The sequence below is a fragment of the Nymphaea colorata genome, chromosome 5 (genome assembly GCF_008831285.2).
Source record: "Nymphaea colorata isolate Beijing-Zhang1983 chromosome 5, ASM883128v2, whole genome shotgun sequence".
NCBI classification, from domain to species: Eukaryota; Viridiplantae; Streptophyta; class Magnoliopsida; order Nymphaeales; family Nymphaeaceae; genus Nymphaea; species Nymphaea colorata.
The window spans coordinates 15,159,017-15,303,195 of NC_045142.1; the positions used below are offsets into that span (position 1 = coordinate 15,159,017).

Consider the following 144,179-nt stretch of genomic DNA (forward strand, 5'->3'; position numbering starts at 1 on the left):
AAGAAAACTTGTTCCTGCAACCAAATGGCATTTGTGCTTCCCTCAAACAAAGCTCTCAAAGCAAGAAGAATAAGGGGGAGAAGGGGAGAGAGCGAAAGGATGAGGGGCCACATGTGAGAGAGAGAGAGAGAAAGAGAGAGAAGAGGGGCATTTCTCTTCATTTTCATTGGCTTTTCCTTTGAATCAGTTTATTAGATAGTTCTTATTTAATTAGGGTAGATAATTTTGATTTTGACTTAGTATTGCTGGCGACTTATGGAATTGATTACTCTTGTCTTAAGGGGGTTCTATAGACCTGCACATAGTTAGGTGTTTTAGGGGTTTCTTTTGTATTGAAGCATAAAGTACTTTGAAAGTTGAGAATAGATAAAATCATGATCAGCAATCATATTGGAGCATATTTTATGTAAAATGAAAGAGAGAAGAGTGAATTTTAACATGGTTCAGCTTGTGGCGTACGTCCATGAAAATGATAAAGGGAATTTCTCACCACTGCATTAGAGTGTGATTTATAGTCGTTTTATACAATTTCCTATCATTACCAAAATGATAGTTACAAGATTATCACTGCTTGAACTGCCACATTCACCACTTCTTGATATATCATCCCTTGAACAGCTTTCCCTTTAACTACTTTCACTTTAATTGCTTCTGTATTCACCAGTTCCTGATTGATAGCTCATTGAACTTCTGCTTAATACCCACCTTCAAGTGTGGCATCGATAAGGTGCAGAGACTGAGCTTAAGCCGAATGGGAAAGATTTTAGATAGCAACTTTGTGAAGGCATTAGCAATTTGATCAGTTGAAGGTATGAACTTGGTTTCAAAGCTGTCCTTGTGCCACTTACTTATGAAGGAAGTGATAGTCGACTTCGATATGTTTACTTCGATTGTGGAGGACATAATTCATCATCATATATAAAACAGTCAAATTTTCAAAAAAATGATAGGAGCTTGAGTTGAGTAGATGCCAAGATCACAAAAAAAGAAAGTGACCCAAGTAATTTCTGTTGTTGTGAAGGCGAGAGCCTGATATTCGGCCTCAGTGCTGGAACGTGCAACTGTAGGTTGTTGCTTTGAACTCCAAGAGATGCAGTTTCCTCCAAGGAATAAATAATGACTAGTTGTGGATTTTCTAGTAGTGGTGCAGACTGCCCAATCAACATCAGAAAGTGCATACAACTGAAGAAGATTGCAAGAAAAGAATCAGATACCATAATCAATAGTTCCCTTAATATACCAGAGGATGTGTTCGAGTAACTGAAAATGGTATGAGTAGGGGAATGCATAAATTGGCAAACATAATTGATGCTATGTGACAAGCCTAGACTTGTAAAAGTCATATATTGGATGCTACCAGCTATATTTTGATAAAAGCATACATCTTCAAATGGTGGATCACTTGCTTGTGGCTTGAGTCGAGCAACCATGGGTGTTGCAACAGGTCGACAATCAAGCATTTTTGCTTTTTCTAAAATTGCCCTTGCATATCTAGTTTGATTAAGAAATAGGCACCATCAAATTGTTGTATTTGAATCCCAAGAAAATGGTGTAAGGATCCGAGATCTTTCATGGCGAATTGTTGACTGAGTTGAGATGTGATGGACTGAAGGTGTTGAGAGGAGCTTTCGGTAATAAAAATGTCTTCCACATATAATACAAGATAGATAACATGTTTCTTGGTATGTAGGACAAAAAGGGACGAGTTAGCAGAACTACATATGAAGCCAAGCTTGGGTAGAAAATCACTAAACTTGTCAAAGCATTTTTTAGAAGATTGTTTAAGTCCTTCGAGTGCCCTGTTGAGGTGGCAAACATGAGATGGACAACTAAATCCACAAAGCCATGTGGTTGCTCCGTGTAAACAGGCTCATCTAAGTGCCCATGAAGGAAGGCATTATTATTATCTATTTGTCGAATTTCCCATCCATGTGAAAGAGGCAAAGGTATGACTGCTCTAATGGTGGTTGGTTTAATCACACAGCTGAAAAGGTCTCAACAAAATCAACATCTGCAAGCTAGGTGAAGCCTTAAGCAACAAGCCGCAATTTGTGGTGTTCAATGGTTCCATCAGCTTTGAGCTTTTCTTAAAAACCCACTTACAACCTACCATGTTCATTTCAGATTCCCAATGAACTAAAGTCTAAGGATTTGTGTTTGAGAGAGCTTGCAATGCTTCCTTCATAGTTGTAACCCGTTGAAGACTTTGAATTGCAGCTTGAACACTGTGTAGTTCGACAATGGAAGTGGTGGTGGTGGATAAAACATGCCTGGGATTGGGCTTGGTGATACATGTCTTTGATTGTGTGACCATGGAATGAGTGTTTTGAGAGTGTTGAGCAAGGAGAGAAGTTGTGGTTGTAGGCTTCTCATGTTGTTGATGGTTGATGAGATGATTTTCAGCAGTATAATCATTTAGGGAAATTCTTCATTGACACAAGTGAGGTTGCCCACATCCTCTCAAACTGGTTGACCAGCTTGTGGAGCATCACAGATCCTCTTGGAAATGCCAACTATGACAACCTATAATAGTGTGTTGTTGTGGGTTACCATTTTGAAAAGGTAGAGTCTTTTCATCAAACAACACATGACAGCTGACGTAGACATGTCTTGTAGGCAAATGGAGGCATCTATAGCCCTTGTGAATTTCATTATAGCCTAAGAATATGCAGGGTAGAGAACGTGGCTGCAGTTTGTGTTTGGTGTACTCCCTTAGATGTGAGAAACACTATCATCCGAAGACCAGAAAATATGAATAATCTGGAACTTTAGAGAAGAGTCTCTCATAAAGTGATACCATGCCCAAAACTGGTGTGGGTAGCCAATTATGATCCATGTTGCAGTAATGAAGGCATCAACCTAAAATTCGAGAGGTACTGATGCATGAAACATCATACTTAAGCCCAATTCGATAATATGTCAATGTTTGTGTTTAACGTGAAAATGCCATGTTGTTTTGAAAATTATTGAAAATTGTTGGCCATAAATTCTCCTCCACCATCTGGTTGAAACTTTTCAATACTCCAATGAAATTGAGTTTCTACCATGTGATAAAACTGTTGAAACGTGCTGAAAAATTCTGATTTTGATTTCAGTGGATATAGCCAACAATATCAAGTGCAATCATCAATGAGAGAAACATAATACTTGAATCCTTGAACCAAGTCTACTGGGGCTGGACCCCATAGATCACAATGCACTTTCTGAAAAGGTTGAGAACAATGAGAAGAAGATTCACTAAATGGAAACTTGAGAGACTTCACTAAAGAACAACTAGAACATAGTCCAATTTTGTAATTTGTTGAACTATAAATAAGAGTAGCTTTATTGAGAATATGCACAACGTCCATGTTGTTGTGCCCAAGATGTTGGTGCCATGTTCACCACCCGATGCCTTGTAGAAAAGAACACTGCCTTATTTGGCTGGTCCAAAACATAGATTCCTCCACGTCTATGCCCCAGGCTTTCAGTTGTTGTGCTTCCTGTCCTTTATAAGAAAATGAGAAGCATAAAATTTGAAAATCCAGTATGCATCAGTAGCAAGTTGGCTAACATACAATATGTTCCTTTTAATATGTGGGACAACCATGACATTTGCAAGATTGGTCTTTCCTTTCATAGTTTGAATAGAAGCATTCCCAATGTGAGTAATATTCAAACTATTGCCATTATCGCATGTAGTAATGTGGGCACTTGTGCCAGTGTCTGGGAACCATGATTCATCAGCTACATCAACAAAGGGCCATTGTGGCCAATGTTTGCGACACATCATTGGCTTGAAACATTTGGTTGAACCGGCGGTAGCATTTGATTGCAAAGTCATTTGGCTTCCTACAAATTTGACAAATAGTTACCTTATCTTTATTTTATTTTCCTTTCTCATTGCCTATCTCATTTGGATGGTTATCGTTGTTGGTTTGAGTGAACCCTCACCCTTTTGATGAGAAATTATTGTAGTTGCTTCTCATATTATTATTGTAGCCACACCCCTACGCCTGTTTTTCCACATACAAATCCATATTGTGGTTGGAATTGATGGTCATGGGAGTCGAGGTTTTTCTTGTCTCGTGACCTTGCAGTAGAGTGACAAGTCGGTTGTAGGTGGGGACTGGTGGTTTTAGCATGGTAGTCACAAATGCTTCATACTCACTACCTAAACCATTGGGTAATGAAAAAACCTTATGTTCATCACTTTGGGGCTCGCCAATGGCTATCAGTTCATCACAGATAGTTTTAAATAAAGCAATATATTCATGCATGGTTTGAGACCCCTTCTTGTGGTTTGCATTTTTTGGATGAGAAGACACTCTTGTTCTTGAGCGTCAAAAGCAAATTTCTGTTCACGAGTGGTTCATTCTGGCATTGTGGTTTCAAGTCCCACAACAAAGCCTTCAAGATCTTCATTTAAGGAGTGCCTACAGATCTTTGGATTTGATCCATCCTTTAAGAAGCCTATCAGATTTTCTCCACTCCAGGAAATATAGTCTAGATTTTCTCTGTTGGAGCCATTGGCATTTGTGATGAGTTTCTTCGATTGGGTGATTGATCCATTGATGAACCCCTACAGATCTTTGGATTTGATGAGTCCCACAAGCTGTGTTTTTCACATCAAGAAATTAGTATTGAAACAAAAATAGCAACATTCAGCATTGCTGGGTAGGGAAATCTAGAAGAGGCCACGGCCAAATGTGTTGAAGCCATGAAAAGCAAGGGGCTTATGATGCTGATAGAAGAGTGAATTTTAACATGGTTCAGCCTTGTTCGCACCCTACCCTTTTCATAAAGGGGGTTGAAATGCGAATCAGCAAAATTCTTTTAAAATTGAGAGTTTTGAAGAAAATTTTTAAGAGAAAGGGATCCGCCCGTCAGTACGAGGTCCAACCATTCATGCCACCTTTAACAGGGGTAATTGGACTAAGGACTAAGGATCATTTGGATCATGCATGAGTTATTGATGCAAATTATATATGCTTATGAATTGAGGTTTTGGATTCAAGAACCAAAGTGATTTGTTGGATTCAAGAACCAAAGTTCATTTTAAAGAAGTGATGTGAACTTGTTTTGAAAATGAATTCCTTTGATTTAAAGATTGGAGGGTTTTTAAATTGACTTAAAAATCTTTGTTTTGGTGCCGTTTGATTTGAAATTCACAATTCTTAGAAATTTTGAAGATTTGAGATCGAGTTCTTTGTTGTGAATTCAATATGACTCATGAGTTGAAATGATGACCATCTTATGATAAAAATTGATTTTGAATTCTTCTTTTGCCAAATCGTGTGATTTGGTTAGGTAGAGTTTATTTTTTGATGAAGCTTAGGTTCCAAATTGTTAGAAAAATGTGTTGTTTTCTAAACACACTTTGACCAAAATTATGAGTGCATTGCTTATGTTCTCTTTCCAAGTTAAGTGAGGTTTACAAATTCTTGTTGCAATATGACTTGGTCACTTTGTGCAACTCAAATTTGAATCACTTAATTTCTTGAGAATGTGCATGTGGTGCTATTGACTTTGAGTGAAATTGAAAGCATGAAATGAGAAGGGAAACTATATGAAACATTCATTCTTCTCTATCTCATAATATCTCAAGATTCATTCATATGAAACATGCATTCTTCACTCTCTCATAATCCCTCAAGATTCATTCATATGAAACATACATTCTTCACTCTCTCATAAACCCTTAAGATTCATTCATATGAAACATACATTCTTCACTTTCTCATAATCTCTCAAGATTCATTCATATAAAACATACATTCTTCACTCTCTCATAATCCCTCAAGATTCATTCATATGAAACATACATTCTTCACTCTCTCATAATCCCTCAAGTTCATTCATTGTAATCACATGTCATATAATCTATGCATGAAGATCGATTTTAATTAAAATGTAGGACTTTCTCTAAATGTGCTCATCATTTATTAAATACATGAATTAAAGATGCAGTCCACAAGCTTGAGTCATGGATGAGAAACTCAAAACAATTAAGAATTAGGCAAATGAGGATGAAATCAAACTTTGAAATATAGAAGAAACATGGATATCATCCTTTTTCCTCAAAATTGTCAGAAAAATTAGATTTTATTCTGATTTAAATGGATTAAAATTAAAATATTGATTCTAAGAGTGTTTGACTCTTGAAAAATGATGAAATTCAGTTTTACTCTATATGAACTAAACATCCAAGTTAGCAAAAATGATGTGCCATATGTTCTCATTCATGTCATGGAGTTCTAAGAACATTTCTTTCACCCCAAGATCAAACAAAATTTCAGATTCTTATCCTAGAATATCCATTCATTTTTTTAACTATTAAAATACTTTTGAGGTTGTACTTTAAAGGATACAAAGATTAGGGTTTTTGAAGTGTGATCTTACATTGTTTTTGAAACTCAATCAATCACATGTAAGTCTGAAAATTGATGAACGAAATCAGAAATTTTTAAAAGGCTTTTAGAGAGCCGATTAGGTTGGACTAGAACCTTTTTATTGTTCTTCAAATTATAGCTACTTTGTGGCTGAAAATTGGCATATCAAATATATAAAATTTGACATTCTTAAGCTAACTCCTATAAAACATGGTCTGATTTCAATAACTTACATACACCTTACGTATGAATTGCTAAAATTAAACAAATTTTAAGATGAAATGAAAGTGATCTCATAGCTTTGTACTATGAAAATCAGTTTGGAAACGTTCTCCAATCTAATTTTAAGAGAGGAAAACATTTTTTAACAAGAGATTGCACATGTACATATATATATATATATATATATATATATATATATATATATATATATATATATATAACAATATATACATATACGTACCTTACTCTTCAAAATAAAATTTTATCAAGGGACCACATTCATGGCTAGTTTCTTTTATGCAGGAATATTGAAAACTTGTTTCAAATCTCCCTTACCACCCTTGATCAATTGAAAAAGCATGAAACAAAATAACTTTAAATAGAAAGAGATAAATGAATGCTCAAACTAGTCCATCCTTAATTTTTCCATGCAAAGGTGGATTACATTCATGAGAATGCATTCATCCTTAATAGGCTTTTTCATCATATATATTGCAACAAAATCACTCTCTTACCGTGAGATTCTCTCATGGTGGGGAGTTCAAAATGATTTTTAAGCTAGTTGTTTTGAAAAGAACGTGGCCTTGGGGCCCTTTTCAAAATTTGATTCATGGGTTCATCTTTTTAAAAAAACTGACTCATGCATGCATTATGCATTAACATGTACATTTAATCGTAGGTTTTCCCTAGCTGGACATCATTCTCAGCTATCAAATAAATGAAAATAAATCTCTCTCACGAATTGTTGAAATTAAAATGAACCAACAAGAAGCTAAAGTATATGAGAAATGAGTTAAAATCACATACCTTGCAGTCGGTCTTGATGTTTGATATTCTTCTTCACTTGTTTTCTAAGTTGAGCAGTCCTAAGCAAGAATCCAAGCTTGGATTCGAGCTTAGCAAAGCTAGAATAAGAATAGGTCGCTTGCTGGAATCTGCAGTGGGAAAGAGAAAGCTTCTCTCCACAAAAATCTTAAGTAAGAGTTCACTTAAGCACCCTCACTTAGCAAACTCGATAGAGAGAATAGAGGAAATGAAGAAGAAAATGAGATAGAGGGGGGAAGAAGACTTGGACGAATCTTCTTTCTCCTCATTGGCTTCTCCTTCATAGCTCCTTGGCTGCATTAACTTGGTGAAATACTCAAAAATTCGTCCCCCCCCCCCCAACCCTTGGTGGCCAAGGGGAGGCTTATATAGAGGAGGAGGTGGGTTCAACCACCTTCTTTAATTTTCCTTGGAAGATTATCAAGGCTTAGAGAGTTTAAAAATGGATTAAATGAGTTTTGAATAGCTCTATTTAATCATTTTTATCTCTTTTACACGAGCTAGGTGGGCTAGGTTAGGTTTGGTCAACCTTGGTTCAAACCTAGCTGACCAACTTTGACCAAATTTTGGATAAAAATGACCTTACACAGGGTTTTCCCTTATTTTGTGCTATTTATTTTTTTCTTTATTTGAAATGGAGCTTGTTATGTTAAAACTTGGTTATTAAGCTCCAAATGCCATTGAATTATGACAATTCAATTTAAATTTGAATAAAATTTTGAAATTCTATCAAATTTGGTCTAAAAAAGGTATTTTCGTCCAAAACTTGATTGAAGATGAATTTCAATTAAATTAAACTTTAGTTTGAAAAATTGAATTTTAATTTGAGAAATCCAAATGTATATGTACCTTTCATAAACCAATTTTTGGCTTTGTAATCTCAATTTGCTCATGCAAGGGCAAAATTATCCATATTGGTCAAATTTGACCAATTGATCAAAGTCAAAGCTCATTTGTGAGTAGTTTGACTTTGTTTGAGGTCATTTGATAAATTTGAGCTAAGAAAGCTCTTAATTGAGCAAAATTGTACTTTGACTAAGTTTAGTCAAAGTCTATTTTTGTCCACTAATTGGGTTGCAGGACAGACCTACCCTTTTTGCCAACCTGAGCTCATGTTGACTGAGCCTAGCTAAGATTGGCGCCATATTTGGGTCCACTAGGGTCGATTGAATTAAGTGGGTTTGACCAGCCTAGTTATTGCTAGTTAAAGAGAGAGAGGCATAAATGTTTCTCCTTTCCTAGGTTTTTAGTTATGATCTCATTCATTTTTCCTTGAAAATGATTTTTTCATTTAATTAAAAGAAAGTTTTTTTTTTTAAATGGAGGTGCATGACCCCTGGGGGGCTCTTGACCACATGGGCTAGGTGGGGTCCACACGTGGGTCCCACATAGCATTTTTAGACTGAAATAGATCCAATTCTCGAATTTAAGTCAAAATTTGAAATTTGCAATTGGATTTGGATTTCGAATTACATTTGTAATTGGATTTGGATGTCAAATCTTAATTTGAACATAGTTTGGACTCATAATTTTGCATTGGGATTTGTGTCACGAGATAAATTCATGATTTGAATCTAAATTGTTCTTTAGATTTGAAATTGGCTTTTCAATTGCATTTTACACATCTTTTTTTAAAATTTCAACATTGCTTCAATTCTGATGTGGAAAAATTTGGAGTGTTAACATGCCTGTAGCCAACGTCCACAAAAACGATAAAGGGAATTTTCACTACTGCATTGGAGTGTTTTTTACACTCTTTTTATACAAGTTTCTCATTACTAGAATGATGGTTACAAAATTTGTTGCTACTTGGACTGCCACATTCACCACTTCCTGATTTATCATTCCTTGAACTACTTCCATATTCACCACTTCATGATTGATCGCTCATTGAAATGCTGCCATTAATATCATGATATGACATTTTATTTGTTCTTTAGAGGTGAAATTAGTGTGCATGTTTTACTTTTAAGAGCCTTAATTGGAATTGGTTTTCTTTTATTTAAAGTAAATGACATTTAATAGAGTAGCAATAGATTAGCATGACCATGGGAGTGAAATAGGGCTCTCTTTTAATTAGGATTTAGATTCTTGAAATTAGTGGAGTTGGAATGCTTGCAATGCATTAGAGGAGCTGAAAAGGGAATGATTGTGGTATAATTTCTGTAGACTTGGAATAGGTCTACATGTATAATTTATATCTAAACTTTTATCCTTCAAATATAAAAGTGGATCTGCATGTGTGGACACATGCGAAGGCACTCCTTGAAATCCTATTGAATAGGAAAGCTTGTAAATTTTGTGATAAGCAGATTTTTAATGAAGTCTAATTAATACATATTTTTGAAATATTAAAATTAGAATATGGAACATGATAGTTGAAGTTATCATAGATTTGGTATGTTATTGAATTGCTATATTGGTTATTAGATTGATGTGATCTCAGAAGTAATAATCATTTTGTGCATTTGTATGCTTGTTGCATTTGTTTTTAATGTGGGATATGAATTGAAGATACATAAGTAGGCGTTTCTTTCATTTAAAAAGTTGTCATGTCATATGGAATGAGAATTTACTGCTAAAAATGAGAAGTTAATGGTTGAAATACATTCTTGTTAATTGAGTAATAGTTACATGCCTAAATGAGCCATTAATATAGGAATTAAGAAGTTAAGAGCTGCCCAATAATGCCCTTGGTCATTCGCCATAGTGACTTGCCAAGAAGGATGTTAGTGGGCCACAACAATTATGATTTTTGGTGATGGCCAAAACTGTCACTGTTTTCTAGCCCTATATTGCTATTTGTTCAATTGCGATGGATAAAATTCCATCACTACAGATCCCATCGCCTAAAGCACTAGCATGAAAATTAGATATGGTCATTTGCAGGTACTTGTTGCAACAGTGTGTTAATTTGCTTCAAAATTTTTGTTAGCTACTGAATTAGTTGTCTCTATTAAGAACATGAAACAATGAAATTTTTTGTCACCTAATGTAGATGTTTAGCAATGGACTTGTTGGCACAATTAGTAAGCTATATTGGTGAAATGTATCACTGGTGTAGGTCTTCACCTATACCATTGGTGAATTCTCTGTCACCTACTGAATTGTTCGCTCCTTTTTAAAAGGAAAAACCTAAGTCTAAACCTCATAGCTGCCTATATACATATAGAGTACCATTTGGAGACAAGTAGACCACTGGATTCTTTTTAGACATATAGTTGTACTCTAACAATAACTAGAGAATCAACCAAAAGCAAAAGGTATAGAGAATGGCCTTATCGTTTGTACAAACCATGAGAGTAGCCACCTAATCACGACTGACCTGTTTAGTCAACACGATAGTACATAACATGGGTGCCAATCTTGTGACGACACCATACCATTTGAGTTCCCATGCCTAGAGACACACAACTGTTTTGGACATTGTATATGTACATACTTCACATACCTTCTTTCATGGTAACACAATATTCAAGTCTCCATCATGGTACACATTCAAAGGGTAAATCAAATAAAATTCACTAGCCAAAAAAAACATGGGGTGTACGAGTAAACATTAAAAAAATTGCATTGGTTGAATAAAAATCACAAGGCAAGCCTTGCAAATCCTGTGATAGAAAACCTCAAGTAATTGAACCTCAGCATTTGGGTTGGAGAACTTAATCTATTTAATATGGAATAAGAGTGGAACAAAATTTCTTTCAAAACACAGCTGTTGACAATAGTAATAACCCTAACATAAAGAATGCATTTTAACTTAAAAAAACTCCATCTAGAACACCTTCTTAACGAAGATGCGAACATGGAAGAATGACAAACTACATTATTGACTTCTTTCACATGCAAGAGCTTAGACATGCAACCATTTTCCCATTTTACTCTCTTTGGCTACCTTCCTTGCACATTAAAAAATTGCAACTGGGCTACCAGCAAAATCATTTTAAATCTGGTTGTCAAAGCATGACAATTAAAGACAAGCAAAACAAGGTGAATCAATTGAACAAGAGGAAATAGAAAAATCTGCAATAGATGGATACGTTTAGTTCACCATGATCCCATACAATCAAATGCGGCACCTAAAGCTATCTGACCATAAATTAGTTGATTGATATTCCACTTTATGCAAATGACCAAACCAACCAAAATGATGATGATCTATGTAGAAGGTCTGACTGTTCTTTTTCCTTTGCAACAAAATGTCTTTGTTACATCCCAAAAAAGCAGTTCTAATGACAAATACATAAGTTCCCTCTATAAGAGAAAGAACTTGTTGTAAGGCCAATTGTGGGTAAATGAATTGGAAATGAGTGTTACATTTTGAATTGTATATTCCTATTTTGGTTGTAATTTGAATTTTATTACATATATTGTTGTACTTTGGAATCTATAATGTAACTTACATGTTTCCCCTCACTCCTTAGAGTAGGGGTTGATTGGTACCGGAGCCCAGGTAGGATGAAAATATGAAGCATGCATTTAGGATAAGTCGTGTATTTGTTGTGGAACTCATTGAAGATAGCTAATTTTGAAAGAAATGCCACTGCATCATAATGGTCATGGTCGTGGTCATAGGGGTGAGGTGCCATAGGCTGGTTCCTTTATGGAGATGCCTTGACAACCTCACCAGGTGCCTCTAGTGCTGGTGGAAGGCATGATCAGCGGTACCTTGAGTATGCCCACCAACTAAGTGCATAGACATTTACAGGAACCAAAGATCTAATGGAAGCAGAGAACTGGTTGAGTGAGATAGAAAAGATGCATGAATGTTTAGGCAGTTTTGATTAAGAAAAATTATATTGTTCAATGTTTTTGTTGTGTGGTGCAGCTGATGGTCTATCGTGACCGTTCATGGGAGATACACAATCATAACACTCTCACTCGGGTTGACTTCCTGAAGGAATTCAAAGAACAAAACTTCCCTCTCATGTATTTATAAAGCAAAACACAAAAATTTTATTAGCTTCAACATAGTATTATGACGGTAGATGAGTATAAGTAGAAGCTTACAAGTTTGCTGACTTTCCTAAATGATATCAACGTGGGTGTGACAAAGAGATGCCCAAGGTTTGAAGAGGAACTAGATTTAGGAAATTAAGCACAAGTTGATAATAGTAGGACAACATGAGTTCCCTTAGCTACTAGAGGCAACACGTCAGGTAGAAATAGTAATGTGTACGAGATGGGAGACCCTAAAGAAAAAAAAAGTGTAGTAATATTGGACCGATACATGGAAGTGGAATTGGTAAACCTCGGCAGTTTCAAGGGTCATATCAATGTCATCAAGGAACATTAGTTTGGGGCAATAGCTCTAGGGTAACCCAACCAAGAAGCACTCCCTAAAGTACAGGCAGAGGGCATGGTCATGTTGTTCTTGTGAGGAACCAATTGTAGGGATGTCTGAATCTATAGAATCATGTGAAACATGTGGACCCAGCCATTTAGAAGAGTGTCAAGAAGAATGTTAAAACTGCTTTGAGTGCAACTAGTTGGGACACAATAGAAGGAATTGCCCCTTACTTCATAGAAGCAAAATGGAGGCTACATCTTCTAGGACAGTTGTAGTTGTTCCAATTTCCAAATAGACCCATAGGTTTGGCACAAGCTAGTTGGGAACATGCCAGGCACATTGCACGCTAAAACTCTAGTAAAGGTTGAGTCTTCGTCATGTAGAGACCTAGAGTCCCATCTCTACTAAGACTAGGATGTAGGGTGTGGACCTATTAGGAGAAAATTGGATCTAAATCCAATACTTATAATCATGATCTGAGAAATTTTATATAATTCTTGTCCTAAATTTGAAATAAGAGATGTTGTAGAAGTCAAAGTATCATTTCATGTGATTGAGACTCATGACCCATAATTCATGGTCAAAGATCCAGTAAATTATCTTGTAATCATGATTGGATATTTTAAAAATACAAATTCTGAAAAAACAGATGCAAATCTGATTATTACATGATTTAAGTTTTGTATGTGGGTATGATTTTGCAAAAAATGATCCTCGGTATACTCATTTGCTTTGAATTCAATTCAAGATCCAAGATCTGAAATCCAGAACCAACATCTGAGATACAAGATCCAAAATCTATGGACTGAAATTCGAAAATCTAAAATTCATATTCCAAGATTTATGATTTCGAGACTCATATGTGAAATCTGATACAAAACCCAAAGTCTAAAAAACAAGATCCAAAATCTAAGACTTGAGATCCAAAATATGAGATCCAAGATCCAAATCTAATACTTGGGATCCAAAAGCCAATACTTGTTATCCAAATTGAAGTAGGTTAGACTTGGGTTAATGTCATGGTTTAGACCTACATAAGGTTAATAATTTAAATCGGATGCTGGGAATTGAGATACAAAATCCAAATGGGCTAGGGTAAGTTGGTCAAAATGACTGGGTTCAGTCTCTCCTTCCCTGCGTTTTAACATACTTGGGAGAGGTTTGACTGTAATAAGTAGGTTTAGTCGTAGTCAAACCATATACCTATATGAGCTATGGTTTTAGAATGAAAAAAAAGATTGTTTTTTTAAATCATTCAAAAGAAAACTATGACTTGACATGATTATTGTATGAGGACCAGGCTAGATTCTCCTTTTCCCATGCCTCAGCTCATGCACACAAGATATGCAACTTGGCTGACTTAATTTGGTTTAAAACAAGAGGTGCATGTGGGTGCAAGGTGATTCAATGCATGTTAAAATAAAGGTGCAATGCATGATTAAATAAACATGCAAGAAAGTCATATTATATATACATGCTTTAAGTAAAACTAAGTAAACAAAAACAAAGAATTTGAAAGAAAGACACAAGGAAGAGAAGGGCATTCCTGACCCCTATGTCTACCCTAAAGACCTTAAAACAAATCTAATCTAAAAAAGAAACATGCTAAACTACAATATTATTAAAACAATTTAAAAAAAAGCCAAAATAGACATGCTAAAAGAAAAAAGAAAACTAAACTAGGCATGCACAATGAAAAGCACTGAATTGCAAATAAAAAAGAGGAGTAAAAAAAATTAACTAAAGCTGGCACCCTAGCTGACTCTACTCCCACGATCCCTACATTGAGTTTGATTGGGTTTAGGTTGAGTGCTAATGCAGCTTGAACCAAGACTCTTACGAGTTTAACATGTTTTGAGCTAGACCATTTTTTAGTACCGAGTTGACATTTTTGTCAACTTTTTGGACTTTTTTAAAAATAGCTGAGGGTGAAAAGGCAAAGAAGAGGACCTCTATTTATAGGAGAGAGAGGGGTGCCCCCCTTTTTCTCCATTGATATGGGATTAAACTTTGTCCCTCTCTCTCTCTTCTTGAAGACTCAAAATTATATGTTAAAAGCATGATATCAACTTAATTTTGCTCACTGCAACCTTGTCTAGACTTCAAATTTCAATTTCTCAAAAAGCCACACATGCACAGATAAGTGTCGATCGATTCTGAATAAAGTATTTGAGAAGAAAACACACTTGTAAACCTTATTATAAAACTTGAAAAATGTTCGTTCCAGCTACATATGGATACTTATTACAAAATTTCATTTGCGCTAAATCACTTAGCAAAGAATTTCACATTTTCAAGTGCTTATGTGTGAATTGACATCAAGTGTGGAGGAAGAAAATCACATTATATTCTTGAGATGCAAATACCAAATTTTCAACCATTTACATCTTTGTTTTGATTGACCGTTTATGCTCTTTTATATGATCATCCTCTCTCCTTTAACTATGTAGATATGCAGCAAAATTTTTACCAAAAAAATATAAATAATCATTATCCAAGCTATCTGTGCCCATGAAATGTGAACTTTGATGGTTTTTTTAATACTATGTGCTTTCAAAATATATACAAGGTTAAGGACATCGCCTGAGATAGGAGGGGATCTTCTTCTAGCCGAACAAGCAGCTTGAGTTCTTGGGATCACTATTCAGTTAGGAATAGACCAACAAATTAATCTGAGGTATTCCAATTTTCAAATACATTATGGCCCAGGTTTATGTCATTAAAATTCAAAATACCGTCATTATTCTTGTCTTGATGTTTGCTTTGGTTTTGAAGTGTTAAAATTGAGGATATTGATATAGGTGATAAGCATTTTAAGAATATTTATAGATAGCAATCACTATATTTTTCTAGGCATTTGCTACTTGCTATTGAAGGTATGGAACTACGGAGATGGAAATCAAGGACATTGTCTCAAGTTGATAGCATTTGTCATGGACTCATGGTTTCTCCATAAAAAAGTGAACTTCGAATCATGTTTTCCCAACATTGGGTTTTGTTATATTGTAATTTGATTGTTTTGAAGCGGGTTTCCCAACATTGCTTTGGTTTTGAAGTGTTAACATTGAGGATGTTGATATAGGTGTAATATAAGCATTTTAAGAATATTTACCGATAGCAATCACTATATTTTTCTCGGCATTTGCTACTTGCTATTGAAGGTATGGAACTACGGAGATGGAAATCAAGGACATTGTCTCAAGTTGATAGCATTTGCCATGGACTCATTGTTTCTCCATAAAAAAGTGAACTTCGAATCATGTTTTCCCAACATTGCGTTTTGTTATACTGTAATTTGATTGTTTTGAAGCCTTTAATGTTTTCTCAATATTAAACCTGCATTTGGTGGTATGCAACTTTAGAATAAGAAGGTTTTCAACTTTCGCAAACTATAAGGTTTTTCTTTAGAACTTCTTTTACTTGTTTTGCCCTTTTTGGATTAACAAGATGAAGGTATTAAAGCATGCGCTGCATTCTAACACAATGTGCGTTCAAGTTGGATATGGAGCTAACACACAATATGATGAACTCAATCTCTGTTTTCATTAGTGAAACTAGCAAAAGGGAGGATGTTAAGTTCATAGCATAACTGGATCAGTCTAAAGAGAATGTAGCCCCTCGAGCTGAAGCCAGAATTTGTTTAATCTTCATTAATTGTAGTCCTTTGTAGTCTTAATAATGTGAATTACAGTAAATTGTCAATCAAAAGTTTGCATTACTTTTGTTTGATCGATCTCTCTTTCTCGATATATAAAAACCATGGCCAAAAGAGGACAGAAATGTAATATGAACAAGCTGTTCTTCATGTTCATAATCAACAAACAAAACAGACCCCATTACACACCAACACCCGACAAAGCTTATACAATATATATAACACTAGATATAACATAAAACAAACGTCAGATAGAACAAACGAAATGGACAGAACATAAAACAAACATTAAACAGAACAGATAAAATTGACACAACATGTATAAAATTGACACAACATGTACTATATGAAACAAATGTCAAACAAAAAGATGTGTTTTGTTCCTCTATTGTTCAAATAATAGACAAATAATGTTCATGTCAGTTGGACAGAACAGTAGTGTGATGAACAGTACTTTGATGGACATGACTTCTTGTCCATCTTAGCAATCAAACGACTTTTAAGGGTTTTTTTTTGGAACATTTGTTTGTTAATTAATTTTTTCTGTCCACAACCATCACACAGGTGGTGATTTATGAGCATTGACTAAAAGTTGAGGCCTCTTCGTTAGCTTTCAAAGGGTTGTTATCTTGTAAGTGCAAAATATGAGTGTTCCCATTTGTAAATTATTGTAACAAAAATATAAAATTTTCATTGGGATAATTTACAGGACAGGGTGCATCCCTTGAACAAATTTTGGGTGCACACTGCACAGTGGTGGTGCAGAAAACTCGGTTTCCCGGACCCACCCCGGAGTCCACCGTCTCATAAGCTTCCGTCTTTATTTTCCATTTTCCACTGGCAACTCTTGCTCCTGATGGTAAGGAAAACTCCGTCATCTTTTTGGGTCTCCTCTGGCAGTGCCCTCTTTGCAAAGGAGGAAGCAGCAGCAGCGGAAGAAGTGAGCGATGAAGAAGCTTAGATGGGTAGCCGACGCCGGGTCGTGGGACGTGGACGTGTCGACGCCGGCGACTCTTGACGGCATTGCTAAACCAATTCCGGATGGGTGCGGTCTTCCTTTAGGCCTTTCCAGGGGGTTGACACTCTCGAGGCCAAAGCAGCTGGATTTCTTCCACCGCTTCATGGCTCTTCCTCTCGTTCCTTCCTATGCGGGCAGCCCTGAATCCGGAGGCGACGGTCTTACTCTGCAGAGGGTGATAACCTTGCCATTTGGAGAGAACTGGTAAAGGTCCAACTTAATATTTCTGATTTTATTCCTACTCTTTGGTTCGGTGTTCAACCTGCGCCTTGTCTCTTGCCTTTTCATTAAACTTCTACAGAGGAAAATGCAAGCAGAAAGATGAAAGTCTCGATCATCTTCTGAGCGAATCAAACTGCAGTAGCTTGTGACGGATGGTACGTAAGGAAAGGAAATGAGAAGTAAATAACAAAAATTGACGTGGCTTATCTCAGAGAGAGCCCGCGTCCACGATCTGGAAGAATCTTCTCAAATTCTCTGAGGTCCTGCTTTCCCTTATTATATAGGTGCACTTGGAGGATAGAAAAGGCTGACACAAATAGGAACAAAACAGATGACCAGTTATGGTCTACTATTTTGTTCTCTCTTGCTTGATGATGATTCAAACAAAGAGGCTCCATAATCTAGTGGTTTTGGTTATAGCTAGAGACTTCTTGATTCTGGGGCTTAACAATTTCACCAACAGGCTTGACAACTACGTCGCGATGGATATCTATAATTGCCTTATCAGATATGATAGGTTCTTCAAAGGTAGGTGCAGGATTAGGATAATCATGGTCTTCATGTTTTTATCTTTAGTTGCTGCCATTTCTTATTGTAGCCGATCTTATCGCAGGGCAGTTGCTGCCTTTCCTTGGTAGAGGAGAACTTTTCTCCTTGATGATCTGCTCCCAGATTTCATGCCTAAAACTAGCAGCCAGTTTGGATGAAGGGAAACTGAGGGAAAGGAAGGGAAAATATAGCTGGGGTTGTGTTTCAATATCTAGTTGTAAGGGAGGGGCTGACTGCATCCCCTCTCTTCTATGTGATTTTTTTTTGGACCAATCTCTCTCTCTCTTTCTCTCTCTCTCTCTCTCTCTCTCTCTCTCCCCCTGGGGTGAATATCCAACAGAAAAAAGGGCTGCAGTGGCAGCCCCTTTCCCCTTTTTCAGAAAGGGGTTGCTGCTGTAGCCCCGTTCTTAATCTTTTATTGTGCGAACAATGAGAGAGTTACCAATACACACACACACACACACACACACACCTACACACATGAAATTAAATTCTGGGGTATCAGGAGTATTATGCAAACAAACCAAAATTCTTTCATTTCCTTTGTATAACTAATCAAATATGATATTTGACAATTTCTTTCCTTTCCTTTCTTTCTATACAGCTTTTATAATAGCCCTTTTTTCCTTTCTTTCCGTTCCTCCATTTCTTTTCCTTTTTTTCCTTTTTTTTCCCATCATGACAACATAATTACTAACGTAATGTGAAAAACTAGCACATTAGGATTGCAATTTATTGGTTTTACTTCTTCTGAGAACTTAATAATTGATGTGCCTATTCCTATTCTAATCCACATAGGCTATAGGAAGTACTGCCTGGCTGTGCCTAGTGCTCTTGATAACAAAAAATTCATTATCATATGTTTTTACTACACATTTGTGTTGAAAATTTTTTCCTTTTAATTGATGCGAGAAAGAATATTTAGTAACTGGGGCAACATGTAAGTGATTGTATATGTTATAACTATTAGCTTTCTCCAGAACTATTCAGCAGGAAGTAGGAGAGAAGGAGGGAGTTCAGCCGACAATCACGTCCCAATAGTGATTATAGGGGCACGATGTTTTATTAAATATTAGGGCTCGACCCTGATTACAAGGCACCTTCATACTTATTGGATATTAACTATAGTAAAGAAATAAGCTGACACACAAATAAACAAATATAAACAGACTGGAATTTAATCCAGATCCAACAAGTGTAAAAAAATACCTGCCGATTCTTAACATGCCCCTCAAGTTGTACATGATTTTGTCTCATAGAGAGCTTTCTTTCAAGAATCAAAATCCATTCTTGAGCAAGAGACTTGAGAATATAAAATGGAAGCAAAATATGAGATAAAGGGTGCCTGCATGAAAGAAAGTAAGTGATGCCTGCATGTGATAGATATCTCAGTCAGTTCATGCAAAACGGAATGTTACCCTTTTATGTCTTTTTTGTTTCTCCTTTTTTCCTTTTTGCTTCTTTTTTTCTTTTGATCTTTTACGGATATATGCACAGGGCTGTAGACAGTGATTCTGTTTTAATAATTAAGATGCAAGCTGAATATCTTCGAGTCCAAGACAGTTGAAAATTAGGGCAAAAGTGATGTGCTCTACTAAACACATAGACAGAATGCAAAACAGCGGGCATGTCAAAGGAAAGGACGAAACTAAATAATATCGGATACTAGATGTGGAAAAAAAATCGACTGAAGAGGTAGATCAATCTGATAATCTGGATGCTAAAGAGGGTTTATTTCAGATGACCAAAAGGAAACCAAATATCAGGACTTGAGAAAGCAGAGTATAGATCGCAGCAGAAAGAAAGAATGACATGATGAAGAACTCTGTGAAGAAGAAAAACAGAAAATAGCGGGAGCAGCAGAAATTTAGGTTTAGAGATCAGATTCAGATGAAGAAAGAGAATCTAGAGAGACTCACCTTTTGGAAATCCCAAAGTCCAAGGATTGCTCTGATACCATATTAGATTTTTCCAGAACTGTTTAGCAGGAAGTCGGACAGAAGAAGGAGGGAGTTCAGCCAACAATTGCATGTCCCAATAGTGAGGATGGTGGCAGGATCTTTTATTAAATATAGGGCTTTGCCCTGATTACAAAGATAACCTCATACTTATTGGGTATTAACCATAGTAAATAAAACATGTACAAACTGGCACAAATGTAAACAGATAGAAACAAAATGGTTCTGAATCCAGGTCTAAAAAGTGTACAAAATATCTTCCTACTCCTAACAAGAAAGCCAAATGAATTTACTGGGTTGAAGAAAATGTGGATATCGTAAAACCATCTTAACTGCATTATTTGGCTTCTTTATCAAGTATTTGGGAGTCATACTGATGTGAATATTAGGTTGAGAATTTGGGATAGTATAAGGTGGAAAAAGCTGCTAATAGAAGCAGAAGCAGCAGGCTTTACTACTGCCACCTCTTGCAAAAGACTCGCTACCTGGTCTACCTCTCTTTTATGTCCATGCTACCTTTAGTTTTCATTGTCCCTTTTCCTTTTGCCTTAGAAGTACTCACTTTTGATCTTATTAGAATCAATAGGTTCAAAATGGGATGTCTAAATTTTTTTCATCATCTTAAACTTTCAGGCTCATTCTGTCCAATTTTTCATCATCCATCTTCATCTAATTGGCGACCTTATAGCTTTACTGCCTCTTGCTAGAAGAAAGAATTCAAAGAGAAGATCAGTTGAACACCTTTTCCCCCACTGGGTGATAAAAAATTCAAAGGAGGTCATGAAGAAACATCCGAGCTTCTGCAATTTCAGCCTCCCAAGCATGATTTTGTTGATCTAGAATCATCAGTGTCTTTGGTGCAGGAGCTAGGGTTCAAATACAACAACTTTGATGTCAGTTTGGATGACCTGATCTTGTCTCGATGTTGATCTGGAACTGTTGGACAAAAATTTTCTTTGTCATAGCTGAATTCTGGTGATTCCAAACATTCAAACTCTAGTCCTGTAGTTTCAGGTGCAGGCCTGTGCAATAGATTGCAATCAGATGTTGCTGTGGTGGAGTATCATCCTTGGGCTTGGGATTTTTGGTTCTCAAGTCGGAGAAGGCATCATCCTTGGTGAAATCATCTTTTTTAGCAGAATTATCTCATGATGAAGGCGGTTTAAGCAACAATTGACTCTGCAGGGTCTAAGGAAACAATTTGCATTGCCTATTCATATTTGCCTCATTCTCCACCACCTTGAAAATAGTTTCCCATGTCCATGGACATAATTGGTTTCCGTGACCAAAACATTATGTTGCCTCTATCTAAGCATCCACTATCGTCAATCAAATAGTCCTTTAGGCTTATGTCATATTGAAGAAGTTTAGCACATAAATCTTTGAGGGTGCATTTGATATCTATGGATTTAAGATCTGAGGGTTGGATTTGCCAATAAATGCACAATTTTTATCAAACATCATATATTGAAACCACAGTTTTGAAATCCTCAAAAGAGGTGAAATCCATGGTTTTGAGATTGGGTTGGTTGGGGGTGGGGAGGAGGTTTCAATCTCTCGTGTGGATCTGTGATCGGTGTAGGAAGCAACTGCGGCTTGTCGGAGTGGCTCCTCCCATGCACACAGAGAGAGAGAGAGAGAGAGAGAGAGAGAGAGAGAGACCCTCGACCATGGTCAAGGGTGTCGTTGGCTGAAACCCATAGCCATGGACAAGGATTTTCTTAGACTTGAGAGATTTCACTGGTTGAGATCTCGGTCTTCTCATACCCGTGAGAGAAAACCTTTGGCCATCGCTGATTGAGACCCTTAGCTCTGGCTGAGGGTTTTCTCAGTTCAAGAGAGAAGTCATCGGCCATGGCCGAGGGTTCTCCCAAACTTGAAACTAAGAGAAACCCTTGGCCAAGGCCGAGGGTTTACATGTAGAGAGAGAGAGAGACCTTACCTTCGACTGGAAATGTCTGACATCGGTCAACAACTTTCCAATGCTTCAACGAGAGACAGAGACCTAGAGTAGAGAGAAATCCTCAATGACTGTGGGTACACACACACACACACACACACACACACACACATATATATATATATATATATATATATATATATATATATAGAGAGAGAGAGAGAGAGAGAGAGAGAGAGAGGAGGGTGGGACAAGAATAGGTTCACTTGGCCTCATAATGGTACCCCTAATCTCAAGATCAACACTACTTAATACCATCAGAATAGCACCTTTCAGGAATCGACCTGAGGACATGACTATAGCACGGTACCCAACCTGACCGGCTTCGCAACCAATAACTTGGTGTGTGTGTGTGTGAGAGAGAGAGAGAGAGAGAGAGAGAGAGGGAGACCCTACCTCCGATGGCAAATCTCAGAAATTGGCCAGCGAGTCTCCAATGGTCGGATAGGAGAGAGGGAGGGAGAGAGAGAAATCCATCAATGAAGTTCCAGGCTTTTCCAAAAGCTCATCAAACACCTTTATTTTTAAATGGTCTGATTTAAAAACTTCCGGATCTAAGATCCAAGGATATGAAATCGGCCCCATATCTAAGATCTGAGGCCATCAAAAACGCAACCTAAAGGTAGGCAATATTGGCAGAAAAAATAAATATTGAGGGCGTGATACTCTTGTCCTAGTCCAACAATAGCTTGTCAAACCTATATTGCACCGAGAGATGATTCAACCAAGCTAAAGCCTTTGTTTGTCTTCGACATTGTAAGATGGGTTGTGGTGCTTTTGCATGGAAGCACTTAATGCTATAACTATAAAAAAAACTGATACCTTATACCGGTCATCGAGGACCTATTAGATGAATTATAGGAGTGCTGGTGTTCTCCAAGTTGGATTTAAGGACAGGCTGTCATCAAATCAGGATAGGTTTGGAGGATATTCATAAGACAACATTCCAACTCTTTCTTAATTCATCAAAATTTACCTTCTTTAAGTATAGAATAAAAATTTTTACCTTGCAATTTATGATAAGAGGGCATTTTATACCCTCGGCCTACAGAAGTGATGACATCCCCCATAGCCTGAAAATGGAAAAAGTTGGCTGGAGGTAATGCATGCATCACAAAACCATCTCTCTACTACATTGTTTGCCTGCTTGATAATGTCTTTTTGAAGTTATTGCTGTATGAATCTCACACTAAACACTTGGAGCAGTACAAGTAGGGAAAAAACTCTTGATCGAGTCGGACCCACCACTTGACCTCCCACCAGATACTCTACTACCAAGTCCACCACTATGGCCAGGGGGCCTGGCGTGACCACGTCCTCCTGCAGCTGCACCTCTTCTCTTTATGCTTGAAGAGCTGCCTTCATGCATTAAAACAATTAAAAACGGATGTATTGTACGATGCAGATGCACATATGTATTGCAGGATATAGATAACACTGCTAGAGAGATCTTGATTCCTTATAAAAGGAATAATTTGTTGTTTCAAAGTTAAAAAAAAAAAATGAGTGATTAAGTTTTTTGGTGACCTTAATATTGGAGGAAAGACCATTATGAGAAGTAGAACAATGTATTGTGAGAAAAGAAGCATCACATAGTGCAAGGTTGCCAAATCAAGGCATAGAGAGAATTGGTTTATGAGAAATCTGGTTTCTGTTGCCCTGAAAATTCATGAACCTGATTTTAAGTGCTCATAAGATATAGAACTTCACATAAAAGGCAATCAACCTTCCTTTCCTCCCTTTTCTTTGTTTTGTCTTGTCTTTTCCTTCTTTAATTTCTGTTAGAATATGTTGTTGTGGGAACCGGGTCCATATCTGGACCCGGTTCTATGGGGCGTGGGTACCGAGGCGAGCTCGGTACCCTAGGCGGCTTCTCCTCTCTCCCTCTATATATTGTCCTTATGTGTAAGTGTTGAATTAAGTGGAATAACATTTTCTCTCTCCTAGGGTTGCGGTTGTGCACCTAGGTTAGAGCTTCTCCGTGGTTTTTCACCTCTCTTTGAGGTTTTCCACGTATATTGTGTGTTCCTTCTCTTTCTCTCCATCTTGGTGTGTGTTTCTACATGGTATCAGAGCCAACGCGTGAGAGATCGTTGGTGTGATCGTCGTGTTTCCGCCGGTTTTTTGCCGCTGCTGTTTTCTCCGTTTTTTCTCTGCCGCTGCTGCGCCGTCGCTCACTGCTGCGCCGCCGCCGTCCAGCGCTGCCAGCTGCGCCGCCACCGTCCAGCGCTGCCAGCGGCGCCGCCATCGTCCGGCGCGGTTGTTCTCTGCTGCGTTGCCGTTGTCCATCACTGCCGTTGCCCACTTCAGCGCCGCCGTCGTCCCGCGCCACCGCTGCCCATCACCGTCGCCGTCCATCGTTCCCAGCGTCGCCCAGGAACGTCGCCGCCTGCCTTTCGTAGCCGCTGCCTCATTCCCGTCGCCTCTGCCTAGTTCTCGCCGCTGTGCCTCTTGTTGCTGTGTGCGTGTTTGTGATGGCAGACGCGATGGGGACTCAAAAAGATGCTGTTCTTGACGCGGGCAGCGCTTCCAAGACTGAGAACGTGCCGATCCAGGTCACCTCCATCCGTCTGACCAAGGACAATTACCTATCTTGGTCTGCCGCTCTCAAGATTGGGATTACTAGCCGTGGGCGTCTCTCTTACATCACTGGCGACAAACCTGCGCCCATCAAATCTGATCCTCATTGGGCAACGTGGGCGTTGGAGGACAGCCAAGTGAAGGTCTGGATTATCAGCTCCGTGTCCTCCGATATCCAGCCCCTCATTCTGCGGAAGCCGACCTCTTTTGATATGTGGACTGTGCTTGCGAAGATGTATGGTCGCAAGAAGAGACATCTGCGTACCTATCAGATTAAACGCAGTATTTACTCCCTGACACAGGGTGATTTGTCTGTTGCTGCCTTCTATGCTGCCCTGAAGACCAAATGGGAGGAGCTAGATTATCATGTGACTGATGAGTGGAAGTGCGGTTCAGATCATTCCCTCTACTGGGAAAAGGAATGGATGGACCGTACGTTTTTGTTTCTGGGAGGCCTGCGGGATGAATTTGAGTCTATTCGTAGCCAAATTCTTAATGGTGATGAAATTCCGGGGATAGAGGAAGTATATGCCCGAGTTGAGTCTGAAGAACAACGTCGCCAGGTGATGCATCTTGACACCGGTCATGGCCCTTCTGCCTTTGTCAGCCGTGCCTCTGGGACTGGGCAGCGTCCTGCCCGGCATTGCACTCATTGCACTCATTGCAACAAGTTGGGGCATTCGGTGGATTTCTGTTGGGATCTTCATCCCGAGAAGAGACTGGTCAGAGGTCGTCCTCCCTCTGGCAAGCGTAGCCCTTCTGTGTCTGATTCCAGTCAGAGCAATTCTTCTAGTGGTGCAAAGTCCAAGCTGTCCTCTGCTCAACTCAAGGAGCTACAGGCGTACATCAGCCGCCTATCTACTACCCCTGAGGAGTCCTCCACGTCTGAAGGGGCTCAGCTAGCCCAAGCCCTCGTTGCCTCGACTGATCAAGGTAACCCTTCTCTTGGTGATTGGATTGTTGATAGTGGAGCCACTCACCACATGACAGGGGACTCTAAACTCTTTCAAGAATATCAACTTTCCTCTGGCAAGCAACGCGTGTCTATGGCAGATGGGTCTTCTATCTCTGTGGCTGGGAAAGGGAGCTTGTCCCTGTTGAACAAATACCGTCTCCACAATGCCTTGCATGTTCCAAATATTCCTGTGAACCTTCTCTCTGTCAGCAGTATTACTAAAGAATTAAACTGTAATCTAATTTTCTCTGCTGATCATTGTTCCCTGCAGGACTTGGTGACGGGGAAGAAGATTGGGATTGGTTCGGTTACTGACGGGCTCTACAGATTGCCGGTACAAGTTGCTTCAGCATTGATTTCTGCCACGAGTGGTCACTTGTCTGGTGTGAATGATAGATCTACTGTTCTGCGATGGCACGAGCGTCTTGGACATCTCCCATTTCAGTTAATAAAGAAGTTGTTTCCTCATTTGTTTGCTTCTGTTTCCATTGACTCCTTCGCTTGTGAAGTGTGTCAATTGGCTAAACATGTCAGGGCTTCGTACCCTATCTCATTGAATAAAACCACTCATCCGTTTGCCTTAGTTCATTCCGATGTTTGGGGTCCTTCTGGAGTACCCACGTGTGGTGGTTGTCACTATTTTTTGACGCTTATTGATGATTACTCTAGATGTACGTTCGTGTACTTATTGCGAGACCGTAGTCAGGTTCCAGCAGTTGTGAAAAACTTTGTTGCCTTTGTTGAGACTCAATTCCATACGACTGTTCAAGCTTTCCGTACGGATAATGCTAGGGAATATGTCTCTCAATCCCTTGATGATTTTTTGAAAGGCAAGGGTATTGTTCATGAAACCTCTTGTAGTTATACCCCTCCTCAAATTGGTATAGCTGAACGTAAAAATCGTCACCTTTTGAATGTTACCCGGGCCATTATGTTCCAACGCCATGTTCCGAAGCGGTATTGGGGTGATGCACTTCTCACTAGTGCACACCTCATTAACCGTATGCCTACTAGGGTGTTGGATGGTCAGTCTCCTTATTCTACCCTGTGGCCCACTCAGAATCCGTGGCCTCTTACTCCTCGTGTCTTTGGGTGCAGTTGTTTTGTGCATAATCATAGCCCTACTCTCAAAAAGCTTGATCCCCGGTCTATTAAAGAAGTGTTCTTGGGGTACTCTTCCACTCAGAAGGGGTACAAATGTGTGGATCCCACTACTTCCAAAGTGTATGTTTCGAGGGATGTCACATTTCATGAACATGAGTCGTATTTTCCGGTGAATCCTCTTCAGGGGGAGTGTATTGGGCACAAAGGGGAAGAGTATTCCTCTAATCAGCTGATTCAGTTTATGGAGTTTTTGGACTACAAGGTTAGTCCTAGTGTGATTGACACGGTCACGGTCAGTAATGAGAAGGGCAGTTATATGGAAGGGGTCACGGTGGATGCTCAGCCCATTGTTGCCAGGGATCACTTGTTTGGCCAGGTTTATGTCAGAAAGGAGAAAGCTACAGTGGAAGATGTTGGTGATGAGGATAGAACCAATCCCAATCCCGTGATCTCCCTGGATGACCCAAGTCCATCGAATGGAGAGCTCCCCATTGCTTTGCGCAAAGGCACCAGGTCATGTACTTCTCACCCTATTCAGAGATTTGTTTCTTATGCTAAGCTCAGTACAAATTACAAATGTTTTATCACAACCTTATCCAAAGTTGTTATTCCCAGGTCGGTGGATGATGCTAAGGATGATCCCAAGTGGTTACATGCTATGACGGAGGAGATGGGTGCGTTAGCCAAGAACAAAACATGGGAAGTGGTTGATATCCCTAAAGGGACACACTTAGTTGGCTCTAAGTGGGTGTACAACGTGAAGTATAAACCTGATGGCACTGTAGATCGATATAAAGCTCGTCTGGTTGCAAAGGGGTTCAGCCAGAAGTATGGGATTGACTATCTTGAGACCTTTGCCCCTGTTGCAAAGTTGAAGACCGTGAGGGTTATTCTTGCTCTTGCTGTGCACAGGAAGTGGCGCATGGACCAGCTTGATGTTAAAAATGCATTCTTGAACGGCCATCTGGAGGAAGAAGTCTATATGAGCATGCCTCTCGGGTATGTTCAAGAGGGAAAATGTTGTCACCTCAAGAAAGCTTTGTATGGCTTGAAGCAGTCGCCGAGAGCTTGGTTTGAGAGACTAAGGATCGTTATGAAGTCTACTGGGTACAAGCAAGGAAATGGAGATCATACCCTATTCATAAAGCAGAGAGATGGTCTGGTGAGTCTTCTCCTTGTCTACGTTGATGATATGATTGTCACTGGCAGTGATGAGGAAGAAAACAGGAAGATGAAGGAGAGATTAGCTAAAGAATTCGACGTCAAGGATCTGGGTAAACTGAGATACTTTCTGGGGATAGAGATTGCTCGATCAGAGACAGGGCTGGTTATGAATCAAAGGAAGTACACTCTTGACTTACTAAAGGAGACAGGTAAACTTGGTTGTCGGCCCTATCTTACTCCTATGGAATCGGGGACTAAGATAAGTATCAAGACAGGCACTATTCTGGATGAGGAAGGAAAAGGGCGATATCAGAGGCTAGTAGGTAAGCTTATCTATCTTACTCTTACTCGCCCTGATATCACGTATGCGGTAAATGTGCTAAGTCAATTTATGCATGCTCCCACGGATTGTCACTGGAAGAGTGCAGAAAGAGTGTTGGGATATCTAAAGAATGACCTAGGAAAAGGACTGCTGTATACTCGACAAGACAAACTTACTATTGAGGGCTACTCAGATGCAGATTGGGCAGGTTGCACTGACACAAGGAGGTCCACTACAGGGTATTGTATCTTTCTTGGAGGTAACCTAGTTGTTTGGAGAAGCAAGAGGCAAGAAGTGTGTTCGAGGTCTAGTGCTGAGGCTGAGTACAGGGCTGTTGCAATGGGAGTTACAGAGATGCTGTGGCTGAAGATCCTTTTGACTGATATTGGTGTGGAACTGGAAGATAAAATGAAGATGTACTGTGACAACAAGTCTGCGATTAATCTTGCCAATAATCCAGTTCTACATGACAGGACCAAACATGTGGAGATTGACCGTCACTTTATCCGGGAACGCATTGACTCAAAGGAGCTGATTCTGCCATATATGAAGTCTGAAGATCAAGTTGCAGACGTCCTAACTAAAGGGCTTTGTACTTCTTCATTCGAAAAAAATGTTAGCAAGCTCGGCATGTTTGACATGTATGCCAAGCTTGAGGGGGAGTGTTAGAATATGTTGTTGTGGGAACCGGGTCCATATCTGGACTCGGTTCTATGGGGCGCGGGTACCGAGGTGAGCTCGGTACCCTAGGCGGCTTCTCCTCTCTCCCTCTATATATTGTCCTTATGTGTAAGTGTTGAATTAAGTGGAATAACATTTTCTCTCTCCTAGGGTTGCGGTTGTGCACCTAGGTTAGAGCTTCTCCGTGGTTTTTCACCTCTCTTTGAGGTTTTCCACGTATATTGTGTGTTCCTTCTCTTTCTCTCCATCTTGGTGTGTGTTTCTACAATTTCTTTTGAGTGGAACAGTCTGACATATTTATTTATTGTGGCACAGTCAAATTGTGCAAACACAAAAACCAGGTTAAATGAAACAATTCTTTGTTAATCAACAGATCATGGTTTTGAGCGGCACCAAAGAAAGTCAGAAATCTCAACCCGCTGGACTATTTTGGGCAACAGATCGGATTGGTAGAAGGAATACAAAGTAGATCCAACGTAGATAACTCATTCAAGAGGAAACATTCAAATTTCATTAGAGGGTAAAGTGGAAAGAAGCCAGAAGGGAATATGATGAATCATTAGCACCAGACTGATTTTGAGAAACAGATCAGAGAAAATGGAAAGTTGATGCTAACAGAGGATGTGCAGGACATAAGAAATTTTAAAGGAGGACAGAAGACACCGCTGCATTATGTTTCAGCTATCTGAGAGCAAAGACGTGCAAATTTCAAACTAATGTTGCATAGATATTTGGGAGAAGAGAAGATAATATTCAGAACATAAAGGAGAGAAGATTTTCTAGACTTGGCAAAGATCAGTGTTTCTGGGCATACCTTTTGGAAGAGAACACAACTTCATAAACCTGACTCTAGTACTATATTAAAAAAGACCCTATGGAGTTTTTTACCACCACAAGGTATTTCATGAAGATGGAGGAAGGACAAGAAAGACCACGAGAACTCACAGCTCCCAATGTGGGGCACAAAGGTGCAATCTATTGATTTTATATTAGGGTTAAACTACACAGAAGAAACAAGTACAGTAGTACCCTTGGTCTACGACATAGTTTACTCACATATCAAACATGTGGATCTGTGCAAGGTTTGACCTAAGATCCAAAACTATATACATCATATCTCAACAGTCTTCTATTGTCAACATAGGTCAGCTGCCTTTCAGTTGTCCATGTGGCATGGATTTATGTTAAACATCCCTGTTTTATTTACCTTCTGCTAGACATGTATTTGCTTTCCATTGCACACTAGACTTACTTAATGCTTGTCGTCAATTGCAGGTTTGCCACTATCTTAGGCCAGATTAATATACAGAAATTGCTTTCTGCTGTGAAAGAAGGACAAAAACAGAACCCCATGGAACCCATCGGACCAAAGACATTCTGGAGGTCCCTAAGTGATAAATCATTGTATGCTCTGAATTTTTGTTCCGAATTCTTGATCACACCAAGTAGTTCTTTGCTGTTGAGCTCAGAGATACACAATGACAGTAAAGGTCGATGGAGTAAGGCACTTTTTCATTACAAGGCAAGTTGATTGTGTTCACTTTCATACAAAATTCATTTTCCTTCTTTAAGAGGGGTCTAGTTAATAAGTTAATTGTAGATACATGAACAATTACTGTGGAAGTATCTGTAATTGCCTTCCTTGGTCTTGACTTTTCTTGTGCAACAAAAATGAGTGTCTTTGTCGCATACAATAACATGAGCACATACAGAAGCTGTCAGACACATTAACATAATACTACTTTGCAGTCAAGGTCCTGACTACTCTGATGAGTCAGTCTATGCTGGTCCTGATTTTTTCATTTTATTATTTTTTAACACTGTTATTGTCATGGATCCGAATTTAAACTTAAACGAAATTATTTCTCATCACTTTTATCATCATTAAAACATTTCTTTTATCACTTTTATGTAGTTTATTTATTTTTTCTCATTAGTTTCTCATTTATTTCATTTATATCTATTTTTTTATTTTTCAACTTTTTGGAGTTCTTTTCAAGGTTTTCCAAAAAAAACCTTTTCCAAAAGATATCTGAGAAAAATCTCGCTGTTAACCGAGATCGATATTTGTAACAATAGTTTAAGAGCGGGAGGAATCATCGTACCTCTTATAAAACCCCATAAATATTTTTCTTTAATATGCATTTCCAAGCATTTGTCCAGTAATGTGTATTGGTGCTATCAAGTTTGTTGCAGCCTTGAGACGTGGAGAGAGAGAGAAAGTGTTGAAGACGTGAGAGTTGGGGAGAGAAAACGTAATCTATTCACTAACCCTAATCTCTATTATAAAGAGATTAGGGTAGAAAGGAGATTTACAAAGTACATCGATCTAAAATAAAGAAAATATTAAAGAGATCTTATAACTCTTTAATATTACAAAGAACCACCTAGAAACATAAACTCCTCTAATTTCAACACTCCCCCTTAAGCTGGAGCATACATATTAAACATGCTCAGCTTGCCACAACATTTAGAGAAATCACCAATAGGGAGAGCTTTGGTGAAGACATCCGCAGCTTGATCTTCTGAAGGAACATGAATAGTGGCAATGGTTCCTGCTTGAACGAGATCCCGAATGTAATGGCAGTCAACTTTAATATGTTTGGTTCTCTCGTGGAAAATTGGATTGTTTGCAATGTATGCGGCTGCTCGATTGTCACAATACATCTTCACTGGAAGTGGAATCGACACACTTAGGCTAGATAGCATGGATCTAGCCCAAGTCATTTTTGCTGCAGTTTAAGCCATAACTTTGTATTCAGATTCTGCACTAGATCTTGACACCACGCCTTGTATTTTGCTTCTCCATGATATGAGGTTGCCTCCCACAAATACACAAAATCCTGTGGTAGACTTCCTGTCTTCGACTGAGCCAGCATAGTCAGCATCACTATAGGCTTCCACTTCCAGGGTCTTGCCTTTTGTGAACAAAAGGCCTTTGCCAGGAGACGATTTCAGATATTTAACCACCATCAAGGCAGCATCCCAATGAACTTTCTTGGGTTTTTCCATAAATTGAATTAGCTTTTCCACTGCAAAGCTAATGTCTGATCTTGTCACAGTAACATAGAGTAGTTTTCCAATAAGGGACCTGTAGGATCGAGAATCCACTAATTCTGTTTGGTCATCATGAAGGTGTATATGTGGATTCATAGGTAAATTAGCTGGTTTAGCTTCTAGCATCCCTGTGTCCTGCAATAAATCAAGAACATACTTCCATTGAGAGAGAACCACACCATCCCTATTGCGAGCAACTTCTATTCCCAAGAAATATCGTAATGGACCAAGATCTTTCGTCACAAAGTGTTTTTGAAGGAACAACTTTGCATCATAAATTTCTTGATCAGAGTCACCTGTTAGGATAATATCATCAACATAAATCACTAGAACTGTTATACCCCTGGAAGCCTTCTTGATAAACAGAGAATGATCAAGAGGAGATCTCGTCAAGCCACACTTTGAGACTACCTCAGAGAACTTGTGAAACCACGTACGAGGACTCTGCTTGAGTCCATAAATAGCTTTCTTCAGCTTGCACACTTTGCCACACTCCCCCTGTCGTTCAAACCCTGGTGGTTGTTGCATATAGACAGTTTCATCGAGATCACTATACAAAAAGGCATTTTTGACATCAAGCTGATACATGTGCCAGTCATGGTGTACAGCCACAGAAATGATAAGACGAATGGTTCCCAACCGAGCAACCGGAGAGAAGGTCTCAAAGAAATCCACACCGTAGGTCTGCGTATAGCCCTTATCAACCAACCGAGCTTTGTATTGTTCCATAGAACCATCAGAATTATATTTCACTGTGAATACCCACTTAGAACCAACAATGTCACAATGAGAAGGAGGATCAACAAGTTCCCAAGTGCCTCGCTGAACTAAAGCATCCATCTCATCTTGCATAGCCCGTCTCCATTGGGTATCTAATAAAGCCTGCTGGTGACCTGTAGGAACTGTATGAGCAGTTAGAGCTTGAATAAACTGTTGCATACTTTTGCCAACACCGTCAGTAGACACAAAATGAGATATAGGATGCAAAGTACATTGTCGCTTGCCTTTGCGAAGAGCGATAGGTAAGTCTTCACAGGGATCAGATGGACTAGGGATACTCACTCCAGATGAACTTACCTCCTGAGAAGCGGTTGGCGAAGGATCATGAGAAGGGTCCTGTCGACGTGCGTAGACCAGCGGAGGATCACGAAACTTGGACACTACAACCGGAGAGTCTTTAGAAGGAGATTCAAACGAGAATGACTCCAAAGGAATAGGAGGAATAGGTAGTGGGTCTGGTGATTGTGGCATCTCAGTAAGAATGGGAGATGAGCTATAATAAGGCTGAGACTCGAAGAATGTGACATCCACACTGATATACTCCTTTTGAGTCAAGGGATCAAAACATTTGTAGCCTTTATGGTTTCTGGACTAGCCTATAAAGATACACTTAATGGCTTGGGCATCCAATTTATCACGTGTGGGTCCAAGTATGTGAACAAAGCATGTGCAACCAAATACTTTGGGAGCCACTGGAAATAAGGGTCGTTGGGGATGCACAAGTTTAATGGGAACCTTGTTATCAATGGAGGATGAGGGTAAACGGTTGGTTAAATAACAGACAGTGAGTATGGCATCTCCCCAAAAGTATGCAGGTAAATTAGTATGAAGCATTAGTGAACGAGCCACATTTAAGAGTTGGCGATGTTTACGCTCAGCTACTCCATTTTGTTGGGAGGTATGAGAACAAGTAAACTGAGGACAAATGTCATTATCAAAGTAAAACTTAAGGTAGAGGCCTTGAACTCAAGGGCATTATCAGTGTGAATGCTTTTAACAAGAATACCAAACTGGGTCTTTATTTCAATAATAAGATTTTTGAGAGTACATACTATTTCAGACCTTTTTTTCAAAAGAAAGACCCAAGTGACTCGCGAATAATCATCAACAATGACAAGGAAATACCGAAATCTTGACCTACTAGCAACTCTGCTAGGACCCCACACATCAACATGAAGAAGATCAAAAAGTCCACAACTGGACGGACTAAGACTCGATGAATAACTACTCCGGATGTGCTTGCCAAGTTGACAGGCTTCACACTGGAACGACTCTGGTACTGAAAGATGAGGAAGAAGGTGACAGAGCTTGGAGACAGATGGATGACCAAGTCTGAGATGCCACTAAGGAGGAGGACAGTGAGGTGATCGATGATGTTGCAATATCCACTGGATCCGACAGGAAGTAGATGCCTCCTTTCTCATAGCCTCCACCAATCGTCTTCCCAGTTTGGAAGTCCTGAAATGAACATAAACCATGGTCAAACGTAACACGACAATGTAAGTCATTAATCAATTGTCCAACCGATAACAAATTTGTTGGAAACTTAGGAGCATATAACACATTAGGAATAGTCATAGACTGAGAAATCTTGATATCACCATAACCCATAATAGGTGACCATCTACCATCTGTAAGTTTTACATGACGAGGCTGAGGTAATGAGTGTAGCACAGTAAACATAGAAGGTCTACTACAAAAGTGTCTCGATGCTCCTGAATCAATAATCCAAGTAGTACCTGTATCATGTGGGACAGTATCAACAGACATAGTACTGTCTATCATGACTGTAGAGGCCGACGGCTGAATAGATCTGTGTGCTAGGAAGTCCTCATACTCTGACTTGTTGATACTCACAGTCACTGTCTCAGGGTGAGAAGGAGATAAAGACCCATCTACAACTGATGAAGCTGCCTGAATAGACCCAATATGAGACTGTAAAAAATTCTTGCCCTGCTTAGATGCAACATTTCTTCCTAGGGATGCAGGCGAAGGACGATCATGTTTATCTCAACATCTGTCTTCTAAATGTCCTATTTTCCTACAATAGGTGCACTGAAATCTCCCCGGACCTGCTCCTGACCCTCGACCTATGCCTCTCCCCCTGAATGAACTGCGTCCACGACCTCCTGAGGCTACCAAGGCAGAGGCATGGATATCACTAGATGACTGAGAAAGGGTCACAACAAGACGACTGAGTCTGTTGTAGGCTTCAGCTAAGTCAGGGATTTCTGCTCCAGTCAGCATCTAAGCCTTTGCTACTGCATATTCAGGGGAGAGGCCCTGTAGAAACTTCGCAACCATAGACTGTTTACCATGAGTCTTATGACATGTTGGACATGGGAGACGTAATGCTTTAAGTCGTTCATGGATGGACTTGAGGGAAGCAAAGTATTGAGCAAGACTTTGGTCACTCTGTTGCAAATTAAGTAATTCCTCCTCCACCTGCAATATCTTGCTAACATTCTTGTCATTTGAGTAAGTTTGTTTCAAGAAATCCCACATTTGTTTGGCCGAGGTATAGTATGCAATAGTTGATGCAATCTGTGGTTGCACACTATTCATGATCCACGACATGACAATATTATTATCTCCCTTCCATGAACCATATTTTTCCACTCTTTTCAACAGGCTCATTTTCTTCTATAACATGCTTATGCTCCTTCTGATGTCCAATCACAGACATCATAAACACATGAGACCAAATCTCATAGTTAGATCCATCTAGCTTTACAGTAGAACCATAAGAGAATGGATTTCCTCCACTCTTAACCTCATGACAAAAGTCAATTTTGGGATTTTCTGCCATCATAAATTTGTCCACAAGAGATCAACCACCACCAGCAAGAGAATATATATATATATATCTATTGAGAAAGAGACTGATCAACAAGAACAAACGTCCCTGGCAACGTTAGATGCGCAGCAACGACCAAACTGCTGTCCAACAGTTGACAGCAACCCCACGACAAAGAAAACAGCAAACGGAAGACAAAAAATGCTGCTAACAGCAAGCCCACAACTGAAAACGAATCCCCACTGCTTGTATTATTTGCTAACAGCAAGCCCACAACTGAAAACGAATCTCCACTGCTTGTATTATTTGCTTCGACCAACAACTTGTCTATTTATGCATCTAACGCTGCTGTACCACAGATTATCTTTCACAAATCATGAAAAACGACAGCAGATAAAACAGTCAACATAAACTGCCACAGAAATCCTAGAGAGCAGTCCTCCACTTGGCTGCTTTGATCATAGAACATATCAAACCATAAGTGATTAATCAGCGCAGACTCCCACACAGCTGCGATAATATATATACTTCTGAAAATCCATGGCTGGAGTCTATTCACGCATAACTCCTAGCGTGAATAGACTCCTCCACACTGTTCCGTTGCTGGAAATCAGTCAACTAGAACAGGCGAGAGGTGAAGGAGAAAGAGATGGAGGAAGGGGAAGGAGATGGAGGAGGTGGAAGAGATAAAGCCTGAAAGGAGAAGGAGGGTCGCCGGCTGTTTGCTTCACGTCGCCAGTCACGTCCGAGGCTCTGATACCATGTTGCAGCCTTGAGACTTGGAGAGAGAGAGAAAGCGTTGAAGACGTGAGAGTTGGGGAGATAAAACGTAATCTATTCACTAACCCTAATCTCTATTATAAAGAGATTAGGGTATAAAGGAGATTTACAAAGTACATCAATCTAAATAAAAGAAAATATTAAAGAGATCTTATAACTCTTTAATATTACAAAGAACCACCTAGAAACATAAACTCCTTTAATTTCAACAAAGCTTATATGAAGCAACATAGTTTCCTTCCACAACCTTGGATTCCTCCATAAAAAATGTCTTCAATCTTCTATTTGACAATCTTCAAAAATGATGAGGACAGCAAAATATCTTTGATCTGCTTTGAGAGTCAATGAATCAACAAGAAATTCTTCCTTTACTGTGACAAGAATTTCATCAAACGGTTGGTGAGGGCTCCAAATTTAAAGCTGAAATTCTTGCTTCACTGTCGCAAGAATGTCATCAAACGGTTGGTGAGGACCCCAAATTTGAAGCTGCCAGTGAACAGAAAAATGCTGCCACTAGTTTCTAATTTCTGTAACTTCAGCAATTCCCAGCAGAAAAGAGGCTTATTGCCAGCAGATTATGGTCAGCACTGATGCAAGGGAAACATCAAACAATTGTAGCGCACTTCATCCACCAAGCAGCAACCAGTCTTCAAGTTGAGAGCAGCAACCAGGATCAGCACTAACCAGGTCTCTGATACCATGTAAACGAGGCTGATAACAGCCAAAAATATCTCTGAATGAGGCTGGTAAACAGCCAAACAATTTTCAATGAAAAAACTGCTAAGTTCAGAATAGAAAGCTGAACTGAATTGAATGAGAATTTCATTTAATATCAGTAAAACATACTGTTTAGTACATTGTATTTACTAATGGGATTTTCCCTTTATTTATAGACAAAAAAACCATATGAATAAATAAAAGGGTTCAAAGAGAGCTAACCGTTGGCTGGCTCCCATTAGCTAGCTCGAATCTGGTCAAACTACAAAAATGTCCAGATTGAAAAAATAAATATAAAAATAAATTGAAAAGAGAGAAAAACATTAAAAATGCAGACTTAACCTATATACAAGCACATATATCAGAATTATACATATAGAACCATAATTGCACATGTATAAAACATATACGGGTATGGTTAAATATGTACAAATGCATAAACACAACATATGTACATGTGTTTACATAGTTCCTGACACACAACATCCTCTGCTACTTGTGATACATGTTCGTTTTCATGTATATCACATCTTCCCTATTCAGCACAGTCAGCAGACCTGCATTTTTTTTTGTTTCATGCACCTCCCATCTTCTCTTGTCACATATAGTCCATACTCCTGTGTTAGACTAATCTTGTGCAAAGATCTGCCTAGCAGCAGGTCTGGCAGGACAACACTGGGCCTGTTGGCTTTCATACTGTAATTCATGCTCCTGTATAGTATATATTTATCTTGTAAATGCATCGTTTTGTATCTAGATAGGTGGCATGTCATCATTTTATCTTTACTTTTGCTTTTCATATCAACCATGTTGATGCCCCATTTTCTTGTGTATGAGATGCATTTTCTCATGATGTATGTACAATATTCTGAGCCATGCAGATGGTAGCCTGCTTGTTTTGAGGGTTAGTTCTGATCTTCATGGCAAAATGTCTTTTCAACACGTGGAACGAGGGTTGCACACAAGAACCAGCCGATTCAGTATCTCCTTCTCTTTTGTTACTTGATTCCCAAACTTTAGGATATGTATCATTTTTATTAGGGCATCAGATTCTATACTTGCTCCGGTGGAAGATTAGTTCTCTCTGGCCCTAGTTTGCATCAATAAATGTCTCAAAAGTCAGTCTGGTCCTGGGGGTGATTCTCAGGTCCTTGGTCTTGACAACCTTCATGTGCTGCACATCAGCAGTCATTTTTGCACAGAAGATCTAAACCCATAGTATCTTTTTTGTGTGGTATGACCTTTATACACTTTGCATTCGAATGCCTATTTTGTGCATAGGATTGTCACATGGGTACTACTGTAGAGGCAGCGTACCCATACTGGTCGGGAAAGACACTGGTATTAGTACTGATATGGTCCCCGGCATGGCCTGGGTACTGGTCAAACTGTACCAGATACAATACCTCGGACCGTATCCTTCCGATTTAGGATTCGGTCAAAGTTGATTGTGCCCTTTCCTGTTCAAAATTTACAGTTTCAGTTTTTTTTCTTTTTACATCATTTATACTCGGTAACAGTGAACACATATAGAGCTGCATTTCAAATAATGAATGTTATTAATGTAAGTTATAGAACTCTACATCAGAGTTTAACACTAATATATTTTGGATTTTCAGTATGTTATTTTCATATTTTGTTCAACAGTTTCTTCTTAGAATCTATAAATTTTGAATCATGAATGTGTTAGTTTGTTTGTTTGAATTCTTATTTTTTGATATATATATATATATATATATATATATATATATATATATATATATATATATATATATATATAATCATAGTCATAGAAAACATGTTTTTTTCACTTTTTTTTCACATAATTTAAATGGCCATTTAAAACTTAAAGAAAAACGCATTTTTTTGAAAAAAAACGTTAAAAACAAAAAAACACGTTTTTTCATTTCTTTTCAATTTTTTAATGCCAAACAGTTTTTTTTTCATTTTTTATTTTTTATTTATTGCAAATCTAGTTATCTTGTGATGTTTGTGTTACTAGTTTCTCACTTATTTTATTTCCCCCCATTTAAGTTTTTTAAAATTTTAAAAAATTTACCGTATTTTTCTTTTATACCCGAGAAGAACCTCACTGTTTAAAACTTCGAGATGTTATTTCTGACCATGATATATACACACACACACACACACACACACATATATATCCATACCCTTATATTCAAGTTTTTTGAAAATAATCCGAACCTGTACCCGTAGTGGCACCTATACCCTTACCTATGTAACCTTGGTGCAGAGTGCCTACCTCCCAAAACCTCATGAACTTGTTGTATTATGACTCCTACACCATGGCTGTTAGTATCCTCGGTACTTAGTTGCAGAAAGTCATTTCTATGCACTTGCCCTCTATCCATCCGGATACACAAAGTCTGTTTACATCCTCTTGTTTTCAAATTGTTTACTGTATTTTCTTTTCTTCATAAGTTGTTCACTTGAATGTTCTCTTTCAAATGGTAGCTCCTTTCATTTATCAAGGCACAATCCTATTCTTGGACACTAGGCTAAGATATGTAATGCCTTGATTCTTGCGGGATATATTTTTAAAGTGATGTCATTATCTTATGCACACACTACTCATAAGATTTTGAAAAGCATTATTGGTTTCTTCCTTATAGATCTTTATAACACTTATGATTAATTGGAAGTGGTGTGAGTGAGAAACGTAAGATCGAGATTCATTTCAAGATAGCAGTGTAAGGAGGACAGGTGATCTTGAGAATTTCACAAATAGTCTTCCTTGCTTTTGTCGTAAATTATGTTTTTATCTTATGCACACACTACTCATAAGATTTTGAAAAGCATTATTGGTTTCTTCCTTATAGATCTTTATAACACTTATGATTAATTGGAAGTGGTGTGAGTGAGAAACGTAAGATCGAGATTCATTTCAAGATAAAAGTGTAAGGAGGACAGGTGATCTTGAGAATTTCACAAATAATCTTCCTTGCTTTTGTTGTAAATTATGTTTAAGCGGTCCCTTCTTGCGCCATTCTGTTGCAGCAGACATGATATCTTATATAATTGTTATATGAATGCTTGGTTGTCTTAATTGTTCTTTCTATTTGAGTAAAATGTGCAACCAATGCCTCAAAACAAAATAAGGTTCTACACCTCTTCAATTTGGTTACCCTTCTCAATGTGCCAGAATGACTGATCCTCGTATGACTTAGGAAGTCCATTTCCTAGAATTCCGTAGTTTGAAATGTAGGTGATTTAAACTTTTCACATACTTTGTCGGTGCTGATGAAGGAAAGAACTTTTGGCTTTTGGGGGCAACCCTATGACCAATTGTTCACCTCCTGCATTCGTGGAAAAATCTGGGCACAATTGACATTGTTTTGCTACATATTGCACATTATGATCTGCATATGACTCCCAATTGTGCGTGTGCAGCTATGTATGTCCTACTTTTTATTTTTGTGTGAAACTCGTGTATGTCCATTGAAGCTCTGTCATACTTACCCCTCTGTGTAGTCATTTCACTTCCTGTAACACTTTTTATGACATGCTTAATGATGTAGCAGGTTAATGTGCTTACATAAAATTGGTGAACACGGTACACAAACGTGCACCCACAACCGCACATAAATACCCACATATGCACTTAATTAAGGTTATTTATAATATTTATTAAGAAAAACAACTTATTAGTTGAAGAGTACAATACTTTCTCTTACCAAATTTCAACTTTTTCTTGAATTTTACTGGCTACTTTTTGCAATTGCTACTTGAACAGGACATAATTCTTTGGCTAAATGCAGTTTCCACTACACAATTTACTGCTGGAGATGACGTGGCCGAAACTTTTCATTGATAAGGCTGGAACTTACTGGGAAGTGCCCATGTCAATGGCTGTTGACATTGCTTCGGTTCCTTCTGATTCTGGTTTAAGTTATCATTTGTGTGTGGATCATGCAAGTGGACTTCCCAAGCAACATGGTGGGGTTGAGGTCTGCAGCATGCCTCCTGGTTTCCCGTTCTTGTCATGCATAAAAGCTGCATGTTCATTTAAGAGGAATGTTGATATTTGGAGAAAAAAAGACGGAAAACTGAAAATGATCCAGCCATATGATGTATTTCTGACTGAGCCCCATATTGAGGCATCTGCAAGAATTGGTAATGGTTGCTTTCTTGAGAATATTTAGTTTCTATTTTTTACAATTGGCAATTGCAATGTAATGTTGGCAAGAGCAGCAACAAACTGTTTTACATTTCAAACATTGGCAACCAAAACCTTCTTTGGAATTCTAAATGAGTTTATTTGGAAAAAGCATCAAAAGTTTAATCTAGAATCTAAAGCTCTAACCGTACAAAGAAGAAGTTTTAAAAAATAAAAAATTCATTTTAGATTTAACAGTGTCCGAAATCATCAACCATTTTAGCCTGTGAATAACTTGAATATCTGCAATTGTCAGAATAACCCTTCCAATATGCATCTCTAGATTAGAGTTTTTTATTAGTGCAAGATAACTATCCCATAATATATATGTCCTACTCTGACTAGCGGTAAGTCTATATTTACTTATGGAGACCCAAAGGTTGCTTCAATATAGTCACTTTTGAAGGGTGCCTATTTACCATTTTGTGATTTCATAGTGACGTGAAATTTAAAAAAGCAAAGGGCACTGTAATTGTGGTTTAGTTGATGATCAAGCATGTTCTTGTACTCTCTGCTAAATTAATGCTCTTGTTCAATAGCTGCTTGTTAATGTGTTCTTAGCTAAGCTTAATGCCAGTTATCACTTGTGTATGATTTTCTAATTTTGCATTAGAGATGATATTTTTACTTCATGCGCAGGATGTTTCCTTTATGCTTCTCCCATAGGTGTAGTGCACATTTTATTGTATAAGCTAGAGGCTGGCTTTTCTATTCATTTGATCACTTTTCATCTTATATCCTTGAGAGCTATGTGCATTATATATATATATATATACACACACACACACACACACATATCGTTGTCATGAATATTTTTTTCGGCATAAAATGGCGAATTTTTTCTTGGATACGCCAAAGTTGTTTTTCACGGGAAAATCTCGACAAATTTTAAAAAAGCTAAAAAACTAAAAATAAAATGTGAAATATAAATTTGGTAATTAAAAAAATGAAAAAAAATTGAAAAAATGCCAAAAAACAAAAAAAAGGAAAAAATACAAAAAACATGAAAAACAAAAAAAAGCAAAACCAGGGGAATAAAATGTTTTTTTTTTCTTGCTTTGTCATTTTGACGTTTTTTTTCAAAAAATGGGATTTTTCCTCTTTTTTTACAGCTGACTTGTTTTTAACATTTTTCTCTCTTTTTTTTTCAAAGTAAAACGTGTTATATATATATATATATATATATATATATATATATATATATATATAACACGTTTTACTTTGAAAAAAAAATGAGAGAAAAATGTTAAAAACGAGTCAGTGTCACAGATATTGTGTCACAGATATTGTGAGATTTTCAAAAGACTCACTATATTTACAAAAAAAATCAGGAGAAAAGTCATGACTCACGAGATTTCAAAAATCTTACCAAAACGAAAAGCTCTTGATTTTTTCACAACTTTTTTACGATTTTGTTCTGAGATTTTAATATTTTTTAATTTGTGGAATTTTTATGGTTTTTATGTTTTTTTCTAATTTTTTATAAATTGTTGAGATTTTTCCAAGAACAACTTTGCCGAAAAGTACCTGAAACGAACCTCACTGTTTTCTCGAGAACGATTGTGGCAATATATATAGATGTGTGTGTGTGTGCGAAAAATGTAAAATTTCAAAAACATCACGATTGATGCTTGTGTGTCAAAGCAGAAAAACAGAAACTATGATTTCTTCAGAATTTTATAATTTTATATTTTTTAAAAAATTTTCAGAGATTTTCCCAAGAAAAGCAACTTTGCTGAAAATTGTCTGAGAAAAACCTTGTCATCTACCTGAGAAGAATATTTGTGACTCTGCTTGTAGACAGTGAGGAAGAAAAAGTATGGCTGAGTGTTATAAAATAATGAAAGGCTTGGAAGACTGGATGTCTTCACTTTTAAATGGTATAGATATATAATTACTAGTGCTAATCTTGCAACTTTTAAATTATCACATGAAGCTTAGGCATATCTCATATAAGTAATGACCTATGTCACATGGGTGTGGATACGGTATGGGTACGGGTTCAGACATGGTAAATTTTGAAAATTGTGGGTACACGGGTACCACAAATTTTTATATTCTAAAAAAAAAAACTTAATAATTCACTCGTATAATCTCATAAGAAAGTCTCAACCTAAACATTGTTTATCATAAGAACACTATTATTATTAAACATGAATTTGTAGTAGGTTGGAAGGCTCCTTTTCCTTTGTTCGCCATACTACATGTCTACATTAGAAATAATAAAAAATGCAAAACAAAAAACATATAATGAACAAAAAATAAGAATATGTCAATAAGTTACCAAACATGCAGAAAAATGGAATTGGAACTCCAAATATCACTTGCATCTTTTAAACTAAAAAATTTCACACTGGTCATCTAGCATACTAGCTCTTGAACAAACAACAATAGCCTTCTCGACGGGAAAATGAGCATTTCTAATGGCTCTCCGGGAAGCAAGTATCAATCTCACACTAGAACAATAAAGAATTCAATATTTGTGCCACTGCCAACGAGGTTCATAGAGTTATTTTTCAACTTCAAGGAAGAGATAAGTATAACATTCAAAAAAATTAAGACAGCAAGGAAAAACAAAACTTTGAATGACGCTGCAGAAGCAACCGAGTAGGTTGGCTCTAGCCTAACATCAAGTGTTTGAAATTGGGTCTTATTAGTAACAATAAAAAAGAGTTTCAGAAATGGAGCATGGGATAAATAAGAGGTCTCTTTTCATAGGTAAGAAGTTTACAGTAACAATAAAAAAGAGTTTCAGACATGGAGCATGGGAGAAAGAGGTCTCCTTTCATAAGTAAGAAGTTTACAACTAGAGACCATAGGCTTCCGCTCAAAATGGAAACAACATCAGTTGACAAAGTTTGCTCCACCTCCATTGCTGTAATTAGTTGAACTAGCAACAAAAGTGTCACGGCGGTTTTGCACGTAAAATCAATCAAAATATGAAACAAAAACATCCCCAAATCAAAAAAAAAAAAAACCCAGATCAAGAAAATGAAACCCTAAGTTGTAATATTGAAAAAAAAAAAAACACTTGGCTGCTGCCGAACACCACTGGACGTTGCTGTGGGTGGCCGGACATCGTCATTGTCACTAGTCATCGCTGCAGAAGAGATCTGCTGCAGAGAACGCGGGTGAGTCGAGCTCTGCTGTAGTAGAGCTCAACTTCTTTTCATGAAATAAAAAACGAACAAAATTTTTGGTTTGGACCGGATCCAACCCTTACCCAAAGCTTCTGCCATACCCGCTTCTGCGTACCTGCGTACCGGAGCGGGTACGTGGGGGCAAATCCCCGTGTCACATAGGTAATGACCATGAAAGATGCAGCTCATAAGTGAAATTTAGAACAAAGAATCATGAGTATGCAACAAGGTGATAAAAAATTATCATGAAGCTCTGATCCACCTATGGGGTGAGTTGGCTTTATCTAAAGTTAAATATCAATGCTAATCCTAAAGTTCTCAAGAAAAACAATTTTAGGAGTTGAAATTTTACAAATTTGTCAACATTTGGGGCCCAAATTTGTTAAGTAAGAACCTCTATTGAGGTTGTAAAAGAATACTTTGAAACTGAAGATGATGGTCTTATATATTCTTGAGGATATTTGTGCAAGCCTTTCAAGGCTCATGGTTTACACAGATGTTGACTGAGCTGGACATGTAGATGCTCGAACGTCAAGATCAGGGTATTGTGGTTTAATTGGCCCAACCTTGTCCCATGAAATAGTAGGAAGCACAAGGCAGTTACTCGCTTAAGTACAAAAGTGACTTGGACTAGACATTTGTTTCTTGATCTGCAAGTTTTAGTTGCTAAGTGTCTTTTTTTATGGGACTATCAAAGTGATGTTCAGATTTTTGTTCACCCCATTTCTCACGGGGGATTAATTAAGCACAATAAAATTGACCAGCATTTTATTAGGCAAAAGATTGGAGCCTTGTTTTGTTTGGTTGAATGATCTGATCATTGATTTATTTACTATGGGACTCAACAAGAACATCTTTTGGTTCTTAAAGGTAAGTTGTGTAAGACTTTGGGTATCGAACTATAACCCACGATCAGTTTCAACAAAGGAAAGGTTAAGAGAGAGAACAAGAAAAGAGAAATGAGGAAGGGAGGTGAGTCTTTACATTTTCACGTAGCTCATTTATGTAATGATCCTTTTACACAATTTACAAGAATCTAGGATGAAACAATCACAATAATCTAGAGTCTAGAGTGAAGCAAACACAATAGTCTAGAGTCTAGAATGAAACAATTACAAAAATTACAATCATGACCCTGCCTAGATAAATGTGATCAGACATAGTTAGACGTGTTGGATCTGTATCTAATCAGACATAGTTAGACGTGTTGGATCTGAATCAGATTAGATCCAACATCTTGTCAAGTTGTCTATGGTTCAAGTCTTCAAGACCATGCATAACTTGAGGGAGAATGTTGAAAAAGATATTATTTGTATTTATATGTTTGTTTTAGTTATTTGGATTTGAACCAAGTTCCTTATTACTTGTATCCATTTGTGCATCTCTGTAAATACCCATTGTGTATAATGGCATTATTGTAATTGTTTGGTTAGGATGTCGACATCTTCTCCTATTAAGACGTGTTTTTGGCCTTTTTTCTTCCTTTTCAGTTCTTTACTGTGGACAGATTTTGCAACATCTTTTACCACCTTCTCCTTATTGGTCCTTGTCTATTCCCAGCAAAACTGTTTTGCGTTCTGTTGACGGGTTTTGTTGTTCGGGTCCGGATCCGTACCCGATCCGGTTTGTCCTAATTAGGACTACTTATATCTCTGTAAACCCTAATCTTTGCGTTAATGAAGTTTTGAAGAGAGAGAGTGTCTGGAGGCTAGTGGGCACCAGACCTCCTCACCCGTGGTTTTTCTTCCCTCGCGTTGAGGGTTTTTCACGTTACATCTGTGTGTTTTCTTCTACTCTCGTGCACATTTTGTTTCTACATGGTATCAGAGCCGTCGGACTTGGAGAAAACAAAATATGTTTTTTCTATGGTTGTGAAGTTCCAACCCTGACTGCCGCCGCCGCTACCACCGTCGCCGTCGCTACCACCACCGCCGCCGCTGCCCTTGCTGCGCCGCCGCTGTCGCCGCACCGTGACCACCGCCGTTGTCGCCGCACCGTGGCCGCGTGACTGCCTCCGTCGCTGCCCCGCCGTGGCTGTGACCGCCGCTGCTGCGTCGCTGGTGTCGTGACTGCCGACGCCAACGTCTCTGCTGACGCCTCTGCCGACGCCGACGTTCGACCACCGACGCCGTTGCCTGTTCTCGGCGCGCGCTGCCAAGCGCCGCCCTCTGCTTCCGCCGCGTCCTGCTGCTTCCGCTGCTCCCGCCGCTTCCGCCGTTGATCCCCGACTGCGTCATCTCACCTCTTCTCTAGGTTACTGCTGCTGTGTGTGTTCTTTGGCAGCCACTTCTACCTGGTGATCATGGCTGACTCGTCTTCTTCAGTCAATACTAATCTACTGATCATGTACCGGTTCAAGTTACCACCATTCAACTTACCAAGGAGAACTATTCCCGATGGTCTGCTGCGATTACCATGGGGATTGCTGGGCGAGGACGCATTGCCTATGTGAATGGGAGAAAGGTTGAACCTGCTGCAGATAGTCTGGCTTGGGATACATGGTTTCTTGAAGACAACCAGGTCAAAACCTAGATTGTCAATTCAGTGTCCCCGGATATCCAACCCCTCATTCTTCGTAAGAAGACTGCAAGGGATATGTGGATTATTTTGGAGCAGATGTATGGCCAAAAGAAAAGGAAAGTTCGTGTGTATCAACTTATGAAGGATGTGTATTCCCCGCGACAAGGTGCTCTCTCGGTTGCAGACTTTTATGCAACATTAAAATCTAAGTGGGAGGACCTTGACTATCACTCTGATATTCCATGGAGGTGTCCTCACGACCAGATGCAGTACATGACTGATAAATGGGAAAACAGGGTATTCCTTTTCTTATCCGGACTGAATGATGACTTTGAAAATATAAGGAGTCAGATTCTTAACTCTGACGAATCATTTAGTATTGAAGATGTCTATTCCCGTGTTGAAGCTGAAGAACAGAGAAGGCTGCTTTCTAGTGGACGAAAAGGGGAAGAACAGTCTGCCTATGTTAGCCGTGCCCCTGTGGGAACTCCTCGTTCTTCCCGAAAATGTACACATTGCAAAAAACTTGGTCATACTAGGGATTTTTGTTGGGACCTGTATCCAGAGAAGAAGGATAGTAGGGGGAGGTCTTCTAGTGGGAAGAAGGCTGTATCGTCTGCAACAAGTCTGAGTGATGGGAAAGGTTCTATTTCTGCAGAACAGATTCGTGAGCTACGAGCATATTTGAGCAAGATTGATGTTGGTCAGGCAGATACACCAGATGAGGTGAAGATCAATCAAGCATTGGCTGTTTCAGGGGGAGAAGGTACTTCTTATATGGGTGAATGGATTGTTGACAGCGGTGCCACTCATCACATGACTGGCAACCCCAAGCTTTTCCATGACTACAAGCTATCCTTGGGAAAGGAACGTGTGTCCCTTGCCGATGGTTCCTTTACTTCTGTGGCAGGGAAAGGGAGTCTTTCTTTGTTAAATAATTTTTTAGTTCATGATGCCTTACATGTTCCCCATCTTCCCTTAAATTTGTTATCTGTTAGTAAGATTACCAAGGAACTGAAGTGTGAGCTTATATTTTCTGAAAAACGTTGTGTTTTGCAGGACTTGGTGACAGGGAAGAGGATTGGGATTGGTTTGGTGTCTGATGGGCTGTATCGGCTTCCTATACGCGTTGTCACAGCTCTTATGTCAGTAGTCAGCAGAACAGAGAAGGAGGAAGAGTGTCGTCAGTTATTTTTGTTTTGGCACGAACGCCTTGGTCATCTCCCATTTGGGATTTTGAAACATTTGTTCCCTGAACTATGTTCTAGTTTAAACATTTCCATGTTATCATGTGATGTGTGTCAGTTTGCGAAGCATGTTAGAGCTTCTTATCCAATTTCAAATAGTCGTTCTAATAAAGCTTTCTCCTTGGTTCATTCTGATGTGTGGGGGCCTTCGGGCATTCATTCTCGTGGTGGTTTTCAATACTTTATAACTTTTATAGATGATTATTCAAGGTGTACCTTTGTGTATTTGTTGAAAGATCGTAGTGAGGTGCCTCACATTATTGAAACTTTCATCCTCCTAGTGGAAAACCAGTATGGAAATTCTGTCAAGACTTTTCGGTCTGATAATGCTCGTGAATACATGTGTCTCACTGTTGAAGAATTCTTTCGAAAGAGGGGGATTGTTCATGAGACATCCTGTAGTTATACCCCCCCTCAAAATGGGGTTGTTGAGAGGAAAAATCGTCAGTTGCTCAATGTCACCCGAGCCATACTGTTCCAAAGAAATCTCCCAAAATACTATTGGGGTGATGCAATCCTTACTAGTGTCTACTTGATTAATCGCATGCCTAGTCGTGTGCTAAAGGGTCGTACTCCCTACTCTATGCTTCCAGGGAGTAGTCAACCTTTTCATCTTCCTCCTTGAGTCTTTGGATGTGTGTGTTTCATACATAACCACAGCCCCAATGTGAAAAAACTTGATCCCAAATCTATTAAGGGCATCTTTCTTGGGTATTCTTCCACTAAAAAAGGTTATAAATGTCTAGATCCCACCACTGGTCGTCTTCACATTACCAAAGATGTCACATTCTTGGAGCATGTCTCCTATTTTGGTGAGAATTCTCTTCAGGGAGAGAAATTAATGTCTAAGGAAGAGTATTCTCCCACACAGGAAATTCAGTTTACAGACTTTATGGATTACAGGCGTGAAGAGAATCCTGTTGCCAAGGTGCTTGGCAAAGATGAAGAGGGGACGACTACTGATGTACATGAACAGGAGAAGGAGGGAGAGCATCCTATGGTGACAGAACAAGAGGGTAATCGTATGTTTGGACAGGTGTATTCCAGGAGAAGAGCTTGTACTGACAAGGTGATTGATGATGAGGAGGTTACACCGAATCCCAATCCTACTTCTTCCTTGGATGATCCAAGTCGTGTTCAGAAGCAAGATGTTGGAAGAGAAATTCAGACTGGAACAGAAAAGGAGGATCTTCCTATTGCCTTGAGAAAGGGTGTCAGGTCATGTACCCAGCACCCTATTGGTAACTTCGTATCTTACTCTAGATTGAGCACTGACTATAATTGTTTTGTATCCTCCTTGGCTGTGGTTGTGATTCCCAGGAATGCTACAGAGGCTCAGGGTGACACTAAGTGGTCTCATGCAATGAAAGAAGAGATGGAAGCTTTAGACAGAAATCAGACATGGGAGGTGGTTGATATTCCTGAAGCAGCCCACTTGGTTGGGTCGAAGTGGGTCTACACTGTTAAGTACAAACCAGATGGGAACATTGAGAGGTACAAAGCACGATTGGTGGCCAAAGGGTTCAGTCAGAAATATGGGGTCGACTACTTAGAGACGTTTGCTCCTGTTGCAAAGATGAAGACTGTTAGAGTTATTATTTCATTGGCGGTGCTGAAGGGTTGGGAGATGTGCCAACTTGATGTGAAAAATGCCTTTCTCAATGGAGATCTCGAAGAGGAAGTGTACATGTGCATGCCACCAGGTTTTGAGAAGCCTGGAAAATGTTGTAAATTGAAGAAAGCTTTGTATGGGCTGAAACAGTCTCCCCGAGCATGGTTTGAACGGCTCAGACTTGTTATGAAGAAACATGACTACAAACAAGGAAATGGAGATCATACCCTGTTTGTAAAGAGAAGAGAGAGTAAAGTTACTCTACTATTGGTTTATGTTGATGATATGATCGTTACAGGTGATGATAAAGAAGAGATAGCAAGATTAAAGGGTTTACTATCTATTGAATTCGATCTAAAAGATCTTGGTAAGCTGAAGTATTTTCTGGGTATTGAAATTGCTAGATCAGGTACAACTCTTGTACTTAGTCAAAGGAAGTATACCCTGGATCTACTAAAGGAGACAGGAAAACTGGGGTGCAGACCAGCCTCTACTCCTATAGATGCTGGGCATAAACTTGGTAGCAAAGATGGAGAACTATTGTGTGAAGAAGCTAAAGGGAGATATCAACGTCTAGTTGGCAAACTGATTTATCTCACTCTGACTAGACCTGATATCACATTTGCTGTAAATGTGATGAGCCAGTTCATGCATGCACCTACAGATATGCACTTGAAGGCTGTAGATAGAATTTTGTGCTACTTGAAGAAGAATCCCGGAAAGGGACTTCTATATGTGCAACAAAGATCTATTGAAGTTGAAGGGTATTCTGATGCAGACTGGGTAGGCTGTGTTGACACCATAAGATCTACTTCAGGGTACTGCGTCTACTTGGGGGGAAATTTAGTTGTTTGGAGAAGCAAGAGACAAGATGTGTGTTCCCGCTCGAGTGCAGAGGCTGAATATAGGGCTGTGGCTACTGGGGTATCAGAATTGTTATGGCTGAAGATCTTACTGACAGATATTGGAATAGAGATTGAAGGGCCTATGAGGATGTATTGTGATAACAAGTCTGCAATTAACTTGGCTAACAACCCGGTTCTTCATGATCGAACAAAGCATGTGGAGATCGACCGTCACTTCATCAGAGAAAGAATTGATGCTAAGGAATTAACGCTACCATACATGAAGTCTGAAGACCAAACTGCTGATATCCTAACCAAGGCCTTAAGTGTAACTCCATTTGAGAGAAATGTATCCAAGTTGGGCATGTTTGATATGTATGCCCAACTTGAGGGGGAGTGTTGACGGGTTTTGTTGTTCGGGTCCGGATCCGTACCCGATCCGGTTTGTCCTAATTAGGACTACTTATATCTCTGTAAACCCTAATCTTTGCATTAATGAAGTTTTGAAGAGAGAGAGTGTCTGGAGGCTAGTGGGCACCAGACCTCCTCACTCGTGGTTTTTCTTCCCTCGCGTTGAGGGTTTTCCACATTACATCTGTGTGCTTTCTTCTACTCTCGTGCACATTTTGTTTCTACACGTTCTAATGCACGTGCTGAATGGTTTTGAGTTCTTCCAGCCTCATTGTGCTCCTTTGGTGTCTGTTGCAATTGCAACCAGTAGCAATCTAATAGGATCCGGTCATACAGTGAGTTAGAAACTTAGAACCAAACTACAGGCAGCTGGTTTGGTCCATCCTGCAGCTAGTCTATGAACATCCACGCATTGCACATTCTACTTAGCAGAGTCTGGGATTGATGAACTCTCCTCTTTTTCAGGAATACCTTTTTTGGGGCCTTTGGGATAATTTGCAATACTTTCTGGATGTAGAAATGGATGTGACTGGTCACGTGGCTGGGTTCCCTCTTCCAGTCACTTGCTCAAGCTTAACACTTACCTAGGCTTTGTCTAGCTCCAATGACTAGATTTCTAGCAGATGAAGCTAGTGTATCTTCTTTTGGCTGTATATATTGAGGCTGAGGCTCTCTCTATTTTGTGGCTTGTGAAGCCTGTCTATGGCTTAATTAAATATCATTTCATTAATATCTGGATCGTGGGGGATTTGTATGCATACTGCTCTTAGGGACCATTGTGATTTTGTGTTGTGGGCTCTTGTGAATCTATTTCCTTGCATAGATTCTTTCTCAATCTCTGTGTAAGCGTCTCCATACCATTTCATTACAATCAAATGCATAAAAGAGTAACCATACGTAGACTATATATCCGTAGAGAAAAGTGCGACAACGAGACTTGGAAATGCAGAATGAGAGTTCATATCATCATCCGATGAGTGGAAAAAAACTGTGTTATCCGAAGAAGAATGAGCTAGGGGGTTCCACAAATTGTTTGATGAAACGTTATGGCTAATGTTAGAGGAAACAGTATCAGCTAGGGGCAAGCACGAATTCAATGCCCCAGAGGGTCAAGCTCAATTGTTGACTCTTTCTCCATTCATTTTTTAATGGGTTTCCACTCTGATGGCTGTACACTTGCTTAACGCTTAACCATAAAATGTTATAGCTACCTGAAAGCACTGCTTTTCTGTTTCTGTTTCATTTGTCATTTTTTAACTTCCTTTCCCTTTTGCAGGGATCATATTCTGTTTTTCCTGTGTTTATCTCTCTTTTTCAAATATATATTTGAGGGGAAAATTGAAATTTACCAGTCGTCGGATGTTGCCAGATAGCTAAATATTTAAAAGCCCTAGTTAAATGCACCATAAATTGTCATGAAAAGCACCACAACCTGTCATTATGTCGTGTCTGGTACTTCCATTGCATGGTGTTTTTAGTGATGGCTTTTAAACATTTGGTCATCCGGCAACATTAAGGAGCTGGCTGATTTTAATTCCTCATATTTGATGATAAGAACTTGGTTTGATTTTACTTCTACCTCTTATAGGTGGCATTCTCAAAGGTTATTTTGGTGGTAGCTCTACAATGGCACGTCTGAAGGAAATGCTGAAAAGTAAAGACCTTGGATTTCTTGCTAAAAGGAGGAACTCTCTTTTGTCTGTCGATGCATTTGCATCACTTTCCTGTACACTTCAGTATGGAAACTTTCAGAGGCTGTTTTTGGACCTTACTCGACTGTCGGCTTGTGCGGAGATTTCTTCTGGTGCATCACTTGTCTCTGGTGTTGCTCATCTACTTGATGATTTCTACAAGAAGAAACAAATAGATATGGAAGCAATGTGTGTTGTTTTCCCTGATATTGTGTTTTCTTTCCAACAGCAGGTACACATCTATATTTATTTTCTGGCTCAGTTATACACAAAATATTTATCTTCTGGGTAAATGCATAAATAACAAGTCAGCTTCAGATTTATTTATTCATGCCTGGGGAGTTTTTTATTAGCTACTGCAAGAGAAAACCTCCCACCATCATGGGCCACATTAGCAGGCTTCCCATAGATCTAATCCTTGATGTTTCACTTGCTCCTTGACGTCACACCTAGCTTCAGCCTTTAGGCTGTAGATGTACACTGGTGGGATTTGTATTTGTGAGTCCCTTCACCTGATGGCAGTTGCAAATGCCCTCATTAAATGGGCAAAATGAGCCTTTTATTTACTTGCAAGCACAGAAAGTTGGAAGCAAGCCTTTTTATTTTATGTACCAGTAATAGTAAAAAGGCCAGATTTATACCTTTCATACCTCAAAATTTGGGAGTACTTTTAATGTTTTTTGAGAAGTTTTACCTCCTTAAGCTCAGAATTATATTTGATTTGTTCAGCTATACAGGCCTTCATTTGAAAGTGTCATTTTTGCAATTGCATATCATCAACCAATCTTTTAGTAGGACAAATACCGTTTCTCTTGCAAGAAGCCTGGTTTACTTCCTAATCATGGGGCCACTATCCAGAAACTTCAAATGAAGATGGTGTGATCCCTTTTTAGGAGTACAATTTATCCTGGAATAATGTTTCTTAAAACTCTGGTCTCAGTTTGTTTTATAAGAGGACTTTGTTTTAATTGGTGGTTGGCACTTGTTGCTGATAATTTGCAGATTGTGGGCCCTTTCAGTTTTCGAGTTGATTCCACAGTCACGTTGGACCCCAGGTATGGTTCTTGTGTGCCTCGTGTAAGTGACTCGGTCTATGCTTTGGAGTATGCCTTGCAAGTTCTTGGTTCAGCTAAAGCTGTTGCCTGGTACTCGACGAAACAGCGAGAAGCAATGATTGAGTTGAGATTCTTTGAGCATTAGGTAGTTGCTTTAGATTTTGTCCTGTTGTGCCTGACCGATTGATCAAAATCAAGGAGAAGAGAGCAATCTTGCATTAACATGGTACTGATGATCTCTGGCACATGAATCAAGGATGTGGTGCAAAATGTCATGGAACAGCAGCAGGAAGAAATCGAATATATTTTCCATCTGTATGTGCTGCTGGCAGATTACCAGTTGCATCATTGACCACTGAAAAGTTCAGACGTGAGACAAAGGGTTCTGGATGGTGTATCAAAGATGGAATTCTCAGGGGGTTGCTGAAAAAATTAGGATTTAGGCAGTGGCTGGGGCCAAAGTAATGGAGCTTGCTGAAAAGCCAACGTTTAGGGGAACAGGAATCCACTGATCTTGTGAATGGTTGTCCAACTCTTCTTTATGGGTATGTGTTGACATCTGCGACCAAATTTACAAGCCAGAGCAGTAGACATTGTTAACATATGTAATCTCACTGGGATCTTCACCTTCCATTTTTAATGATACACGGTCACTGTTATGAGCATTAATGATTTACTACTTGTTTGCACCATCATATTCATTGGGAATGGCTGGATAGACCAACCGATATGATGCACTTCCAAAGGCGTTTTGTCAGTTTTGTTGTCACATCCGCATAAGCTTCCAAAGGTAGTGCCAATATACTCTTGGTTTTTCGCAAAAACTCATGTCATGACCCGCGTCTGAAGCACGGGGAGGTTTTGCAGCGAACCTATCTTTTCCTTTTTGTTACTTATATTATAGCGGAAGAAGCACTTGGGCTTGTTACAGCTAAATAAAGTAAACCTTATTTTGTTTTAATTATAGTCACAGTTTGTATCTCTTTTTTCAAAAATAAATCGTAAACGTAACTCTATTGTAAGCTAGTGATTGCATTTAAGGTATCGTTAGTAAGCCTTTAGGTGCGTGACCTCTAACAAACTTGAAAGCTCTCCTAGGCGAAAATTGTGAGGTTCGTGCAGTGTTTAAGTGCGATCCGAGCCATGAAGCTCACGTCTTGGAGCACATCACTACGGGAAACGCCTCGAAGCAAAAAGTGAGGCGCAAAATTGCACGACTTGATGCGCAACTGGGCACCCTTTTTTCTCTTTTTCAAGAAATCTGTTAAAACACATTTTTTGTCAAGAAAAGTGTTTTCTTTTTACCGATCTTTTTCACTTCATTAAGAAAAAAGCTTTTCGATATCAAACCCCCTCTCCACTCTCTAAGGAACACGCTGGTGTCCTTCTCCGATCTTCGATGAATGCTGGTGTTCATCTCCACTCTCTGATGCTCTCTTTCTAATGCTCACCAGTTCCTTGCACCCTTCGACGACCACTCCGTTCACTTTCTCTTGACCCCCAATTCTTTGTCAATAACTCGAAAAATCGGAAAGCTGAAATATGTTGGTTTGGTTGTTCTCCATGATTTTTGCAGGTCAGATCTAGTGGAAAGAAGAGCAAGGATGTGGTGGATGCTGCCGAAATTTTTGTAAACAATTTTGTTTTATTCTAAGGTAATACAAGTCAGGTTCATTTTAATATATCTCATAATATTCCGTTCACTGAGTTAAGCCCGACTCATTACTTGTCATGCAAACTAAAATTATTTTTTTGTTCTGTGGTTTCACTTGCTATTAAAACATGAAAATCAATGTTTTAAAAATTATATAAAAAAAAACCGCATCAATGAGCAAATCTGTTATCATGAACGATAAAATGATGGGGAACCTTCGCAAACTCTAGTGCAAAAGTTGTAAATGATGGGTGAAGTTTAAGCTGACAATTGAGATGCCAGGGGGCTGTGAACAACAATAGTAATTATGTTGATATACACCAACAAGAAACCACAAGAAACTCTAGTGGAGAAGCTGCAACTGATGGAAAAACCTCCAACCACTAGGGAATGAGAAAGTCTAGTGGAAAGTTGCCAACAACAATCGAAACTCTTCAAAGTACATACTGTTTCCAAGGAGCGTTTAATAGAAGCAAATGCTTGGATGATAATGAGCAGTTACAAAATTTTTGCCATGCTTGACCACAATGAAATGGCCAAACATGAGGCAAGTGTGCAAGAATAGTTATATCTTCTTACACCGCGTAATTGATTCCTTCCTACATTGCTTCATTGGTGAGAATTTGGGGCTTATTTGATAGCAAGCTTGGGCCTCATGACCTTGACCGTGTATGTGGGGTGCTTGGATATGCCATTATTGTATTCAGTTGGTTAGCTTGTTACTTTTGTATTCATTTAGACAAACAATTGAAGATACCAATATCTTAATTTGATATGAAAATCATCTCTAAGTCAAACAAAGATTCAATATCAAGGTCCTTCAAGCAAACCCAATCTTAAGGATCTCAATTGACGCTACATGTTCATAAGGTGGGTTCCCGAGATGAGACCCACCATCCTGACCCCCGATTGTGGAGAGCCTACCTTCTCACCAAAAACCCTCTGAAGGCCGATTTTCCCAATTCAAAATTGCCTTAGGTATGTCAAATATTGAAGGATGATTCTACGCCTAATCTTGTAAATTTGAATCATGTTACTCTACACCCGACCCCTATCCCTTTGAATTCAAATCATTGCAACCTCTTTGTTGGGGGTTTCCCTATTTCATGTGACCATTAGTAGTTACAAAGGCAAACCATAAGCAGTAAAGAAGAGCTTCTGGTGAACACTATGAAAAAAGAGTTTCAAACAAACATTGTGAAGAAGATCTTCCAGCAGATGTTATGAAGACATCTTGCTTACAGGTTGGTGTGATTTTCTTTCCCTTATGCATATATTATTGATCAAGTTACTTGCTCACTATAGTGTTCTCAACGAGAGTAAACAAGATGAGGGAACAACCTCAGTTAGCCAAAACAAAGAAGAACCCACCAAAAACCAAAACCAGCAGGGAAGGTATTGAAGAAGATAGATGATGTGCGTATTGTTGACAAATATGATAACCACAGCTTTCGTGATATTAGACAAACAACTACAATACCTACTAACTACTATTTGCCATATTTTAATATGATGAGCCCGTCGTTGGTGATTAAAGCATGCTCATCCTTTGAGGCAAATAAAGACCAACCATTCTTGGTGGTTTTCGAGCCCCCAACCAAGAAATGGCAGATGTTGTGGTAAACTGTGACAATGTTGCTAGGAATATTGCTCAAGTTTAGAAGCAGCCACAGAAGGGGATGTTTGCCACAAAATTTGTTGATCGGGTACAGACGTAGACAAAGGGGAAGAATTTTGTTGAGTTGTTGATGAGGCACGAGCTACAGGATTAGATGTGCTTGCTAATGCTGAACAAGGCTAACAATCTGGTACAGGAATAGAGGTGTTTCCCATCACCAATGATGTTCCACTCACATCAACACCTCAAGCAGGAAAGTGAAATGTGACCAATGAATGAGACATGAAAGTAGGCAAAGAAGTAGAGGTGCTCCATATTGCCAGTGATTAATGAATGATTCATAGCAATGGCCTAAGTACGAGAATTAAGCTAGAAACTCCTCAATTACCAAGCCAATGGTGGCACATACGAGAAATATTATGGTGAAAGTTAGACAAACAAAGGAATAGAGGTGCTCACATCGATAGTAAATGGGAAATTGTCATCTCCCAAGCAAGGCATACAACTAAATCTTGAGATGTAGCTGGAACAAGTATTGTCATCATCATTGCCCAAGGCTAGGGAAGGGTCAGCCATTCCCTCATGCTAGAGAGTGAAAACAAAGAGTCAATGTCTATGGCGAGAATGTTTTAAGCAGCTATAGAACAAATGAAGGGAGTTATGATAGGAGAAGAGCATCAGATGGAGAAAAATAGAAAACTGTTATCACCTCAAATTTTTCTAAAAAGGGGTGTATTTCATTTTCACTCAAATCTCAATTATTTCATCTGGATTTAATTCTTGAGTCTTAAGTCCAGTCCTAGACCCAAAATAAATTCGTGACTAGTTGATCCAAAATGAATCTCTAAACACTTGTTCGATCCCAAACACAAAATTAAAATTCAAACTCAACTTTAGACCCAAGATTCAAATCCAAAATCCAACTCTTGGATCCAAATTAAATCCAAAACTCAAGTTTAGATCCGAATCGAGAATTTCAAATCAAAATCCAAAACCAAGATCAAAACAACAAAATTTGATGCTATCAAGCGCCGCAAGTATGCGCACAAACCTTCCCTTTTGTTTTATGTCTTGTCCTTGCACCAAAATTATGTTTTTGGGCTTAAACCACAATTGAACCCAATCCGAAATTAAAACGAGCCTGGAATCACTCAAAACAGAGTCAACCACTCCCCTTCGTAACAAAAACCATTTTTATACACATTCAAAAAATTGGTTTTATGCCTTCTTATTAAAACATCTTTTTTATATTATTTATTTTATTTTACTTTATTTAAAAAAATTCTGCCGCTGCCCACAATGGCTAGCGCTTCTGCATGGCACTATGGGTGCTCGTGTGTGGCGCTGTGCATGCTTGTGCGCGGCACTATGCATGCTCGTGCGTGGTGCTACATGCGCGATGGAGAGCACTCGTGCGCATGCGTCACAATGACACTCACGGCGTTGCACACGTGTCGCAATGGCACGCATGGCATTGTGCACGTCAGGCAACGCTCCAGCACATTGGGTGGGCATTAGCCCTTCGCATGCCCCAAATGGGTGTTTGTAGGACTAATGGCCAATCCCACTTAGTCAAAGCCTATTCTGAAAGAAAAAATAAAATTATTCAAAATAGTTGTAATTCACATGAAAATCTTGTCAAATTAAAAAAAAATCAAATTTTGAGCTTTGGCTCCAAAACTCTCTATAAATACCATACATTCTCTCTATTGGTCATGAGCTAACCCTTGGAGAATTTTTAGTGTTTTCTCTCTTGAAGTTTTAGAGTTTTTCCTGAGTTTTTTTTTTCTCCATTTCTCTGCTCTTCTCTTCTTCATTTTCTCCAAACTTGGAAACAAGCTTCTTCAAGTTCAAACTCTTTGAAGCAACAGGAGACCTCTTAGAGGGATATTTTCATCATTTTGGAGCTTCATCCGAGGTTACCCTTGGATCATTCAAAGAAGGAGGCTCGTTTCCAATATCATCTATATTCAAGGTATGTAGTCCCCCATTTTATTTTAATTTTTCCTTGCCACCTCTTTATGGCCGTGCAAGAAAGCTCTAAAGATTTCCTCTCTGGAATCAAAAGCTACTCTTGAGTGCACGAGGAGTATGTGCAAGTCCAAATAAATTCCATATCCTCATTTATTTTCAAAAAATATACTTGTTATATGCTTGAGATGATGTTCATGCATGATATACTAATTTTCTTGATTAACGAGCACATGCACGGCAAGAATGAGTGTTTGGGTTAGGGTTTCTTCATCTTATGTTGATTTTCGAGGTTGGGACTTGTCCAACCCAGAAAAGCCCTTTACAAATTTGTACATGTTAAAGTGTATCTTCATGTCATTCTTATGCTTAGTTTCTTTCTTAATCATCTAATTAGGAACCTCAATGAGTATTTTATCATATTGCTCTTCATTCCATATACATTTGATTTCCTTTCATATCCAATGGTGGAAGAAACTGATCTTCTTGTAATAATTGTGGTTTTTATGTTCACATACAAAATATTTAGAATCATATTTTCCAAAAAAAATTCGACCAAAAAATTTTCGAAAGCAAGAACCCTCTCTAATGAGGCTTTGGAGAATTAGCCTAGGCTCTTGTATGAGTCCAAGTTCATCTCCGGCCTACATAAAAATTGAAGTTGGATATTTTCAAGTCATTTTTTTATTGTAACTCTCATGAAGACATATATGTGTATATATATATTATATGCGTATATGTGCACATGACTATCTCACTTTGTCTTTTTCTCTTTATGATTTAATATATTCTTTTACAAACTCTCGTATACGTATATATAAATATATATACGTATATTCCATTATAAAATCTCTCTGTCTCTTTCTAAAATGTTCTTCTCCCTCTCTATTTGATCTAAACTTTCTCTTCGCAAGCTTTCATATACGTATCCATATATATATATATATAATATAATATAATATATATATATATATATATATATATATATATATATATATATATATGTAAAAATAAGTATGTACATGTATACATATCTCTCTCTCTTTTAAATCCTTTGTTTTGTGATTTTCAAAATCTCTCTCTCTCTCTCTTTCTCCATATTCCTCTTGCATTCAAGTCTTTCCTTTTTCCCATTCTTTTGAATATTTTTTTTCCAAGATCTTTTTATTTGCTGACTTCATCAAGACCAAAACTTAAATAATGACTCAATATTGGAATCATGTTTGATCGTCTACAACTTCATTATATTTTCAAAAACTTTTCTCTTTTCATAAGTGTTTATGGCAATTATTTAAATAAAAATGAGAAGCTTAGATGTATGTCATGGTAAGAATGTCTTTATATGAATGTTGTGGTAGGAAATGAATGATTTACTTTTAATTGTGTAGGGTCAATGCATTCATACATCCACTTTCACTTAAAATCACGAATGATCACAAGTACCTCTCTAAAAGAACTTAAGTAAGATTAGATGGAGCTTTAGCTAGTTAGTAACCAAATTAGAGAAAAGTCTCAAACCTATTTAACTTCTTAAGAGAACACTAAATCGACTTCAAAAGTGATTTTCAAGGGTTTCTATATAATATTTGTAAAGATCTTCCCATTCAAGATTTTACTCAAATGAGATCAAATGATTCTTCAAAAATGTTCTCAAAATTTGAAATATCAAGTCTTCAATATTTTCTCAAACATCGCACCACATGTAAAATGAAAAAGATGTTTAAGCAAAAATAAAATGCATGAAGAATAAGCATAACCCTTGAATTGATTACCCTCGATAAATGCATCAGGAACGGTCGATCCTAGTACCAATGAGCGAGTCCCTTTCTCTCTTATTTCAAAACAAAATCTCATCTTTTTGGAGCACTCTAAAAACCAAATAAATTTTGGGGATGCGAACAAAAACCCAACCAAATGAGGGTGGAAGATAAGAAGAAGGAAATGTACAATAAAAATAGAAAATGTGTGTGCATAGACAAGAAGAAAATAAGTATTTGGAAGATGAAAAGGATGAGGAGATAAAGTTGGAGGAAGATGACAAAATTATGTTTTCAAGAAAGGAGGAGGAAGAATACCAACTATGGGAGAGAAGAACAAGAGAAAAAATAGGTGATTGTGCATGACTTTTTTGTAATAGCATGCCTTAGTACTATATTGTTTGTTCCCGCTTGTTACGTCTAGTTGTTGATGTTTTCATTTTTTTGGTTGTCTATTAGCCTCAATTGTTAGAAGTTTTTGTTGTTCTGTTGTCTCATATCATGTGTATCTAGCATTTTTGTTTGTTTGTTTTCTTTTATCCTCATTAGCTAATGTTTTCATTTTCATTTGGAGTTTATTATCCTCATTTGCCAGAGTTTTATTTTGTTTCATTGTCTCTTCTCTTCTATCGCAGGCAGTTTTTTTAAGCAATGTATGTGTGTAAGAATTCATCAATATGTGAAATTTTGTTATCCTATAGTTGAAGGTGTAAGACTTTTTTGTCCAATGTAGTTGTTCTATGATGCACCGGTGATATTCATAACTATCAATCATAAAAGTTGCGATTGAGGTCCATGTATTTGGGCAACATTTTGGACAAAACACCAATTAATATTGATAACTGCACTTACTATTTGTTGTTTCATTAGTGAAACTCATGTACCAATACATTCTAATTCAATGACTTTGAAATGACTATCATGTTGGAAGATATATGCCATATCACGAGTCTGAAGTATCATAAATTGTCAATGTTTGGGACAAAATATCTTCGGAGTTCAAGAGGAAGAATGAGTGAGGGTATGAATAGCAACACTACAATTGCATTAGAGTTGGTTCAATAAGAAGTGAATTTGGGTTGAAGAGCCCCACAACAAACCCAAGAGAAGAAGTTGATAGGAAGTTGTGTTGCTTCATCTTGTTTTTTCATCAACATTGCCTATTCAGTGATTCTAGGGGGAGGGTACAATCATGAATCATGCAGTTTCTTGAAAACCTTGAAGTGGTGGATGGTTATGATTGGAATGCAGTTGTATTAACCCATCTCCACAACCAAATGTGTGAGGCGTAGAGCAATAGAAGGGCATATAATGTAAATTTGGGATAATGGAATACAAAAATGCTCTTTGTTCAAAGTGGTTACCTACCTATGGTTCATTTACAAAGCTCGAGAAATGGAAAGGGATGAAGAAAAAAACCTACATAAATGGGCGGTTCTTTGCAGATTGTAGGAGGACAAGGTACATTATCTTACTCTATTTTGATTTAGTAGTTCAATTGTAACTTCATTAACATTTTCTTATGTTGTTGCCTTATCATCTGGTCGCTGTCAAATATATTTATCTTCTTGTACTCTCAAGTAGTTTTGTTTTCAAGTCACCATCAAACTTTTTGTTCTTACTTTATTGTTATTTTTCCATTGATAATATTCTTGGTCTTCTTATTTTGTTAATATGTCATTGTGAAAATCGTTGACCTTGTCGTTATGTTATGTTTCTCTTAAGTGTAGGTGGTCTTGATGCCCTATAAGATAGTAGGCCAAAAATAACATAGAGGAAGCTTTGTAGGTGAATAGTTAATCTAGAAGAAATATTTGGCTCCTTTGTATAAATATTGTAGACCAACAATACAATGGACGGGTGCTCTACTAGGTTGGGCTTGGTCAACACATTCTTGAATTAGTGAACCAATTGATCAAGATTTGAAACACTGGCACACACCAAGTTGAAGGGTGGCGGGGGAGGTATACTGATCATATGACAAATGAAAGTGTGTTTACATACAAAATTTATTGGGAGGCAACGGTGCATGCTACCTTGATGGGAAAATAATAAATCTGTCTTTGTCCCTTGAAATAGAGATGTGACCCATCTTGTTGGTGCGAAGATTCACTATTTATGATGCCTTTACTAAGGGTAATCAATCTAAAACATCTATACATAATAGTTAGGTATTTTAAATGCTCTGCTTTTATCCTAATGACAACATGAGCATGTATGAATATTATCCTAAAGTTTGGAAAGGAATTGGTTTTGAAAAGCAAGGTGGACCCTCATGGCATTAGTGACAACATCACGAAAATGCCCTTATCATCACTGGGTCATGACATGCAACCTAGACTATATGATGCACACAAATTTTAAAAATTAAATTCAAAATCAAACATTAGAATATGAATTGACAGTCGATTTGGAAAAAAAATGGAATATATGTTCCAAAACAACTTGGAACATGACTACAAAATGAGAATTAAGAGCATGATTTTGGATAATAAGTTGGAAATGGTTTGGAAATGAAGTTTGAAAGCTAATTTTTGTTTTCAAAAAAAGTTGAAAACTGGTTTGGAATACATTGGAAAGCGTAATACAAATTGGGAAAGTTTTAACGTAGAAAACACCAAGGTGTTCAATCTTCTATGGATAGGAGTCATTAGATAATTATGTGAATGGTGCTGAGCCTACATTGGTTCTAAGAAAGTGGGGTACGTGTGTGATAACATTCATGTATTACCAACATGGGAAGAAGATTAAAAATAAGTGTGTGTATGCATAACTATGTTGTTGTATGTTCTACATTTTTTTTGTGTTCATATTTCATAACTTGATGTTCATCACTCGACAAGTTCAACTATTCATTTTATTCACATTTTGTTGTGTTCATGATTGATGATTTCATTCAACATTTATTGTTATAGTTAGTTCATTCACTCAAGTGGGAGTGCGACAACCTTAATGAGGATATTCGCCTCAGTGTGGATGATTGGATAGATAGAATTCATAGAAATCATTAACTTCAGTTCTGCAAGAGGCCAAGTATATTTTCATCATGCTCTTTTTTTTTTTAATAATACAATTCTAGTCCAGTTCACCTTTAGACTTTAGTAATTTACTGATTTATAATTTTTTGAATATACATAATCTGCAAGTACAATACTTAGTTCATTAACTTCATTAGTTTATTTTAGTGTGTTTTATTTTGTTTAAGTTTTTATTGTTGGTAATACCAAGTCTACCGATAAACCAAGTCCTTTGATTTTTTTCTTAGTTTGTTAAGTTGTTGACTAGTTTAGGTGCTGGTCCTGCTGAAATTTTAATAATGCTGAAAAACAAAGACATATTTCAGAACTATACAGAATTAAATGAAGAAGGAAATTTTTTTGCAATTTCTGTGGAGAACAATATGCAGGGGGAATCACCCGGTTTAAGTATCATTTATTAGGATTTGGATGTCATCATGCTATATGTCAAACGTGCCAGAAAATATCAAGAAAATAATACTTAAAGCTTGTAGAGATATTAATGAGAGGCCTATGAGAAAGAGAAAATTGCAAAGCTACCTAATGAGTTCAAGTGGAAGTGGAGCATATTTAGGTTCTTCTTGTTCAAACTCATTGAATAAAGGAGAAAGACAACATCAATCAATTTCAAGCAAATTCAGAAAATAAAAGAAGGATCAGATTGAACTTTTTTTTTAAGCTACGGCCATGAACAATCTACCCTTCAACTTGCTTTGATCCATTGATTTTAAAAATTTTGTTGTTGTTGTTTCCCATAGCCCATGATACTTTCCACCAAGTAGTGAAACAACGAGAATGAGATTACTAGGTGATGTAAGGGAAGATGCTGAAGCATATATTGAAGAAATGAAAGCTACATGGGCAAACTACAGGTGTACTATTATGTCGGATATTTGGAAGGATACAATTAGAAGGAGATCATAAATAAATTTGTTGGTAAGTTGACCAACGAGTACGATATTTTGGAAAGTGAAACATATGAAAAAAGGTCCTAAAATGTAGAACTAATAACTAGCATGAAGAAACAAAACAATCTTGCACCATCAAGATTAACAATTTTTATCTTCATTGGAAAGAATATGCATTTGCAAAGCATGGCTCTAGAATTGAAGAAGACTAATGCGAATTCTATCTACATTGAACATGTGAACTTATTTTGTGAAGAAGAAAAGTTAAATACTAAGATAGATATTGATGAAAGTAGAAGACAATGAACTTCAAGGTGTATAACAAATGAAGAAGACTCTACTTCATGAGATGAAGACTATGACATGTTTTTTTTCTTTTTCAAGTGAAAAATGGCTTCATGTGGATTGTAAAGACATGAAGGCTATAAATTTTTGTTAGTTATGTATTTTCCATACTATTAGTTTCCATTTTTTAATTTTAATTTGTTCCTGATCTAGTCATTTTTCAATTTTTATTAATTTATCATTATTTTATTTTTATAATTTTAAGGATTTTTTAATTTTTAATTTTTTTAAAACTTGTCAAGATTTTCTTGAGATATACAATTTTGCTGTATTATAACAAAAAAAAATTCTTGCCATATAATACTCGTAAATAATATATGTGACAATGGTTTAGACATATTCTAAAAAAACCATAATTAATAACGAATTGGCAACAAACAAATTAGCTTTTTATTGGCACCATAATAACTTTTTACTATTAATACATTTTCAGGCGATCGAAAGGAAATGGGACCAACAATAATGGTGAACCAATTAAAATTTAGGGCCTTTTAGGGAGCAACTGGACAAAACTGCCAATCTGTAAAAGCAAACTTGGACACATGTAAATCATCCTTTGCATGTCAATTGTCAAGTTGAAACGTTGCGCTTATCCTATACATATTACATCATCTCCTCCTATAGTAAGACTACTTTTTAGCGAAAAAGCAGGCAACTACTACCTTTCTTTTTGCATCATGTCGTTGGCTATTCAAATGATTTGTTTATATTGTGGTTCTGGCATTTTTCCTTGGATAATTAAATTAGCCTCTCCCTTATCTTGCCTTTTGTTGTTTATGGAGTGTTCAAACATATGTTCACTTCCAATTGGTATCGGCGCATCATTCTACTTGACATTTCCATTGATATGTTGTTTTGGCATTTGTCTATAAAGGTGCAGGGTTGGAAGATATTTGAAATAATATTTGAAATTTACGCAGGATTATTTGTACTGTTTGGAATATGTAATGGCCTTTCTGATGTTTGTAGAAAACGTGTATAATATTGTTTTAGAAAAAGTAGAAAAATCACTACCATTACAAAAAGTAGCATCGAAGAAATCTTCACTCTTCACTGCAGAAGTGCCAAGTGCAAGAATATGGTTTTTTAGCAACAAATGTTACTTTTTTATCCATTGACAACATTCAGTTAAGAGTGGCATTGGGCCCAGTACCCCATGGATAGTCAGGTACTTGGTCGTGATGGGCCATGCTTGAATTAATTATTTGACATCGGACCAGCCCGATAAAATACTCATTAGTCATTAGGCTGGGCTAGCTCAAGTTGGGTAATAGAGTTCTGATTTGGCTTGACATACACATTTAAACCCCTCCTCTTCACATTTTTTTATTCTCTTTCTCTCTCTCTCTCTCTCTCTCTCTCTCTATATATATATATATTTCTTCACTTAAAGCCTCTTGGCATGTTACTTATGGCATTCCGTTAGAAATTCTTGATACTTGGTAAAGCACTTTCTCAAAAACTCTTAATACCTCGGTGAAGGTTTATGAGGTGTTAAAAAACAAGTATTCGACGGACACTAATGACCGGACCTAAGTGGGGCTAGACTTAAACTGCCAACAAGTTCTTTGGGCCTACCCAAGCTCGGCTTTTGTCAAATCTCGAACCTGGCTGACCCGACTCACATGCCCAGCGCTGCATTGGCAGCTTTATAGGTCGGGCAGCTGGATGATTTAAGCTTTCGAAATGACTTATAAATGATGCACGTAATAATCACTACCCCTGCCAGGCTTATTATTTTTACATATGCAAGCAGAGTTATCACGACACATATATTTTTTTGCTCGTCTGGTTGGTTAGGTTAAAGACCAATTCACGTGCGGGCTTTAAAAAGAAAAAAAAATTTAAGTCCCCAGTGTCCTGAACGAGAGAGACTCATTTCTATTGGGCAAGCAGCGGGGGTCTTACCGACTCCTTCTCTTTCCAACGATTTCAAGGGTGGCGGCGAAGAGAGAGAGAGAGAGAGAGAGAGGTGTGCATCCTGCTGTGGCTCATGCAAATAGAAGACATCCGAGAAAATTGACTATGGTATATTTGAAAACGACAGGGGGTGTCTGTCTTGGAGAATAAGGAATGAAGGAGGACAAATAGAGGATAGCTGCAGATTCAGCCTCTTTCTTTCCTCAGTTGGTGCCGAGATTTCCGGTTTCCTGCTTGTTTCACCCAAACCCTTCAGACTCACTCGCAAAGAAGCATAATAGACTGCCATCACCCGCAAATTTCCTCTTCTCCTCTGACGTTTTGTGGCTGGGCTCCTTCTGGAATTGTGCCGTATGTCAGGGGAATCCAGTTGAGGAACTTAGCGGGAAGAGGGTGTTCTCATGGCGGACGAGAGCCTTCGACCGCAGAGGAAGGAGTGGCCTATGAATCTCATCAAGATCTTCATGCTCTTCGTTCTCTTGGGCGCCGTCTTGACTCTGCTCAGCATGCGTATGACTCGCTACTTCGGCATTCAGACAATGTTCTACCAGAACGTGTCGCTGCCGTGCGTGGAGAGGGAGATGCCCAACAACCTAGATCATTGGATCAGACCCACCGACCGCTTGATGCACACCATGACGGACGAGGAGCTCTTTTGGAGAGCCACTTTCGTGCCTCGCATAAGGAAGTACCCCTACAGAAGGGTTCCCAAGGTAGCCTTCATGTTCCTCACCAGGGGCCCTCTGCCTCTATACCCTCTGTGGGAGCGCTTCTTCCAAGTGCCTCGAGGCCTGTATTCAATCTACATCCATTCGTTGCCTTCATATCGGGTCGACTTCCCACCTACCTCGGCCTTTTACGGGCGGCAGATCCCAAGCAAGGTAAAAAGATTTCTCAACACGCTGTTTATAACGATGCTCTTTGACGATCGAGATTGCCGTTTCTGCTGCTCTACGAATGAAACTTACGTTTGAGTCGCGCGATAGCTGGAGAAAAACTGGGGTGGGAGACATCTATTTTGGGGTAGATGGTACTTGCGTAGGGTTGAACTAATAACTTCCTGCTGCTTGCGTAGCTACTGGTGTACCTCTCTTAGCCTGTACTTTGTAAAAGTGCTGCTAGGGTAGCTAAACTGTTTTAGTTCAAGCATATCCGAGCCAGGAGGAATTTCTGAAATTAAGGGCCTAATAGGCAAACCAAGCTCTATCAAAGGTTTATGGCTCTATGGGAGAACATCGTTAGGACATGACATATATCCATGCGTACAAAACAATTAAACTGAACTAGTTATTGATCTTAATGTCGGTGTACTCATGAAGTTCTTTGCTTGTGACAATATCTTTAGTACCAGTTGTTATGATGAAGTCAAGTCCTTTCTAGATTTAGTACCTTGTGTTCAGGAATGGAGGTAACATATGCAGTTTCAATCGTGGCCATGTGGTTAGCTTCAACTGTAGAGGATGTAGTCCTGTCATACTTCATTATTTTGTATGACTTTCAAGGTGTCACAATTACTTTTATTTCATTTATAATGGATTCTCCAGATCATGTGCTCAACTGAGCTGCTTTTGCTGTTGATGATTATGGGAGAATAGAAATACATGATTCATAGTGCTATCCATTTTTCTCATGATTCTTATTACAATTTCCATGTCATGAACTTATCTTGGTGATTTCAAAAATTGGCTTACTAGACATGAAATATTCTTACCAATTTTAGTGCTCAATATACACTCTTTCTGGAAGTGAGCCTCTTCAAGGTTGTAAAAAGCACATAATTAGGGAAAACCAGTCTCTAGTGGCTGAAAGGACATAAGTAATTAAGAACGCGGTTTTTGGCATACAGCACCATTTCAAGAAGTTTTGCTAAGGACGACCACTCTACAATCTCTCTAAACCTACCACAAGAATTTTATCTTACTGGAGAGTTGGATTACAATTCTAACATAATTTTTTTCTAGAATTGTTGGGTAAATCACTTCTATTTAGGGGGCGTTTGACGGGTTGGAAATGCTGTAGCACAGGAAACTTAATTCAAATTTTTTAAAGAATTTCCATCCTGTCAAACGCAGGATGAAATTTATAAGGAAATTTCTTTCCAGAAACTTCGTCCCTCCTTAAGGGGTTGGATGAAAATTCCCAGACGAAATTTCTGCCCGTTAGGGCAGCGTCCAGCATCCTTCGTCCGTGTTTCAGGAAAAAGGGAAAGAGGGCTTCTCCTCCCCACTGCAGCAGCCTCTCCTCTCCCCACCACAGCAGCCTCTCCTCCTCCCCAACGCATAGGCACAACAGGTTCTCCTCCCCAACGAATACTGTCTCCTCCCCAAGCCGGCGGGCACTCTTCCCCAATCTGTCTCCACCATAGTAGGTTCTCCTCCCCAACACACCATCTCCTCCCCAAGCCAGCATGCGTTCTTCCCCAATCTGTCTCCTCCGCGCACATTGTCTCCTTCCCAATCATGCGAACCTGCAAGGCAAGCCTTTCTTACTATTGAGGTGTTCCATAGATCTAGGTTGTATATGTGTGTGCGAATGCACTTGAACATGTTTTATCATCGGTTTTCCTATGATTGAATGTTTCTGCTTGTGATGGGAAGGGTGGGAATGGAGTTTTAGAGTTGAGAAGAGAGAACAAAGGGATGAAGCAATAGCCATTGGTTCTCGCCACTGTCTCCTTCGTCTTCTTCTTCTTCTAGCCTTTCTAACCGTAGAACTTGTCTACAACCAATGTCCCAAACATTACCATTGGTGTTCTTTTTTTTTTTGTTGACTTTTGCTTTTGGTTGCGCATGAAATAGTTCTTGGGATTTTTGCTTCTTGGGTACAGATATGGTGTAGTGGGTTCTGCTCTGAACTTAAGCAGGCTTTGGGATTATGAGACCAATGGTTGTCTCTAGGTATTTATGGAACACAGCTTGGCAACTTGATGAGGAAAAACTGATGCTTCTTGTGATGTTCTGCTCTTTTTGAAGTCCATTCTGTCCATGTAGGGGTACACTCCACAGTCAGCCTTGTAGCAAGTGATGCTTCTCGTGGATTTTGAACTCATGAAGACCACTACACTGAATTGCACTTTTATGTCTCTTTTGTCACTCATTTCGTGCCGACCATTAGTTAATTTGTACTTTTCTAAGTCATTTGCTGGAATTACTTTGACCACATATATTTGCAAGATGACCTTTTCCCATCCCTTCAGTTTGATCAACTTCTTTCACATTAATGCTGTGCTGTTCACATTTCAATCGTGTTGCATAAGCTACCTACTCATATACATGTAAGTTGGTTGCATCCAATGGGTACTTTTACTTTTACCTAGATCGAGTGAAGCATGTTATTTGGCCTTGTCTTCTTGTAAAAATAGTCTGATTCAGATGATGCATCAAACTAAGAAACAAGTTTCCGAAACTTGTTTCTTAGTTATCACACACACAACAAAATGAGAATAGGAAGGTTCTTCCCCGTTCCTTTTTTCCTGTAAACTTATTTCCAGAATCTTCTTTCTCGTTCCAGGCTTCCACTCCATGAAACGGCCCCTTACATAAAGTATATCCATTAATCCATGTGAGTCTTGTACATATGTTGACATGTTTTATTATTTGGATCTTTGTTCGGGTCTGGGTCTGGACCCGATCCGATCTGTTGTTCTTTGGGATCTATTTAAGCCATTGTAACCCTTTTTTCAAACTGTGAATGAAATATTGACAGAGAAGGAGTCTGGCTGCTGGTGGGCACTAGACCTCATCCATTGTGGTTTTTTATCCCTCAAGTTGAGGGTTTTCCATGTTAAGATCATTGTTATTGTTTTCCACTTCCTACCTGGTATCAGAGCCGACGAGGCCTGAGTTTTTTTTCTGTTCGACTAATTAACTTGTCGTCGCCAAGTCGCCCGACTCTGCTGGGTCTCCGTGAAGCCTCGTGGAGTTCTACCGTGGAGGTTTGGTGCGGCGATCGTGGAGCTCTGCCGTGCATCGCCTGAGGGTTGCCCGACTCCTCTCCATCTACTGCGTTTTCTTCATCTCTGCCTGACGTCGGTTGCTACCAGATGCCAGGCACCGTCGTTGCTCTTTGCCGCAGCTGTTCTCTACTATGAGTGCTGCTGCTCTCTGCCGCCGCTGCTCACTGCAGACGGTCTGGTGCTGCTCTCTGCCGCCGTTGCTCTTCTTTGTCTCTGCCTGACGTCGGCCGTTGCTAGACGCCAGGCACCGTCATTGCTCTCTGCCCGCTGCTCTTGCTCTGGTAGGAGCAAGAAATGACAGAACTTGACTACTTCTCTGATGATACTTGGAATTGTCCCCAAGACCAGCTACACCATTGGACCAAGGAATGGAAGAACCTGGTGTTTTTGTTCTTGGCAGGACTAAATGATGACTTCGAAGGTATAATGAGTCAGATTCTTAATTTAAAAGAAATGTTTAGCATTGAAGATGTCTGTTCTCGTGTTGAAGCTGAAGAGCAAAGACACCTTGCTATCACAGGAAGAAAGGGGGCTGATATCTCTTATTGTGAAAGATTTGCTCTTGTTAGCAGAGCTCCTATAGGGGTGACCCCGACCCTGTTGGAAATGTAATCACTGCAAGAAAACCGGTCACACCATGAGTTCTGTTGGGATTTGCATCATGAAAAGAAGAACAGTCGTGGGAGATCTTCTATTGGGAAGAAGCATGTTTCTTATGTTACTAATCCTAATGGGGGAAAAACATCAATCTTTGCCAATCAGATTTGTGAGCTTCGTGTTTACCTAAGCCAAATTGAAACTAGTCAAGCTGAGGCATCAGATGATGTGAGAGTCAATCGAGCCCTTGCTATATCTGGAGAAAAAGGTAATTCTCTTATGGGAGAGTAGATTGTTAACAGTGATGCCACACACCACATGACCGGTAATCCTAAGTTCTTTCATGACTATAAGCTTTCATTAGGGGAGGAACAAGTTTCTCTTGCCGGCGGTTCCTCTATCTCTGTAGCTGGGAAAAATAGTCTCTCACTCTTGAACAAGTTCTTAGTTCACAATGCTCTACATGTTCCTCATCTTCCCTTGAATCTCTTGTCTGTCAGCAAGATTACGAAAGAGTTGAATTGTGAACTTATTTTTTTTGCTAATCGTTGTGTTTTGCAGGACTTGATGATAGGGAAGAGGATTGAGATTAGTTTGGGTTTTGAGGGGCTATATTGATTACCCATGTACATTGCCACAAGTCTTATGATGGCCGTTAGCAAAACAAAGAAGAATAGAGAGGAGTCCCTTCAGTTGTTGTTGCGTTGGCATGAGCGCCTTCGACATCTTCCTTTTGGAATTATTAGACTATTTTTTCCAGAGTTATGTTCCAGTTTAGATATGACTATGGTCTCTTGTGATGTATCTCATTTGGCTAAACATGTTAGGGCTTCATACCCTATTTCTACTTATCGTTCTAATGAAGTTTTTGCTTTGATTCACTCTGATGTGTGGGGGCCTTCGGGAATTCCTTCTTGTCATGGTTTCCAATACTTTATAACTTTTATAGATGATTGTTCTCGTAACACCTTTGTTTACCTGCTAAAAGACCTTAGTGAAGTGCCTAATGTCATAGAGACCTTCATCATTCTTGTGGAAACTCAATTTCGAACCTTTGTTAAGACCTTTCGTTCTGACAATGCTCGTGAGTATATGTGTCATTCTGTTGATAACCTCTTTCGAAAAAGGGGAATTGTTCATGAGACATCCTGTAGTTATACCCCACTTCAAAATGGGGTAGCTGAACGAAAGAATCGTCAACCTTTTTCTCTTCCACCTCGGGTTTTCGGTTGTGTATGTTTTATCCACAATCACAGTCCTAATAGTAGAAAGATTGATCCAAGGTCGATTAAGGGTGTGTTTCTTGGTTATTCTTCCACTAAAAAAGGATATAAGTGTCTAGACCCTTCCACTGGTCGTGCCTATGTTACCAAAGATATCATCTTCCTGGAAGGCGGGAACACACTTCCGATTTTGGCGAGAATTCTCTTCAGGGGAGAAGTCTACAACAAGAGAAAGTATTCTCCAAATCAAGAGATTCAATTTATAGACTTTCTGGAGTACAAAAGGGAAGAGATTCAGGTCACTGACCCTCTAGAACTTAATAAGGGTGATGGTTGCTCAACTGAGAATGAGGAGGAACATAACCGCTTGTTTGGGCAGGTTTACTCTAAGCAAAGATTGCCTGCAACAGAGCCCACTAGTGAGGTGACTGGTGACAAAAATCTTACTCCCAATCCTAATGCTGCTCCTTCCCTAGGAGATGTCGGTTGAAGATACTCAGACAGAGGCTGGAAATGAAGAGTTACCTATTGCTCTTAGAAAATGTATAAGGTCTTGTACTCAACACCTCATTGGTAACTTCATATCATACTCTAAACTGAGCGAAGATTACAAATGTTTTATATCGTCCCTTTTTATAGTTGTGATTCCTAGGACTGTTACTGAGGCTCAGAGCAATTCCAAGTGGGCTCATGCGATGCAAGAAGAGATGGAAGCACTAAACAAAAACAGAACGTGGGAGGTGGTAAATATCCCTGAAGCGGTTCATCTGGTTGGATCTAAGTGGGTTTACACATTAAATATAAGCCAGATGGGAGTGTAGACAGGTATAAAACTCACCTTGTTGCCAAGAAGTTCAGTCAGAAATATGGAATTGACTACTTGGAAACGTTTGCTCCCGTTGTTACGTGAAGACTGTCAGAGTTATTATCTCGTTAGCCGTGATAAATGAGTGAAAGATATACCAACTTGATGTTAAAAACACTTTTCTCAATGGAGACCTTGAAGAGGAAGTGTATATGTGTATGCCTTCAGGATATGAGGAACCTGGAAAATGCTGCAAGCTAAGAAAAGCTTTGTATGAGCTTAAGCAATCCTCTCAGGCATGGTTTGAACGACTTAGACTTCTAATGAGACAACATGGATATCATCAATGGAATGGAGATCATGCATTCTTTGTGAAGAGAAAGGAGTATAAAGTTACTCTTCTATTGGTATATGTTGATAATATGATTGTCACATGCGACAATGAAGATGAAATAATAAAGTTAAAGGAACTGTTGGCGATCGAGTTCGATCTCAAGGACCTTGGTAAGTTAAAATATTTCCTTGGCATTGAAATTGCTAGATTTGGTACTAGTCTTGTGCTAAATCAACAGAAGTGCACTCTAGATTTATTAAAGGAGACTGGGAAACTGAGGTGTAGACCTGCTTCTACTCCTCTAGATGCTGGACACAAGCTGAGTCTTAGAGATGGGGGAGTCTCTTTATGAAAAGGCCAAGGAAATATATCAACGTCTTGTTGGGAAGTTAATTTATCTTACTCTCACTAGACTAGATATTACATTTGCTGTGAATGTGATGAGTCAGTTCATGCATGCTCTCATGGATGCTCACTTGAAGGCTGTCGACAGGATTTTGTGTTACTTGAAGAGGAATCCTGGCAAGGGTCTCCTGTATGTTAAGTAAGACACCATCCAGATTGAAGGTCACTCAGATGCTGACTGAACAGGTTGTGTTGATACTAGGAGGTCTACCTCAGGTTACTGTATCTACTTGGGAGGGAATCTCGTAGTGTGGAGGAGTAAGAGACAAGATGTTTGCTCTCGTTCCAGTACTGAGGCTGAATATAGAGTTGTGGCTATGGGAGTTTCTGAGTTATTGTGGCTGAAGCCTGAAAGTTTTGTTGGCTGACATTGGAATAATAATCGAGGAACCAATGAAGATGTATTATGATAACAAGTCAGCGATCAACTTGGCCAACAATCCGGTACTACATGACAAAACAAAGCATGTCGAAATTGACTGTCATTTCATTTGAGAGAGTATTGATGCTAAAGAACTTGTTCTACGTTACATGAAGTCCGAAGACCAGGCAACTGATGTGCTGACCAAAGCCTTGTCATTAACTTCATTTGAGAGGAATGTATCCAAGTTGGGTATGTTTGATTTGTATGCCCAACTTGAGGGGGAGTGTTGACATGTTTTATTATTTGGATCTTTGTCCGGGTCTGGGTCTGGACTCGATCCGATCTGTTGTTCTATTGGGCTCTATTTAAGCCACTGTAACCCTTTTTTCAAACTGTGAATGAAATATTGAGAGAGAGGGAGCCTGGCTGCTAGTGGGCACCATACCTCATCCATCGTGGTTTTTTATCCCTCAAGTTGAGGGTTTTTCACGTTAAGATCATTGTTATTGTTTTCTACTTCCTACAACATAAATAAACAGATGTAGGTAGGTCCTCTTTCTTAGTTGATGGTAAGAACCGTCGGACATCAAACTATCATCCCACAAGGGTGGCCTCGGTCCCCTGTATTATGAAATCTTCAATTTATATAACTCTCGAAAAAGATCCATTGGACCTCCCAAAGGTTTTTAAGGAAAGCCTTATGATTCTCCCCAATGTTGTAGCTAATATGAACTTGTACTGCGATGCATTAATATTTCTGTCTTAAGATATTTTCAGTATTTTAAATGCATTGGTGTCATTTCCTGCTGGCTTGTTTTCTTTTTATTGTTCTGTTGGAGTGGTCAATAAGAAGTTCTATATTTCTAATTTCATAGGTATCAACAGGAACAAGAGTCAATTTACTGTTTTTTGAGACGTGCAACTATGTCAAGTAGATCATTGTCACACATATCATTTTTTTTTTCGAAAATGACAATATTGATGTCAAGGAAGGAAAAAGCCCTTTTTTGAAAAAAATTAAAAATTAATTTAACGTGTTTTTTGTTGCATTTTTTCCTGCTTTCTCATTTTTTAAATTTTTTTCTTTTTCTTTTTTCCATTAATATCATCATGGATTAAATTTGAAGGGTAAACTAATTATTTATCATCATTAAAAGTTAAAACATTGTTGTCATCTTATCTAGTTATTTTCTATGCCTTCTTATTAGTTTATCTTTTCTTTTATTTTTACTTAACTTTTATGATGTTTTTTTGAATTCCGAAGATTTTCCTGAGAAAAACAACTTTGTTGAAGAGACTGAAAATAGTATATATGACAATGAGTAGGAAATTTGGTGCATGATCATACAATCAAATTCTTAAGACAAAAATACTTGAACTAATTTAAATAAGAATGTAAATCGAAAATAAATCTTTAATGGCTTGGCTAAATTCATCTTGTTTCTTCATCAATTTACATGGTGGTGCATCATGATTATTATTTTCAGGATCAGAGACTATTTTTGGTAGTGCATCATCTTGCTCTTTAATGTTAGAAATTATTTGTGCTAGTGCATCATCTTACTCAGGGACATTTTTTTGGTAAGGGTGGATCTTGATTTTTAGATACAACCCTTGTATTCTTGGAGTGATTTCTTCTAGTATATATTCATCGTACTGCATGAAGGTTGTAAAATAGGACATGGCAACACATTAACACCCATACTCTTGCTGACAAATCACCTGCAACTTGAACGTTCTGAGAGATTCATGCGTGCATCAATAACAAGAAGAATATCTTTGAGTTCCCTTGGATGTTTACTGCACAATAATGTCTTCCAGTTTCATTTCTTTCAATCATCATGAAATTTAGTGATGAAATTAACAAAGAAGGGTGTTCAACTAGCTCCTGCAGTCCAAACAAAAATAGTTATGAATGAGTGGCAAATTCACATCTATGTCATACGGACTTGCCTAGCAAGCAGAGCACTCATTTTGACACGGCTAGAATGCACTTTATAGGACATGGCTTATATATCGCAAAATAACATATGGTAATTTTTTGGTTTATTATATTTATGAATATAAATAATGAATATATGTCTTTGTTTGCTTAAAATCTTACTGTTGTATATATATATATATATATATATATATATATATATATATATATATATATATATATATATATATATATATATTATATGTGTGTGTGTGTTTTATATTTTACTTTTTGGATTAATAAATGTTTGCTAAAATGTTTAATCAGAAGAATGGAAAAAGCAACTCCAAATACCTTGACTGGTTGTGTGTTGGCTGCCTCTAGTGCAAGAGGCTCTTGCTTCAGCCCCATTGTAGGAACTTCGACAAGCAGAAAACTTCGCAATTCATGATATCTGAGATAGAATTGGCACATAGCAAAAATTCTTTTTATTCGAATTCAGTTACATGTGAACAATGTGGTATCACATTTAAAGGACTTCAATTAATTAAGCAACATTTACTTGTTTACTTGTACAGTATACAGTTACAAGGTTAACAATTAGTACGTTACAATTACTAGAAAATTTGATATGTTTGTGTACATAGATGTTTGTGGGAATCTATGTCACATGGGTGTGGGTGCAGGTTTAGACACCAATACAGAGCATTTTTAAGAAAATTGGGTACAGTACATGTAGTATATACTGTGTCATGCACACACAAACACACACACATATGTATATATATGTAGAGTGAGAGACAGAGAGAGAGGCAATCAATGATTTATCCCAATTTATTTGTCTCCTAGTGCCTACTATCTCTCAAACACTTTGGGTTCTACCTCTTATAAACCCAACCATAAAGGTGAATGCAAAATATTATTCTAAGACTCGAAAAAAAAAAAAGGGATAACACAAATAAGATCTATAAATTAGATTCTGTAGGGTTTTCAAAAAATTAATATTCTTAGATTTCTTTCCTCATAACAACCAATCTTGATGTTGAATTTTCATTTTTTTTTTCACGTTCTTATATTTGCATAATTTTTGCATCTATATATATTTCTAGATTTGAGAAAAACAACTGTAAACATTGGAAGGCATGCATAGGACACATATTTGGGGAGAAAAATCTGAGGATCCTGCTATCTATATTGTTAGATATGTGAAAACTGAAAAGCAGCTTAAAATATTTGAGGCATGCATATGAAGCATGCTTGGCAAGGCAAAGTCTGAGATTCTATATATAGTCATAGTTATATTAGATGACCTATAGTTCCTCTCTTATGTGAATCCCAGTTCATAGGATCATCATTGAACCTGTACATGGCGTCAACTCAAGTTTTACTTGCATATATTATCCTAAGATGCATAAAGCCACTATTACAAGAGAAAACAGTCGGAAGTGGTGCTGCACCTTAACCTAAAAGTTGAATCTACTACAAAGGAGTCCACCAACAGAGCCTAAGATAGCATGTTTTGGCTTCACTTGAACATATGAGAACATGCTAGTTAGACTTCAAATCAAATTAATTCAGATTAAATTTCTAGTTGGTTGTAAATCAATAAGGTTTAATTTACAAATACACATTAAAGCTGACAAAAAGTCACAACTCTCTCTGTCACTGCACACGTATATTCTGTCACATATATATAACATTATATACTGTTCCAGACTGTACTGAATGTATATTTTATATATACTGCACATATTGCATCGTTATGTGCCAGTGTTGGATGTTCATATCAAGTATCAAGCATGCCAACACTTGAAAATATGAACATTTGCATATGTCCTCGTATGCATAATTATATGTACACTCACAGCTTTATTTTGAAACTTAAAAGAAATCGTTGTTATGATTTGCAAGTGGACAATTTTATGTTGCCTCATATACTTTTCTGAGAAAGAACATTTTTAGTGGGTCAGATATCATATACTCTGCCATACCCTACCAAGGAAACCCTTGAGAAGGGAGATGGAGGAGACGAACACATAAATCTCTCCTCCTTTTTGGGAGAGAGAAAGGTTTTTACCTTGAGTAGACATTTCCCTTTCTATGAGAAGATTGAGAGTGACAGAAAGGAAATGAAAAAACTAACAAATTCACTTGAAACCCAAAAATCTGCCTAAATCAGTCAGGTGGTCATGAACCATGGCCCACCCGAGTAGATATTCTTGGACAAGTTGGCAGGTCAATGACTAGGTCAACTATGCATTGACTAGTTGCTAGGTTGACAACAGCAATGCCAAATTGCCATTGGACATCCTGGTGAAGATTTCAAGGGCCTACTAATTTACATCATGCTGGTGAAAATTTAAGATCCTAAAAAAGCAGTCTGACTCTCTCTCTCTCTTTCTCCCTGCTTGCACTTAGTAACCATTCTAAAGTACAGCTGCTAACTGCAGTTATACATGATTTGAATTGGGCAACCATGAGACTAGACATTGGTAGGAATTTTGACAATTCCTTACCCAGTTGTGGTAGTGAAATTTAGCTTCAGTTTTTTTTCTCATCATAAATAAATTCTTTTCCAACACATTCAAAGTTCTGGTCCCTGCATATCATAAGATATCTTGTTTTGAGAAAAATTGCTGATTACTGAGATATATTATTATGCTGTTGTTGCCTTTGGCACAACTAATCCAACTGCAGCAGATTGCTAGAATTTTCAAAAGTACTGGCCATGGCTTGTCATGTTAAATATTCCTGATTAACATACTTTTAGTTGCATGTGATGGCTGGACCAATGTAATGAACAGACACATGGGGATTCGGCAACTTAGTAAATGGAAACATACTTAGTGTTCAGTTAAGAGGTAGCTTTTATAGTATCAATTTTCACATCGTTGGTAGATGCGGTAAATACTTTTACCTAACTAATAAGTACGGCTTCTAAAGATGTAGATATGCTGCAAGTACTTTCCTGGAATAGGTATCATATGTGCAAGGGACAGGTGGAGCATCTCTTCCATAGGTCTGGCAAGCATTAAGACTGACATCATTAGCTTACTAGGAAGCAATTTATCACCTACTTTTGTTGGTCAATTGCCCTAGATGATGGTGAGACTTAGATAAGCACCATCACTTGCCAATTTTTACTATCTTCACCAAGTTAGGTTAGTATAGTTATGTAAACTCTATTACATTTTTCCACAATTAGCACACCCTGCTATACTGTGAAAGCCATGGTGCATCATTAGATTGTTAAGGAATGTAATATTGCATTGCATGTTGTCCAATGAGATTCTTATGTGTTGAATTAGTTAGAGGATAATTTTGTCCTGCATGTTTCTTTTAGAAGAAGGTATAGCTGTAAGATTATACTTGCATTAATTCTATGGTCCTAGACAAACACTTATAAGCCTTAGGGATCACATTCCTGATCATTAGTGAAGCTTATTATTGCTGTTCTCTCATGGCTGCAATTATTTCAAGCTATGTCACACGGATACGGGTACGGGTATCCTACGGATACGGGTACGGGTACGCGGACACGGTAATTTCAAAATTTTAGGATACGCGGACACGGCGAATATTATATTTAAAAAAATTAAAAATGATAATGAAATAAAAAAACATGAAATTTATAATAAAAAGACTAACGTCCCTCTTTCTTTGTCCATACTTTGTCTGTCCTCAGAGACACAGCCAAAGAAAAACCCACTTTTATTTTAAAATATTAAAACAATTTAATTTTTAAATATATATATAAAATAATGTTGATAGAAAATGAGGTTACGGTGAGTTTGCAAACAATTTAAAATTATAACCGTTTTTGTTTAAATAACACAAAATTTAGGACCATTTTGAAATTTGTTCAAATGAAAGCTATAAAAGGCCCCTTTCGTTCGAAACCCTCATTTTCACCCTTCGTTTCTTTCTCTCTTCACTCATCCTTCTCTCCCAAATCACGACCTCCACGATCCTTCTTCTCCGGAGGCCAGCATGCCACCAGCGGCTCCAAGGCCGGCGACGTGGTAAGTATGATGCAGCAGGAGGATGGGTGCTGAGCCATGAAATGGTGAGTTTTTTTTATTTCGAATCTTTATTTCTTAATTTATTTGTTCTTTTCTCACTCTCTAGGTTTTCCCTCTAGGCTGTGGGTTGAGCGTTCTGGTGGAGGGAGACAAAATCCGGTGGATGAGATGGAATGCACTTCAAAATAAAACAGAAGACGTAAAAAAAATCGAGGTTAAAACGGATTATAAAAGTGGTTCGGATCGGGTCTGACCCAGACCCGATCCAAAACGTATCCGGCCGTATCGCCGTGTCGGGATTCCCGTGTCGACGTGTCGACACCGTTACTCAACCCAATCTGCCGTATCCGTGTGACGTAGATTTCAAGATGGTTGTCTTGGCACAATTTGACAAACTAGTGGTAGAAGCGAGAATAGACCTATAGGTGTAGAGTGGTTATGAGCTTTCTTCAAACCAACTATTGCAGGGAATTGAGACGCAGATGAAAACGTGACTCTAACAGTCACAAATCCAGCATATGATAGAAATAGGCACTAAGGCCAAGTAAAAATAATCCTTTATTCAAGAGAACATAGAATGGCTGTAAAACACAACTTGAAACTGAATAGTATATCAATATATACAAGAGAGAGGGCTGAACTAGCCGTTGGGACCAGTTCCAATGGCTCATAAAAGAGCCGTTGGAACTAGCCAACAGCCAGAACAGAAACAGAAAAGTAAAAAGAAAAAAGAAAAAAAAAATGTTAAAATCTTACCATGATAACATCTAACTAAGGCATCCTAAATACAAATATTAACCTATATTTTCATATATGTAATATACATATATAAACATAGGTAATATCTGTTATACATATACCCTATTTCTTAACAGCAGAGTACAGCTATGTTGCATTGAAAATGGATTGTGTTTATGAAACATTAGGTGAGTGTTTTAAAGTCCAACAAAATACCCATTGTTTTGGAGATGCACACCCATCGTTGTTGCATGTAGGCAATAACCTAGTTTCTTTGCAGGGATGGAATGACATTCTTATTAATACCATTGAGCGCATTAACCAACTGCAACAACTGTTGCTTAGGTTAACATCACTTGTTCCTCTGGACCTCCACCCTTTGCAGTTCGTTCATATTTGTAGATGTTTGTGGGCTTGTGTGCTTCATTTCATATGACAATGAATGAGTCTATCCTGACCAATTGTCAGCCGTCTAATACTTTCTGATCTGCAATTTTCTTTTCTATGCTTGTTGAATGTTGGTTGTTTCTCCAGCCTCCTTTCTGGAGGTCACCTAAATACTCCTAATGTGGCCATGTTGCTTATCTTGCTATGAACCCTATCACCATTGGCCGAAATTACCAAGCAAAATTGCAATATTATGTTTTCTATTTGAACTGGAATATACAGGATATCGGGCAGGAGGATAGTTAATTAACTATCGGAAGAAGATCTTTAGTTTCTTACAATCTAAACTTGTTAGACTGAGTGCATATAAGGATGAAAGGAGAAATGTGTGCATTAGTTTTTGGTAAAGGAAGAAACTTGTGCATCAGTCTTGAATATATTTCATGACTTCTAAATTGTTTTTATTGCTTTGTTTCTTTTTTTTTCCTTTTCCTAAACATATGCAATGTAGTTCTCTTTTTTGTTTGAATACTGGACCTTAGAGTTTGTTCCTGAAGGAGAGTGGCAACAAGTAATGTCTGAAGAAGTAGTTTCTTTGAACAGGATTATGATTTGCTACTTAATGGAGATCCCTACAGGAAGAATATCATTGGGTACAAATGTGTCAAGTTTAAAACTAAAGTAGATACATTCGTTGAGAGGCAAAAGCAAGATTAGTTGTTGACCGATACAGTTGGCAGTTTGGATGTTGTGGAACATAACTCATAAGTCTGCAATGAAAGCATTTCTAGTAGACTTATGACATAATAGACCTTGTGATAGCTGGATGTAAAGTGTGAATTCTTGAGTAATCATGTGGGTGAGGTATATGAACATTTATAGGGAGTTCCAAAATGAGAAGGCAGAATTTGTTAGCTCAAACGCTTTGTGGCCTTGGGTGGCTCGATGAGAATGATTTGAGAAACATTTAATTCTACTTTGAGATGAAATTGTATCTTTAAAAAAAATGGAAAGAATAATAAAAAGTTTGAACAATCCAGTTCGTAGTATATCCCAACTATTGACTATTACCTATCAGGGTGGCATTGTTTTTATTTGGGTCATTATCATGTGAAAATTTCATTTCTGTTTGGTCTGCCTAGTGAAGCTATCAAATTGAGGTGCTTGTTTTTTTGTTAGCAGCTGGCACTGGAAATAACAACAATTGCAGGATGGTGGTCAGAATGTTGACAAGGATAAAACTCATATCTTTTTTCTGTTGTAACACATTGCAGAAAAGTTAGAGTTGGTTGATGCTTGAAAAATTGAAAGGAGTTAATAACCTTGGAAGTATTAATGTTCCGTTCTGTAGATTCCAACAAAATATTTTTTTTGCTACATTTTCATATTTTTTCTTTCATGTATCCTTAATCAAGGGAGAAAATAGAAAGCACATTAGTAAGCAATGAGCCAATGAATAACAAACTAATGCATCGTCTATGTACATAATACAAGTTTGCCTATATGTTACACACTTCAAGCATTTTTATTGAATAGTGACTTATGCTAGAGAATCATCAAAAATTCAAAACCAAGCTTCTTGCAAGAAGCTTGAACTTGATGTCGTGAAAGACCAGTTGAAGGTCATTTTGTTAGTTGGGTGGGGTTCATGAGAGTATATTTAATTAGATGACTCATGCTCAAGCTTGATATTAACCTTACTAGAATCTATCTATATTCATTTATGCATTAATGTTGATAGCCACTTCATTACTCTGACACTTTTAGAGGGCCATGTTGTCAAGTTGTCAACAAGCTTTTGGCCATTCCTGCTGACACAACACAGGCACTCCATTTTATGGATATACACATATCCAAAAAGTAAGCTCTTGATTCCATGTGTTTGACAATCAAGAGGTAACTCATATATGAAATTCTCAGCATCAAATATTTCATCTGTTGCATATATAATCCTATCTTCTTTGATTGCACACCTAAAGACAGTAAACGATTGAGCATAGTCATAGAACCTTGAGATCTAGCAAGATAACCCCGACAAAGGAGATTCAAATACATAAAAGTGTTATTGTACGCTAGGTTGTGAATATAATTTGCTTTACTTAAACTTTTTTTATTGTGAGTACATTTTTTTACAGAAGTAGTCTCGATGTTGAAAACATATGAATAAGATAAAAATCATACCACATTTTTAGGGCTGACCTGCACAGGAATCGAAGTCAAGGAACATACTTGTATTCCTATCATCAATACCACATAAGGCTGTCACCGACAGTACAGTACCCATTGACATTGAGCTCAAATTGAGTGCGGGAGAACGAGTTCAGTGCATGGAGAGTGCCATAGAACCGACGTTACTTGTATATGGCCATCCACGAGGTAGTCTCTTCCTTTTCACTAGCAAAAAGGGCATTGTGCAGACCACGATTATAGACAGCTTCCCAAATTCATCCATGACAACAACTTCCCAAATTCATCCATGCCAACAACTCAAAGGCGCTTTTGAGTTTGAATGCCTCCTTAGCATATCCAATTACAGATCTACTGATGCCAGGTCAGTGTATGTTTAATTGGGAAGGTTAGACATAGTAGCTGTTCCGTTACTGATCAAAATGGAATGTTAAAAGTCACCAACCTGATGGGAATAAAAAGAACAAAAGAAATTTATACTGATGAATTATGTTATAACGATGGACATCTGCTGGAGGGCTTGGGGTCAGGTATGTACCCCATGAGTTCTGCTTATGCTGCCTTTATTAAAGGGACTATAGAAAAAACAATTGAGGATCTAAGAACTTCTTGTGGTGGAGGGAGCAGGCTTCATTCTTCTTCGGATGATAATACCCAGGGATCACAACGTTCATGGATAATTGATATGTTCACAGTGCAGGGGTGACAACTAAAGAGAGAGGGAGATTGTCAAGAGTTTTACATTTGCAATTTCATGGAGAAGTAAGGATAAGGGTGTTTGTTTACATGCAAGAGAAGATCCCTTCCTATTTATTCCTGTTTGGGCCATGCGGAATTTTATGTGCAGAATCACAATTATCAAACAGCAACCAAGGTGAAGGATAGCGTTATTGGACTTGATGGTGATTGCTTCGTGATCGAATACAAAGAACCGTTATGCCGAGGAAAATTAGAATTTGATCACGTGGATCTTCTACTTGAGCTCAGTCTAGCGGTAAATTCAAAAGTGATCTTACTGCTGCGATTCCTCGAGAAACGCATGTATTTGGTGGCTGACTGACAGCTATCTAAGTCCTATAGCATATGGGAGATACCGAAATTAAGTGATTGTGAGGCGCAAGGCCGGCACATACATCAATATCGTGGCATCCGGTCCTTGGATAGTAACCACTATCTGATCCATACAGGTTTCAATTCATGGCAGAGCAGGAAAGAGACCAAAGACAGGAAGGCCTACCTCAACTAGCAGAATTTTCTTCACACCTTAAGGACAATGCTAGATAACAATACCGGGTATGGGATCATGGGTCGGGTTCATGGGACTGACCCAGTAACACCCATAAATAGGGTCAAAAACGCCAGAGTGGGGATCATCACAGAAGTTATTGGCGTTTCCTCTTGGAGGAAAACCCTAATCTGGGATTAGGGACTGGTGTGCATGAGTTTCTCAAGGGCTGGGATTGTGAAGGCTGGTACTGGTTAGCAGTGGCTAACAGTGTGTATGTATAATGTCGTGACTATGTCTATTGCTCTCCTAATTGAAAGTTTCAATTAGATAGATAGACCCAACAATCAGGTTTATTAGCATTGACAAAAGTCAGGATTCATATCCCACACACACACACACACACATATATATATATATACACACACACACATTATCCGTTGATCCATACTCTTTGGTAAACCCTGTTTCAATTCCCAGTGCAAAGCATGGTTGAAAGATGTCTGTTTGTGCTATCCGAGCCCGTAGATGTGTTTGTCAGTATGTATTTACTAAAAGGACGTAGTTTTGGTCAAGGTAGTTTAGTGAACCAGTAGGAAAAATGGTCCTTCAATGCACAGAGCATTGAAGAGTAACAGAGTGCATTTGAAATTGGGAAAATGAATGAGTTAAAGCACATAACCAAAATTGTTATCTCCATTTGGTTGATAAAAAAAGACTGGGTAAGTGTGTTTATCATCCATTCCTCAAGTGGTAAACAACGCATTGTGCTGCAGAGACTTTCTTATGTTGTTGTCTAAGTCACATGGGTATGGGTACGATTTGGGTATGGGTACCGTGATATGGGTACGGACATGACAACTTTAGAAAATGTGGGTATGGAGGTACATTTAAATATGCAAGTGATTTTAAATTAAAACATTACATGTTAATGAACAATAACTCTAAAAATAGGATGAAATGTGAGTTGAAAAAAATAAATCACGTAAAATTAAACAGTTTGGATCAGTTTCAAATCTAAAAAGTACCCAAACGTGTCCAAGTAACCACTTTGGGTATGGGTGCGTGGACCTTATTGAAGCACCTATGTGACTTAGGTTGTTGTCAAATTAGGGATGTCTTTGATATTTGATTCAAATCCAAATTCAATTAGTTGGGTTCAATAAGAAGATTCACCATTAGTCATCAGAAGTGGATATGGTGTAGGATTTTTTCTTCCAATCCAATCATTCTGTCTGATTTACATAGACATCTGAATCTGATAATAAAAAATAAAAAAACTCATACTGGCTTTTCTCGTTTCCCTTCACTTTCAAATCCAATTCTGAGTCAAGTTGAGCAATATCTGAATAGCCACACATTGTAACAGACATAACCAATCGAAATCCCTATCCATTGATATCCCTATCCCCAATTAATTCCATGAAGTGTTGATTTGCAAAATATGTGTACTGAAAAAAAATCTTTTGAATATGATCTTCAAGACACAATTCTTGTAGACTTTGTTTACCTCCATTTAATAAATATTTGAGAATGTCAGCTGAATGAAAATGTAGTATATGGTTTAAATACCTTTCGTTAAACTATAGAATGTTAAGTTCTCCTTACCTAGCAAAAATATTACAATACAACAGAACGTGTGTTCTTCTAGCTGGACGTGTCTATCAATATTTTTTGCAGCAATAAAATTCTCAAAATTTTTTCAAATGCATAGTGAAGGAAAAGTATGGTCATAGTGTAAACTATGGATCAAGGGTCCTATAATCAGTATTATGTGATTTTAATGTATCTTTGATGGAAATGTAGAAGTTTGTTGACTATAAAGTATTTACCTTTAGTAGTCAAGAGTGAATTACAATGAGCATATGGTGTTTTCTTCATCACTCTTGATAAGAAGGAAACTGAGATCACTATGCCACTGACATTTGGATCAGTTCATACTTCATAGTGAATGGTGATCCTTTCTGTTCAGTTTGTGTGTTCTTTTTTCTTTGACCCTCTCTTGTACTTGACCACTTATTGGTTGTTTTACTACAATCTTATTATACTAACCAGAAAGATCTCCCTTGATGAGCTTACACAAGAAGGTAGTATGGTATGATGGATACCATTTCTCTAATGTCACTGTATAAATTCAAGGTGATTCTAGGGTTTTGTTGTAGTTTCTATCAAGCCATATATTAATTTATTGGCTCATCATTGTATCCGGTTGATCAGAGGTCACACCATGTCACTATGTATTTTTCCCTGTTTGGCTGCCACGACATTCATTTGTTCTTCCTATTAATCTCTTCCTCTGCACATCTGCCTTACTCAACATGAGCCCAAACTTTTCCATTTAGAGGAAGGTTCATTACAAAGGTTGCTATGGTGGAAGGAACAAGGATAACATGAAACAAAGATTATGAGTTTCAAGAAAAGGTTGAACATAATGAAATTGGACTTGCTGTTAGTTTATTTCCTTTAAATGAGCTTTTTGTATTCTTGATCACATAATTGTCTAAAATAAAATAGTTGATTCTAATTTTTGATAAATTCAGAGTAAAAATAGTTCATGTCCATCCATTAGAGGCATATGCTTATCCACTGTGACACAAGTATGCTTCCGGTTTGTTGAAGTGTGATTTGTGCTCTAAATTCCTAACTTAATATTACAGTAAGAACATTTTACATATAATGTTTGTTCTATAGGAGGCTGAATGGGGACAAATGAGCATGTGCGATGCAGAGAGGCGGCTGCTGGCAAATGCTTTGCTTGATCTCTCGAATGAAAGATTCGTTCTTCTGTCAGAGTCGTGCATTCCAGTGCATAACTTCACCACAGTTTACACACACTTGATGAGATCCAAGCACAGCTTTCTTGGGGCTTTTGATGACGGTGGGCCATATGGTAGGGGGCGTTATAATGAAAATATGGCCCCCGAAGTCAACATTACTCAGTGGCGTAAAGGTTCTCAGTGGTTTGAAGTGAATCGCAAGCTTGCACTGGCCATAGTTGAAGATGTTATGTACTATCCGAAGTTCCAGAATTTCTGTAAACCACACTGCTATGTGGATGAGCATTACTTCCCCACCATGCTTTCTATCAAAGCACCCCAACTGCTTGCAAACCGAAGCATTACCTGGGTTGACTGGCATAGGGGCGGTCCTCATCCTGCTACATTTGGCCGTGGTGATATCTCAGAAGAATTCTTGAAGGGAATCCTTGATGGCCATACCTGTCAATACAACAATCAGTCATCTTCCATATGCTTTCTCTTTGCTCGCAAATTTGCACCTAATGCGCTGGAGCCTCTCTTAGAGCTTCTTGCTCCAACATTTTAGACACCATGGGGCCATCTGCAGTGAACCTGTCATATATTCAAGAAGCCTCTGTTGCAGGGTCAACGGAGCTAATGATATGCTTGTGCCAGCCTGTTGAGATGCTGCCTGAGTTGCATATCCATGCAAGAGCTTGGGATGAGAGTTGTGCATCATATTTGCTATTTATTTGGAGTAGATCTTCTTGAGATGGTCTTGCAATGATGCTGGCTATTGGAGATGTCCTCCTTTATTTGTTTAGGTCATCTATTCTTCGATGATGCATGCATCGGTTTTACTGATTGGTTTCTTTGACATCAGACTCGACTTCTGTAAAAATCTAGAGTCTTCTTCGTCTGTACAAAAACAAAGAGAAATACAGATCCAATAAGAGTTTTGATACTAACAAAATCCCCAGCATTTGTCCAATCCTGACATTTAATTTGAGGTTTTTTAGTTTGAGCAAAAACTTTATTGCTTTGACATGGATAATTCAATTATCCTTGAAAATTCATTTTGGGATATTGCAGAATTTCGTCCCATCATTTGACCATACTTGAGACCGAAAGTTCCCTTTAGTCCTATGGTTGTCGGCTAACTGATGTTGCATTTAGAGTGGCCTGTTCAAATAGCCTCCTCACAAATGAACCAAATGAACAAGGTAGGCCAAGTTATGACGTCCTGGGCCAAGATCTGGTTCACTATAACTCCTGGTAATCTTCTCGCTCATGTTCAGGTTCAAGCACGTGCGAGATAGTTTAGGAGACAGGCTATCAACATGTTGCTTTCTTTCTCATTCTGAATGGCTGCTATATTGGAGACCGGAGTGAATGCATGGCCAATGATTGAAGTGAATGTGTGGGTAAGGATGCCAGCTTTGGGAAATGCCCTTGATTAATTTCCGCAGTGAAAGTTACATTATATATGTGCACTTAATTAGTTCCAATAAATGTCCTCATTTTTGCAAAGGCCGCCTTTCATTTCAGAAAATTCTCTTGCTTTTTAATTTTTGTAAATGTGTATCAAATATTGTTGTTACTAATTTTTCTTTCCGTCTTGTAATGGGGATTCCTTACTGACCCTTTAAATGGTCGGCCTTTAGGGCTTCTACAGTTAGTGACTTGCTGCGACACGCCTTCCTACAAACACACATGTAAGGTAAAGAGCATACATAGAAATTTACTGACCACATGTATAAGAATGAGTACTTATACAGCCATGACAAAAAAAAGACACAATAGGTTGTTACTTCCATACATAATTGGCATTCCTAGTCTGTCATATCCTATTGTACTGATGCATCACATATAAAATGCTGTTGTTTTAGGCATCATTATTTAAGCATTTCTTGTCAAGTACAAGTAACTGTAGAATGTTTAGCATTATGTAAACCACTATCATGTTTTAAGCGTCATGTTTGTGTAAAGTGTCTACCACCATCATTTTAGTTCAATAATTTGTAAGATGCTATTATCATTGTAATGACCTACCATGTTCAGCATTCAAGAGCTAACCAGTTAGTAGTGAAGCAAATGCTATCATTATTTGGCTATTTGTTCAAGTATGTGCAACTTTGAAGCTATCACTATAAGACACTATTATTTATTTAGCATCTTGTATGCCTAAAGTGTCAAGTTTTGTCATTTTAGTCCACATCATTTGTTCGACTTATTTACATTGTAACTTACGAACAACCACTATCATTCTCAAAAAAATTGTCTCTGGTACATGTAACTGTAAAATTTTCAATGGAAAACACATTTAGTGATCACACAATTATTTTAGTTCTCTTTTTTCATAAGACAGTATTACCATTATAAGTCATCTTCACTAAATTGTGTCCTCGAAATATAGCTGTAAACATGGACAACATTAAGGATGGAGATACAAAAAACATGGTGGTTGAAAAGGGTTTAAGAGATGTAATTGTGGTTTAATAAGATGCTGATGCAGTGGAAATGGATGCACTCATACTCGAGTGGAGAAGAACGTACTTGATGCATGTGGAGATGAGAAAGGTGTGACAGTAGATACACATATGCAGAAACAAGATAGCTGTGAGTATGATGCATGTAAGATCATCCCAATGCATATAGAGCAGAGGGAACTATCCAAGCACAAACACGGAGTATGTTTGATGCATGCAATGATCATCTTAGTGCACATGGAGCAGAGGAAAGTATTCTAATAATTGCATGCGTGGACAAATATGATATATAGTGGTGAACTTATAACAGCTGCAACCATTGTAGCAGCTCCACGCAAGGTGCCGTTGCTCAACTATTCCATCAAAGTTCCTCATCCTCCAGGTTGCCATTATATAGGTATACCTAAAACAATAAAATTTAATTCTAGTTAGAATTTAAATGTTTAGAGCATGCATGTATAATCTAATATGGTTTATCTTCTCTCTAATCATCACTAGGACAGAGAAAAATAGAGTGTGCTTCGTTTTGCCATGCATTTAGAAGAACGCTCTAAGTTAATCATGCTTAAGTTATATTTTCCATGATGAGTTTGTTCGAGAAATTAATAGAGTTTTAGTCCTACTTTAATAGAGTCCTAATCATCCTTTCCTAACCCAAGTTTTCATCCTTTAGCCAACAATATTATCCATAAAGCCATACCTAGGTTGGACAACAAGCTTGGGCAGCTCAAGGTTTAAACCTAAGGATCCCTTCAATTTTTTTTAATGGCAACTAGGTTAAACCTTGCCTCTTGGCACCTATTTGGATCAATTAAAAGTTAAGTTAGATCTATTTGAGGTGTCTAACCTAAGTAGATCCTAGTCTTGGCTTGAATAACAACAACAATAAGAACAAGGTTGACTAGCACAACAAGACATAGCCATCCAAAGTAGATAACAGGAAATATGCAAGTTGAATGCACAAGTAATTTACCTTGTTGCGGCAAAAGAAGGATGAGATCCTTGAATACTTTCTTTCTCAAAACTTCTGCAAACTCCCCAAGGTGGCCATCCCTCCATAGATGAAGGGTAAAAGGAGTGGTCAGTTCTGCAAATTTTATCCCACCCTCGGCCATAGTACTGGAGATTGCATCTCCCACCAACACCTCATTCAAGATTATATTAAAAATGAGCTACTTGTATAGTAAAAAATACTGAAGATTCTAAAGAACCCTTCCCAAACCATGACATGATACAGTTGTCATGGTAAGTACTCAGGCCTTTTACAAATGAAGAGATGGTTGTCATAACTCATGACTGTTAGACTTTATGCAAATATTAAGCAAGAAGGCTGTAGCTCTAAAGATCCAAGTAAAAGAGTTGGAGCCCATCAAGAAGTTGATTTGCAAGCTCAAGGAGACTCCTAAAGCATCAAAACTGACACCAAAGGGAAAAGAGATGGAAAGAAACCAAAACAGTAGCTAGAATCCTCCAAAATGGTAGAAGAACGAATGGTTAGAGCCAAATGTGCCCATCACCTTTTTAGATGATGACTTACCCAAGCCTTCAAAAATTTCATGATGGTGTTCTTTATATCGAGGTGAGAGCCAGAGGAATGATGATCCACCATGTGCCAATGAATATTTGTACGGACATGACTACTAGAGTGCTTGAAATTAAAAAGAAGAACATATCCTAGACAATATGACCACCTAACGGTTTGGCAATCACCATCAAACTATGAAGAAGCACATCTATTTGGATGTGTCAATCAACTATATGCTCCACATTGTGCTGTTCTATATGGTCAATGTGCCCCCCACCTTGGACAACCATGGATCCATGAGGCTAATGTTTATCATCCACTCTACACCAATTCAATAAATGGAGTTGTGGAGGGATTACCACCATTGTTCTGACTGAGAATCCATAAAAGAGGCTTTAAGCCTATGAGTCCTAAACCAGCATGCATAATCTAAATCCCTAATATTAGGTAGGCAGAGGAGGTTGGGCTCAGTGACAGCCTCAAGGGGATGGGACAAGAAAAGCCCATTGGACAAGTATACATTATTGAATGGAAGGGTCCTCCCTTCTACAAGTTGGGTGGCAGAGCCACTGAAGTTGCACTTAAAGGCCACCCCTTATTGAAAGGTTTGCATAAATATTAAAAGGCTTCACTTGATGATAATGCAAAAATATGATCCGTATGAAGGTTTGGAACCAAATCGATAATGGTACATCGACCCGGTTAGCATCCTTGGGTAGATGAGTACCAAAGGGCTTGGCTACAAGTGGGAGACCTCCAAGAAGATACCCAAAAGACAAGAAAAGGAAGGGTTATCTTTGTAAAGCCTAGGGAGGTCTAATTTAATTGTAAAGCCTAGGGAGGTCTAATTTAACTTGTTATTGATCTGCTTTTCTACTTTTTTACCCAAGAATATACAGATGTTGGGTCCCCATCCAACTTTTTTCAATTAATGAAGTTGAGCTTTTTCGTGCCCAAATGTCTTAGTCTCTCTCTTTCTCTTTATGATGTTGTCTGTTACAAAATTGTTTGTCAACTCATTTTAAAACCTAGCAATTGTCTAGTAAAGGAGAAAATGAGGAAAGTAGATTCAATGTAGAAGACAAGGTTGAAGAGGGGCTAAAAGACCTCTTGAAAGCTAATTTCATATGGCCTATTGACAACTCAGAATAGCTCATGAACATAGTTGTGGTGCTTAAAAAAACAAGAAGGTCAAAATTTGTATAAACTTTAGAGATTTCAATAAGTCAACCCCAAAGATAACCATCATCTACCAAGCATAGATTTGCTTATAGATAGCACAACTGGTCATGCTATGTTTGCCTTTATGGACAGATATTTTGAGTACAATCAAATTAAGTTAGCAACCAGGGTTCAACCAAAGTCTTTTTCTGCTATACCATAATGAATAGTTTACTATACAAGAATGCCATTTGGGTTGAAGAATTAGAGCCACATACCAATAAATTATGGTTATAATTTTTCACAATGAGATGTGTAAGTTCATGGATGTTTATGTAGATGACATATTGGTTAAATGTAAGACCTGTGATGATCACATTAAATACTTGCAAATGTCTCTCACAAATTAGTGTAATACAAACCTAAATCAAATCCATAGAAATGTGTGGTGTTGAATCTGGCAAACTTCTAGACCACATGCTTAGTAAGAGAGGAACTGAAGTAAACCCGACTAAGGCCAAAGCTACAATTGAGATGCCACTTCCCACCAAACTCAAGGACGTACATATTCTACAATGCAAGATTTAGGCTATTAGAAGTTTGTTTCCAACTTTGCCCTTAGATGTGAGTTGTTCAATCAATATCTTAAGAATGGCCTCCAGTTTGAATGGCATTAGGAGTGCCAGTAGTCCCTTGAGTGGATCAAACAATACTTACTCAATCCATTAGTTCTCAAAACACCAATTTTAGGTCAATCTCTTCTCAATATATTTTTGTGAATGAATCTACTTGTGGTGTATTCTTGGTACAATATGAACAATGACACAAAATTGAGTATGTCATCTATTATATCAAGAAGAAGGTTTATGAAATTGTTTGCATTCCCAAAATATATTTCAATTTTGGAGTACTTCCATAAATATAAAGTTCTTTTTTAAATGAGAGAGAGTAGGGATTCTTCCGCTGATATGAGGATTGACAATTCTTGGTACCTTTACTAGGGGTAACTAATCCAAGGGCTATGATTATTGTTGATGCATTTTATTTTTACTTAACATCTTCTTCATTCTAAATGTAGTGTGGTGCTTGGAAATAACGTTGAAAAACTTTTGGATGAGAAAATTTTGAAGAATCATTTAAGAGTATAAACCATTTTGACTTGGAAGATTTTTGAATCGTAAGATCTTTCCAAATATCATTTGAAAATCTTTTGAAGATAATATGAGTATTTTAAAGTTTTTTTTTAAAGATCGATTTAGTGTTCTCTTAAGAACTTAAGTAGGTTTAAGATTTTGCTCTAATTTGGCTACAACTTAGCTAGAGCTTCATCTCATCTTGCTTAAGTTCTTTTAGAGATATGTTATTGATTATTCATCAATTCCACAAGTAAATGTGAATGTATTGATTTTATATGATTAATAGTAAATTATTCATTCCTACCATATCATTCATTTGACGATATCCTTATCATCACATACATATAAATTTGTTTATATACCTATCCTAAATATTCTCATGAAGACAAAAAAATGATTTGAAAGTAAAATGAAGTTGTAGACCATCAAACATGATTTCAATATTGGATCATTACTTGAGTTTTGGTTTTAATGAAGTCAATAAATGAAAATAAAAATCTTAGATCTTGAGAAAGAAATAATCAAAAGAATGAAAGAAAGAAAAAAAATTAAGCCAAGAGGAATAGGTAGAAAGAGAAAAGGAAAGAGATTTTGAAAAGGAAGAAGGAAAAATTTTAAAGAGAAAGGGAGGGATATATATGTGTGTGTGTGTGTATATAGTAATATAAACATACATATTTGATAATTTATAAAAGGTGGATGTTAAATGTAAGAGAAAGACAGAGAGAGAAGAATATTTTAGATATATATATATATATATATATATGTGTGTGTGTGTGTGTGTGTGTGTGTGTGTACTTACATGCATACATGTATATGAAAGTTTATAAAAAGAGGGTATTAACTCAAAGAGAAAGACAGAGATGATTCTAGAAAGAGAAACTATAATACACATATATTACTTATTTACATATGTATATGAAAATCTATAAAGGAATATGTTAAATCATAGAGAGATGAGGATAAAGAGAGGTATTCATGTGCATGTATATGAATATAACATATATATGTGCATATGCATTTAAAAAAAAATTAAAATCAAGAGGTAACTTAGAGCATATCCAACTTCGAATGTTTGTTTATGCCCGTTGGAGAGGAACTTGGGCTTCTGTAAGAGCCCAGGCTAAATCTCCAAGGCCTCATTGAAGAGGGTTCTTATTTTCAAAATTCTTTTGAAAACATGATTCCATATATTTTCATATAAGCATAAAACAATAATCATTTCATCTATTACATGAAAATTTACTTCTCCCACCATTAGATATCAAATAAAATCAAGCACACACGAAATGAAAAGTGAATAATGCAAGAGAACTCTTATTGGGATACCTAACCGCGTAATAAAAGAAATGCTAAACATGAGAATGTCAGGAAGATGCATTTTAATATGTAAAATTCGTAAGGAGTTTTCTTGGGCTGGACAAATCTCAACCTTAAAAGTCAACATAATAATAAAGAAACCCCAATTCAAGCACTCATTCTTACCTTTCATTTGTATATTAATAAGAAAAGCAGTCTATTATCCATGAATATCATCTCAAGATCTAATTTGGATCTAGAAGCGGCTTTATAGGTCCGTTTTCCTAGTTTGCACTTAATTTCATATGTGGGGTTCAGTTATGGACTTTTGGCTTCGTATTTCAGATTAAGGTGTGTATTTTAGACCTAGGACATGAATTTGGATCTTAATCTTGATCTAAATTTGGATTTTGGATTTAAATTTTGCATTTGGACTCAAATGTGGGTTTAGAAATTCGTTTTGGATTGAGTGGTCATGAATTAAACTTGGATACAAATATAGAAGTCTGTCTTGGGTCTAAGGTCGAGATTTGAATTTGGATACGGATTTAGAAGTTTTTTTTGAGTTGGGCTTGGGCTCAAGGTCCAAAATTAGATCCAAATCATTATAAAAATGGCTGAAATAACTGAGAACCTTGTTTGAGTAAAATGGAATACAGTGTTTTGAAAAAATTTAGGGTGAGAGCAGATGTCCTTCTTTGTTACTAAGCTGACGCATGTTGTGCTTAGTGGCAAAGATAATCACTCCATATTTTTTTCAAACAAGAACATGTTTAGAGTGGCATTTTAGGTTTAACCCCTTACTTGAATGAGTTATTTGAGCTTGTTGCAGGTTTAACCCTTTACCTGCATGGGTTTGAAAAAATTGAGTTCGGCTTTGACTACTTACTTGAGCGAGATGTTTTGTCTTGCATTGCAAGTTTAATCCTTTACCTGCATGGGTTGCTGTTGGGTTGCGTTGCAAACTTAACTCCTTACCTGCATGAGTTGCTCTTGGGTTGCATTATATGCTTAACTCCTTACCTACATCGGTTGCTCTTGGGTTGTGTTGCAGGCTTAATCTCTTACCTGCATGGGTTTGCTCTCGAGTTTTGAGTGATAATAACAAAAAACTGCCTCAGTGTAGTCATTACTTTTTACAGCTGAGGAAAATTCAAATGGATAATAGATCAAATGTGGAGAACACAAGTATTTGTCGTTCATTGAAAGATGGATACAAGAGAACTAAGTATAGAATTTCTTGAGGTGAAGAGCGTTAACAAGATTGGTAAATTTCACCCCATTAGCATCAACCAACTGGTATGAGTTATGGGGCAAGCTTCCTTAAGAACGTATGAGCCTTCTCAGTTTGGTGCCCACTTACCAGGATGTTATCTTCTGAGGAGACCATGTAGGCTTAGCCCCTTTGGCGATAAGCTTCAGCATGCTCAACCGCTTTTAGCCTCATTTCATCTAACAAATCGAGCTACATTAGTTTCTTCCGCTGATATTGATTTAGAGGATGTTCTATAAAAGAAGCGAACTTCAAAGTAGGTTTTAATACATGCAATGGTAGAACCACTTCTATTTCGTAGACTAGCTCTACTGGGGTGGCATTTGTTGGAGTTCTCATAGTAATGTGACATACTCACAGGGCGTTGTGCATCTTTTCATGTCATTCTCTTTCAGTCTCCACTGTCCACTCCAAGATGTGGATCAGGATCTTATTGGTGGTTTTTGCATGTCATTTACCTTGAGGGTAATAAGGAGATGAAAAATGATGTATGACACGGTATTTGTTGCATAATTATTTCATCTTTTCATTTTTTAAATGAGTTCCGTTATAAGATATTATATCATGTAGGACTTCGAATATGTACAGAAGATTCTTATGAATAAAGGACACTACATGACACCCTTCTACTATTTTGAGTGTGACAATTTCTACCCATTTAGTAAAATAGTTTGTTGCAGCAAGGACTTATGGTCGTTAGATGTTGTAGGGGATATAGATCTGATTGCATCATATGCCCACATTGAAATGGCCAAGGGAATGTTACAGAATGTAAGTGAAAGGTTGGTGCATGGGTTATTGGAGCATACAGTTGACATTCTTTACATCTTTTGACAAATTGGTAACAATCTTTTTGCATAGTAGGTCAATAATATCATATATGAACTATTTTCTTGGTGAAGGTTTGATAACCAACATGGCCTCCACGATCTCCTCGATGTGACTCTTTGATGACTTCCTTTGCTTCATCCTCATCAGACATAGGGAGTATTTGGTATTAAATCTTCACCTATATAGCATTCTTACAAGAATAAAGTACATTGCTGGCATACGTTGAATCACTTTTTCTTTTTCTTTTTTTAGGCATTGAATCCTCCACTCTCAATGTAACTTTTAATATCATGATACCAATGCGTATTCCCCTCTTGGATATGAACATGTTTCATTGTTTTAAAAATGGGATGCACTAATTTTCCAAACTCAAATAAACAGATTGGTTCATTGGCTCGAAAGGAGATAGTAGATCCTAAGCTCGCGAGACCATCTGCAATAAGGTTTCCCTCTCTTTTTATGTGAGCCAACTGTACTTCATCAGACTGACGGATTAAGGCAGTGTCAATCTCTTGATATGGTACCAACTTTTCATCTTTGATCTACAATTCTCCATTTACATAGTTGATGATAAGTTGAGAGTCGCTAAAGGTGTGCACCTTTTTTACTTGGAAACTTAAAAAAGAATAAAGTCCTTGTATGAGGGCTTCCTATTGAGCCATATTCTTGGTACATGGAAAGTCGAGTTTCAAAGAGTATGGAATCATTTCATCTTCCAAAATGATAAGCAAAATGCCTATAGCTGCTCCCATTACATTTTTGGATCTGTTAAAAAACATCTTTCGTGTCGGGGCCATTTCCAATATTAGCACATGTTCATCAGGAAACTCATCATATGTTCTGTTTTCTTTGTATTAGATAAAGTCTGCCAATTGATCCACAATCGCTTGTCCTTTGATTGACTTATGGGACACATATTTAAGATCATATTGTATCGAAAAACTTGCCACTTGACAATGCACCCATTAATAAATGACTGCTCTAAAATATACTTAAGAGGACTTAGCTTGGAAAGTATTTTGACCTCACAAGATAATAAATAATGTTAGCTTCTCACACATTCATACCAACGCTAGACAAGTTTTTTCCATGGAAAGGTACTTCTTTTCATATTGGATAAAAGTTTTGCTGAAATAATATATTGTATGCTCGATGCGACTTCTTCCTCGTACTATACCAAAAAAGCCACCATATGTTGATTCATTTATTATGATGTAAAGTAGCAACGGTCTACCCAACACAGAAGCCTTTAGGATTGGTGGATTTAAAATTTATTTCTTCATAATCTCTAATTATTATTAGCATTCAAGATTCCATTCAAATTTGACGTTTTCCTTAGTAGCTGGTTGAATGGTTCACATCTCACGGTTAGATTGTTGATTAATCATCTGATAGACTAGATTCGCCCTTGCAAACTTCATAGTTCCTTGATATTGGTAGGTGGTGACATACCAATGACTGCTTTAGCTTTGGTAATATCCATCTCGATCCCCCTCTTACTAACCATGAAACCCAAAAATTTACCAGATTCAACCTTAAACACACATTTTTAGGGTTTCAAACGAAGCTTATATTGTAAGAGTCTCTCAAACACTTGGGTGATGATTTCAATATGATCCTCTCTTACCTTAGATTTACTTAAGATGCCACTGATATATGCATCCATGATTTTGTGTATTTGGTAAAAGAAGATAGCAGTCATGACTCTTTGATAAGTTGCTCAAACATTCTTTAATTCAAATGGTATTACCGTGTAACACAAGTTCCCTAGGGCATGGTAAGGGCGGTTTTGGGTTGATCGTTAGCTGTCAATTTGATTAGGTTGTAGCCCAAATATCCATCCATAGAAGAAAACATAGCATGGCCTACAGTGCTAGCTACCAACAAATTGATGTTTGGAAGAGGACTATCATCTTGTGGTGTGGCTTTTTTAAGGTCTCAAAAGTCAATGCATAGCCTAACTTTCCTATTTTTCTTGGAAGCAACCATGATATTAGCCAACCATTTGGGGTAATCGATGGCGTGGGTAAATTTTACCTTTAGTAGGTCCTCGAATCCTTCTTTTATTAATCAATTTTGCCTTTAGTAGGTCATCGAATCCTTCTTTTATGGGTTCTTTTAGTCGAGGATCAAGTTTGCACAGTTTTTGTTTCACTGACTTGCAATCAAGACTTAGAGGCAAACGATGTTTGACCAGCTTGGGTTAAGACCTGGCATATCTTCATAGATCCAAGCAAAAACTTCTTGGTGACTTATAAGAAAGTCCACCAACTTTTTTCATTTTTCTACTAACAAATTGGTGTCAATTTAAAGGAACTTAGGATTCTCATTTGTTCCAATGTCAATTTCTTCAATTGGAGTATTAACCAAGCATGAGGAATATTCTTGTTTCTGAATTTGCATAAACTTCAGTAATTCAGGCTTGAGTGTGGTCATAGGTTCTATTTCACCAATTGCTTGTTTGATGAATGCTTTCTGGGATGACTTCGAAAAAAAAGAGAGAACTGAGACATGTTGAGTTGCGACATCCTATAAACAAGAGGATAAATGAAAATTAAACAAAATTAAAACTGATAATCATAACAAAAGATTACTTGCATTGCATATAGAAAGTTCTTAGGTCATAGAGAGGGTTAACTTATGAAACTAGATAAGTACAAGTTAAGATCACAAAATTCATAGGAAGAATTGAGAACGAAGGTAAATACTATCAATCAACAGGATCTTCTTCAAGCTTCTCCGATGTATGCCAATCCTCTGGTGTTCATTGAAAAGGAGTTTGAGGCTAGTGAAGGGACAGTTTCCATCTTCCAAAAGCAACTGAAATTCCTTAGGGTTTCTCATGAAATGAGCATACAAAGGATGTTTTTGATAATTTGGACGGTAGCTTGAGACAGTATAGGCACTTCTGGATGAATTGACTACCTCTATGTTTTGCATTCATTCTTTCAAAGGTGCTTTTTTGGTTACTATTATGTTGGGTATGTCCATCGAGTCAATTGGTCTAGGGAGCATTGGTTGTACTAGCCTCTTGACTGAACCTCTTGACTAGATCCTCTGCACGTATGGTGATGATGGATGAGCCAAAATTTCACTTGAGGCATTGGTGATGAGCAAATGAGATACCTCACACTTCGTGGATTCAAGGCCATCCTAAGTGTAAGTTGTATGATAAGGGTACATCTACCACATGAGATAAAATGCAGTGACTGGTGCATTCGATAATCATGTCCATGATGAGGGTTCCTTTGCTATTCATGTTTTGATCGTCATATCCATAGATATTGGTTTCATTGGGGTGATATTTGTTTTTACGGAAGCCCAAAGCCTTAGCTGTGAGATCATGACAAATATTTAAGTCATTTCCTCTGTCGATCAATACATGTGACATAGTCATCTTCACTTGGATGGCGATGTAGGGAGTATGTTCATTGTAATATCCCTATTTTGAAAGATATTTTTTGTAAAAGTGATTGACTGGTCCATGGAGGTTTGAATCTAGTCTTTCTCAATAAGACATTTTTCCAAAGGGATGACATCATTCAAATAACATGGTTCCTCATTTGAGGAGTCATCTAATGACTCATCATCACCACATCATAAGAGAAGTCTTTGGAATTATCTTAGAGTTTTGAAATGAACCTTCTGCCTTGTTGTTCATCATACCAATGAAGTCTAAAGGTTGCTTACTCTGATTAATTACCATAACTTGGTGTGAATTGTTTCAATCACGAAGTCTAATGTGCTTCTGTAGATGATATGGCAGTGGAGTGACTACGGCAATTGTGGCAATTACTACCTTTCCATGATCAGGGAATAGATTCCTCAATACCTCAGGGATGCTACCATCAACCTTTAGAACTTTGTTGAAATATTAGATGATGTTATTGAGGACAAAACCATCTTTGGTGTCATGACCATGGACACAATGAAACTTACATAATTTTTCTTTATCACTTCCTATCATTTTTAGAGGTTCTGAAACTTTGGCAAAATGACCTTTGGTGATGAGGTATTCTAAGATATTCTCATAAGATTGACTAAGGGAAGTGAACTTTTGATCATAACTCTAGTTTGGGTGTTTGTTCCTTTCTTCTTTGTTTTCCTTAGGCAGCTGTGTGCTTTTCTTATGGTTTGAATCTTTGCCATGCTTATTGTTGTCATTGTCTTTTTGGTGTCAGCATTTGCTATGAAGTGGGTGGATAACTATGTTTTTTCTCCTTTCTTACCATTTTCTTAATACTTGGGTGAAATAATTCCAACAAAATCACCTTCTTCAATTCCTTTTGCTATTGAATCTGCTTGTTTGATCAAGCCAGCAAAGGTCTTTATTAGAGCATTGCAGATGAGACTTTTCAAGGGTCTGCTAAGTGACAAAGCCTGTGTTTTTGAGATTGACTCTTTCATCTTATTGCATTGAATTCTTCATTTTTGGAGAAATTCTTGAGTCTTTTCTCATTGTTTTTTATGAAGACTGCAAAGTGTAATGAGAATCGAGCCATGAGGAATTTGGCTTAAATCTCTCAACAAACATGTTAACCAATCTATAAGGTTCCTTAATTTCAACTGGGTTAACATTTTATTTATACCATTGCACATATTGCCTTCTAGAGTCCTTGGAATGTAGCGAAACAATGCCCTCTTAGTTGCGCGGATCTTGTAGCAATGATTGATGAATGTGGAAAGGTAAACATGTGGACAAATGGTTCTATCATACTTGATGAACTCATTAGGCAAACCTTTTACATCTTCATCTCTTTCATTCCCTAGGTAATAATCATCACATGAGTATGAGCATTTTTCTTTTCCCCTAAGTTAAAGGTTGTTTATTCTTTTCTCTATTTTGTAAAATTTGTGCTTAGTTGAACTTTCGTCATCACTTGATTTGCCTGATTCTGACCTTGTTTTTTTCTTTTTGCCCTTGACTTCTTTTACTTTCTCTTCAAAACTCTCGATGTCTAAGCTGCTACTTGGGATATACTTTTTTGCCTTTTGCCCATTTCTTGACAGGCTTTTTCTTCCTTTTTGTCTTCTCCTATGAATTTTTATTTGAGATAGAGCTGGTTGAGTCGCTATCCTCTATGATTTATTTTTCTTTCTTACTTTTTTTCATCGTCTTCTTCTTCTTTAGCAGAAGCAATTCAGGGTTTTCATCCTTACTGGTTGTTGAGTCCAAATCTAGATGGTCTTTATCTTGATATATAGAAGAACACTTGTTTCTTTTTTTGTTTGGTAGGCTTTTCATTTGTTGGTTTTGGGGTAATTATCAGAGTCTTTTGTTCTTGCTCACTCATGAATCACTCTATAAATAACTGAAAAATATGGTGACCTTCTAGTTCAATTGTTGGGAAGCCAAGTGTTTCTGGCATAGAACCAGAAGATGAAGCTTCGTTTCTGAGAGATATACTTAGCTTATGCTCTTGTTTCAACCATCTTGTTGGCTTCAAATACTCATTTTATGAAACAGGAAAATGAAGAGTCATTGGAGGGAAATGATAACAAATGAAGGTTCACATTGTATTAATAATTTAAAGGTTACATCTAGAAAAAACATTAACTGACCAAAGATGACAATGACTTAAGACAAAATAATGAGTACAAAGTTAACACCAAAAACTTTTAAGGAATGATGGATGGTGGTTGGTTGGCATCCCACCACTCGGTGTAAGTGTAGGATATTTGTGTCTTTTATTCTTGCCAAGCTATCATGAACAATGCCACTCATTAAAGAGAGCTGAGGTCAAATTCAGGAATAGGTCTGATTAATTCATGCATGGAAACCATCTTCTGTCTCTAAGAGAATTGTATGATGCCTCTATCGACACAATAGCAACTACGAAATAGGGACCCAAGAGTATCGTACGACCATGGTAATGGTGAGTGTATCTAGGTAAATTCTAGCGACGATCATAATAATCCCAAATAATCTCTTTTCCATCTATCTGTTCGATCAAGCAGGGAACTGTTCAAAGATTGTTAATGCTCCATCATTGTTTTTGAATAAACTGGCTTAGAGTTTCATGTGCTTGAGGAACCATGAATGTAAAACATATGTGCATCCTTTCACATAGTCTATGTCTCCAATGGTGAAGTGGGTGAATCCTCTATAAATGAAAGCCAAGGTTGTGATTTCCACTGACAAGTGTTGGGTCCAAGTAAAGGCCCCTATATCCAGAAAAGTTGGGCGATATGAACATGTAAGAGGTTGGTTCCGTTGGTCAAAAGGGTTACTCTCACTATCCAAAGCATCATGCAGTGCTTGACTCTTCCTATGGCTTTTCGAGATAAGGTAGAAGGTTCAACATGGGCTTCAAATTCTTCGTATAAATTCTTTAGGTTAATGTTTTGGTTCTCATTGTTTTTTACTATGGGCTATGTTTTTCATCCAATAAAGTGAGTTGTAAGATCATTTGTATTAACCTTAGTCAGGTTCATAAAAAATTGTTTCTCTAATTGGTCATTTAGATGACAAGTCGGGGTAGGAAGGTCTATTATTTCAACAAATTTATCTAATAATATTGGCATGTCTCCCCACAAATAGCAAAAAGATGAGGTCACTGGGTTTCATCGCTTGGCAATAGCAAGCATCAAATTCTCATCCACTGATTGCATTCCTCTGGCTGCCATTGTCTCTATCTCACATTCTTCAAAATAAAAAGGAAACATTCAAAAGAAGGTGGGATGCCAAGGCCAATACCACTCCGGAGCCAAGGGTCTAGACTCAAGGGAAACATAAGTAGACCATTCGGGTCCTTCCCCAAATAGGATGTGATTATTGGGGAAGGTGACACCATGTTGGAAATAATACATCTCAAGTGACGACTCTGAAGGATAGAGATTAAATTAGTAAGAAAGATCACAAAATTAACAAGAACGATATGAGATATGGGTATATTGAGGTTGTAAATCATTACATGAGGTTTTATGCACATCCCACACTTTCTACACTTCTATCATGTAAACAAATGAAGAAAATGGGTACAGAGATCTAATTAAGATAACTTTGTGCCACGATAATCCAATATCAAGTTATACTTATATATCATAGCTAAATGACTTAGTGTTAGCGAAAATTCTTTCTTAGGCAGCTAAGGGTAAGGTTTCTCTACTTCTTCTTGGTCACCCATCAATATACTACAAATTACCATTCATGGTACTAAGAAAGGGGCTTTCCTGCCCAAGGTGTGTCCAGCTGTAAGACTTAGTCTTGTGCTACTACGTAAGACTAAGTTTTGTAACATGATAACCAAGACAAATAGGTATGAAAAGCTTTAAAATATAAGTAAACATGTAAAATTGATTGTCTTTAATGCAATGTGCCTAAGACGGTGATTAAAATAAGGTAGAAGAACAAACATTGTTTTCAATCAAGCTTTAAATTGAGAATGGTTATATTTGATCTTAGATATAGGTGAACATGACTGATCCTCTTCAATTAGTCTTATATGCAAGAAAGCAAACATAATCACCAAGCAATGTAATGAAATTTCGATGGGTTTAAGGCCAATGAAAGAGACATGCTTTAACATCGGCAATATAGGAGATGTTCAAGTTAGTGGAAATGCATCAATGGTAATCATATCCAAATAATGATGGGTCCCATCACCATCGCCATTTGTTTGCATCATTAAAATTTATTTTGGTTTTTAGAGTGCTTTCAAAAATATAAAGTTTCATCTTTGAAATGAGAGAGAGTAGGGACTCACCCATTGGTATGAGGATTGACTATTCCCGGTGCCATTACTCAGGGTACCCAATCCTAGGGCTATGCTTATTCTTGATGCATTTCAACTTTAATGTGGTGTGGTGTTTGGAAATAATGCTGAAAATTTGATGTTTCAAACTTTTGAATGAGAAATTTTGAATTATCGTTTGAGAGTATAAACTATTTTGCTTTGAGAGATTTTTTAATCGAGAAACCTTTGCAAATATCATTTGGAAATCATTTAAAGATTATATGGGTATTTTAAAGAATTTTTTTTTTAAGTTCGCTTTAAGATTTTGCTTTAATTCTGGTACTACCTAGCTAGAGCTCCATTTCATCTTGCATAAGCTTTTTAGGGATGTGTTATTGATCATTCGTGATTTCCACAAGTAAGTGTGAATCGTGAATGTGCTTGGTTCTATATGATGGAAAATAAATTATTCATTCTCATCATATCATTCATCTAAGGATATCCTTTGACCACATATATCGAGATTTATTTATATACTTGTCCTAAATATTCTCATGAAGAGAAAAAAAAGATTTGAAAGTAAAATGGAGTTGTAGACCATCAAACATGATTCCAATATTGAGTCACTATTTGAGCTTTGGTCTTAGTGAAATCGATAAATGAAAAAAAAAAGTCTTAAATCTTTGGAAAGAAATATCTGAAAGAATGGAAGAAAGAAAAAATTTAAGCCATGAGAAATAAGAAGAAAGAGAAAGAAATTTTGAAAAAGAAGAAAGAGAAATTTTAAAGAGAAACAGAGGGATGTATATGTGTGTATGTATATAATTGTATAAACATATGTATATAAAAATTTATAAAAAGAGGATCTTAAATCTAAAAGATATATATATATATATATATATATATATATATATATATATATATACGTACTTACATACATACACGTATATGAAAGTTTATAAAAACAGGGTATTAACTCGAAGAGAAAGAGGAAAAAAATTTTAGAGAGAGAAAGTGAACCACACATATATTACTTATTTATACATATATGTATACAAAGATCTAGGATTATGTTAAATCATAGAGAGATGAGAATAAAGAGAGATATTTCTTGTGCATGTATACGCATATAGCTTGTATATACGCATATGCTATTAAAAAATTAAAATCAAGAGGTAACTTAGAGTATATCCAACTTTGATTTTTTTTTTTTATATAGGCCAGAGAGGAACTTGGGCTCATGCAAATGCCTAGGCTAAGTCTCCAAGTCTTCATTGAAGAGAGTTCTTATTTTCAAAATCCTTTTGAAAACATGACTCCAAATTTTTTATATAAGCATAAAACAATAATCATTTAATCTATTACAAGGAATTTTATTTCTCCCACCAATGGATATGGATGAAAATCAAGCACACACAAAAATGAAAAGTTAATAACGTAAGAAAGCTCTCATTGGGATCTCTAACCGGGTGAGTAAAAGAAATGCTAAACGTGAGAATGTCATGAAGATACACTTTAACATGTACATATTCGTAAAAGGTTTTCTCTAATTGGATAAATTCCAACCTCAAAAATCAACATAATAATAAACAATTTCTAATCCAGAGACTAATTCTTACCATTGATTCGTATATTAATAAGAAAAATCAGTCTATTATCCATGAATATCATCTCAAACATGAACAATGCACATATTTAAAGGGAAAAGAAATAAAAGAAGCATATTTTGAAATAAATAAATAAATTGAATTTATTCCACCTTGCTCATACTCCTGGTGCACTCAAGAGTAGCTCTTGACTCCGGATAGGAGATCTTTGGAGCTCTTTTGCATGGCCATAGAGAGATGGCAAAGGGAAATGAAAAGAAATAAAAATGAGGGGATGACTACATATCTCTAATGAAAGTGATTTTAGAGAACGAGCATCCTTCTTTGGACGATCCTAGAGTTCCCTCGAGTGAAACTCCAAGATGTTGAGGATGTCTCTCCAAGAGGTCTTATCATGCTCCCTTGAAGAGTTGAAGTGGATATGCTTCCTCCCAAGGTTGGAGGAGAAGAAGAAAAGGAGATGAGAGAAATGAAGAGAAGCTAGGGAAAAACTCTAAGTTTTCAAATGAGAAAACACTAAAGGTTTCCCAAGGGTTAGCTCATGCTCAAGAGAGAAGATTTTTAGGGTATTTATAGAAAGTTTTGAAATCAAATTCAAAATATGAAGTTTTTTGAATTTAACAACATTTTCATGCAACTGGATTAGGTTATTGAATCATGATCTTAGGTCTATGATTTGAAACTGGATTGAATTGAGATTCTAGTTCTATGTCTATAATTCTTAGGCCAAGTAGAGTATCAAACTGCCAATTTTAGAAAATGGATCTTTATCACATATGTCCTTGTTGCATGCATCATGTAGGCAAGGTCCTCATTTGTATGAATTAATGATCAATGAAGGACTGAACTGTCTCTCTTAGAGTATGTCTCTCTCTCTTGGAGCTCTCATGTTAAAATCCCTAGATTTATTACGATCCACTTAGCTTTTAAAATGAACATTCTTCAAAAGTAGGTCATGTTTTCCTTTAATGCATTTAAGAAATCGACATCATTTGCCTTTCGCATTGGATCTATATAGTCTAGTCCTTTGCTTGATTACCACAGGTGAAGGCATCAAGAATGATAATATCTCGTACCGATAGGCCAGGTCCTATCTCTATGGATTCCACATGATATAATGGAAGCAAGTAGAAGTTTTTCATGTCACTAGTCTATATGTAAGATTGTAAAATTTTGAAGGAAACAATATGCAATCAATTTCTATAGATTGACTATTACTTTGTCACATAGTGATCCCTTGGAGATTTTTACGTGTCTATTTACTTTGTTACATTAAACCAAATGAAATTGATCAATGGCTTTTTTATTTCCATAGTAAAACCAGATGAAGTACTCTCATAGCAACAGCAGATAGAGATTAGAGGACAAACAAATGTAAATAAAACTCACCACAATCATGAGACTACGTGAGTGATAAGGAGGCACCATGGAACATGCCCACAAAATCAAGGTAGCCAACAATGGCAAGCTAGAGTGAGCACTGAAAATGTGTGGATTTGTGTGATTGTCCAAGGTACTACCATACCCGTGATTCTTCAATTTTGGTGAAGACTTGAGGCATCTGCTGATGAGGGTTTTGCAAGGATTTGTAGCTTGAGGGTCATGGTTGGTTGAAGAATTTTAAAAGGGTTTTATCTGTTTCTCCCTAATGAATGGAGATTGCATCCTTGTATGGCTGCACAGACCATTTAACGTCTACTTATTCAAGGACATTTATATCTTTGTAATGAAAGTCTCATCCGGCAAGATGGGAAGGACATTTGCATCTTTATAATGATCGTTCATGGAGCATCAAAGGATACATTGCTCCATGGTAGAGGCTGAAGTCCATGTTACATCTTTCTATTTATGGCCACATCAGTTCAAATGAGAACTAATTTATGGGAGGAGCAATGTAGCATAGTGGCAGACATAGCCCATAAAGGCCCCCTAAGAGGGGGTTGCCTGTTGCCCATCTAACATATAGCCTACTTGGATGGGAAATAGTTTTAGGTACTTTTAACTTGCTTAGTTCTTAGCATATCATTTTTCATGGTTTTAAAAAATATATACAATTTGGGAGCTTGAAGGTTGCAACCTTCAAGGAATGTTATTTGACATACAAAAATGCAAGGAGGGTATGAAACAAGCTGCAATTGGTGAGTGTGAATGGTAAATTATGCAAAAAGCCAAGTAAATCAATCTAGATGCCGAAAATTGGTGAATCTGATTGGCAAATCTTGTAGCAGTTATTGTTTACACTACTTTCCAACCCCCTCTGATTTGAACACTTTGATTCTTCCGATATGTTTTATTTTGTTGATAGAAGCATCTCTGCAAGCACCAACGTAGGATCCTTGATGATTACAAGGAGTGGACATAGAGTCCTCAATCATAATTACTTATATTTTTCAATAAGGAATTTAAAATCCTCACTTTGAACTTCTGAGATGAAAGTCCAGCATTTTACATTGCAAGATATCAAATCACCAAAAATCTAAGGTTGGAGAGAATCAAACCAACTTTTATGGAGAGAACCACTTTCACATTTTATTATAATAGCAAAAGAACATTATTGGATAATTTTGTTTTAAGAGTCACTACAAAATTGTAGATAACGTGTCATTTTCTATGCAATAAAATTCTGATTGATATGGGGATTAGATCTTTCACAAATCCAAGCTTCTAACAAACAGTGGACCTATGATCCACAATTTTGAAATCCATGTCAGACGCTAAATCTATGGATTTCATATCTGACTAAAGGGTTTGGTATTCACGAGCAGATCTCAGGTCCTCGAGAAAAGTCATGGTGAGTGGTTTAAACATCCTTGTTGTAGTGACTACTGAGGAGGGAGAGGTACCAGCATCAAGTCACCAACAAACATTTGACAACTTCAGACCTTGGAGAGAAAGAAAGGATATCCAGATTCCAAAAAAGATTCGGGCACTAAAGGTGGGCCAATAAAAACATACAACAAAGTATTACATAACTGAAAATAGAAAAGCAAAAAGTGTAGATCGAGCAAATTTTAACCTTTATATTTGATTTTGGTACATGTTGGCATTTTATATTGGACCCTTTTTTAACAACAACTTGGTGTGCAGATTTGCTTTTGTAAATAGCAATATTGTGAGACTCCCAAATGCTGCCAATAAAAAAACATCCACTTCAATAAAAAAAACATCCATGTCTTATGCTGCCTTAATAGGAGCGGACCTCTTATAAAGTTACAAAACAAGGAATTGGTGCTGACTACTACTTTTAGTCTGTTTTATGTGGATGAGATGATATGTTGCATGAAAGAGCAATTCCAAAACATATGCTCCGCAGTCTCCTCACTATTTAAATACAATAGACATCCACTTGGTTTTTGCATCCACTTTGCTTAATATTCTCCTATATTTGTCTTCTTTGCATATGAACAATGTATGCAAGCATACAGTCTGTTTGAGGAGGGCCATGTATTTTTTTGATAGACGCTAAGTTGCCAGATCAATGCTCAATTACAGCGATTATGCAGCGGCTGCTGGTTGAGATCGTAAAGTATGAGATCTGAAAATCCATGCTTTACAAATATTTGGTGATTACCTTGCTAGAATAAGTTGGAGATTCCATATTTAGTAGTGAATAGGAAGGCCAATATTCATCTGACTTAAAAAGAGATGTCCATTTGAGCAAATAAGCCATATTTTTTATTTTGATGTCTGGAATCCCTAAACCACCCTGAGATAGGGGAGTGGTGGCAATAGTCTATAAGATGGGGTTCTTCCACTGGGTCACAACAGCATCAAGGACAGAGCCAAAAAATTTTCATGAGGAGGACCAAATTAAAGTTTCTAAATTTTGATATGGGCCGAAATATTATTTTTCAAAAGTTTTATATAGGACAAGTAAAAATTTCTTAAAATTTACATGTAAATTAAAAAAAAAAATTGAACTAGGGTCAGGGCCCATGTAATCCCTCCCTTAACTCCACTCCTAACAGCATTAATGGCCTTTTCTGTAGTTAAAACATGTTGGTAATTGTCTCTCAGCATTCAACAATAAGAGGTAGCGCTTGCATGTTCTGACAAATGACTCATGTCCTACCTCAAGTTTGTCCCTCTTTCTTCCTCCTTTTGGAACGCTCTTTTCCTTTCCTTATCTCGGTTTTCTTACCGTACATTTTTCCTGCAGATTTTTTGTAAGCTTTACCACACAAAAGACTGCTTGTGCATCAAACACAGCCTAATCCATAAAATGAAAACCCAAAAGTCGAGTGCAAATGAGCTGACTGCCTATAAGTCGGACTCGAACTTGACTCATTTAACGGGTCAACCTTACATTTAAGTTCAACAATACTTGTTTAATAAACGAATCAACCTCAAGTTCAGCCGGCTGGAGCAAGTTCGAGTCCAGCCTGAGTTGGCTGCAGTTGTTTATTTGTACTTGAATCAGCCTAAAATGGGCAATTCGAATCGAGTCGACTCCTTGATTATTTGTTTGAATGGAGGCAAAATCGGGAGATTCAACTTGATATGTCCAATTTTGCCTTCAAAATTTTTTTAGACTAATGCACTTTCATCGAACAAAAAGGAGCACAGCTGATCGGCAAGGTGTGAAGCTGAAGATGGGGGAATGTCAGCTCGAGGAGGAGGAAACTGACTGGTTGGAATAAAGGACGACATCATCTGGTGGGTTTGAGGGATGAAACAGGCAGGCTCCTTCATCCTGTTATGTTGGTGGTAGGTAGTGGCTATCCGTGGTGGGGCTAAAAAATTTTGAGCTGAAGGGCATGACGAGTCTCTGGCTTAGTAGGCTGAGTGCTTGCAGTAGGGGGCACTAACTTAGGTCTGATGCAAGCACCACATGTAGGTGGACCTACCCAAGTCCAACTTAATTAATTATAATAAAAGATTTCAAGGGTTGGCATGGGCATAGGCCCACACTAGTCACACTGTAGCTCCGCTACTGGTGGTGATGATCTAGACCCTAGACCATAGTTGGCAAGTCTGTGATTCGAACTCGGATCAGTAGATGACCGAGTCACTGGGTCAGTGAATTGACTCATCAACTCGGCCAATTGACTCATTGACTTAGTTGAGTATTCAAATAACCATAATCTAAATCACCGTAACTAAAGAGTCATGCCCTTCAACGTTGAGTCAGGTCGAGTCACGGATGAATCAATGCGAGTTGGGCTAACCTTGACTTGTGGCCATATTTGTAGGCAATGCGAGCTTAATCGTGTGATTCCCGAGTCACGACAAGTTTGTCAACTATGCCCTAGACGTTTTAGTCATAAGCGTAGACATGAAGAAGGAAGAAGATTGATGCCCTCCAAGTTGGCCAATCACCCGAGTCAGCCCGACAAGTTTGTCAACTATGCCCTAGACGTTTTAGTCATAAGCATATACATGAAGGAGGAAGAAGATGGATGCCCTCCAAGTTGGCCCTTGACATTCTTATGAGACCATGGTGGGAGGGGTGGGTCGCTGCTTCTTCTTTGAAATTTGGGTCAGCAGGGTTTGACTAACTGCATGAAAAAAACCAACCCTCCACCCACCCTCTCATCCCTCGCGGGGGGGTGGGCACAGGGCCTGCTTTGGTGTCTCAAGATATCACCCTCACCACACTTCAATATGTGTGTCAATAGCCCATGCTCGCCACACTTCAACATGTGCATCGATGGCCCTTCATCAACTCGGCCAGTTGACTCATTGACTTAGTTGAGTATTCAAATAACGATAATCTAAATCACCGTAACTAAAGAGTCATGCCCTTCAGCGTTGAGTCAGGTCGAGTCACGGATGAATCAATGCGAGTTGGGCTAACCTTGACTTGTGGCCATATTTGTAGGCAATGCGAGCTTAATCGGGTGATTCCCAAGTCACGACAAGTTTGTCAACTATGCCCTAGACGTTTTAGTCATAAGCGTAGAGACATGAAGAAGGAAGAAGATTGATGCCCTCCAAGTTGGCCAATCACCCGAGTTATGAGACCATGGTGGGAGGGGTGGGTCGCTGCTTCTTCTTTGAAATTCGGGTCAGCAGGGTTTGACTAACTGCATGAAAAAAAACCAAACCCTCCACCCACCCTGGGAATTTGAAGTGGAAATAGTTGGCTTGCCAATTTCTATTCAATTCCGTTGTGCCAACCTCCTTTAGGTGATTGAACGTGTACCAATGGTTGTAACTTGTAACTTGTAAGGCGTGCTCCTTTTTTTTCTGATTTTTTGCGAGTCAAATTTTAAGAATACAACAATGTACATTGATTTCGATTGACTTTGTGTAATGTACGAAAATATTTGTTCAATAATGATTGTATGCCATTTTTCTATTATCGTTTGTTTTTAAGTGTTAAAAACTTTCACATTAATTATTTTTTATTTTTCGAACTTTCTGATATTTTTCGAATTTTGTTTATTTTTTAAATGAATTAATGTTTTTTTAATCAAACCGATTCACAATGATTCCCATTCGGATTCCAGTCACCGTTTCATTATTGAGCTCCCCAAAAACCGATTCCGATGACGTCCGTTTCATGAGAACGTTGGGGGATGCGTGGATAAAAGCAAGTGAAAGAAGGCACCAAGGGGCAAAGTATCAGGCGAGCCCCGGGAGAAGACCGAGGGCAGGGGGATCGGAATGGCGACGGTCACCAATTTTTGCATTCTAAGCTCACCCAAGACAAAGCAGGCGTCCTTGGCTCCGACGGCGACAATTCTTCCCTCCCTTCCTGCTGCCACCGCCGCCTTCCCCGCGAAGGCGTCCTGGGGAATCCGACGGGTGTGCGGTAAGCCCAACCTCAGGGAGCGGGAGCTCCACAGTGGCCCCAGGAGGGTGTCGGTGGTGACGAGGGCAGTTAGGAAGCTAGAAGAATCGGAAACCATATCAATAGAGGCGGAGTCCACCGGGCAGGTCCCCTCGCTGTCGGGTGTTTACGCGGTTTACGACAATGAAGGTACACTTCAGTTCATCGGGATATCGAGGAACATCGCCGCCAGCGTTTCCACCCATCTGAAAACCGTTCGTCACCTCTGCAGCTCCGTTAAGGTACTGGATACGTCAAGGACCATCGCCCTTCTTTATTTAGTTCTGTCACTTTTCTTTTGGTTTTTTTGGCTTTTCTCGTTTTTCCTCCTGGAGCGCTAAGTTCCGAACCTATTGTTTATATGCCTGCAGTTCACTTGAAATCGTGATAATGGATAAATATCTGAGTTATGTCATGAACCCAAGTGAAACAATCACTTCCCACGTACCTCAAGAAGTGGACACTGAAAATTCAACTGCTGTTCTTTGAATTAAAAGTTCGTCAAGGGGTTAGAACTGCCTATAATGATGATATTGTCAAGACAAATAAGAAAATAACTTAACTGGGCAGAACACATGAAGACAGAAGTATCCACGCGAGTCCCCTGAAAACCAATCATCAAGTAGAAAGAAATGACTTGACTTGTGGAAGCCATACTTCACAGTCAAGGAGTCTGCTTGAAATTATAAATGCATTTATGCAATCAAGCATGATGGAGTGAACCCTTGACAATCGAGCCGTTAATATCACATGGTTTCGTTTCATACAAGAGCTTATCAAGGCCCTCGATGATAATCAAATATCACACTGCTTTGATTCATCTTGAAGCATTTGGTTTAAGCCAAATCATAAGTATACCAACTGTTTATGATCAGCAGTAAAACGGATTGAACCATGGTTTGGAACGTCATATGCTTCTCCAACACTTAGTTCTTTGATACAATTTTTAGAAACTCTGTTTGTCAGCTTAATATTCTGACAGAAACTGAATGTGAAACATGCCTGGTTCAAATCAGAAACTGACATTATTCAATCTCCCAGCTAGGTCTGAGAATCAGGTGTTCTATAGAAGAAATGTAGGGCCCAAAAGTTGGGTTTTGATAATGTATCGCACTTGGAAATTCAACCACTATACCACTTTTATATCAGTTAGAGAACTGGACAAGAAACTGGAAAAATGAGAGACTTAAACATCGATAGAAAAATCGGCAGATGTCAACCTTCATTTCAAGACATAAATTGGCTAACTTGCACCTCAATTAAACTCCATTTCAAATCTCAGTTTTAACATAAATTTTTAGTATTCAACCCTTTATATACATTTCTGAATCTAGGCGTCTGATTTTACATCCAACATCATATACATACTGCTACAGAAAACAGTTTATAAATCTATTTCAAATGGCTATAGAGATTGCATCGTTTTTTGTTAAAGATGCCTGCCTGGGCATAGTATTTTTGTTACTTTATGGTGATAATATGCTAATTATCATAAATGACAAGTAATGAACTAAAGAACTTAAACCCTTTCTTACGAATACAATGAAATGATTGATTTGGATGAAAGGGTGTGCAGCTAACAGAAAATTTCTATGTTTAGGTGTAAAATAATCATATGAAACAGATTTATTTGGAGGCTTTATTATTCTTTCTGTTCTTGTAATATTAAGAATATTCACTTTTGGTGCATTATTTGAATGTTTTCTTGTTAGATACCGGATATGGGCTCACGGGTCGGGTCCATTGGACTGACCCGATAACCTCCATAAATAGGGTTGGTAGGGCAGATCAGTGATCATCACAGCTTTGAGAGTGTCTTACCTTTGGGAGGAAGAAGCCCTAATCTAGGATTAGGGTGTGTGTGTCATCTTAGGGTTTCCTTGTAAAGGGTTGGTGAGTTAGTATGGGGCTAACAAGGTAACAGAGTGCTGGGAAGACGACGACAGCCATGGGAGACAGAGTCACCGCTTGAGAGGCCATGGCGGCGGTGGATGCCTATCGCGTGTCCACTCAACGCGATCTTCATAGAGCAACAAGCTCTAGCGACACTGCTGCGAGAAGCTCTTCATCAAGGTAACCTTCAAACCCCAAGTACTGGAGAGTATTGATTGGAGAAGATGGAGACTTCCATTGCAAGGATTGACCAAAAACGAGATGGCATAAATGAGATGTGGGAGACTATGATAGCGGAATATAGGCAGATGTGTTTGATGCTGGAAGTGTTTCTAGATGGCAAATCTGAAGAAGATGCTCCAGGGTAAAAAACTGTGCTCGTGGGCAATGCTAGAAGGAAACATCGCACAATTCGGGAGGATGAAAACATTGTTCCTTCACTTCGAGTCCTGCCATAGCAAACGATCGGTCGTGTAGACGAGCACCAAATTAGACACAACAACAAGAGCATTGAAGCTGGAGGCATATGCGGACAAAACAGATGATGACTCTCCACTCCCATTCCGCTCTAATAGAACAGTCCTCTAGCATGGCGATAAATAGGACATGCAATGGAAACCTCCATGGATACACCAAACGACCTCGATGTCATCTAAATTGAAGGAGGTGTCGCCCACATCGTCGACCATCATATCGACAACTATGGCACCTGCAAACCACTAAACATTCAAGAGGCAAGTGGGCTATAAAGCGAGTGATTCTTCTATAAATGTGACTATAATAGTCACTAAAGAAGAATATGATAGGAAAAGGCACTAAGGCCACTTGAAATATATCAATCTTATTGAATGAATGTCAAATGGCTGTGTAAAACAGCATACCTTGTACAAGAGGCAGCCCAATAATATATATAACCAATTAGAGTGAAGGAGAGAAGGAAGAGAGGGCTGTTCTAGCCGTTGGAGGTTCCAACGGCTCATAAAGGAGCCGTTGGAACTCCCAACGGCTAGAACAAAGGGGAAACAAAAAGAAAAAGAAAAGGAAAAAGAAAAGAAAAGAAAAAGAAAAGAAAAGAAAAGAAAAAGAAAAGGAAAATAAAAGAAAAGAAAAAGAAAAATAAAAGAAATAATAAAATACATAAAAATGAAAATAAAATGTAAAAAATGTAAAACCTAATCTAGCTATGATATCAACAAGATATCTTATTTCCTAACACCCCCCCTTAAACTTACGGTGCTAACACCGAAAGTTTATCTAAAAGAAAGTTGAATCTGGGAGAACATAGAGGCTTCGTGAAGAAATCAGCCAGCTGGAACTCGGAGGAGACATATGGAAGTTTGATTGTCTTGTTCAAAAATTCTTCACGAACATAGTGACAATCCATCTCTATATGCTTTGTTCGTTCATGAAATGTTTGATTCTTGGCAATGTAGATAGAACTCTTGTTATCGCAGCACAAATCAGTAGGTTCTTCTATTCTTGTTCCCATATCAAGAAGCATTTGACGAAGCCACACAATTTCCATAGTTGTAGAAGCCATGGCTCGATATTCAGCTTCAGTAGAGGATAGAGAGACTTTCTGTTGTTTCTTGCACTTCCATGAGATGAGTGATTCTCCTAAAAAAACACAAAAACCAGTAGTTGAGTGTCTATCATTTGGATCTCCTCCCCAATCAGCATCAGTATAAGCAATCAAGTTTAAAGGGGAAGAGGAAGACATAAATACTCCCTTATTTATTGTTCCCTTGATATATCTAATGATACGAAGAACAGCTCCCATATGAACGGTTGATGGAGCATGTTGGAATTGACTCACAGTATGAACTGCATGAGCAATGTCAGGCCGAGTGATGCTAAGATACATTAAGGAACCCACAAGTTGTCGGTAAGGAGTGAGATTTGTAAGTGGAACTCCATCATCAATCTTCATTTTGTTTCCTACTGCTTCAGGAGTTTCTATGACCTTATCATCTGTTATGCCTGATTTAGCAATGATCTCTGCAGCAAACTTAGTTTGTGATAAAAAATATCCTCTAGTAGAATATGCAACCTCAATACCCAAGAAATACGTTAGAAAACCTAAATCTTTCATTTCAAAAGTTCTTTGTAACAATTTTTTACATTCTCTAATACATTCCTTATCACTACCTGTAATGATCATGTCATCAACATACAGTAGGAGGATTATGATACCTGCATTAGTATTCTTAACAAACAAGGCAGTGTCAGTTAAACATGAATGAAATCCATAATCAGAAATAACAGAGTAGAAACGGTCAAACCAAGCTTTAGGAGCTTGTTTGAGGCCATAAAGAGCCTTATTAAGTCTAAGAACTTTTCCTTGAGGAACTGACAACCCTGGTGGTACTTCCATGTAAACTTCTTCCATAAGATCTCCATTTAAAAATGCATTTTTAACGTCCATTTGGTAGATATTCCAGTTTTTAATAGATGCTAAAGCAATAAGGGTCCTAACAGTAGTCATTCTAGCTACAGGAGCAAAAGTTTCCTCATAGTCAATACCATATTCTTGAGCGTAACCTTTGGCAACAAGCCTGGCTTTATATCTTTCTAAAGATCCGTCACTTCTAGTCTTCACCTTGTAAACCCACTTGCATCCAATAGTCTTTTTTCCTATAGGTAGGTCTTGTATTTCCCAAGTTTGGGCTTTTCTCAAGGCATCTAATTCTTCTATCATGGCATTCTTCCATTCAATATATTTAGAGGCTTCATTAGAAGTAGAAGGTTCAAAGTGAGAGTGAATGGCATTGATTCTAGCTCTATGAGTTGGGGTGAAAGTTTCATATGACACAAACCTATTGGGTTGTCTTACATTTCTAATAGATCTTCTAAGGTTTTCTTCACTTTGTAGAGTTGGTTGGAGATCAATAGTCTCATGATGTTCTCCTTCATCAACATCTTGTTGCCGGTTTCTTCTATGATATGTGATTATATCCTTGGCTACTCCGTTATCGTTATCATCAGTGTTACTATCATCAACATCATGCATTTCATCATCACATTGAGAGAGATACTTAAATAAAAAGGAATAATCATTGTTGTGTTGTGATTTTCACAAATTTTGAATCCATTTTCGTCTTCACAAAACTTTACATTTCTTGAAACTATGATCTTGTCTTTGACTGGATCATAACATTTGTAGCCTTTTTGTGTTTCAGAATAACCAATAAAAACACACTCAATAACCTTTGAACTTAGTTTATCAGCCTTGTCATTAAGAACAAAACATTTGCAACCAAAAACACGAAGCCTTTTCAAATCAGGTTCATATTTGAATAATTTTTCAAAAGGGGTTGTATTATTTAAAGCTTTTGAAGGCATTCTATTGATGAGATATACAGATGCTAGGGCTGTTTCGGCCCAAAAGTTTTTAGGCACATTTTTGGCAATAAGAAGAGTTCTAGTTGTTTCAATTATGTGCCTATGTTTTCTTTCAGAAAGTCCATTTTGTTGAGGTGTTCTTGGACAAGATTTTTGATGGACTATTCCATAGTTTTCTAAATATCTTTTGAACTCATTTGAAATGTATTCGCCTCCAGAATCAGTCCTTAGGATTTTTAATTTAGCATTAAACTGTGTTTGTACTAAGTTGTGAAAATTTTTGAACATCTCAAAAACCTCAGATTTGTATCTTAAGAAATATATCCAACAATATCTAGTGAAATCATCAACAAATATCACATAATATGATAGCCCTCCTTTTGACATGATAGGAGAGGGCCCCCACACATCGGAATGAACAAGTTCAAAGGGAAAAGAGGAAAAGAAGCTTCTTTGTCCAAAAGATAAGGATTTCATTTTTCCATGTATACAATCATTACATTTGAAATTCTCAATACAAACGTCCTTGGTAGGACTCATCATAGACAATTTTCTAATGTTTGGATGACCTAATCTTTGATGCCAAACATTAATGTCCACATTTTTCACATAGTGACAAAACTTTTCCTTGGGGATGCATAAATTGTCCATGTAGTAAAGGTCTCCTTTTCTAAAACCTTCCCCAATCAATCTCCCGGTTTGGTGATCCTGCACCAAACATTTATTTGATGAGAAAACGATGTCAAAACCAAGATCTGAAATTTGAGATACAGAAAGTAAGTTAAGATTAAGTCTAGGGACATAACTAACTTTTGGAACAAAGAACTTTTGTTTTCCAAATTCTTTTTCAAAATCCCCGATCCCTTTAACATTCAAAGATATTCCATCGGCAGTAACTACATTAGATTCTTTTCTTGCTTGTTCAAAATTGGTCAAAGATGATATATTTGGTGTCATATGAAAAGATGCACCGGAATCTAAAAGCCAAGAAAACATACCGGGAGTGTTGGAGGTAGATGCCGTTGTTGCTAGTGCTCCGGGATTCGACTCTTTGATCATAGGTTGAAGCACCGACATGATTTGATTCAACGTTGTGGAGATTGAAGAGAGATCACATCCTTCATTTGCAACATTTGCAACCCTCCTTTGGTCAAATTGTCTATTATTGTATTGCCCACCTTGTGAATATGAAGTTCCACTTCCACGGTTGTGTTGCCCTCCTTGAGGATATGAAGCTCCTCCTTTGAAAAGATTTCCTCCGTGGTTGTCCTTCATTGTTATTCAACTTTGGACAACTAGGTCTAATGTGACCCGGTTCATGACAAAAGTGGCAAACAACCTTAAATTCCCCTCTATTTTGATTTTTAAAGTGAGGAGGTCTAAAAGATTTGATGTTGTTCCCGGGTCTAGAGGCGGCTAAAACTTTTTCTTCTTGTTTGGAAATAAGAACACTATCTAATTCTTTGGATAATTTCATTCTAGTTTCTTCACCGCTTAACTTCGTAAGAAGTTCATGAATGGGTGGAGGAGAGGCTAAAGAAAGTAGGGCTGACCTAATTTGTTCAAATTCGGGTCGTAGACCTTGAAGAAATTGAAAAAACCTAAATTCATCGATTTCTTCTCTTCTAATCTCATGACATTTACAATCCAATCCTAGTTTGGGAGTAAGTTGATCTAACTCATTCCATACACTAGAGATTTCCATAAAATAATCTCTAACATTATTCTCACCTTGCTTGATACTTTGGGCTTTTTGAATCAAGAGATATTTACGGGCCATATCTTTTTGGGTAAACATTCCCTTGAGATATTCCCAAACTTCACTTGCTCTTTCATAATACATGAGATTTTGGGCAATTCTAGGTTCTATACTTCCGTAAATCCATTCTTTAATTCTAGAGTTTTTGGCCTCCCAATCATCTAATTTTTTATAGTATTCATCCATGGCATTTTTTCTCTCTTCTACATTCAAGTCTTTCTCAACTCCATTTTCAATTTTGGTCAACTTGAGAGAAGGAGGGGTAGACGTACCTCTTATGAAACCCCATAAATATTTCCCTTTGATATGCATCTCCAAGCATTTTGCCCATAGAGTGTAGTTGGTTCCATCAAGCTTGTACGGAGCATGATAACTTCCTCCTTCGATCAAGACTTTGGAGTCCTCCATAAGAGCAAGATTTTAAGTAACAATCTCCAAGAGAAACAAAGAGGAAGTCCTCCTAGAAATTTCACCAAACAGTTGGTGAGCAGCAATAATAAGGTCTTCAAGAAATGTTGATCAGCAACAATGGCCTCGTCTGAAAATTTTCTTCAACAGTCCAGTAGCATAAACAGCAAAAAATAGCTTATAAAAGCTGTTAAAATAGTGTAATGGGGAACCGGGTCCATTTTTGGACCCGGTCCCATGGGGCACGGGTACCGAGGCCGGCTCGGTACCCTAGGCGGCATTCTTCTCTCCCTCCTATATAATCTTCACTTAAGTGTAATTGTGTGATTAAGTGAATATAATTTTCTCTCTCCTAGGGTTGCGGTGTGCACCTAGGTCAGAGCTTCCCGTGGTTTTTTCCTCTTTCTGAGGTTTTTCCACGTATATCGTGTGTTCCTCTCTTCTTCTTTCGTGTGTTGCATGTTTCTACATGGTATCAGAGCCGTGAGATCGTTCGGCTTCGTCTCGTATTTTCGTAGTCGCCCTTGCACCGCAGCCGCCTGCGCCGTTAGGGTTTCCCGCGCCGCCACCATTGGGATCTTCTGCGCCGCCGCCGTCAGACGATCCAGCGCCGCCGCCTGTTGCCGCTTGTGACTTCCGCTGCCGTGGGTGTCTCCTTTTCCACCGTCGGTCGATCCAGCGCCATCCCATCTTTCCGCTGCCGTGGGTGTCCAACGCCGTCACGCCTCTGCGTCGCCGCCGTCGGGCGATCCAGCACCGTCGCCGACACCTAAGGTTTCGTGTGGTGCTGGTGTTTCAGCCGCCGCCGTGCTGTCTTGTTGCTGCCTGGGGTTGTGTCTGACTTGACTGCTTGTGATGGCGGAAGAGCTTGCACCTAAAAGTGATATGGCCTTTGACGCGGGCAGCGCTCCCAAGAGCGAGATCTTGCCGGTTCAGGTCACGCCCATTCGTCTAACTAAAGACAATTATCTTTCTTGGTCTGCTGCTCTCGAGATTGGGATAACGAGCCGTGGTCGTCTTTCCTATATCACAGGCGATAAACCGGCGCCCAGCAAAACTGATCCTCAATGGGCGACGTGGGTGTTGGAAGACAGTCAGGTTAAGGTATGGATCATCAGCTCTGTGTCTGCTGATATTCAGCCTCTTATTCTGCGAAAGCCGACTTCGTTTGATATGTGGACTGTGCTTGCAAGGATGTATGGTCGCAAGAAAAGGGTTCTGCGTACGTATCAGATTAAACGCAGTATTTATTCTCTGAAACAGGGTGACCTGTCTGTTGCCTCCTTCTATGCAGCCCTGAAAACTAAGTGGGAGGAACTTGATTATCATGTGAATGATAACTGGGACTGTGGTTCTGATCATGCTCGGTACTGGGAAAAGGAATGGATGGACCGGACGTTCCTCTTCCTTGGAGGCTTGCGTGATGAGTTTGAATCCATTCGGAGTCAAATTCTCAACTGTGATGAGATTCCTGGAATAGAAGATGTTTATGCCAGAGTGGAATCCGAGGAACAAAGGCGTCAAGTGATGCAAATTGACCCCAGTCACGGGACTGGTCCCTCGGCCTTTGTTAGCCGTTCTTCTGTGTTTGGACCACGCCCTGTTAGGCGATGTACACATTGCCACAAATCAGGACATTCTGTTGACTTTTGTTGGGATCTTCACCCTGAGAAGAGACTTGTTCGTGGTCGCCCTCCGTCTAGTCGGCGAGGTCCTCTTGTGCAGGACTCAACTCAGAGTGGTTCTTCAAGTGGTGAAAAATCGAGGCTTTCCCCTGATCAAATCAAGGAACTACAAGCTTACATCAGTCGCCTTTCTACTACGTCAGAGGACACATCTACATCTGATGGAGCTAAATTAGCTCAGGCTCTTGTTGCTACAAGTGATCAAGGTAATTCCTCTCCTGGTGATTGGATTGTTGATAGTGGGGCTACTCATCATATGACCGGGGACCCTAAGATGTTTCAAGAATACAAGTTGACTTCTGGGCAGCAGCGTGTTTCTATGGCTGATGGTTCTTCTATTTTTGTGGCTGGAAAAGGGAGTTTCTCATTACTGAACAAATATTGTCTTCATAATGCCCTGCATGTTCCTAATATTCCCGTGAATTTGTTATCTGTCAGCAGTATTACCAAAGAGCTAAACTGTAATCTAATATTCTCTGCTGATCGTTGTTTACTGCAGGACTTGGGGACGGGGCAGAAGATTGGGATTGGTTCGGCTATTGATGGTCTCTACAGAATGCCAGTACAGGTTGCCTCTGCTTTGATTTCAGCCACCAGTGGACAGTTATCTGACGTGGAGGACAGATCCGCTATTATGCGCTGGCACGAGAGACTTGGTCATCTTCCTTTTCAGTTGATTAAACAATTGTTTCCTAAGATGTTTCGGTCTGTTTCTTTGGACACCTTCGCCTGTGAAGTGTGTCAGTTGTCTAAGCATGTTAGGGCCTCGTACCCTATTTCGTTCAATAAAACCAGCCGTCCTTTTGCTTTGGTTCACTCTGATGTTTGGGGTCCTTCGGGAGTGCCCACCGGTCGTGGTTTTCGTTATTTCATGACTCTTATCGATGACTACTCTCGTTGTACGTTCGTGTACTTGTTGAAAGAACGTAGTGAGGTTCCCGGCATTGTCAAAAACTTCGTTGCATTTGTTGAAACTCAATTCCAAACCCCTGTTCAGACCCTTCGTACTGACAATGCTCGAGAGTATGTCTCCTTATCCCTTGATGACTTCTTGCGAAGCAAAGGTATTATACATGAAACATCCTGTAGCCACACACCTCCTCAGAATGGCGTGGCTGAAAGGAAGAACCGTCATTTGTTAAATGTCACCCGGGCCCTTATGTTTCAACGTCATGTCCCTAAGCGGTATTGGGGTGATGCACTTCTCACTAGTGCTCATCTCATTAACCGTATGCCTACTCGTGTGTTGAATGGTCATTCCCCTTATTCTGTTTTGTGGCCTAATCAGAGTCCCTGGCCTTTGACCCCTCGGGTGTTTGGGTGTGTTTGCTTTGTCCATGATCATAGTCCCACTCTCAAGAAACTTGATCCTCGGTCCATCAAAGCGGTCTTTTTGGGTTATTCCTCCACTCAGAAGGGATACAAGTGTGTTGACCCCCTAGCACTTCCAGAGTCTATGTCTCCAGGGATGTTACCTTTCATGAACACGAGGCATACTTTCCTGCGAATCCTCTTCAGGGGGAGTGTTTAGGTGAGAAAGTGGACGAGTATTCTTCGCATCAGTTGATTCAGTTCACAGATTTCTTGGATTACACGACTAGTTCTCCGAGTGTGAGTGTGGATGACACAGTCAGTGAGGACAGAGACAGTCAGATGGAAGGGGGCCCTGTGGAAGAACAGTCCTGTGATCATTTGTTTGGTCAGGTATACACCAGGAAGAAGAATGATGTGATGGAGGTTGTTGATGTTACCAATCCCGATCTTGTGAGCTCCCCGGATGATCCAAGTCCAATGAATGAAGATCTTCCCATAGCCCTACGCAAAGGCACCAGGTCATGTACTTCTCACCCTATTCAGAGATTTGTCTCGTATGCTAAACTCAGTAAAGACTACAAGTGCTTTATTACCTCTTTATCTATGGCTGTTATTCCCAGGTCAGTGGAGGATGCCAGGGAGGATCCCAAATGGCTACAGGCCATGACAGAGGAGATGGACGCCCTGGCAAAGAACAATACGTGGGAGGTTGTTGATATTCCTAATGGAACTCACTTAGTTGGTTCCAAGTGGGTGTTTACTGTGAAGTACAAACCTGATGGCACTGTAGAACGCTATAAAGCTCGTCTTGTTGCAAAGGGGTTTAGCCAGAAATATGGGATTGACTATCTTGAGACGTTCGCTCCCGTTGCTAAACTGAAGACAGTAAGGGTCATCTTAGCTCTGGCAGTACAAAAGAAGTGGAGCATGGACCAACTTGATGTCAAGAACGCCTTCTTGAATGGGCACCTTGAGGAAGAAGTCTATATGAGCATGCCGCCTGGATATGCGCAGAAAGGAAAGTGTTGTTATCTCAAGAAAGCATTGTATGGCCTCAAGCAGTCCCCTAGAGCGTGGTTTGAAAGACTAAGGGTTGTGATGAAGACTAATGGATATAAACAGGGAAATGGTGATCACACCCTCTTCATCAAGCAGAGAAATGGTCTGGTGAGCCTCTTACTAGTATATGTTGATGATATGATTGTCACAGGTGATGACGAAGAAGAAAAAAGGAAGATGAAAGAAACGTTAGCTGCTGAATTTGACCTCAAAGATTTGGGTAAACTGAGGTATTTTTTGGGAATTGAGATTGCTAGATCTGAGACTGGTCTTGTTATGAGCCAAAGGAAATACACTTTGGACCTTCTAAAAGAGACAGGTAAACTGGGATGCAGGCCCTTTCTTACTCCAATGGAGTCTGGCACAAGGATAAGTATCAAAACTGGGACGATCTTGGATGAGGAAGGAAAAGGGAGGTATCAGCGGCTGATTGGTAAACTCATTTATCTCACCCTTACTCGCCCGGATATTACGTATGTTGTGGGTGTGTTAAGTCAGTTTATGCATGCCCCTACTGATTGTCATTGGAAAAGTGCTGAAAGAGTATTGGGATACTTAAAGAATGACCCAGGGAAAGGACTGCTCTATACTCGACAAAGTCAACTCAGTATTGAAGGATACTCTGACGCCGACTGGGCAGGTTGCACAGATACTAGAAGGTCTACCACAGGATACTGCATCTTTCTTGGAGGTAACCTGGTGGTATGGAGAAGTAAAAGACAAGAAGTTTGTTCCAGGTCCAGTGCTGAGGCTGAATACAAGGCGGTTGCCATGGGGATTACAGAAATGTTATGGCTCAAAATTCTGTTAGCAGATATTGGGGTGAAAATGGAAGAGAAGATGAGGATGTATTGTGACAACAAGTCGGCTATTAACTTGGCAAACAATCCAGTCTTGCACGACAGAACCAAACATGTGGAGATCGATCGCCATTTCATACGGGAACGCATAGATTCTAAGGAGTTGATCCTGCCCTACATGAAGTCTGAAGATCAAGTTGCTGATGTTTTAACTAAGTCTTTATGTACATCTCAATTTGAGAAAAATGTTAGCAAGCTTGGCATGTTTGACATGTATGCCAAGCTTGAGAGGGAGTGTTAAAATAGTGTAATGGGGAACCGGGTCCATTTCTGGACCCGGTCCCATGGGGCACGGGTACCGAGGCCGGCTCGGTACCCTAGGCGGCATTCTTCTCTCCCTCCTATATAATCTTCACTTAAGTGTAATTGTGTGATTAAGTGAATATAATTTTCTCTCTCCTAGGGTTGCGGTGTGCACCTAAGTCAGAGCTTCCCGTGGTTTTTTCCTCTTTCTGAGGTTTTTCCACGTATATCGTGTGTTCCTCTCTTCTTCTTTCGTGTGTTGCATGTTTCTACAAAAGCTTGGCTCTGATACCATATAAATGTGACTATAATAGTCACTAAAGAAGAATATGATAGGAAAAGGCACTAAGGCCACTTGAAATATATCAATCTTATTGAATGAATGTCAAATGGCTGTGTAAAACAGCATACCTTGTACAAGAGGCAGCCCAAGAATATATATAACCAATTAGAGTGAAGGAGAGAAGGAAGAGAGGGCTGTTCTAGCCGTTGGAGGTTCCAACGGCTCATAAAGGAGCCGTTGGAACTCCCAACGGCTAGAACAAAGGGGAAACAAAAAGAAAAAGAAAAGGAAAAAGAAAAGAAAAGAAAAAGAAAAGAAAAGAAAAGGAAAATAAAAGAAAAGAAAAAGAAAAATAAAAGAAATAATAAAATACATAAAAATGAAAATAAAATGTAAAAAATGTAAAACCTAATCTAGCTATGATATCAACAAGATATCTTATTTCCTAACATCTTCATCCAAAGTCTAGCGCATCAAGAGGAGGAGGATACCCGAGATTGGAATAAAGGGGAGGTGATGCAACCAGGGAAGCCTCCATGGTTACTCAACAATGATACTGACACTCTCCGGCTATGGGTTTCATTGATGAACTCGTTCGGGTCCCACATAATCATGGTCCTTCATCATGTCAGTGGTCACAAGGCCCACGAAGGATGATACACCATCCCCCACACTTGATAAAAATTCCTAATAGCAGTGGGCAACATGTAAGGCTCACCTGGCTCTCAAAGGAGGAAACCCTAGATGTCGTCAACAAGCTTACGCCCTACTGGGAATCTGGAATCTTCTTCTGCGTGAAGTCAAACACAATGGGAAAGGGTGGAAGGGTCGAGCAATCAAGAAATCCCTCCTGGTTGAAAGCCGTGGAACCATGGGTGGCGTGGCCTCTTACATCAAGAACAACTAAGAATGTCAAGGAAGAGGAATGCAGACAAGGGGAGAAGGGACTCTTGGAATCGGCGCTAGGAAGGTGGATGACATCCCTCCATTGCGAGGCTTCACGACCTTGCAAGATGGGCTCCAAGAAGAAGTTCTCACATCCGATGAGGCAGATCAAGAGGGGGCAGAAGCTCATCCTCCCCTAGTTGGAGAGAGCAGCGATCAACTCACTCGTGCAACTAAGATGCTGGAGCCACTGAGTGGGCAGACTCAGGGGCAGTCAAGGGTATGTTACTGGTAGGACGCAAGCTGCGGGCACTGTAGCTGTCCAGAAAACCCAGACTGCGCTGCCGTCCTGACCTCCCAAGATCTCTTCTGGAATGTTTTCGGTGCCGAAGATACCAAGATTACAATTCAATGTCTACCCCACTGGGGACAAACCCAGTGAATCTCCAGTGGTAAAGGTACAAGAAGGGCTTTTCCCGCCTACTCTAGGTCTGAACCTACTACACAGATGGGTTCAAGGCCTTACAACCGTTGCGTACAAGAATGCCCTCAGCCTCACTCAACAAACCATACATTCATGCCTACGCGGACAAACCATTCCCCATTCCATAGGTAGGTCCACAGATAAGGCTGAAAGCGAGTAAACCCACCCCGTTCTATAGGGGGAAAGTGAGGCAAACCTCGCTGGGGCTAGCCCAACGGCACGACCAAGGGCAGAAGACCAAGGCCCTCGGTATCCAGTAACGGATGGTAAGTCAGGCGGGTACCAGCTTCCTTCACGCCCCCTGTCGCTCCTTGGAAACGCCCTCAAACACAGGCAGCAGGGCAATTACCAAGAACACAATTTACAGGAATAAAGGAGGCGAGAGTAGAGGAGCTTCACCAGACGGCAATAGGGACCCCAGGAGCGAACGTAAGGGGTGAGGCAAGCACCGATTAACGCCGGTGCACGCGCGCTGCCAAGCAGCCTTTGCTCCTAGCTCCTCACGGCTGGTACCTAGCGGCTCGTCGAGCAGCCCTCACAATAGAAAGCCAAGCAGTCAATGCGTAATCAAACAAGCAAGAACAGTCCCAAGGAGTAGAGAAGCGTCACCGTGTGCGAATATAAACCCCGGGAGCAGACGTCAGTGGGGTGAGGCAAGCGCCGTTTAACGCCGGCGCAGGCGCGCTGCAGGGCAGCAAGTGCTCCAACTTTCCACGGTCGAGACTGGCGTGCTCAGGTTCAAGGGCGTGGACAGGGGTCTAGCCGCTTCTGAAGGTCACCATAAATCATAGAACTGTCCGATTGAGCCGAGTTTTGGACAGCAGCTCTGCCGGATAGTTATCCGAGGATGGGCCAAGGTGGAGCTGGAAAGAACCCAGCATGCGAGTTCAAGCCCCTGGTCTGTCACAGGCGACAGGCTGCTGGAAGACCCTCTGTCATTGAACAGGGCAGCAGACCTTCGAAAAATCCCAGAAATTCACCCCGGCGTCGGATGGGGGTGAAACTTGGTAGGAAGGTCGCCAGGATAGATACGAAGGGACGCCCCAAATTTGGGGGGCAAATGCCCACCCCAAGGCAGGGTCGTTGAAGGATTTAAGTTCGGAACTGTTACAGGCGGCAGAGCTCAGTTCAACTTCAGGCGCAGGACAGGGGAGCTCAACCTTGCAAAATTCACCAAAAATCGCTCGAAGCTCGGATTGAGCTGAAATTTGGTGTGCAGCTGCCTAAGATGATTACCTAGGGACGCCCAAAAGATGGGGGGCAAAAGCCCACCCTAAGGTCCAGTCGTTGCTCCTGCAAGTGGCTGGACTGTCGCCCGAAACAGGGGAGAACGGCAGAACAGGGGAGCGACCTTCAGAAATTCACAGCAGCCCAATCCGGTGGCGGATGAGGCTGAAACTTGGTGGGCAGGAGGCCATGACCATTACGTTGGGACGCCCAGAGTATGGGGGGCATCTGACCACCCCATGGCCAAGTCGTTGGGAGGATTGGGATCTGGCCTGTTACAGGAAACAGAGCTCACGGCAGGTAGCAGTGAGCTTCTTCTTCCTCACGGCTCAACCCAGCAACCCATTTCCAGCCTTCTGTTCGTGCAGTCCACAGGCAGAAACGAGGATCACGCAACAGAGAATGAGGAAGGAGTCGATCCTTCACCCGATTTGGGGTTTTCCCCCAAATTGCTATCGTAAACAGGGAAACCGGCTGGGAAGCAGGCGGAGTTCACAGGGAGAGCCACCAGCGAGGTCTCGTTTCCGTCGGAGGGTCCCTTGGCAGCGGTGGATGATCGAATCCTCCTCAGAATTGATCCCTGGTGTCGCCCAGGGGTGAAGAAGGCAACCGCTTGGTCCCCTGGATCAGATGGGAACGCCTTAGCTGTCTGTTCGGGTGGAGGAGGCGCTGAACAGGAGCAACAGCCACCAGTGAACTCCTGAAGCCGTGGGGGGGTCGTCTGCAGCTGAAGACGGACGGATCCTTCTCAGGAAGGATCCACGACGTCGCCAAGAGGTGCAGAAGCCAAAGGCGGGGTCCTGTGGTGAATCAGGGAATGCTTCTGCTGCTGATCAGGTGAAGGAGGCACGAACAGGGGCAGATAGTCACCAGCGAGATCAGAAATCCGTCGGGTGGGGTTTTCAGCCTCTTTGAGCTGTCGGGTCCTGCTCAGAGGTGAGCCATAGCGTCGCCCAGAGGAGCAGAAGCCAACGGCGATGCTCCCTGGTTCAGATGGAAGGGATTCAGCAGGCTGGATAGGAGGAGGTGATGCGGTAGGGGCTGCGGGTGAAACAGCAGCGTTCAGCTGCGGTGGAGGGCGACGGGAGAAGCTTGGACCTCATGGGGGAGAGCAGAAGAAGCGTCAAAGGCAAGGGACGCATGGGGAAGACAGAAGAAGCAAAGGATTGAGGAGAGGAAGAGGCGTCATGAAGTAGGGACGCGAGAGAGAGAAGCGGGGGAGACAACCCTCGCCATGGCGAGCGTGAGCCCTCGGGTGGGAGGAGAGAGAAAATCGCGAGAGAGGAGAGAGAAACCAGGTTCTTCATAAAACATGTATATCCTGTACAATGAGGTTCATGCGTTTTAACGCATGAGTGAGCCGGTTTGCTCAGCCGAACCGGTTCTATCTGGCCGAACCGATTCACAGTCCAATAACAATAAAAGATTAAAGTAAAAATATGTACAACATGAAAGGGAAACCGTTTCGCACGGTCACCCAAGTCCATCAACGCCCGTTCCAAGGGCGGGGTCAGTCGAGACGCTCGAGCTGGGTGTGAACCCACTTCACCCTGACTCAGGAAGGGTGGTCTTCATCACGAGCATGGCCGCGTCTGAGCCGTCCTCCTTCAGCATCCGTCCATCGCGCCGCGTGTCGGCTATCTCCTTGGTCCCGCTAGGTTCGGGTGCGTCTTTATCCCTGTCACACGAAGAGTTAGCCATATAAAATTCTAATCGCGGGTTGATCGTCGGCTCTTCCCCTGCCCGGCGGGTGTGAACGGTGTCTGCCCTGGTCGTAGCCCCGTAGACGCTAGCTGTCCCGCGTCTATCGGCACTACCTTCGGCACTAGGAGGCCAACGTCGGCGGCCCTCGGTGCAGGTCTGGCCGGTCCTGGACGGCACTCTGTTGCCTCCTTCGCCCCCGACGGGCTCAACGGCAGTAGCAGTGGCCTCGCCCACGTCCTGTCTCGACGGACTCCTAGACAGGCACGTATCAGTTACATTGTTAGGTCTTTCAATATCAGGCATAATGAAAAGGCTGCTTCCACCGGAAATTATGGGAGCAAGGGCATTAATGTGCTCAATAGAGAAGCAGTGAGAGGAAGGCTTTCTCTCCCTCTGGCTTGCCCGAAGGAAGAAACTAGAAAGGTGAGGCAGTTTACAAAGAATCTACCTAAGGCAGAAAAGCAACTGAGACTCATTATCAGTAGATTCCAAGAGTTGATATTTTTGCTGCTTCCATTTGATAGTTGATATTTTTGCTGCTTCCATTTGATCCAAAGCGCATATACACCATGCAGAGATGCCGTATCTCTGTCAAATACAGCACCAGGGAGTACTCAAGACCTCAGAATGGTACTAATGAGTCACCTGAGAACAAAGAGGTAAAAATTGGAAAGGAAGGAGAAACCATACTGGGTCTTGCAATTGACATTGCTCTAGTGATCATTAAAGAAAATGTTTGGAGATATATCATGTGAAGTGAAACCGAGAAGGTTGGGACCTATGTCACATAGATATGGGTATGGGTGCTGGTATGGGTATGGGGAAGCGGTTACAGGTACGACGTTTTCGCCAATCTTGGTACGGCAGTATGACGATAATTATATATTTTTAATTCTAAAAAACAAAATTGATATCATTACATCATTAAGACAATGTTCCTTTCATAGTTCCTACATATAATCTCATTAAAAAAACATAAACAGACCAAGACAATGTTTTTTTTGTGGTTTGGATCAGTTCTGACCTGGAACTAATCCAAACGTACTCAGTCCTGGTACGGGTATGCCGGTACGCCGGTATGGGTACGTGGGCTCCCCCACGTACCACTGTGACTTAGGTTGGGACGTGTGGGGTGGACTATGAGCGGCCTCTGTTTAGGTGGGAAGGCTGCATTAAGCCAGCCAGCGACCTGCTTACTGAGACCCATGATATGCGTTAAGCCAGTGAGGCCTTTCGATGCCAATCAGTGGGTTAAACTGCAGACTTTAAAGGAATTTAAACACTCAGTCATTAACATAGTAACATACGTTTTCACACATATTGTTGGGAAACACCTTATCTTGGTAGTGGCATCTACAACATGTACACAGCACAATTTTGGAGAGGAAGGACTGTTTTCATGCAGCGACAATTCCTTCTCTGCCACTCACACCTTGAGGACAAGTGTTTTTCGAAGGGGGAAGTATTGTAAGATACTGGATATGGGATCACGGGTCAGGTCCATTGGACTGACCCGATAACCTCCATAAATAGGGTTGGTAGGTCATATCAGTCATCATTGCTTCTTTGAGAGTGTCTTACCTCTGGAAGGAAGAAGCCCAAATCTGAGATTAGGGTGTGTGTGCGCGTGTGTCATCTTAGGGTTTCCTTGTAAAGGGTTGGTGAGTTAGCAGGGGCTAACACTTCTAGAGTAATATTCCTTTGAGAAGGTTCATAGACCTGAGGACAATTGTCATTTTTTTCAACTTGAGTTCGAGGTTCGCTTATTTCTGCTTCTTCCTAATCCAAGTTGGAATTTTCACAATTTTCACACTCAGAAGATAGTTAAAATGAAAACGAGTAGTCAAGGATTTCATTGTTTGTTTTATGATCATCATGTCCATTCATTTTCAACAAAGCTAACATTTTTTGAAACAATGAGTTTATTATTTTTAGGATCATGACATTATTGTCCTTTTTGAGTTTCAGAATAACTAAGAAAAACACAAGAAATTGCTCTGGTGATAATTTTTCTCCTTTGTCATCTATAACAAAATGTATGCATCCAGATATTCTAAGTATTTAAAAGTCGGGTTGTATGCTTAAAAATGTTTTTCTAAGGGACTTCTATTTGATCAAAATTTAGAAGGCATTTCGTTTACGCATAGAGGTAAGAGCAGCTTCAGCCCAATATTCTGTATAAATTTTCCTTGAGCCAAGCATAGTTCTTGACTTCTTGTTTCAGTCATGTGTCTATATTTTCTCTTAGACCTTTTTTTTTTGGGGTGTTCTAGGACAAGATCTTTAATGAGTAATTCCATTTAAGTGTAAATTTTTAAATTGTTGGGCTAGTATTCTTCTACAGAATTTGTGTTTAGTATCTCAATGTTAAACTCCAATTGATTTTTGGCAGATTTGTTTAAAATATTCAAATACTTCAGATGTATTAATAAGGTAAATTTGATAATATCAAATAAAATCATTTATAAATATAACATGATAGATGAAACCTCCCTATGACATGATAGGAGTAGGATCCCAAACACTCAAATGAACCAATGCAAAGGGCATTTTAAGAAAAGGATGTTCATTGTTCAAAGGATGACACATTCGTTCTTCCAAGAGTGCAATCGTCATAATGAAAGTTTTCTACCTTCTTGGTTGGAATGATAAAAGATAGTTTCTCCATGTTAGGGTGTCCTGGTCTGTTATGCAGAACATTTGTATTTTCAGTTTAGTGGCAGAGATACATGGGGGCTGGTGCCCACACCAGCTCATAAAAAATTTCTAAGAAAGGACTTAAAATTACACTAGGATAATTCAAAACTTGCACGTTGTGCCCACACCAGACTTGGGCTGGTGATCGAGTGCTCCTCAGCTAAAAATTCCTGGCTCCACCACTGCTTCAGTTTGGACGGTATTACAAAAAATGTTTTCCTAAAAGGAATAGATGTTCAATATAGTATGGTCTCCCTTCTTAGAGCTTTCCCCAGTCAATTTCCTTGACTGGTGATATGCACCTAACTTTTTTCTTTTTTTGGTGACAAGACAACATCACAATCATGACCTGTCAATTGGAAACTGAAAGCAAGTTAAGATGTCCAGTTTTAAGCATAATTAAAAGCTTTTGACTTTCAAGGTTTCCTATACTTTCAATTTTTAAAGTAGTTCCATCTTTAGTACAAAGAATGCACAAAAGTTTGATTGACATTTAGATAGGACATGTTCGTTCGAGTATATGAAAAGAGGCTCGAAAGTCAATTAACGAAAAGCTAGTACCTTGAATTTAAGTAGTAGATGCAGCCGTTCCAAATAATGAAAGTTTGAGAAGTGGTTGAAGCTTGAATGGCTTTTGCAAGCTGATCTAACAAAATTGATCCCACAGGTACTCCATCTTGGCTGGTTGAAGAGGTGTCTACAACCTTTTTATCATTATATTTAGAATCTCTTTTTGTGCTTTGGACATTGAGGTCTAACCTGACCTGGTTCATGACAGAAGTGAAACCATCTTGACTTCTCCTTTGTTTTGGTTCATATTGAAGTGCTGTGTTCTATGAGATTTTACATGATTTTTAGGTCGAGCTGCTGCAAAAACTTTATCCTTCTCAGTTTTTTTAGAAAGAACACTGTCAAGGTCTTGTTAAGGTCGAGCCTTGTTTGTTCTCCAAATAATCTTGTAAAAGTCTTATGGATAGGTGGAGGAAAGGAAAGAGGAAGAGGGAAGCTCTAACATAATCAAATTTGGTGCTTAGTCCTTCTAGGAAAGCATAGAGGCTCTCTTCCTTAACTTCAGCCTTTCTGATCTTATGACATTCACTTCTTTCTCCCAATTTTGGCTCAACTTGGGACAACTGATTTCATATTAAAGCCAACTGTATTATAATAACCTCTAAGAGGTTATCTTCTTCTTTGATGTTTCTAGTTTTTTCTTGGAGATAGTAATTATAAGTCATCTTTTTTTGTGTGAACACGTCTTTTGGATACTCCTATGCTTCATTATATGTCTTATAATAAAATAATTTGAAGCAATTTTGGGCTCCATTCCACTATATATCTACGAAAGAATTTTTGCATTTTCCAATCACTCATTTCCTCGAAGTATTTTTCCATTGTTTTTTTCTTTTTCTCTGTCATCTACAGACTACAGTTTTTCAACACTATTCTCAATATTTTAAACAAGTTGGACAATAGGTTGAGTAACCATGCCTTTAACGTATCCCCATAGATATTGGCCCTTGATGTAGGCTTCCAAATGACCTGCCCATACTTTATAAGTGCTTCCATCTAGCTTGAATGTGGGAAGAAAATTTGAATTATTGGGATAGTTTTGAGATGGTTCTACCATAATGTCCAGGGCTTTTTAAAAATCTTCTTATTGATAAATCAACACTCAAGTTTAGTAGAAGATAAGTACGAGCAGTGTAAGGCAGCACTCTTGCTCAGTAGAAGAGAACTCAACCCACTAAAATGAGCCTTGCTTTGGTACTATGTAAAAATGGCCAAAAATAACTCCAAAAAGCTTGAAAATAGTCAAGAATGTTATGCCAAAACACCATGCACAAGAAGATTTATCCAAACATATATAGCAAATCTTGTTTGTGCAGGCTCGATGTATTCACCTCCATGTGTATTTTCTCGTGAAACTTTACACAAAAGTATGATTATAAATCTAAATTTTGATTTTTTGGCATTGTTCACTTGTTAGTTCCATTTCATCCAACTTGCTAAGATCTTCAGGCATGAGATTGATGCAATGAGTAATATATAGAGTTTAAAAGAATGACTCATACTTTTAGATTGGTATTCTACTTGCTGATTTATAATTTCCTCCATTATCTGTGATGAACTATAGAACATTTTTGGGTCCTAAACTTTTGACAAACATTATGAACAACATAAAACATCAATATTGAAAAACATTTTCCTTTAGGACAATATACAATGTAATTTGTCATTGTTCTTGTTCTTATATTTGTAATTTTTTCTTCCTGTTTCGGCTTGTTTGTTATCCATCTGCCATGATAACCATGCCTTGTTTCTTTGAAACTCAATCTCAATTCATCGCAATATGTTCATGCTTCTTTACTATTTGCATCAAAAGTTTTCTCAGCTGATGGTAAGATCACATTTTATACTTAGGGCTTGTTGAAGTAATTGCACCTACCATAACCTAAAAATGAAATAAATTTGCAATATTAAATGAAAAGCATCGTAGAACCATCTCCTAACTGCATTACTTTCCTGATTTACAAAAAGTTCGGAAATCATCCAAATATGAAGTTGAAAACTTGAAGTAGTTTGAGAAAGGAAAGCACTTGCAACTGAGAAAGAAGCACTTGTTCTGCAACCGGGTGCTCCACTACAAGACTTACCACCTATTTGACTTTCTTGTTTTTTCTACAAGAGCTATGCATGCATCAACCGTTTTCCTTTTTCCCTTGAACTAGGCATGTATTATCTTGTGCTAGCATTGGTAGGATCAGTAGTGGGAAGCATATCATCCTCATTTACTTTCCAGAGCTCACCATAGCCCATTCGACTTGTTCCGTTTCTTTTTCTAATTTTCTGGTTTTTTGGATTTTAGAGCTCTAATCATTTGCACACGTTGCCATTCATAGCTCTAGGTAGATCTCTGAAGGTGCATATGGCCATATTTTCATGCATCCTGGCTGCATTGTCTTTTAGTTAAATGACTCCTATGGCAATCTTTTTCTTACAAAACTTAAAGTAGATGATTTTTACGTCTTTCATGATACAGATAGATTGTCTTTATACAAAGCAAAGAAGTTCCTCTTTCTTCAACCAAAAATCAATTTCTCACCTATAAATCTAGCTTTACATTGGTGTTTCCTTCCTCAAAATAATAAGAGCTCCCCAAAACATGTAACAAGGTCCAGGATTTGGGTATGAGGGCTTTTTATAACCAACACTAAAGGGATTTGGGTCTCCCTTTTTCTTTCAATCTTGTCTTATATGATGCGAGGTGTAGCGTACTGCATTGTACGACACCGCACATATCTTGTGGTACATACCCCCTACAATACAATATGGTCGATATGGGATTGCTAATGGCTTTCTGGACCATTGTGCGACATATCATATGTTGTACGAGATAGTATGATGACAGTACTGCTTTTAAACTTGGTATAATGACTTTGAAAGTTGAAACACTATGGAAATGTAAAGAGTTTAATTAATATTCCATTCTTAAGCATGTGATCTAAAACTGCTGAGGATATGTAGTTTTGGCTAGCTTGGATCAATTTGGCGTGTCTTTCATTCTTATGAGCTTGTAAAGCTAAATTGTCGATTCTGCTTTTGCTAGAATACTTATTGCAATGTACCACTGATATGCTACTTTTTGACATCCTTCAGATCCCATGAAGCAAATAGTAATGTGTTCTTCTCCTTGTCTGTGGGGCATGATATGCAGCACATTAATTTGTATACGCATGGCAAGAAAAGGAAGAGCTACATATTTGAACAAAAGTACTTGTTTGAATTTTCCTTAATTTCTCCAAGGTTATCCCTTCTCCTGAAATGCAATTCATCAGCTTGCATATAGTATGGTTGGTAGTGGCAAGGATCTTTGCTTATGGACAGCATTGGAGAATTAACATTTACACAGCCCAAGCCTCCAACTGTTCATAGTTCCCAAGCCAAGAACAAAGCGTTGGTGGTTATCCTTATGCGTCCCTGCAATCTGTTGAGGACATTGAACCTAGTAGAAGGGATGCATTACGATTGGCAAACATAGCTTGCCCTGCTGAAAAAGTAGCACCTAAAAGGAGTTCTCTTTGATATGTTAGACCAGTGAAACATGGAATCAATTTTGAAATAACGAGTTATAATGGGTGACCCATTAGGGCCAAAAATTTTAGCTTAATAGCTTATGGGCATATTGTGTTAAATTCCATCAAGAGATCCCTTGTTAAGTACAAACCTATTGGATTGACACCTTTGAAGCCCAAGGTGAGGGCGCTAATTGCTGCTAAGGTTGTCAAAGCCTATGAGTATATTAAAGTCAGAACCTACTATTTACGGTTCAAATTAAATTCCATTTCAGGTTGGCATATTGGAGGATCCAGATCGATCAGCCCTAGTTGATGCATGGAAGTCGTGGATGGAAGAACACATTGCAGAAACAGGGAATGTCCCACCAGGAAATGAATCAGGCAACTCGACATGGGTGCGCCAACCCGCTAAAGCCAAACCCGACCTCAGGCTGACACCAGGTCATGGAAAACAATTGACAGTGCCGCTGGAGGAGTTGATCGACAAACTGGTCAAGGAGATAGAGGTGGTGGTGTTCATCAAAGGATCGAGGAATGCTCCTCAATGTGGTTTCTCACAGAGGGTGCTTGGAATTCTCAACTCTCATGGCGTTGATTATGAGAGCGTCAATGTTCTTGATGAAGAATACAACTTTGGACTAAGGGAGGCGCTCAAAGAGTACAGCAACTGGCCCACCTTCCCACAGATCTTTGTGAGGGGTGAGTTGATTGGTGGGGCTGACATTCTTGCCTCCATGGAAGAAAAGGGCGAACTTGCTTCACTCTTCAATAAATAACAATTTCCAGTTATCTACTTCCATTTCATGTGCCACTTTTTCAGGGTGCTATGCTGTCATCTATGAGTGCTCCTGCAAACGCAAACACCCCGTAATTCATTATGCTTATGGTATAGTTTCGTGTCGTTAATCAACAAAATAAATGCGTTGAATGCTCAATTTGATAGATCTCATGTTTTGAATTTATTAAAGGGTAGGGGCTGCGGTCGCGGGCATGCGTTGCGTCCTGTCGACTTCCATGGCCACCACCTTGTCGACTTCCATGGCCACCACCGTGTTCAGGTAACTAGTTGCACGTAAAGGGGGTTGTCGTGTGACTTCTATGGTCACTACCTTGTTTACTCTCGTAGTTCATATTGGTCTCAAAGCAAGCTCGTAACCTCCCCACTCACCCGGAAGGGCTGTCGATTGTCGTGAATGAAGATGATGTCAATTTCATTGTTACGTCTTTGAAATATGACGTCCAACAATTTTATTTTATTTCATATTTAGCTAACTTACCGTTTCTCTTAGTAATCCAATGATTCAATGAATCGGCAAACTGAATCTGAATCATTTATGATATGGATTTGTTAAAAAAATATATTTTATTTTAAAAATAAAATAAAATTTGAAAATGTCGTGAAGAAAACGAAAAAGCCTTGACACTTTATATAAAAACAAAAGTGAATTCTACAAAAAAAAAATGTGAACAAAGGAATTTATGACATATCGAATGCGCCAAATAAAAAAAGTTTCCAAAAGGCCCTCAGCTATAACATTTGCGGATCAAGTTTGTATCTTGATAATATTTGGATTTCCATACATAATTTCGAGATTGATTTCATTTGGATCACATAATATAGCTTTGCAAATAAAGTCAGATCCAAAAACAAATTTAGAATAAATAAAAAATAAAACTCATATAATATGTGATTTGATCTAGGTATATATAAGAAAAACCTGGAATCCAAACCAATTATCATATGGACAATGGATCAAGGATGAAAATAAATAAAATTCAGGTTCTTTCATATTGATAATAATGTGGCATATAAAAAGGAAAATCCTCTTTAGGGACCAGTCCATTTTCCCTTAACCAAGCCCGGTGGGTGGAACAAGGCAAACCGAAGAATCTGTGGACTCTCTCTCAAAGCCCAACGAGTAGTTTCCGGCCATCTCTTTTTTTCTGGGTAGGGATGTCAATGGATCAAATTTAGATTGGGTATCCATCTAAATTATTTTAAAATAATCGGATATGGTAAAAATTTTAACATCGGAAGAAAAAATGGATTGGATTTGGATTTAAAAAATGTATCGAACTAATTCAGATCCGAATTCTATTTTAAATAAATATCTGTTCTAATAACACATTTCTTGAACATGATATTCAAATCCAAATTTGGATATCCGAATCTGGAAACAGAAGAGAATGTCTGAATCCAAAGATGCCCATCCGAATCTGAATTCACCCATCTGAATCCACAGAATCCGAATCTGAAACTGGAAATCCACCCGAACTGTCAGCCAATGGTGACGTGGAAGGTTCAAGGCCAGAATGGTGGCCAAAGGGTTTTCAAACAGAAGGTCTCGACTTTCATGAGACATGCACCAGTGGCTAAACTGGTAACTGTACGATGTTTGATAGTAATGGCTGTGAAAAAAAAAAATTCATCTTTATCAAATGGGTGCATTTAATGCCTTTCTCAATGGCAATTTAGAAGAAGGTATATATATGAATCTACCACCTGGATATAGAGATCCAAAGGAAACTAGAGTTTGCAAGTTGAACAAAGCAATTTCTGGTCTAAGACAGGCTCCTCACAATTGGTTTTCAAAATTCTCAATTGGAGTGATTAATTACATGTTTGCACAGTCCAAATGAGATAGCTCTTTATTCATCTTTCAACAAAATACATCAGAGAATTTTCTGACCGAAACCAGTGACTGCTTGTTTGTTGTTCTTATTGAAATGGAACAATAACAATACAAAAGGGTGGCATGCTTCTTTTCCTCATATTTTGTTTTTTGCTTCTAGAGTCTTTCGATAAAGTCAAGTAAATTAAATCCATGATTCTGCCTACCAATTGATTTACAATTCCATTATTCATCAGAACCATATGCAAATTGGATACAATACAATGCATCTATTCCTATTGAACTTGATTTTTTGTTGATGAAATCGGGAATAGCCACAAATATTGCAATTGATCCCTTCCTGATGCAAGCTTAGCTTGCAGAAATGACGATCGGAATATTCGAAGCAGAAGTAAAGACTCTATACAACAACTAATGTAGAGGAAAAGATAAAACATTCAAAAGAACATTCACTTATTCCTTCATTCATTGTCTACAAAATAAGACATCACCCATTTATATGGAGAAAGAAAGTAACAGGTTGGATTCTGAACACATGCCCTGAATCTGAATGGATCCAAACAGATACAAACTGAACATAAGTACAAAATGGATCTCAAAACAATATGATATACAAAATCACAATTCAAGTAGTCTAAGCAAACGAAGGGCTGGATGTGCGTGGAAGTGGTCCCTTCGTGCGCCTCGAGTATCTATGCATAACATCTCAACTATGCTCTGAATCTGCAGGAGATTTCACGGCTAAAGACTCATGATTTACACTGAAGCGCGAAGGTGAGGCTTGAGGCAGGGAACTGGAACCGGAAACGTGACAGAACTGGAACCGGAAATGTTACTGCTCTACATCATTCTCCTCTGGTTGGAGAGAAGTCGTCTCCGACGAATCATTGTCACTAGAGTATGGAAACAAATCAGAAACATTGAAGATCAACGAAATTTGCCAATGATTAGGAAGCTCAAGCAAATAAGCATTTGTTCCTAGACAATGACGGATGTGGAAAGGGCCGTATTCCCTTGAACTTAACTTACTATAGGTACCAATAGGACATCGCTCAGGTCGCATTTTGACGTAGACTTGCTGACCTACTTCAAAGTAGACATCTCGACGACTCCGATCAACAAAAAAGACTTGTAGTTTTTATATCACTCATGAAGCTTTTGTTTCACTTGACTATGGACATCACTCATATGTTAAATAGCATCAAGTGCTACAGGTGCATGTTCTCCATGCATCGGGTACTAGGAATAAATCAACAACATGGTTCAGGGACCAGCCATATACCACTTAGAAAGGAGTCTTCCCAGTGAAATTGTTGATTGAGTTGTTACATGCAAATTCAGCTTATGGTAGCACCAAGTCCCAGGTTTTTGTATTCTCTCCTATAAGACGCCTAAGTTTCCTATAATTTGATTGACTATCTCGATTTGGCCATCGGTCTAAGGATTGTAAGCACTACTGAATTGAAGTTTATTATTTAGCATAAACCATAGTGAATGCCAGAAATTACTCAAAAACCTTGTATCTCGAACTAATGTGACTGAACGTGGAAGTCCATGAAACCATGCTGCATCTTTAAAATAGTAAGAGGCAACCAAGACACATCGGTCGTCCTCTTGCAAGAAATGAAAATGGTCATTTTTGAGAGTTGGTCTACAACCACCATGATTGAGTCTACTCTACGAACTGTTTTGAGAAGTTCAACAATGAAATCCATAGAAACATGCTCTTATGACCGGTCTGGAATAGGTAGAGGAGTATACAACCCACTGTTTTGACTATACCCTTTTGCAATTTAGCAAGTACGACAACATTGAACAAACTTAACAACATCCTTCTTCATCTTGGGCCAATAATAGAGCTCATCCACCGAGGAATATGTCTTGTCTTGACCCAAATATCCCGACATTCTGTCACCATGGAGCTCTGTGATAAGCTATAATCGTAATGAGTTTGAAGGATACACAACTTATTTCCAGTGAAGAGGTAACTATTATGTATGGAAAATTTGGAGTCTAATAGTTGAGATGCAGTAAAACACTTTGCCCAAATGTTGCTGAAATCTTGATCAACACGATACATGTCTTTACAGCTTTCAAATCTGACCACCTCCAGGGACAAGGACATTAGGAGGTTGTTCTTTTCTATTAAGAGTGTATGCAACTCTATTAAGCTTTCTTGATTGATGACGAATGTTGATGGCAAGCACTCATTTTCTTTTGGCTATGGAGATACTTAAGTGTCTCATGATTTGTATACAAAATAAATTCTTTGTAGATTAAATAGTGTCTCCAATACCAAAACACCCGCACAACATAATAGAATTTCAAGTTATAGGTAGAATACTGACATTTTGCTCCATTTAGCTTCTCGCTAAAGAAAGTGACAGACCTCTTGTTTTGACTAAGCATGGCTTTAGTCCCATGCTTGGAAGCATCGCATTCTTCCTCAAATACCCTAGTGAAGTTTGATAAAGCCAGTATTGGGACATGAGTCATACGATCCTTGATAGTAGAAAAGGCATCCTCAGCCACTAGGGTCCACCTAAAAGTTTCACCCTTAAGACACTCCGTCATAGGAGCCATGATGGTGCTGAAATTTTGGATGAATCTTTGGTAGAAAGTGGCTATACTACGAAAACTCTTGACATTGCGCATTGTTTTCAGCGTTGGCCAGTCCACGATAGCTTGCACTTTAGATGGATCAACTTGCACTCCCTCTAGTGAAACAATAAACCACAAGAAGACAAAGTTCGAAGTGAGGAAACTACATTTCTTGGCATTGACGAACAACTTTTCCTTACGCAAAGTATCTAGGACCTGATATAGATGACCAAGATGATCAGAAATGGTGAGACTACTAACCAAAATGTCATCGAAGTATACTTCAACAAACTTTTCAATATATAGTCGAATGACCTGCGTCATGATACTCATGAAGGTGCTAGGTGTGTTAGACAGTCCAAACGGCATGACTAGCCACTCATAGAGTCCATGTCGTGTTTTAAACGTGGTTTTCCATTTATCTCCTTCTCAAATTCTTATCTGGTGGTACCTGCTTTTCAAATCAATCTTCGAGAACACCCGAGCCCCCACTAGCATATCCAGCATATCATCCAATCTAGAAATTGGGAAACTGTACTTAAATGTAATCTTATTAGTAGCTCGACTATTTACGCACATCCGTTTCGTACTATCTTTCTTTGGTGCTAGTAAAGCTGGAACTGCACACATACTAACACTCTCAAATGTGACCATTTTGCAACAATTCATTCATTTGCCTCTATAACTCAGCCTGCTCAATGGAGTTCATTCGATAAGCTGATAGGTTGGGTAAACTGGCTCTCGAGACAAAGTCTATAGCATTTTGAACATCCCAATTTGGTCGCCATCCATGTGGCAGATCATCTGGCATAATATTCTGAAACTCAAAAATGAGTGGTTCTGCCGCTTTTGGGATGCTAAATGAGATCATAGACACGTGTTTAATAACCAAAGCTTAACAAAATTCATCTTCTTCACAATGATCTAAGAATTCTTTACGAGATAGTCCCACAAAGTTAAAATGTTGTATTCGACGCCCAACTCTATGGGTTGTGGCTTCTTTAGTGGGTAGCAAGACCACTCTCTAGCCCTTAAGGAGTAAGTATTTCTTGTGCCCATCATGAATGGTCTTCCGATCATGCTATCAAGGTCGACCAAAAAGAGTGTGAGATGTGTTCATAGGAAAAACATCACACCACACCTCATCTAGGTAGTGTGGTCCCACAGAAATTTTTATCACACACTGTTGGGTGACATGAACTTCTTCTCCCTTCTTAAACCAAGACCATCTTATACAGTTGAGTGCATTTCTCATGTTTTAGACCTAGGGTAGAAACTGTATCCTGTGAACTAGGTTCTCATACACACCACTGTCAATTGTCACATCGCAGATATACCCCTCACATTTGCCTCAAGTCCTGAAAATGTTACTACGCAACCATGATGAATTTTATTTTTCTTTTGGTGCAGTCATAATGTGACGAATCAATAGAAGGTTGCTTATGTCAAAACCATCAT

The 144,179-nt window shown here is 38.6% G+C and overlaps 4 protein-coding genes across 4 annotated transcripts; all 4 read left to right on the forward strand.

Annotated features, from left to right (window-relative positions):
* The first annotated feature begins 17,120 nt into the window (after nt 1-17,120).
* LOC116254626 (protein TRIGALACTOSYLDIACYLGLYCEROL 4, chloroplastic) lies at nt 17,121-54,400 on the forward strand. Its single transcript, XM_031630137.2, has 5 exons — nt 17,121-17,585; nt 30,152-30,398; nt 40,787-41,141; nt 52,548-52,882; nt 53,653-54,400. Exons 1-5 carry the CDS (start codon nt 17,311-17,313, stop codon nt 53,848-53,850), a joined length of 1,410 nt encoding a protein of 469 aa, XP_031485997.1. The 5' UTR covers nt 17,121-17,310; the 3' UTR covers nt 53,851-54,400.
* Nucleotides 47,109-47,947, forward strand: LOC126410066 (uncharacterized). The gene is made up of 2 exons (XM_050077879.1): nt 47,109-47,610; nt 47,904-47,947. The coding sequence occupies exons 1-2, from the start codon at nt 47,109-47,111 to the stop codon at nt 47,945-47,947; spliced, it is 546 nt and encodes a 181-aa protein (XP_049933836.1).
* A 12,455-nt stretch (nt 54,401-66,855) lies between the features above and the next one.
* LOC116254556 (glycosyltransferase BC10) lies at nt 66,856-88,845 on the forward strand. Its single transcript, XM_031630012.2, has 2 exons — nt 66,856-67,776; nt 87,750-88,845. The coding sequence occupies exons 1-2, from the start codon at nt 67,297-67,299 to the stop codon at nt 88,380-88,382; spliced, it is 1,113 nt and encodes a 370-aa protein (XP_031485872.1). The 5' UTR covers nt 66,856-67,296; the 3' UTR covers nt 88,383-88,845.
* A 24,487-nt stretch (nt 88,846-113,332) lies between these two features.
* On the forward strand, nt 113,333-138,376 carry LOC116253925 (bifunctional monothiol glutaredoxin-S16, chloroplastic). Its single transcript, XM_031628921.2, has 2 exons — nt 113,333-113,810; nt 137,760-138,376. The coding sequence occupies exons 1-2, from the start codon at nt 113,403-113,405 to the stop codon at nt 138,261-138,263; spliced, it is 912 nt and encodes a 303-aa protein (XP_031484781.1). The 5' UTR covers nt 113,333-113,402; the 3' UTR covers nt 138,264-138,376.
* The last annotated feature ends 5,803 nt before the right edge of the window (nt 138,377-144,179 follow it).

Coding starts and splice junctions, on each gene's coding strand:
- LOC116254626 (XM_031630137.2), top strand. CDS start 17,311: ATGAAGAAGCTTAGATGGGTAGCCGACGCCGGGTCGTGGGACGTGGAC. Junction 30,399..40,786: donor AGGCACTTTTTCATTACAAG/GCAAGTTGATTG, acceptor GGCTAAATGCAG/TTTCCACTACACAATTTACT. Junction 41,142..52,547: donor TGAGGCATCTGCAAGAATTG/GTAATGGTTGCT, acceptor TACCTCTTATAG/GTGGCATTCTCAAAGGTTAT.
- LOC116253925 (XM_031628921.2), top strand. CDS start 113,403: ATGGCGACGGTCACCAATTTTTGCATTCTAAGCTCACCCAAGACAAAG. Junction 113,811..137,759: donor ACCTCTGCAGCTCCGTTAAG/GTACTGGATACG, acceptor ATTCCATTTCAG/GTTGGCATATTGGAGGATCC.
- LOC116254556 (XM_031630012.2), top strand. CDS start 67,297: ATGGCGGACGAGAGCCTTCGACCGCAGAGGAAGGAGTGGCCTATGAAT. Junction 67,777..87,749: donor GGCGGCAGATCCCAAGCAAG/GTAAAAAGATTT, acceptor TTTGTTCTATAG/GAGGCTGAATGGGGACAAAT.
- LOC126410066 (XM_050077879.1), top strand. CDS start 47,109: ATGCAGTACATGACTGATAAATGGGAAAACAGGGTATTCCTTTTCTTA. Junction 47,611..47,903: donor GGCTGTTTCAGGGGGAGAAG/GTACTTCTTATA, acceptor TGTGTTTTGCAG/GACTTGGTGACAGGGAAGAG.